The sequence below is a fragment of the Panicum virgatum genome, chromosome 7N (genome assembly GCF_016808335.1).
Source record: "Panicum virgatum strain AP13 chromosome 7N, P.virgatum_v5, whole genome shotgun sequence".
Taxonomy (NCBI): Eukaryota; Viridiplantae; Streptophyta; class Magnoliopsida; order Poales; family Poaceae; genus Panicum; species Panicum virgatum.
The window spans coordinates 44,763,725-44,897,811 of NC_053151.1; the positions used below are offsets into that span (position 1 = coordinate 44,763,725).

The window sequence follows — 134,087 nt, forward strand, 5'->3', positions numbered from 1 at the left end:
TTGGTAGGGTTAGTACTGGAGCGGTCGTCAGTCTTTGCTTCAATTCCTAGAAACTCCTTTCACACGACTCCGTCCAGGTGAATTTCTTCTCCTTCTTGAGTAGCTCTGTCATGGGCCGGGCTATCTTGGAAAATCCTTCAATGAATCTCCGATAATACCCAGCTAACCCAAGAAAACTTCTGATCTCACTGGCGTTGGTCGGTTACTGCCAGTTGGAGACTGCTTCGACCTTCTTGGGGTCCACAACTACCCCTTCTGCGGTCAGAATATGACCAAGGAAGGCTACTTTCTCCAGCCAGAACTCACACTTGCTGAATTTGGTGTATAGCCTATGCACTCTCAGTTTTTCCAAAACTACCTTCAGGTGCTGCTCGTGCTCCTGAATACTCTTCGAGTAAATAAGTATGTCGTCGATGAAGACTACGACAAACTTATCTAACTCATCCATAAATATCTTGTTCATGAGGTTCATGAAATAGGCAGGGGCATTTGTGAGTCCAAAGGACATCAAAGTGAACTCGAATTGCCCGTATCGGGTGACAAAGGCTGTCTTTGGGATGTCGCTCTCTCTGATCTTGAGCTGAAAATATCCTGACCTCAGATCGATCTTGGAGAAGTACTTGGCTCCTTTTAACTGATCAAAAAGGTCATCGATCCTGGGGAGGGGATACTTATTCTTGATGGTTACTTCGTTCAGCGCCCGATAATCTACACACAGCCTCATACTCCCATCTTTCTTCTTGACAAATAGTACTTGGGCTCCCCAAGGCGACGAGCTTGGTCTGATGAAGCCAATTCATTGTAATTCTTCCAATTGCTTCTTTAGGTCTGCCAATTCGGAGGCTGCCATTCTATAGGGTCTCTTGGCTATAGGGGCGGTTCCAGGGACAAGGTCAATAACAAACTCTACATCCCTATCCGGTGGCATACCGGGAAGTTCTTCAGGAAAGACATCTGGGTATTCATTCACTACTGGGACTTCTTCCAAGGACTTGCCTTCCATGCTAAACACCATCGGGTTCGATCCACTCTCCCGGGTATGACAGGTCACTCGGACTCCTTCTGGGTTCGTGAGGTGTACCACCTTGTCAGTACATCCTATGAGGCCATTGTGTCGACTTAACTAGTCCAGTCCAAGGATCACGTCTATTCCCTTGGACTTTAGTACTACTAAGTCTGCTAAAAATTTTACCCCACTTAAATTGATCCTTACCCGTAGACAACCTAGTTGACACTTGATGTCACCTCCAGGCGTCCGGGTTAATATGGGTGTTTTTAGTAGTACTGTAGGTATTTTGTGCTTTTCCACAAAACTCGAGGATATGAATGAGTGTGATGCTCCAGAATCAAATAACACTGTTGCAAGGGCTGAGCTGACTAGGTACTCACCGAGTGCTACGCCCTGAGCTCCTTGAGCCTCCTGTGCGTTAATGTGGTTGGCGCGGGCTCGTCCAAATGACTGCTAGGGCTGCCTCATCTGCTGACTGTTGTTGTTGGCGTTGCTGTTGTTGCGGATGGGCACTCGGTTGGCACCCGACAGGACCGGCCTTGGTCCATTCACTGTATTAGAGAAGGCTGATGTAGCTGGCTTGTTCTTGGCATAGGGGCAGCCGGCGATGAAATGTCCCGTCTCACGGCAGTTGAAGCAGGCCCTCACATTGCTGTTGTTGGTGGTGACCTGGCTTGCATTACTCTGCGGGGCCCTCATGGTGTTCTGGCTTCTGGGCTGGGTGTTAGGGGCCCGTGGTCCTGTCACTTGAGACTGAGTTCTGTACTGCATTGGGGCTTGGGACCTTGGTGCGTTGTAGCTGAAGCTTCTGGGCTTCTGGAAACAATCCTGCTGGCGAGACTTGCTCTCCAGGAACTTGCGCTTGTTATCCTTTCTTTCATCAATCTTGGCCTTCTCTGTGAGGATTGCCTTGTTCATCAAGGTGTTGAAATCAGGATAGATCTGAGGGGTGAGCAGGGTCCTGAGTTCTGGGTTTAGTCCATTCTTGAACATATCCTGCTTCTTCTCGTCGTCGTTCACTTCTTCTGGTGCATAGCGAGCCAGCTCCATAAACTGGTGGGTATACTCTTCCACCGACATACTCCCTTGCTGAAGTGCGCGGAATTAATCCGCCTTGCGCTTCATGGTGGCCGAGGGAATATGATATCGTCGGAACTCCTTCACGAACTCCTTCCACGTGATGGTGGAAGCATCCTCGGCGGCACAGTAGTTCTCCCACCAGGCTAAGGCAGTCCCGGTGAGTTGATGTGCTGCCAGCAGAACTTTATCTCGATCCTGGCACTCGAATGGCTCAAGCTTCCTCTGGATCACATGTAGCCAGTCATCTGCGTCCAAGGGGTTGCTGGATCCTGCAAAGGTGGGCGGCTTGGTCACCAGAAAAGCTGTCAGCTTGTCATTCATGGTTTGTCCTCGTGGCTGCTTGTTGACAAGGGCATTGGCCAGTGTTTCTAGGATGAGGGTCTGGTTGTGAATTATCTGGGCCAGATCTCCGAGGGGTGGTGGTGGTGGCAGTGGCACTTGATTTTCTCCTCGGTTTTGGCTCACTTCTTGCTCATCCTGAGGGGGGTTCTGTCCATTAGGCTGCACTCCCGTGCCAGCGACTGCAGGGTTCCGAATGCGGGAGGCCCTCGTAACGCTTCGGGAGGCCATCTGTAATTTGGGTAGAGTTTTTGTGAGATTGGGATTAAGTGATGTTTAAGTTGTTTAATTCGAAATTTTGAAAAGGCAGAATTTAACTTCTGCCGATAAGCACACAACTAACAAGCACAGAAACATGGCAAACAACAAGCACAAACAACTTTATTACTGCAAGGGAGGGTACAACACAGAGCAAAACTAACACGCATACTACACGACCGGGTACAGGTTCACACTTCAGGGTACAACTTAAGCCAGGGAAGTTGGGAGGGTACAACACTAGGATGGCGTCGGTCAATCTACTCGCGGGGCGAGCCTTCTTCTGGGGCGGAGTGTGCGAGTAGTCCTTGCTCGCCGTCCTCTAAGTTCCCGTTCTCTCGGGGTTGCGTAGCAGCTTCTCCTTCACCGACAGTAGTAGACCCTTTGGGGTTCTTGGGTGGGGCTTGTGGGGTTATCACAAGTGGCCCCCATCCTATGACGGGTGTCCCGAGTAGAACATGGTTTTCCCCAATTGCCGGGACTGGGGTTCCACTTCTGGTCCATTCTTGCATACGCCGGTCTCGGGCTTGCCTGAGGCTCTCCTGAGCAACTGCTTCACTGCTGATCGCGGCTGCGGCTCTTGCCTCGGCTTGGGCTGCTCGTACCTGTTGCAGTCTCACCGCGAGCTTTGCTTGCTCGGCTCGATGGGTCTGCTCCCTCAGAATGTTGGCTTGCTCGTCAAAGAGCTGGTCCAAGGTGGCTAGGTAAGTAGCCACTTGGTACAGAGGATCTTCTTCATGGCGGCGCCGTTCCAGACTCCTCATGCGTGCTTCCCAAACTGGGGTTCTGATGGCCGGCGGAAAGAACCTCATTGGTGTGGGGGCTAGGTGTTCTTTGAAAATCCGGCACAGGTAACGGAGCGCCTTTCTGATGGCCAAGGGATAGGTGTCTTGGTGCCTAAATCCCGTAGCGGTCACTCGCCACGGCTGGATGTCGGGGTAGCGATCACTCCTGGAGATGACCAGGATCACCCTGCAGTGGAGGGTATCATGGTGCTCGTACTCTCTGCTGTAGTACCTTGGGCTTTCCGTAATGCCAAGGCTTTCCAGGGCGTTGATCAACAGGCTGGGGAAGCCAGGTGCAGCTTGGCAATCGCCCTGGGTCCATCCTTCCTCAGCCATCTGAAAACAAAGATAGGCTGAAAAACTTGCACAATTCTTTGGGGGTACACAAAGGGACTAGATGATATTTATTATTGCAACATGGTGGGGATACAGACTTCATGGTTACACGATTATCAGGGCAAAGGTTCTAGCTTGGGGTGCTACTCCTATCATGGGGACTCTTCCTCGATCCTAAGAGGGCGCTTCTTCAGTGGAAGATACTGATCCATCACGTCATCTTCGGTCTGAGTACCTTTGTCCCAGTGGGTTTCTTCGGGTTCTTCTTCTTCGGTCTGAGTGCCCACATCCCATTGGGTTTCCATGGGTTCTTCTTCTTCCTCTATCCATCCACCTATTCCTCTGCGAGCCTCGTACTCTTGCATTCGGGCTTGGAGAGCGGCTAGGGAATTCTCGGCGCGCGTGGCTCTTGTCTGTTGTTCCTCCAGTTCTGCCTCACACTCTTGCATTTGGATTTGGAGAGCGGCTAGGGAGTACTCGGCGTGTACGGCTCTTGTCCGTTGTTCATCCAGCTCTTGGGTTGCCTTCTCTGCTCTGTGGACTTGTTGCTTCAGTTGTGCCGCTTGTTCGCGGTAGAGCTCATCCAGGCCGGTGAGATAGATGGATAGGTGAGAGACCGTGTCTTCTAGGTCTTCTTCTTCTCTTCTAAGTCCTCTCATCCGGGCAATCCATGTGTGCCCTCTTCCTTCAATCGGCGGGAAAAATCTCATAGGAGTCCGCTGAAGGTGATGAATGTAGATCACGCGTAGGCGTCGCAGGGCTTTACGGGCGGCTTTTCGATAGGTGTCCGGGAAGCGAAAACCAGTGGTGGAGATGAACCAAGGGTCCACATCTGGGTAGCGGGTGCTCTTTCCCACGAAGATCATCAGGTCGCACCGAAGAGTGCCCTTGGAGTCGTACTCCCGGTAGACAAACTCTGGTGGGTCCACAACTCTGATGTGTTCCAGGCTGAGTATCAACAACTTAGGAAGGCCGGGCTCTGCATGATAGATTCCACCAATCCATCCATTGTCAGCCATCTGGAACAGGGCAAAACCCAGTGGTGAGTGTTTGTGTGAAAGAAGGATTAAGGAAAGAAAAGTTCTAGTGTCAAAGGGCCAGAAAAAGGGTTTCGCTCCTAGGGTCACGTCCTACGGCCAACCTATGGCTCTGATACCACCTGAAGCGTCCCCTCATAAGAGAAGACTTAAATGTGTTACAAACATCAGTCCCAGGAGGCTGATGACACATTTATTACATCAGATGGTTCATTACCGTACAACTCTATGCGGTAGTGAGCAGAGAAGCGCCACTATCGCGAGGATTACGATCCACACACACGCGACGATATTAAATATAAAAAGAAGGTCATCAGAGTCTTGCGCCATGCGGTATCTCCTGCGGGTGACCCAAATCCACAGGCAAGGCTGGGTGCAGGACGGTACCCCTACTCAACGTCGTCAGGTACAAAGTCTGGATCTTCCTTTGTAAAAATAAAGAATGGGGTGAGTACAAACGTACTCAGCAAGTCCAACCACACCCACGGAGGGGGGGGGGTATAAACAGAATATCATGCACATGGTAAGTCAAGGATAGGGTTAGGGTTTGTTTTGCGGAAAGCAATATTTTATGCAGGGTTCATTTGAAAGAAAGCATTTTCCCAAAACCAGTTTTCTTGTACCAAGTAACACGAGGGGTTGACCCCCCACGGGATCCAAGTTTTAAGCTGCTACCGGACTCCTCATCCGCCGTAGCACACGGCACAGCTGCCGGACACATTTCCAAAACAACTCACGCCAACCCATCCCAAAGTAAACACTAGTTATGTGACCACACCGTAACTAGCCCAATACCGTGGGCACGACTATTCGAATAGATTCTTAACTCTGCAGAGGTGTGCAACTTTACCCACAAGCGAGGTACCGCAACTCGATCACCTTAGTGTCGGTGCAGATCCCAACAAAGCCATTACCCACCTTAGCTAGGCCTGACTAGCCATCACGGGATGCACCAAGGGGTCATCGACCTATCACCTAGGTTTAACTGGGGCATAAGTCACACGGGGCTTATCCCTTCTCCTTAGTCACCCGTTGCTCTCCGCTCTCCTGATGGCTTTCAGACTAACTAATGGGATTTATGCTAAGTCGTTGCCCATACAACGGTCGAGTGGTTTGCACGATAGTGGAGTTCGGTGAGATGACACACCAAACGGCAAATCGCACCGAAATGTCATCCATCCCGTCTAGACTCATTTTTCGAAAATCCACTTTTATCCCTTCCCACACACACACACCTTTTCTTTATAAAATAAGTTGTATTGTATGTAAGGTCCTAAGCATTCTAACAGCGATTAACGTCCAAACAAAACCAGACATTAATCTAGGTGGTCAAGGAATGGTTATAACAAATCAAGGGGTGGCTATCCAACCGTGTTTTCAGCAAGCAAAACATATGCAATTTTGCAAAACAGGCCAATGGGTGGTGTTTATAAAAACTAGGACAAAAGTATGCATCAAAGGGCGAGATTGAACTTGCCGTCTTCGAAGCCTTCGGGGTGGTCCTGGTCGAAGCACTGCCCTTCGGGCTCGGGGTCGCGGAACTGGTCCTCGTTCGCGGGCTCGCTGTACTGCTCGTCAACGGGCTCTCATTCGTTCACACCGTGGTCTATGACGCATACAAACAAACACACAATCAAGAAAAGAAATAAACGTTTTATTGTTGAGCTCGAATCGGAAATAATTAAGATATGGAGATAGAAGTAATATTTTTGGTCGGTTTCTTAATGGCACGGTCAAAACTATATTAGAAAAGGCGTGGTAAAGTTTCGGGTCGATCGGAGATTGTTTGGCACATGAAATGATAGGTTATATAAAGTTTTAGGGGTTAAATCAGAGTCCAGGGGCCTATTTATAATTATATTTAAGAAGGCAAGGGCTTGATTTGTATTTTAGAAACTATTTGGGTTATTCTCAAAAGGGTCAGGGGTTTATTTATAAATAAGTTTATACAGTGGAGGGTTTGTTTGCAAATATAATAAAGGTTGGGGCTTTATTTGCAAAAAGGCCACAGGGTGGGAGGATTCTTAATTAAATTGAATAAAGAGGAAGGGGTTTTGGGCAAGATGCCCCTCCTTCTTCTACCCCCCGACGGGGCAAAACAGAGGAGGAGCCCAGGGCGCCGGCGGCCATGGGCTCGCGGCCCTGGGGCATGGTGGCGGCCGGGAATAGGGGGAAAAGGGCAGGGCATGGGCTCGCGGCCCTGGGGCATGGTGGCGGCCGGGAATAGGGGGAAAAGGGCAGGGCGACGCCGGGATTCGATTCCCCTCCTCAATTTCAGAGGAGGGGGCCCGCGGGAAGGAGTGCAGCGGCCATGGCCGTGGCGGGTCGGCGGCGGCCGTGGGCGGCGCGGTAGAGGCGGCCAGGGGCGAGTGTCGGTGAGGGAAATGGGGAAGGAGGAGGAGAAGGTCCGTTTCCCCTACCTAGCGCGAGCTGGGGTGTAGTGGGGCGGCTTGGCCACGGTGACCGACGGCGGCGGCGGCGGAGGTGTGTGTGAGGCGGCGGCGCTGGGGGCTCGGGAGGAGGCTGTGAGGCGGTGGAGACGGCTGTGGAGCTCAGAGGCGAGGATGGAGGCCTATTTATAGGCGTGGTAAGGCGGTGGAGGCTTGGCGGGACGCGGGCGGAGGCCGGCGAGCGGTGCGGGCGCGTTAATGGCGTTCCGGCCGCTCGCTCGTGTCGTGACGCGGCGGCGCGGGCGGCGAGGTGGGATGAGACGCGTCGGGCAGGCTGCAAGCGGCGCAGGCGGCGCTGTGCGGGCACAGGAAGGTGGCAGTGGTGGTGGCGGGGCGGCGCACGTGGGCTCGGCGGAGCTCGCGGCGTTGCGGCTCAGCGTGCGGCGTGGGCACGCAGAGGTGGCAGCGGCGGGGGGGTGCGGGCACGCGGTGCACGCACGAGCGGGGAAAGGCGGTGGGTGGCGTGCGCGTTCGGGCGGCGACTTGGCACGGCAGTGTGTGCGGGCGGCCGGTGTTGCGGCTCGGCGCACCGCGGCGCGGCGAGCTCGAGCGCACACGCGCGCGTGCACGACCCGGCTGGGCGTGGCGCGTCGCTTGGCCAGGGAGGGGAGGCCGGGGGTGGAGCGCGCGGGCGTGCGCGGGTGGCGCCGAGCGTGGGCGTGCGCGCGAGGGGGAGCAGGGTGCGAGGCGGCGTGGGTGGAGCGGGCGCGCGGGAGGCGAGGGGGGTCGGGCCGGTGCGTGCGCGGCAGAGGGAAGAAGGAAGAGAGAGAGAAGGAAGGAGAGAGAAAAGAAAAGAAAATGGAAAAATGGGAAAAAGATAAAAAAGAAAAGGAAGGGAGAGAGAGAAAAAGGAGGGGGAGATGGAGAGATTCGCGCCGCGATAGCGACGCCCGGTCGGCCACGCGCGGCGTCGGGCTCGCGTGCGCGGTCGGGCGCGACGCGCGGGTCGAGGGCGAACAGGGAAAGGGCCGGGGTTGGAAATCGGACACTTGGAACAGGGAAAGATTCCGGGAAAAAGGGTTCGGGGTTTAGGAGGGTTTTGAGCTCAACGATGAAAAAGAAATTTTGAAAAAAAAAATTTAACGTGTGATTTATTTAGTAAATTTTTCCGGGATGTCACAAGTGTGCAGCACAACATAATAGTCAAGCACAATTACCATTTTCATTTACTTACATGCTGGTCTCAAATTATTTGTGCCATTTGTAAGAAAAACTTAGAGAAAAATAGAGCTGGTATATAGGGAAGTGTAGATGCCTGTCTACTTGTTTATGCTATTCCTAATCACTATGATCTGAGTGACAAAAGCCTATCTCGGCAATTGTCTGCTCATTTGATAAAGATGTGTGGTATTCAATGGCTCACTTATTTATCTTGACAGGTGCTTGCTATAAAGTGCCATCAACCATGTTACATAACATGAGCAAGAACTTAGTAAATTATTCTAGTAGCCAAATATATTAGAAATAAAGTAGACACTCTATTACCTGCACATCAATTGATGGAGAGTAGTCATTACCACTTGAGTGTTCAGAGTTTCTTTCAGTATCACATTCTCTTTCCATAAGACCATCCTACAATAAATTAAGCAAACCAATGTTTCAAATTGCTTGCATGTGCTGAACTGATATGCTATTCTTTGGTGCATGACAAATCAGTTGTAACATATTAGTTCTAGAATGATTACATCACAATGCAGAGAGGAAGGGGTTGCTATCAACTCCCTTGTTCAGAAATTAGACGTATAGTCATTATTCTTGTATTTGTTTAGACGTATAGGCAGGCCAATGAGCGACACATGGCGTTCCGCAGGTGAACAGGCGGCCTCACGACGTTCCGCAGGCTCACAGGCGGGCGGCGGCCTCACGGCACCGAGGACCCTTGTTGCCTCACGACGTTCTGCAGGTGAACAGGCGGCCTCACGACGTTCCGCAGGCTCACGAGCAGGTGGCGGCCTCACGACGCCGAGGACGGTCCATAGGTGAACGGACCCTTGTTTGGCGACGAAGCAGCGAGGGTTTGGCGTACGTCTGCCTGCTTCTGGCGGCGACTCGACGAGACGACGAGGGTGGGTTGGGCGTACTTTGATTAGGGGGTGATTTGGAAAAATTGAGATTAGGATGGATGAGGTGAGTGGGTTAAGTGCTAAAACAGCCCACCTCTGCTCATAGCCCTTTGATGAGGATCCTGTGATCTTGATTGAAGTTTCTAAAGTTTCCACAAGAGTTTTGGTTTTCATAGGATACGGTGTCATTCTTTTCAACCTTCAATGGTTACAAATTTATTGAGGTGGTTTAGGAGAGGCTCCATACTTCTGGCATGGGTAGGAGGGGCTCGAGCCCCAACTGACCCAAGTGCTAGATCCGCCCTTGAGTGGCCTAGCTATCATTGGTTATGGCAGCAAGAAGCAGTGATACATGCATATTAAAAAGAACACAATGGGAAACTTACTTTGGTGGAACAACATTATATTGAAATCTCTTTTCTAGTAGGACTGAATACAAACTTTCATAAGAAATAAGACTTGGTATAGCGGTTATGAACTTTGGTGTGAGGATGGCACGCATCCACTGATCAAGATAACAGAAATATATGCTACCAACAAGTATTTTCAATCCCTAGTGTTTGTATGTATTATATTCCCAATTGCATCTAACTTATAATACAGCCCTTCAGGGGGCGCATTTGTAATACAGCCATCTTCTGAGGGCTTCTTTGTTACTTGTTAGCTGCCTTAATATAATTATATGAGTCCTTATAAAAAAAATTGCATCTAATTGTTCAAGATCTAGCTAGTGCTGTTGTGCGTGGCAGCTCAGTATCCGGCCCTTTTTTCTGTGGCTCCACTCCTCGCTGGCGCAAGAGGGGCCGGGCATGTCGGCACATTTACGGATGCCTTGTTTTTGCATCGGGCAATTTCTGTTCCTTTTTTTGGTTCGTCGGGACTTGGGAATTGGATTCTTTCCGGTGCTGGTGCCCATCCCGACCCGTCATCCACCCCAGAAGCTGTAGACGCGACGCCTCTTGACCTCCACATGGTGCTTGGCGTACTGCTAAAGCCGCAGCCCGATCACTCATGACTGGCTTTCTATTGGTGGCCTTCATGTGGCCATGTCTGAAGCTTCGACACGTTACGTTTTCAACTGCAGATGCAGATCGGTGCCTATCGGTACGACTGAAATGATAGCACCATCGCCGCTAGTAAAAAGTTAAGGTGTGCTTTCGTAGTCTCCTTCATCGGCCATGCAGCCCATGCTATATAGCCTATAGTCCAGCCAGGAGCGTCTTGCTTGTACGTCTGCGTTACAGAGAAATAGGAAGTGTAAAAGAGAGGAAGGGAATAGCTAAGGTTTTATATCTCTATGCTTAGTTCGTACAGGTCCAACTATTTGTGTCTAATATAACTTAGCCGTTAGTCTTATTTAGCTGCACTATTAGCTGTTATAGCATCTCTTAGCCGTTATTGTCTCTTATTTGGCTTCACTATTATAGCTGTAATAGCGTCCTCGTTTGTGCTTACAGAGAACTGGAATGGAGCACATGGTGGATCTGGCTGCGTACTAGCCGGCTACCATTAGTGCAGAGCTTGCGCGGAGATTCTGATCGAGGTGCTCCATTTGGCGGTGGTGGTGCACTGACCAAGAGATGCGGTGCCTTTTATTCCCTTCTCTTGCTGCGTGCGTGCCTGCGTGGTGTGAGCCGGTCTGATCTCGATTTGCAAGAGCCGGACGTGGTCCCTGTCGGGTTTACTTGTTCTGTTTAATTTAGAGCATCTATATGGAGTTGTGTAATCTTTGACGTTATATATTTGTTAAGCATCTCATTTTCTTTTTCCGGACAGCATATACTCATCCTTTCGCCTTTTCATCATTTTGGACGTGGTTGACAAATGTTCACAGGATAAGGATGGATGGATACTGGTGCAAAGAAAAGTTTGATGGGTGTGGCTTTTTCGAGAAATGGTGCTCAGTTGCTAGGGCCATCTCGCTGAGGATAACCTTTAGCCTACTTATTTATATTACAAATAGTAGGACTAAATATGAACTAATTGTTGATCTAATTACATGATTATGGCTAATTGATTGTTAGAGCCCATTAGCCCTAGATTAGCTCTTATTAGCTCATGTTTAGCCCTATTAAGTACCTCTAGGGCAAAACTTTAGCACCTCTGTTTTAGCACAACCAAAGTTCCAAACACCCCCTTATTAATATAGATAAGAGTGTTTGGTTATCCATACAAGAGAATGTCTGTATGACTGTATAGATTTGCGAAAATATGTGTCCATTCATTCCTCTTGTCAAGATACTATATCCATTCAATCGGTTTCCACTCATCAAGGTATGCATGCGATGATATTTATGAACCAAATACATCAAAACATTAGGCTTGCAATGTTAACTGCTCCACTTGCAGGCTTGTTTGAACTCGTTCTCGCCACTAACCACCAAACGTTGCCGGAGTGGAGAATTGAGACACGAGAGAAATCGAGAATATTTCTTTGAAAACCTAGAGCTCTTCAAGAACAAACGAGGAAATTTCTACTACATTCCAAGGGAAGAGAATTTTATAGCTGATGGATTGTATGCAACTTCTCGGATAATCCCGATTTCAATTGTTCTATTTCCCTTATTGTGGGGTTTGGGCTCCGAAAGAAAAATCTTTGTAACTGGCCATCTTGGGCTGACATTTGTACTGTTTTCTGCATTGATTGCAAGTTTGGAGCCCGTTTGGGCGTTTTACCTTAAAAAAACCATCCTTAATCTAAAAAAAAAACTCTAAACATTGAGCCGAGAGGCACATAGCTCGAATGGGCTAGTTTACCCAACAGGCCTATTTCTCAGCCCATCAGCTGCGGAGCGTGGCGCGGGGTGGGCTTGTGGAGGTGCGGCGGGTATGTGGGCCAACGGCCCAGCTTGCTGTGTTGGCCAGGCCATTCACAGCCCGAACCTCACGGGAAAATCTATTTATCGCATATGCGATTTTCCGTCACCACATCGCAGAAGAGCCGCCGCCGCGCCTGTTCATCTTCTCCGTTGAGATAAGCAGCGACCGAAGCTTGGGGAGGGGGAGGGGGTGCTCGGGGAGGGGTGGTCGGTGGGGGGAGCGGCCGCCGGCAAGGTCGCCGGCGGCCGGGGTGGTGGAGGGCGGCGGCGGAGCTTTAGGGTTCCGGATTACCTGGGTTCAGGGAGCTCCATGGCCGCCAGCGATAGAAGAGGAGGGGCCCCGGGAGGCGGAGGATGGGCGGCGGAGGGCGAGGCGGCGCGGGAGCGCCGCCGGCCGGCCGGGGTAGGACCCCCGGTTGGCGGCGGCCGGCGGCGGGGGCGAGAAGAAGCCGGCGGCGCGGTGGCGACGAGCTTGGTTAGGGTTGGCGGCGGTGGAGGGCGGCGGCGGAGGCGCCGGGGGCAGCGTCGGAGCTTGGGGAGGCGGCGGATGGCGGGGGAGCGACGGGAGAAGCCTTCTGCGATGTGTTTCTTCCCCCTCGCATATGCGGGGAATAGACTCCCCCAACCTCACTGACCCAAGCTGCAAGCCAGAAACTGTGCAACTCCACCCCTAAAAAAAAACAAAAAAAAACTGTGCAACTCCAAAGCGACGGCGGCCGAGCCTCCGACGAGGTCGATGCGACGGCGGCCGGGGGTGGTCTCGTCATGCACTCATGCTCGGTGAGCGACGCGGATTCGATGTTTCGGTCCTTGTTGGGGCGACGCCTGCCGGCCCCGCCGTCCCTACTCGGCTACTCCCTAGCACTGTTCTACCAGTTCCCCTAGTTCGTCAGTATTTTTTTGTCTGTCCTGGCATATGAGAAAATGACAGCCTAAAAGGACCTATCAGCCTACGCGTGCTCCTGATCTTTCCCCGCTATATATATATATATATATATATATATATATATATATATATATAGTAGGTCTATTGGATGCCCTGGGTATGGAATAAGCCCTTCCATACCCGAGCCAACCCGTCGGACCCGACCTTTTCCATTCGGTTTTTTCTGGCCGTCGGTTTTTCCCCACCTCCCCGTCCACAGCTCGCATCACAATACATCGTGCCCCCATCCACGATCCTCCGACCCGTACTCCCGCCGGCGATCCTACGTTGATGCGCCGGGCGCCGCCCTCTCCCGTACCTTCCTGCGCCGCCCTCCCCCGTGCCTTCCTGCTTCGCCGGCTATCGTCCCGCCCCTGCAACACCCTGCTCTGCCGGACCCTGCGCCGCCGGCTGCCATAGGCGGGCTTCCCGTCGGTGACCAGGTCCGCACCCTCCACCGGACGGGGTTCCTCACCACCGGTGCCGCCCACTCCTTCCTCCGCTACGGTGGTGCGGAGGGCAGCTTCGGCGAGCTCGCACGGCATCCGCGACGGCAGGTCATCTCCCCCAATCTAGGCGCTCCCCGCTCCCCCAATCCAGGCGCTCCCCGCTCCCCTAATCCAGGCGCTTCCCTCCCCCCGACGCTCCACCCAATCTCGGGGCTGCACCTCCACCCTCCCGACGCCGCTATCCTCCCGGCGCAGCACCCTCATCCCGATGGACTTCTTCACGACCCAGGCCTCCTCCCCCTGCTTTCTCCGCTTCGGTGTTGCAAAGGTGCGGCGAGCTCGCGCAGCATCCGTTGCGGCCTCCGGCAAGCTCCTCGAGCGGCGGCCCCTGCGGCTTTTCAGAGCTCTTGGCACCTCCTGAGCTTGAACGGGCTCCTCCTCTGCAGCACAGACCTCCATAAGAACGCCATCGGAGACAGCCCAATCCTCATCCCCAAAGTTGGATTGGTGTCCGCCGGCCGATCTATGCAATCTGTTCTGAGATTGCCTCCACCGTGCCTGCAGGAGTTCCTAGTGATTTGGTGAATCGCCCCCTCATCTAAACCAGCGGAGGTAAGCTAAGCACTCACGTTCAATCTGGTGATGATTTTTAGCCCACTTTTAATTGTTTGCCTATCCGTGTTGCACTGTGAATTTCTCTTGTAGCAAAATCTTCTGAACGATGACTTCATGAAAATCTCGTAGCCTTGTTTGATTCATTCCAAGTTAGATAGCCACAGATGGTAAATGGTCTACATTTTAATATATTTTTGCTACAGGGATGTCACTACCACTTGTAGCAGATGGTCCATGTTTTCATATATATTTTGCTACAGGGAGGTCACTCCTTAGGTGCTTGACTGTATTGAATTTTGTACCAAATATTCAGAAACACACTTTAAAAATTCACTTCCGCAATTGATATGTTACTATAAATTTTTGTCTAGTAACTCATGTTGTAAATTAACCATATAATTTACTAATTTTTTCAACATTATGTCGATTCCACCATATTATAGTCAGCGAATTACGGCAATCATCACTTTGTTGATGTAGCTCTTGACAGATAAATTAGGTTGTGGATTTACGCCTGAGCACTTTCTTTCTAGTAAATCACAGTAAAAAAATCGGGATGGAGATTTCTGCTTATACTAACAATGCTCACGCCTGTGATTCGCTCAGTGTTACAGCAAGCAAACTGGCTAGGGCATTCTGATTTCCACTTTTTGGTTAATTGATTAGCAGTGTCATTGGCTTATCTGTGAAAATGACCTAGGAATTCCAATAATAATTATAGGATAACATAGATTAGTATAGCCTTCATTGGTGGAGATATTTTGCAAGAGAATGTTATTTCCCTTCTCATTAGATTTATTGGTTCCCGTACACCAATTTGGATCATAGGTTTCCCCTTAGATTATAACAGATAGTGAAGGAGGATTTCTTCAGCTAGGACTGTAACTATATTCTAGTAAAGCTCCTATATGCTATGAATCATCTTTTTTTTTTGAAAGCACCTGAATCATCTATATGGTCTGAATGAATTTGCTATTATTTGTAGGAGTTTAATTGCTTTGGTCCTTCAAATAACTGCTGGTGGCGCTTACATTGAATTCAACCTCGATCGGTACCTCAACCATCTCTAATTAGGTTGCGTCAAAATGTCATTTTTATTTCCCTTCTTTTTGAAAATCTATGGATCTCTTGCATCACATACTGAAGAGTTTCAGAGCCAGTCCAGGATACAATTGTTTTATGACATGCTGCCCTTGTATATGAAGGGTTCCAGCATATGCCTAAATAGTATCCATAGCTCTGTAAAGGCTATTTGATTGTACGCAATGCATACACAAATAGGAAATTAGATTTGCACAGATAATTTCTACTTATCAAATCAGCTAATAAAAAAATTAAGTTGTCGTATGCTGCTGATCAAATTTGTTGACAATGAACCTGAAACCAGTTGTAGGCAACGCACACTGCAATACTACCGATGGAATTTTCAGACAATAAACCTGAAACCTGTAAGCAATGCATTACTACCAATGAGATCTGAAGTCTAGGCTCATGTCAAGGTAGATATATGTGTTTAGGCCTATACACATGGTGCTTACCTACTTGTGTCCTACTCTAACTATGACCTATTAGGCTATGATGTTGTGCATTGTCATAGAGTGCCACTGGTGTCGCAAAATCTTCTGAAGTTATATTTCAGGTTCTCTAAGTGCATGTTTGGAATTTTTAGTGCCACACCGCCACTGTTTCTTCCCTGACCAGGTCCATTCCAATTGTTAGACTTCTTTTGGCTTGCCTACTTTTGCATCTAAATCTTGCACCTTTATGAACTTGGGTTGATGGATGCTATTGCGGGAGTTTTGTTTTTTTTTAATGTTGTTCCTTCTTATTTTATTTTCTTTTCACATGCCCTACTGCATTTTAACTGGAACATCTGATTGGGTTGAGGTTCACATAAAGCAGGCTGGCTAGCTTAGAACAACAAACAGAGGCAACTATCAGAGGCACTGCCGGTTCATTGTGTATTCTGGGATGTGATTATGCTTTGTTGCATTGAGTCAACACAAGAGTTCACTACTGTTGCAGGGGAGGATTCTGTCTAGCCTCAAAGTAGCAAGAGAACTCGGGGGCATCCTTGGTCTAATCTTTTATGAAAGAAGAATCACAAGTTTGGATGTTCAGCATAGTATAGACTTTGCTAGTACCTGCTGGTTCTTTCTACCACTTGTAATTATCACTAGGCAATGATTTGATTGTGGTACAATCGTAAAGTACTAGGTGGAGTTTGGTTATTAATCCAAGGTTCAATTATGTCAAGTATTGTATTGCAAACAAACACATGTCCTGTTGTCACTTTGGAAAATTTACTATTTTTGCAAACAAACATGTGGTTCCTACTAGCGGAAGAAGATAGCGAAAAGGCAGATTCATGCGGTACATCTTATTTTCTCTTTACTCATATACGTATTGTTTGCCAGTGTGATCAATAATCTTCTTCAAATCTCGCTTCATATATCTTAACTTGCCCTCCGCCAAAACCGTATCTACATAGCTGTGACGGTACTACCTCCCTTCACGCAGAAAAAACAGCGAACAAAAGATAAAATAGCTACGTACCCCCACGTGCAAATAAAAAATCCAGGTCTAGAAAAAAAAAAGAAAACCGAGCAAAACTAGAAAAAGGGGACCCGAACTGAATGGAGGGGCCGGGGCCACCCATCTCTGCATGCGTGACAAAAAAAAACCGGTGGCGCGAGAGGATAGGGTTGTGTGGCAGGCACCAGCGCCATCCGAGGTGGCTGGCGCGCACAGAAACCGGGAGCGGGGCGCCTCGAAGGAAAAACCGGCGCTGCGCTCGCTTGGGGTGCGCTCGCGTGGGTGACGGTGGCGGGCTCGGGTATGGAATAGTTATTCCATACCCAGGGTAGAGATTAGCCCTGTCCATATATATATATATATATATATATATATATATATATATATATATATATATATATATATATATATACACTAGTCGGAATTCGGGAGAACGTAAGTTGCCAGCTTGACACTCGTGATTTCTTCATTCATTCATTCATCTGATGAATGTCTTGCATTTTGTACAGATGGAATTGCTGCTCAGACAATCTTCCCCATGTGACGCAGAAGATGGCAAGGCTCTGGATTTAGCTGATCCACTACTTCATGCTGATCCACTACTTCATGATTCTTGTAATCGGGCAGCTTCCACCCTTTGGTGTGGTGTTGTGCGTGCACAGTCAATCTTTTTTCTCTTTGATGATGAACTTCTTGAGCCTCCAGATGAACATCACCAAGATAATTATCAGCTTACCTTCATCGGTCCACCAGCCGACAAACCCATATGAAGCAGCTTTGCAAGTGGCATCAAGTTTCATCAACTTCTCACAACTGTAGCCTAGCGAGTACCCCACAATGCCGAACGCGCTGTGAAAGAAGAAATTGTGTTACTGCTTAGAAAATTGAAGCAGCAAGCATAAACGTCATGGTACATGCCTGGAAACTGGCTTATGCTGTTTTTACTGGTTGTATTTTCCCCTTGTCGATATAACTCATGTTTAGATGCTGCTTCTGGAATGGGCATGACTTTGGTTGTGCAAGGATATGAAACTTGCCTGATCACTTCAAACATCAGGCTGTAGACATTGAAATTTAGTGGATCAGCAGACATTGACTTCCTTTCAGTTATACATGCCAAAAAACTGAATAATGCGAGCCATGCAGGGTTGGTAATGTTGAAATCCTTCCACATTGCTCTTTGACTCGGATTTTTATCTGCCAAGGGCTGTTTATCACTATTAAGCGCACTTGAGTTTTTTTACTGAACAATGATCTTCTAGCCTTCTAGGTAGCATGGAAGAAAATATTATTATCTGGAAGTTCATTCAAACTAGAAATAATCGCGGCGTTGCTGCGTATGGCCAGTGTGTGTGTTTTAGGGTTAGGGTGATTGGATGAGTATGTAGGTTAGCTATGCGTCGATGTAGCTGTCGCTATATATATCTATGCGTGTTTATATATTTGTATCTACGGCATATATTGCAAGTATGTTATGTTATTTGTGTATCTTCATTTCAAGTATTTATATGTGTGACATGATGTACTTGTATGTGCGAATGTACGGAATATCATGTACCATATATAGTGAAGTACTATGCTATTTATATGTATATACGTGATTATTTATGTTCAAGTATTTGTACTACAGGTTAGCATTAAATAAAAGAGTCATGAAACAAAGAGTAAGAAAAAGGATATGGATTTATAGGATTTGATTTTAGATTTTTTTTGTTAACATGGAGGAGATATTTTTTTAGTTCATATGCGAAATAAAGTACACTAAATCATATGATATTTTAAGTTTAATGCATAGATCTAGTCATTAGAAACTCATCAAAATTGGTTTGGTATTTTTATGATTTTTCTATGATTTTGTATGAATTTTGAAAGATCTCTAATTTAAAAAGGAAAAATAAAATCGTATTAAAGGAGAAGAGTCTCACGGGCCGTTTTTGGCCCATTCCAGGCAGGCCGGCCCAGCAAGACAAAAGATAAGCCCATAAGAAGGCATGGACTATGGGTTGATTTTGGTAAAAGTTGAGGGTTTTTTTGAAAAAATAAACCGAGAGAGGAAGTAGGACTGCGGGTTGATTTCGCTTAAGTATGAGGGTTTTTTTGCAAAAGGCCGCGCTTCGCCTGATCTGGGCCGTCCACGCGCTCGATCCGACGGCCGAGATCGGCCGGCGACGTGGCCACGTTAGTTGGCCATCTTTTGGTGCAAGAATCGTAAGAAAGAGATTTGAAGGAAAACATAAGGCTGGAATTCTGCTAATTAGGATTTACCAGTTTCTCTGAAGCTATGATGCCGATTGTGTCTACAGGGCCCTGTCCTCAAGTATTATTGATGTATGGGCAAGCATGTGCTTCTATTACTATAATATGTACCACTATATGTTCCTGAGTGGAAGGATTCTCGGTGATCAGCATCCTTTATTCAGGATTGTGTTTGCATCTGACGATATCCTTAATTTGGAGTTATCACTTAGCTCGACAAGCAAACCCATGATGTCTCAATAATTCATACTATCTTTCACAATTGCATCATTCTAGTTTGGCATTTTTTTTGTTCCTTCTCTAGAGAAACTGCTAGTGCATTCTGATTCTGAAGTTCAGTTCTAGTAATGTAATTACTGATGTAAATTTCTGTATTTAGTTTCTACAAGGTTGCTGAATGAATGATTTTTATGAGCATTCTGACATTAGCTTATGATAATAACTACATTGATTTATCCAAAAAAACTTACAATGATGTAACACTAAAATGATCAAGATCCCTGCAAATATTTTTATCTGTGAAATGACCTTCAAATCTTACTTAAGAAATCTGACCAAGCAAATACACAATGCCATGTCATTTGACTGGACAAAAAACAGTGATCCTTGCTCTGCAAATGCTAGGCATAAAAATTCAGAAAGCATTGCACACCCATTTATTTGTTACTCAGATGTGGTGACACTGTATGAACACAATATGGAATCGACTGATAATTCCTGACAACCAAAGCAAACATGAATATTTTCATTCTGTACTCATTATATATTGAGTTTGAATGTTTTTTATGCAAAGATGTTCTCTCAGTTGATTCGGACAATGTTTTCTCTGAAATGCAAACGAGTGCATTAGTACCAATTCTTTTAAATACACATTAAAATTCATAATTACTATATGGTGAAAACATGACGTGCTAAATAGAGGGCTATGCATATATATAACCCCAAATTATTTTGGTAAATCAATCTGAAATATAAAATGTATATGAGCATAACGTAGGAGGAAGAAGGTAAAGAAATATGTACATAATATGTTGCGGCACATCGGGATTCTATTAGAATTTAACATTAGTGTATAAATCAGAGCATTGGAAAGTGGAAAATTGAACTTAACTGATTAGAGGTTGCGTGAGGGTTGGTTTCTCACAGGCAATAGTGCCGTAGAAGTACAGTGTGACACCACAAATTTAAACAGAAATCTAACGCGATGGGAGAGATTAGTGTAGAGCTTGGCTCATGGCATCCATTATTGAGATTTATTGGAGAATGTGCAAACAATTTCGTACTGCGAGTAAGTGAGATTAACTTAGGGGCTAGGGCTAGGGGCGGCTGGGACTTGGAGAGGAGTGGGAGGCAGCTGGGAATGGGTTGGGAGGCTGGAACGGGAGGGAGGTGTGTGGGTACTGGGTTTTGATGTCGGGTGACCAGTTGGGCCATATTTCATTGGGCTTAATGGGCTGAATTGATACTGCTCGGTTCTCTCGGTTAAATGAGAACTGAACCGACTTAACCGAGAAAGTTTGGTTCTTGAGAAATAGGAATCGAATTTCTCGATTTCGGTTCGATTCGGTTTCGGTTCTCGGTTATTTCGGTTTGGTTCTCAGTTCTCGGTTAAATTTGCCTAACCCGAAGATAAGGAGTGGGCACAATTTCCGGATCCCGAACCCGAACCCCGAACCCGAATTACCCAAACCCGATCCCGAATTACCCGAACCCGAATTACCCAATCACTGTCTAGGATAGGAAGTTAAGAAACCGAATTTAATTCGGGTTTTGACTCCTGGTACCCGAGTTACCCGAACTTTATTGAAAACCCAATAGATCATGGACTAATCTACTCATTTGACCCCCACAACCTAATGAGAAATCTATTTGTTTGATTTGTTGATTGGTTGTTTGTTTGATTGATGCAATAATAGTGATATGTTGATCTTACTTTTATATTTGATCCCTTTTACTTGTTGTCTCCCGAAATTTCGGGTATTTCTTTTTCCGGGTCAATTTCGAGTAGCATTTCTAGATACCCGAATTTTCCATTACCCGAATTATTCGAATGCCCAGGGCTACCGAAGATTAAGGGTGACAGGGTTCGCGGGTTGTGCCAGAGGAGGCAGCGTACGACGTGGGCTCTTCGATGCCTGGCGAGGAGCACGTCACTGATGGTCGCTATGGATGGCAACGGGCACATTACCCGCGGGTAAGGAGCGTACAAACCCGTACCAGCAAGGCCACTTTCAAACCTGTACCTGCACCCGCAACCCGCGACGGGTGGAAAACTGTGCCCGTACCCGCCACCCGCGGGTATACCCGCGTACCCGTCAGGACCATGAAAGCATTAGTAATATCATCAATTCAAATGAAGCACAAAGCCATCAATCATAAATCAACATAGTAAAACATAAGAACAGGTTCATCAGTTTACGGCTACATCACACATAGGCCAACATTTAGGAGTACGAATCCAAATATGCGTAGCTCTGCAAGCGAAAGTCTTAGGAATAAGCAGCGGAGACGATGTCGAGGTCTGCGCGGAGCCGCGGACAGCAGATGCCGTCACGCCGGGGCTCGGGTGCCGGCACTCCCTACACCCTGCTCGCCTCCTCCTCGCGGCTCACGACCGCGCCGAGCCTGGGGGGCTGAGGCCTGAGGGGCAGACCGCGGGTGAGCGCTGCAGGCAGCAGGCATGGAATTGGAGGGCGGCTGGCGGAGACGGCTTGGAGGGGTGCCGGACGCCAGAGGGCTGGCTGGCGGCGGCAGCTTGGTCGCTTGGAGGAGCACGGGGCGTCGGGGTCGGTCACTCGGGATGGGCCGATGGGGTGGTGGCGGCTGGGGTGTGGGAAGTGGGAATGGGAGGCCGAGAGAGGAATTTGCGATGGAAACCCTAGAGTGCTTGCTTATATATTTGTATATGGGGCACACATGTCAGTTGTTGTTGTGGGTTTACGGGTAGAGCGGGCACGGGTATGGTTTTTTCAAACCCGCGAAAATTTACCCGCCGGGTTCAAGTACAAACCCGCACCCGCACCCGTGGGCACAAACACAAACCCGGATCCTCACCCTAGCGGGTTTTTCCCCGCGGGCACGCAGGTAATTCATACCCGTTGCCATCCATAATGGTCGCGTAGGTGGTAGGAGATGAGGCAGACGTCGTGGTCATCGTCGGACTGCCCCGCGCCCGTGCTACGACGCGCCGCAGCCAGTCCGCGGTTATTGCTCCTCCGCGCTGTCGTCGTCGTCGCCGCCGCCGCCCACCCGCACGGTTCTTGCATAGCTGCACCGCAACCCCTGCAGACTGCCGCTGGCCATCCAGGAGGTACAAAGAAGATGCATGTTATCGGAGCTGTCTAATTCGCGGGCGACCGTTCCGAGCCCGGTCAATTTCAGACAAGCAGCATGCGGTTCCGAGGCACAGTCCAGCAGACCCCATGGTCCCACTTCACCTTCGGCCAGTCCGCATCTAAATGATATAGGGAGTATATATAATATTTTATTTGCAAATTTTATAAAAAATATAATTATAGATAAAAAACTTTATGTAGGAAATTACTATACAAAGAACATGAATAAATTTGTATATACAAAACTTTTAATCAAACAAATTTTACAAAACCAAATATTCCAAACAGTGTGGAAAGATTTGGAGACCAAAATTTAAAGAAATAAACTTTTGGAAAAAAAATGTTGTGCACACAAAATTTTGAAAATAAATTTTAAAGGAAAAAAATTCAACAACAACAAAATTAGAATCCAAAATATATTAAAAAACAGACACGCTGAGGGCTCCTTCGAGGAGCACCGAGCGTGCCTGCAGGCTGCTCCGCTGCGCTGCCGGGGCTTCGGTGCGCGGCCCCTTAGATTAGTTAGATAAGGACGGATCGACCGTAAGTTGCAGTTTGAACGGTCACGCATAAAATTAGTTTTGCACATGTTATCTCGGTTCGAAAATCTCTTTGGTCCCTGTTTCCCAACCAAAACTACCAATTCGGGACCAAAGGTTCCAGACCTTTTATCTCGAGTCCAATAACCAGGACTAAAGGGTCGTGACAAGACAAAAAAAAATTACTCCACAGCCAGGACTCGAACACCCGTGAAAGACCCTTTAGTCTGGGTTCGAGCCACTAACCGGGATTAAAGACCATTTTGGTCTAGGTTGGAACCACCAACCGGGACTAAAATGATCATCATTTAATCCTGGTTGGTGTTACCACCCGAGACTAAATGTCCAGTATCTTTGGTCCTGGTTGGTGGCTCCAACAGGAACTAAAGCTCCCCGCCGTCCCCTATCCATTGGACATGGAACTAAAGCCTTCATTGGTCACGGGCTCAATGGTGGCCGAAACTAATGTGCTGGAACAATGACCCCTTCTGTAGTAGTGAGACCTCAAGTCGCCCTTGCGCCGAGGGCGGCCGCGACGACGGCAGCTGGCTGGCCTGCGAGCTGCGTCGGGCCTACGCCCGGGGCCGGCCGCAATCTTACGAACATAACAAGATAACGGGCTCGCGGTTCCGATTCCGGCAGGTGCGATGCCTCGCCGGCGACGAGCGGGGGTGCTCGAGCTCCACGTCGAACTTAGGAGAATGTGTGGGTGCCCATCGCGATGGCGTCCACTATGGACTTGCCGAGCACATGGAGACGAGAATGTGGACGTCGAGGGGGCGAACGTCGAGGCTGGTGGTGAAGCGGGAAAGCCGGTGATCCTGTTTTCCCAGCGATGCGCCGGGGGACGAACACTGTCGTGGTGCGGGGCGAAGTGGGGTAGGCTCTAGACAGGGTGGTTTCGCAGGTAGGGATGGTAATAGGTACCCGACTGAAACCCGATGGGCTTTACTCCATTAAGGCATGGATGTGGGTCATCTTTAGATCCGTGGATTTGTTAATGGCACAAAGTCCTACCCGTTGAGTTTATGTGCACGGATTTGTTCCTATAATACCCGAACCCGTAAACCCATGGGTTTTTTAAACCCGATCCAACCTAGTCCTATTGTTATTTTATTTTGTGAATTTTTAACAAACTCGGTGCATTGGCCTTGGTATTGCCCCGAGAGCATGTTTGTGAAAGAACAAGAAATTCTTCAGCACCGGTTAAACCGATACTTGCTCAGATCAACTGTCAGTTACATGATGTCAGCATATCCTCTCTATCAAAAGTCCAACATCTACTATTTGGGTATAGTGTGATTGGTTGAACCGATGACAGTCACCGGTTAAACCAACGCATAGGACTTTTCTACAGTGTGACAGGTAACGACTATGGTGAACTTCCTAGCCTACATAATGGGACCATCTGGGTCATTTATGATGCCTTTGACAACTTGAATACTTGAGGCCACCCCAGAACTGAAGAGAGAGTGCTTGAACCATGAGAAGAAGATCTACAGCTAGAAGTTTGATCAAAACAAGAAGAAATCATCCATTTGAGTGTAGCAAGTTTGCTTGAACTTAGGGCCAGCTAAGTGTAGGTCAAGTAAAGGCTTAGGAGCTTGTTACTCTTAGGTCCTGTTTGGTTTTCATAAATCACTTAACTTATAAGTCAGGTGACTAAAATCTAGTGACTTATAAGTCTAATCTATTTGGTTGTGTGACTTATAAGCTCTCTCCCTCCCGAGCCCCTCCCTCCGACCCCATCCGTCCGCCCCCCTTCTCTCCCTCCCCACCGGCAGAGCGGCCGAGGAGCTCTGGCCTTCGCCTCCTCGCCACGCCCCTCCACCAGCGGCCGGCCTCCGCCTCCTCACCGCGCCCCGCCACCAGTGAGCGGCAGCCGGGTCCGCGCCCTCCCTCCCAAACCTCTCTCTCCCCCCTCCCTCCCTCCCTCCCTCTCCCTCTCCCTCTCCCTCCCTCCCTCCCTCTCCCTCTCTCCCTCTCCCTCTCTCTCTCTCTCTCTCTCTCTCTCTCTCTCTCTCTCTCTCTCTCTCTCTCTCTCTCTCTCCCGGCAAAGGCTCCTTAAAGCATTGCCATTTCAGTGCCTCTCTCTGTGTGAACTCTGTTCCTCTCCCTCCCTCCCTTCCCCCTTCCCCCTCCCTCCCTCTCCTCCCTCCCTCTCTCTCTCTCCCTCCCTCTCTCTCTCTATGCCATGCTTCCCCCACTCCGCCTCCTGGGTGCCGATGATCCTCACCACCCCCATGCCCACCGCCTTCTCCGACGCGGATCTGCTCACCCTCCTCCGCCTTCACATGCGTGTCTGCAAGAGGGGGCACCTCGGCTCCTCCGCGTGTGCAGACCCGAGCTCGTGCAGCGCGCGGTGGCCGGATCTGGGGCAAGGGGCGGTACGGCGGCGGCGGCATCGAGATCTAGAGGGAGCAGGCGGCGGTGGCGGCGAGATTGGGAAGGAGGAGGCGACGGGGAGAACAGAAGGGAGGCAAGGGAGGGGCAGTCTACGGGTGGGGGTCGCGTGGTGCGGCCGCCGCCGCCAATAGGGTTGGGCATGGGCCCCACACGAAAAAGGTGTGGGGCCCACACGGAAAAGGGTGGCTTATAAGTTTTAAGCAGGAGTGAACCAGCTTATTGCTTATAAGTTGGGTGGCTTATAAGTTGGTAGTGTTTGTCAAAATAAGTCACTTTTTTCACTTTTTAACTTATAAGTAGATGACTTATTTGGAACCAAACAGGGCCTTAATGTTTGATGGCACCTAGACGGTCTTGGTGACCCGAAGGCTCTTGGTGAGCTCTTGGAGTTTGTTGAAGCCCCGAGAAGAGAATATTGTGCGCGGTTTAAAACTCTTCGCTCCGGAGATGGGAGAAGGAGCATTTTTAGTGAAGACTTGTTTTTTGTGAGGCAAGGGAGCTTATCTCTTTATGGGTGGTCCAACATAGATTAGAGGGGAGCGTCAACTTCTCAATACCACAGGAAAAAATCTGGTTGTCTCGTGTCTTTTACATTTACATTCAAGCATTTAATTTCTTTTTTGTTCTTGCTCTTAGTTGCTTGCTTGTTGACTAGGACACTTGCTTCTAGTGTGCTCTTTTAACTAGGCTCTCTAATTGATAGTGTGATTCTCACTAGGCAAAATGCGCATGTTAGTGTGTTTACCCACCTGAGATCTTATTGCTAGTGTGCTCTAGTTGATAGATTTCAAATTCATTGATTGGGCAACACTAGCGCTAGGTTAAGAACTTGGTAGAAATTAAAAAAGGTCTCAATTCACCTCTCCTTTCAATTGATATCAGAGCTTAACCTCCCTTTTATAGGCTTAAAATCCCAGTGAATGGTCCCCGGGAGTAGTAGTGGACTGCCCAAGTTCAATGTGAGAAACTATGGCTATTGGAAAGCTCGCATGGTGAGTTATCTTGAGGCTCTCTCCCACGATGCTTGGAAAGTCACCTCTAAACCTATTGGTGGAGCCCCTATCGAGATTCAAGCCAAAGGGGATGCTAGAGCTAAAAATGCTTTGTTTGAGACTATTAATGAGGAGATTTTTACATGTGTTCACAGCAAAAAAATAATGCTAATGAAATTTGGGCTGAGCTTGAGAAGATCCATGTTGGGTCTAAGAAACTTCTTGAAAAAAATATCAAATGCTTAAGGAAAAATTCAATGAGTTCAAAATGTTTCCTAATGAACTGGTTGAACAAATGTACTTTTGATTGAATGTACTTGTTGAGAATACTAATGCGCTTGAAACTTCTCCTTTGTCCAACAGTGACATCATTCAAAAGATCCTACATTCAGTTCATAAGCTCAAATACAACATTCGTCACTTCACTTCTCTATGAGAAGAATATTGACATGCTTGAGGTCGCCGATGTTGTTGGGAAAATCCGATCTCATGAAATGTTCCTCATGGGAGAATTCGAGCCTCCACAAGCAAAAAAGAATCTTGCACTCAAAGCTAAGAGTGATCACAAGTCAAAAAAGAACAACAAGTGCAAGGCCCCTCCATCAAGCTCAAGTGATGATGAAGCTAGTGATGATTCAAATAATGAAGATGGGCATGAGATATGGAGGTTGCTCTTCTCATGAGGAAGACTACTAAAATGATGTCAAGGTTGAACAAGAAAGTTTACAACTATGATTCCAAGTAGAACAAATTTCGTCTCCGGAGAAATCAAGATGGTGTCAAAAAGAAGTGCTACAATTGTAGCAAGTATGGTCATCTCTCCTATGATTGTCCCAAACCATCCAAGTTCAACAAGAAGCAAAAAGATGATGGCAATCAACACAAGCACTCAAAGAAAGACTATGAAAAGAAACATAACAAGAAGAAGAAATCTTTCAAGAGGAAGGAAAAAATCAAAGCTTTTCTTGGAGAGTAGATCACCGATGGCGAAATTTCAGGTGATAAGATCCATCTAATTAAAGTAATACCAAGTACTAAGAAAGTATTGTATAGAAAAACACATAGAGCCAATCAAATATTTAGTAGATATTACTTTTATAGTTCCAATGCATATGCATTCATTGTGGATCTAGAAAACCAAATAAACAACACGGTTTTGAAACAAAATTGCTAGAAGTAATTAGGGGTAAAGTCATTTCTTAGAATAAATAATGTAAACAACACTTATTTTGGGATGAATGAAGCACATGAAAAGGCACATAGTCATTTCTTCTTTGTTTTACGACCTTATGGATTCTTCATCGGATTCCAGAACCGCAGGAACATGCAATGTATCAGGTGCTGCATCTAACCAAGCTTCCAAGCTTTGCCTCCTTTCATGCTGAACCTGTTAAGCCTCCCAAAGAACATCACAATAATTAGTATGAGTTTGCCAGATTCGCTCCACCTCCCGGCGAAACCAGTCCATCTATGTGTACAAAGTTGGTCAGGATTGATCTGTCTGATGCAGCTGTAGCCCATTGAAAAACCCACATTTCCATAACCACTGCAAAACATAACTAAAACATGTCAGATTCAAGGAAGCAAACGTACCAAAAGATAGCAAGGGAAATGTGTTTCTTTCAGTCTGTATTATTGTCAGGCATGTACATTTCCTTAGACGTTTTGCAAACATTACCACATAACCGCAACTTGAAGTTTTTATTGCATATATTTGTCGATTCGTTCTGTATGCATTAGAATTTTATTTTTTGTTAACTACTAGGAGTAACCAATTACCTGACGACTTCGACGATAATGCTGAGCACATTGAAGTTGAGGGGATCTTCTTTGAGCTTTCTCTTCTCAGTGATGCAGATGGCGATGACAAAGACTGTCAGGTAGGAGAGTTGTGACAAAACTGTGCTCTCGAGAAACCCGATTCCCTGGCTCTTCGTGGAATGATCCCTTGTGGTTGAATTATCTCCAAATGGAAACCATGTTTTTTTTAATGAACGGGCACGAGATTGTGCCTATTTCATTGATAAAGAGGGAGAGTACAGCCGTCTAGCCAGAAGGAAAAGAAAAGAAGTTTAATCTCGCAGTAATAATAACTCTAAATCTTTTTCCCCCGCTAGAGCCCAACCACCCGCCTCGTTCTTAATTTTTGCCAGTAGAGCTGGAGCCGACTTCTCTTGCTTTCTGAAAACTCTTGCATTTCGTTCACACCAAATCTCCCAGGTAACAAGGAGAGAAAGAGATCTGATCCCTTTGCGGGGCACGTGATCGCAGGAGGTGATGTTAGTCCACCAGTGTAACGTATGATCGATTTGTCTCCAACTTCGGGGCGTAAAGTGGGCTGCGCCAACCACTCTGCAATGAGGTTCCATACTCTTTTTGTATACCGGCACTCTGCTAGAAGGTGAAGCGCGGTCTCAGGAGCGTTACGGCAGAGAGGGCAAGAGGGGCTGTGTGGGCAACCTCGGCGCATCAGCCTGTCCGAAGTCCATACCCGGTCATGGGTTACTAACCACGCAAAGAATTTGCATTTTGGCGGCGCCCAAGCTCTCCATATTGTCTGAGCCTTTGGCACTTTGACGTTTCCAAGAAATTGTGCTTTATAGGCTGAGGCTGCAGTATACTCTCTTGACGCGGTGAACTTCCATTTGATCTGATCTTCTTGGTTCTCATCCAGTTGTGTGCCGCGTAGCATCTCCCAGAGTGTAAAATATTCTTGGATGTGGCCAAGTGTGAGTCCTTGTCTTCTTCTGATGTCAAGTATCCAAGTATTTTGCTGTTGTGCATCTGCCACTGTTCTTTTTTTCCGTCGACAGATCGCGAACAGACTAGGTGCTACATCCTTCGGTCTGCGCCCTTGTAGCCACCCAGAGTGCCAGAAGCTCGTCTTTTTGCCATTGCCGATTGAAATTGTTGTGCACGCCGCAAATAGAAGATGGTCAATGTTGTCGCACGGCGTTGCTGTCCCGATCCAAGCCTTAAATGGAAACCATGTTGTGTTTGGAGGTAGATACCTGGAAGCATTAATGAGTAGAATTTGAGACAAGAATGACTGAAAAATTGTACTTCTACTCAAAGTTCCAGAACATGACCGCTTTACTGCAACGAAACTCTGGTGTGTGCATGCAGTTTTGTACTAAGGCGGATCAGAAACCACTGTATCATGTAGCATATCTTATGTTTTCTCTTTGGATGCCAAAACTAGACAACAGTTCAGCTAAGGTGATGTAACTCTGCCTCGATGAACACTCTGGTGCCTTGATTTATCCTCAGCAAATGAAGTGGCATGAAGATGGGAACCGTGGCTGAACTGAAATTGAGTCGCGGTCTGTTTTTGTTTACAGAAACCAAGACACCAAGCTGATGGAGTTTGATTGCTCGTAGCCGCCGCATAGTGGCATGAACCACTGATATGAATGTACTTCAGAGAACAATATGAGAATGGCTTAGGAACTACTGGCTACTAAAAATCCTGGTCAGTGGAAAAAACTTCAGTGCTAACCATAATTGGCAGGAGATCACTGGGAAAAGGTCTACTTCTTTCCAAATGTCAACTTAGATGCTTTGGACACGACAGGCACTCAGTCCGCCTTCAATCTCTATGATTGGACACGACAGGCAGGATATATCCATCCATTTCAGTGAAATGACACCCTCAGAGGATACAGGGTGGAGTTTTTATGTGATTCTATCCTCGTGTTCTTTACCCTTATGAATCTTCTTGGTCTGATGCAATACTTGACTGCGCTTCTTTTTTAAAAAAGAAATACTTGACTGCCTACAGAACTAGCTATTGCTCCGTTTCAAATTGTCCGCTTTGGACTAAAATGGCGTGTTTAGGTCGTGAAATTTTTTGAGTTTGGGTACTGTAGCACTTTTGTTGTTATTTGGCAATTAATATTCAATCATAGACTAATTAGGCTTAAAAGATTCGTCTCGCTATTTACAGTTAAACTATGTAATTAGTTATTTTTTCCAACTGCATTTAATGTTCCATACATGTGTACGAAGATTCGATATGACGGATACTGTAGGAAAATTTTTGGGAACTAAACAGGGCACAGTGTAAATTGGTGAAGAAAACCGGCTCATGCAAAAGGAGACCCAAACTCAAAATAGATAGTGCACAGTGTAAATTAGTGAAGAAAACCGGCTCCAACAGAAGACGCAAAGTGAGTAGGCATTTTGGGTACGAGACCAACCGAGAGGCATATTTGCGTCGCCTCTCTCCCACGATGCAAATCTCTGGCGCTTCCAAAGGTGGGCCTGGTGAGGCGCGGCGAGGAGCTACCAGTGCGGCGGGGAGCAGCTGGCGCGGGGAGCGGGGGCGCAGCGAGGAGCAGTTGGTGTGGCGGGTCCGTGGCGTGGAGCCGCCGGCGAGGCCGTGGTGAGGAGCGACCGGCGCGGTGAGGACCCGCCTACGTGGAGGAGGTCGCCGCCGCCACGCGCCGCACGCGGGAGAAGGACCTGCGGCGGCTAGCGGCGGCGGAGCACCTCATCGGAGGTCTACGCTCGTGAACGGTGAATGGCGAACGGCGAGGCGAGCTCGCGGCCGGTGCTTCAAGGCGGGTCCGCGGCGAGGGCGCAACGGCACGGCGAGGCGAGGTCGCGGCCAGCGCTTCCAGGCAAGCCCGCGCGCGGCGGGCGAGGTGGGCCGACGGCGGATCCGCGGCGGGGTGCGGTGGCGCGGCCAAGCGAGCCCGCGGCCGGATCCGCCGGAGAAGAGCAGCGCGAGGGGTGGGGAGAGTGCGAGTGCGAGGGCCAGGGAGGGGGTCCTTTCCCTGTACACGCGACCCAAACAAGGGAATGGGTGTTGTGTTTAGATTTTCATTGTTGGAGACCTTCTATACTTAGATGCAAAACTACAAAAATACTCTTTATCTTTTATGATAAGTGGATGAGTTGTTAATTATTTTTTATGAGAATTTTTCGGAATCACCTTGTCTTTTGTGATTTGTGGGTCAAAATTAGCAAGTTTTTTTGAACAAATTTTGAACCCTATAGTCGCAATTATTTTAGGACGGAGGAAGTATAGCGCATGTCTTATTTTTAAAATTGGTGTAACCGGTGAGGAAAGAGTCGTTACTCATCAACTCGTGTCAACTTTGTCATTACTGAAATGTAGGCATCCATTTCCCGAAAAAAAGAAAAGGAGGTCTTTTCGCGGCCTGGACGCGGAGAGCATATTCTCGGCAGGTTGATGAAGGCGGCATGTGATACATGGAGAAACTTGGAATATCAATCGCCATCTTGATCTTGTGATCTGGAGTCTGTTTGGATTCACGGGCTAAAAATTAGCCCCTCTTCTTTTAGTCTCTTTTAACCCAAAAGATCCAAACATATGAGACTTTTTGAAAATGAATTAGCCCTCCTCAAAAAATTAACCCCTCCAAAAGATGCTTATTGGGGGTATTTCTAAGTGGATCCCACCAAAAAATTATTTTTCTCCTCACTCTCTATGCATGGAAGGTAGAGCCAATGATTTAATTCTCAAATTAGCCCATGGATCCAAACAACTCTAGGAGCTAAATTTTAAAGAGCTAATTCAATAGCTAAATTTTAGTCTTCAAATTAGGCCAAGAACTAAAGATCCAAACAGGCCTTTCCAGGTTGAAACTGAATATCTTTGTGGTTACTATTAGAAGCTAACCGGCTACCATCCTTATCTGGTCAAAAATTGGGTGCTTAGAAAAAATACATATATATTGCTCTATTATTTGGCAGAACGGTCTAGCCAAGGATAGCCCGCGCCCGTGAATTGACAAACGGCACGAGTGAAGATTTTGGAAGTTGGAGGATAAGAAATTCCTGCCAACATCACATGCTTGCCCCTACTTGTCCATTAAAAAGGTTGCAATAATTCATGAGTAGAAAATTCATATTTCGGTCCGGGTGTGGTCTTTGTCTGTTATAGAAGATTCCGGCGCCGATCGCAGACTACCACCAGTTAAGCTTTGCAGGTAAGTGAACATCCTAACTACTATAGCCAACGGCATTGACGTTGAGGACATTAGGCAAGAATTCCAGTTTGGGTGTCAAATAGGCTCATTATTTCTAGTGTCAAATAGGCAATGGGTATGAAATGTCTACTACAGTTCAAACATACTATAATTAGCCTACAACAAATATTTCACCATAATTGGATCATAGAAAATGCACCTATGAATTATTCCAATTACTTACAGAAAAGTATAGATCTAAAGGAACATAAAAAATTTATACTAAAACATACTATATTATATATTCACTGTATTGATCTACTCATGTGGAGTCCAACAAAATTAGGTTTTTTATTTTATAATGTTTTCTATAATTTACTTCAATTTTTTAAAGATTCAGTAGAAATAAATAAAAAGGGAAAAGATAAAACCGCACTACTGTAGCAAACGGGCTGCAAAACCACCTTGGAGATAATTGTCTTGTTTTGCAAAGGAGAGGAGATTAGAAACCCGATTTTATAGCTTAAGGGGTGATGTGATCCACCTTTGATACATTTAGAGGTTATATAGATTTGTTTTAAAAAAAAACTACGTGCAGATAGCGTGCGAAAGAGCAAAACGAGCTAAGGCTAATATGCATCGGCAACTGATACGACAGCTGATTTTTTTTTTGAGTTAAGGATACGACAGCTGATACCACACCTTTGATACAACTAATTACAAAGCTCGTCTGTAAACTACGAGACAAATCCAATGAGCTTAATTAATCAGTCATTAGTATATATTTACTGTAGCTTTGCTGTAGCAATTTAGTGTCAATCACGATCTAATTAGGTTTATTAGATTCATCTCGCGATTTACAGTATATTTTTGTAATGCAATTTTTTACTAAATTTAATACATCGTGTTAAAAAAAATTAGAATTTTGAAGTTTGGATCAAGGCCTATATATATACTACTTGCGTGAACGCGGAGAGAGAGAGATAGCTCACATCACGAGGACGAAGAGACGAGGACGGGGCGCCAGTTTGGAGAGGTCGAGGGTAGCCTCGCCGGTGTGCCGGGAGTTCACGGCGAGGAACAACGCGTTCGCCACCTTCTCCCCGGCGCTCAGCCCCTGCAGCGCGCTGCCCCACTCCATGGCGCAGACCAGCGCCGCCTGCACGGCGATGAACCCGACCACCGTCCCGGCCAGCATCCAGCACCGCCGCGCCTCGAGCAGGTGGTACCCCGTCGCTTCCCTGCCCTTCTTGGCAACCTCCGCGAGGTCCTTGCGCCCCGTCGCCCACACGCACGCGGCCAGCAGCGGCGGGAACAGCGTGTTGCCCACCAGCGCCTGCGGCGCGAGCAACAGCTGCAGCGGCACGTCCCGCTTGAACACTATCATGTTCTCGTTCGTCGGCATGTACCCGCAGTTGGAGAACGTGGACACCGTCGTGAACACGGCGAAGGTCCACACGTCCAGGGCCTTGCGCCTCAGCGTCCGCCGCGCGCCGGGCGCCGCGTGCATGTACGCCGCCACGGCGACGGCGCCCACGATGTGCACCACGAGGAGGATGGCCAGGACGACGTAGAACAGCAAGCGCACCGCATCGTGCTGCAGCATCTTCTCGTCGACCACCGGGGTGCTAGACTCTGCTTCGGTGGCCGTGGTTGCTACCGGGGTGCTATACTCTGGTTCGGTGGCCGGGGTAGCTATCGACCTCGAGACGTCAGGGGTGGATCTGACCTTTCTTATTGGGGTCCGCCGATCCTGATGGATTTGTGCAAACTCAATCTGGCTTCGCCCCTGCCTCGAGTCATCGGCATTGGCAGCCTCGGCCATCACGAGCGGCTGGAGCTCGATGCCGTTGTGGCTGTCGACGCGCGAGCTGTTTCTGATCTGCTTGTTGAACCATTCGAACGCACTGACCTTTCTTATTGGGGTCCGCCGACCCCGATGGATTTGTGCAAACTCAATCTGGCTTCGCCCCTGCCTCGAGTCATCGGCGTCGGCAGCCTCGGCGCCAGCGGCCGGCGTCGTGGGCGTCTCGAGCTCGACGTCGTCGTGGCTGTCGACGCGCGATCTGTTTCTGATCTGCTCCCTCAGCTGGAACCATTTGGACGCGAGCCCCACGAGCGACACGAACACCTCGCCGCCGATGAACATAAGCGCGGTGAGGACCAGGAGCTGGCCGTTGGAGAACACCTCCATCTCGACGGCGGACATGCTCGACACCGTCGCGGCCGACACGGTGGTGAAGAACATGTCGATGCCGCAGGGCCTCCTGTGCGGCGCCCGCACCTTGAGCGCCGTGAGGAGCCCCCACCCGACGCAGGAGATGGCGGCGAAGTAGAAGACGTGCACGGCCGCCGAGCACCGGTCCAAGAGCTCGCCAATCTTGTGTGCTCCGGCCATGTTGGACGTGCGAGCTATACTACTTGGTACTTGCATGCGCCTTCTGTGCCTTGGTGGTACCTAGGGATTGAAAACGGTCGGGATCGGTCGGGATAACCCTTTTATCGTATTCACTTTTACATTTTAATACAATAATGATATCAAAAACGAACAAGTCGAACAGGAATACAAATATGGACGTCGAACAGGAATACGAATACGGACTCACGGTAATGTGTCGAAAGCGAACGGTCTACGGAAAGGCAAAACGGAAACACCGACCCACTACGATCGTATCGTACCCAATCATCCGACAAACTTGACATGCATACACGAAAACACATAGACAAACAATAATAGCACAAGTATTTATAAACATGATAATAATTAACAACCGCACAAGTCACAAACCACAACTCTTAAGCCCACACTTAAAGATAGAACATCAAACAAATTCACAGCCATGAGCCCATGACTCGACTACACTACACACATAGTAGTGCAGACTGCAGAAAGGAGAAAATCCCAGAGACAAATAGTTTAATTAGTTTCACATACATAGAATAAAACAAAAGTCTCAAACGAACACAAGCAGACTGCAGCGCCCTTGTCAGCCCTCAGCCGTGCACGTCGACGCTCGGCAGTGAGTCCTCGCCGGCCGTTAGGGGGAGAACCAGAGGAGGGACTGGAGAGGAGCCAAGGACCAAGAATGGGCTCGCGAGGACCGGAGTCGAGGCCTCAAGGGAGAGAGCCAGGGAGGCGGCCGTCTTGAATCGAAGGGGCTGGCGTCCTAGTCCTGGGCTCCTGGCGACGCCCGAGAGGCCAAGAAACCGGAGGCGGCGCAAGGGAGGGAGGCGGGGGGCGTGGGGTGAGCCGGTGAGGGCGAGGCCACGCCGGCCGTCTTGTATCGGAGGAGGGCCGGCGTCCTGGTCCTGGCGGCGCCCGAGAGGCAGAGAGGCCGGAGGCGGAGCAAGGGAGGGAGCGTGGGGGCGTCGGGTCGGGTCACGAGCTGGAGAGGTGAGAGACTGAGTCGTGGAGAGGGTTGCCCAACCCTAGACCCTGTTGATTTGGGCTAGGCCGTCCAGGCCTCATGTGGACGAGTCGGGGAGTATGATTTTCCTGGGTTTGGACTGTAAAAAACGGTATATCCCGAATTTATGAAAACGGGATATCCCGATCAAATACGGGAAATACAAAAACGATCAGAATACAAGCTAAACCGTTTTCGACCCGTTTTCGAATTTGACATCCTGTATTTCATATTGACTCCGAATTTGTCCGAAAATACGAAAATGAGACGGTAAAATATAGAAATCGGAGCGGAACGGGATTTATCCCAACCGTTTTCAACCCTAACTGGTACCTGAGAGCTTGTAGGCGCCTGTATATATTAACAAGAGATGGTGTACTGTTCGTGCATCCTTCTATGTTCGTCGAACACGTGGAAACTTGACGGTTGGTCTGTCAATTATTTCAGTTTCTTTTTGTCCCAAGAAGACATGCATGTTGCATATAGATGCTGTAGTAGTGGCGGTTGTTCAACTTGCCTGTCTGGTGAAAATAAATCCCGAATTAGAAAAAGGGAACTGCAGAATGACTCGGAGAGAAAAAGATATAATCCTACTTGGACTAGTTTTTTTTTTTTTTTTGAGAAATCACACTTTGTACTAGTTTCCTGTTAGCAAACAACGCACTGCTTACCTCCAGTCACTGAAAAGGTGCTGTTTTGATTGCACAGGAGAAACGATAATTTCTCTCTGCCTGTATTAATCGTGCAAAACTTCATCTTTTCGTTGCTAGAGCCGGTACTCCTTTGGTCCCAAAAGGAGTGTGTCTAAATCTAAATTATCTTAAGTTTGATCAAATTTATAAAGAAATAATACTTACACTTTTCTATATGACTTTGGTCTAAAAGATTACTCTAGCTTTTTGCACTACTACACAATCCTTTATTTATCCCGGTTCCTAACAGCCTTTAGTCCCGGTTTTTCAACCGGGACTATCTGGCCGGGACAAATGTACCAACATTTTTGTCCCGATGAGTATGAAATCGGGATAAATGTAATTTTTAGAGGAAAAAAATCTTAGCTTCCGCCCACACCCCCCTCCCCCTCCCGCTAATACCTGCATATTTCTGTCAGAGTAGTTCTTGAGGCTTCAACTCCACATGATTCACAACATCGCAATATAATCATGAGCAATATACAACCAAAGAATTAACATCGCAAACATGAGTTCAATTTGATTCATTATACAACAATTGATTCACAACACATGAATTCGATTTGATTCACAGTACAACATCTAATTCACAACACACTCAAACGAATCATTCACAAACACAAATCATTCACGAACACGAACTCATCTAATATGTAGCTTCTCACCACATGGATCCACTGCGGCCGGGCCTGTCCTCGCGTCCACCGAGGCCGAGCCGAGCTGCTGCTGCCGGCCGGCCAAGACACGCCGCCCTCGCCCACGACCGTCCGCGCGCCGGGCTCACGGCGGCGGCGGTGGCTGGCCGGGCCATGGCAGGCTCCACCTGGCTGCGCGCCCGGCTGAGGGCGGCGGCGCCTGGCCAGGCCATGCCGGCCTGCGCGCCGGACGGAGGGTGGCGGCGCCTGGCCAGGCCACGGCAGCCTGCGTGCCCGGGCGGAGGGCAGCGGCGCCTGGCCAACCACGGCGGCCTGCGCGCTGGGCGGAGGGTGGCGGCGCCTCCCCAGGCCACGGCGACCTGCGTGCCCAGGCGGAGGGCGGCGGCGCCTGGCCAGCCACGGCGGCTTGCGCGCCGGGCGGCTCGCCGGGCCGCCCCCGGGCGTACCTGCCCTGGGCTTGGAGGGAAGGGATGGGAGGCAGGAAGCTTGAGGATGGAGAGGGGCGGGAAGCCTCGAGGCGAGGGAGACGAAGAGATAAGGTAGGAGAGAGAGGGGGATGCGAGTTAAATAAAATAGATGGATGTGAACTCGTGCGCGGTGGATGCAATTTGTCCCGGTTGGATATCTTCACCGGGATAAAATGGTATTCTCTAGTCTCGGTTGGTGCCTCCAACCGGGACAAAAGTCCCCTGTCCCCCTCCCCCCGCTGGCCCGGCTAGGTGTTGGACCCGGGACAAAAGCCACCTATTGTCCCGGGTCCAAAGGCTGCCGGGACAAATGGTCTTGAACAAAGACCTATTTTGTAGTAGTGTTGGGACAGTGTGAGTATATATGTTACTGATCGAAGCTAGACTGTCAAAAAACACGTATCGGATGAGGTTGATTTACGGTGCATCGAGCAGTAAGAATCCACGGGACCGTCGCACGCCGCTGTCAGCAGGACAGGAGTCTCGTAGGCACCGGCCGCCCCATATCCGCCGGTGCCTGGTGCACCAAATCAGTTGCCGACGCGCCAAATCGAGGGGCAAATCAGCACATAATCCTTGCCAATGCAATTTCATCCCCAATCGCCACCTCCAAATCTTAGGCAGCAGACCCGCCGACGGCGCCTCTGTCTGTCCCTTGCGAGATGGTTCAGCAGTCACATAGGGCATCTGTGCATCGGTGCCAATGGGAGATTTGGCCGCCTGGTGCTCAGGCCGTTCCTTCCTCGGGGGGGGGGGGGGGGGGGGGGGGGGTGCTCAGGCGCTCAGCCCGTTCCGCATGTGGGATCATCTTTTTATGGCGACTAAGCATGTCAGGTATCGACTAATTATCATCAATCAATCAGTCCAAGTAGTGCTCAAATCATTAATGAGGGTCTCGTGATACACTTCAACAAAGTCAAGCACGCAAAGTTGCTGAGAAGAAAAAATAACCTGAATTAAGCATCTCCTCATGCTGCAACTCTGCCAGTCCTGCAGCATGAAACTTTTAATCAAAGCAATGCATCTCTGAGACCGTTGAAGAAACAAATTAAATTATATCAGTTGTGGCCTGGCCTGAATGACCACCCCGACCCGACCACCTCTGGACCAATAATTTGCGTAGTTATATCTATATATATGACCCATTCTTAGTCCATTTTTTTATCACTACTACTAGTATACGGAGCATCTCTCTAATCGTCCTCTAAATGATTGCTGAATATACAATCCGTACACAGCCACTCCTCAGTTAAGCCATGAGCCCAGCTTAACCCAAGTGTCGCCACCCCCACGTGGTCCGTTGTGCCGCCGTGGTAGGCTGCACCCGCACCAGCCAGGACACAACCGCCACCCCGTCCCCCGGTGGTTCTACATCCTAGAACGCTGCATCACCTCCGGAAATGCTAAGACATAGACGTCCGAATTATCGAACGCTTCAACATATATTTCAATACTTGATCTTTGATATTGCAACTATTATTTTCGTATATTTTATGGTGAATGTTGCATGAAACATGGTGTTCATATTGCGACGGGAATTTTCGCATCCGAGAGTCAAATGACTTAATTAGTTTTTTTTTCTTTTGCATATTTTTAATATTGCACCTATATATTTTCGATGTTGCAGATATCTTGTTTCGATGTTGTAAATTTTCATCTGACATCTGGACGCTAGCAAGCCCGCATCAATCTTAGTAACTATATTATGAAACTGTACACCGAGACTAGTCTTAGTATAGTAGACATCTCTAGTGTTGTTTAATTGGAATATAAAAAGGATAATATAATCTTTTCCAACTGATTGCTCGCGACTCGTGAGGCGCATCGATCGGGATTCGGGAGCCAACTGTAGCACTTAAATCGGTGCATATAAAACTATATAAAAATATAGATAGATAGAGCAAACAATCATTTGTGTGCATGCAAAATTTGAGCTTCAACAAAAATTGTGCAAGGAGAAACAAAAAGGTGAAATCAGCACCGAAATAGTTGCAGTTGGAATTGTTCGATCCATAACTCGCAACTATTTAAGTGTTTCTTTCGTTGCTTCCAGCACAAATTTTTGTTCAAGTTCAAATTTTGCATGCACGTAGATGGTTGCATTCTCTATCTATCCATGTTTTTATTATAATTTTGCATCGATCTATCCATGTTTTTATTATAATTTTGCATCAATTTATATGGTAACACGGTAACATCTAATCCGCTTGTTAACACCAGATAGGTGGCAGCGGCATCCTGCTCAGTTCCAAATGCGGCGAAAGGCCCGGAGGCCAGAGCGTTAGAGCAGAATGCGCCCGGCGATGCCTGTGGCCTGTGGGCCGCCGCGACCGAAACTGCCTTGCTAGTTGGCTCCAACGATCGATCGTCGTCTGTTCCAACCGGTAGTTTCAGAACAGCGACCAGCTGCTGCTAGTGCGGTAGTGCCGAACAAGCACATAGGCAAACGACGAGGATTAGTCTACACAGTGCATTCCACCTCTTTTTTTACTCGAAAATCTTATTGTTCGATACAAACGCGAGCGTCACGCTTATTGTATCGTACGTACAAACGAATGGGTCAAATGGACAGCACATCACGTACAAGGATGCCCTGCACCCTCGGATACTATACGTCGTCAATAATTGACACTCCGACGCCCACACGACACGAGCGTGGAGCAGCCCTCTTCACACCGCCGGCCTCCGTCAGAAGGGCGCCATCACGAATGGAGGCAGTCGTCGGGCAATATGACGCGCGCGGAGTCCCCGGGCTCGCAGACCAGCACGCGGCGATCCGCGGGGATCCTGGACACCAGCTCGGGCTGGGCCTTCTCGTACTCGGCTGCGACATAGGCGGCCGCCTCCTCAGCGCGGTTGCTCTCCACGATCGCCAGGCAGCAGCCCCTGAAGCCAGCGCCGCTGAACCGGGCGCCCAGGACGCCGGGGGCCTTCAGGAGGATCTCGTACAGCTGTATCATCTCTTTGCTCCCTGCAGGTTTCGGACAAACCATTCTGTCACGGACAAATACCTGACAATCAACAGTATATTGGGGCCAGCGGGGCAGTCAAACTGTAGCAACATACCGCATTCGTAGTTGAGTATGGAGCTACGACCAGAAGCAGAGATCAGCTGCCCAAGTTCTTGCAGGTTCCCAAAAGCCCATGCATCTCTGCCTGAACAAAGGTCGGCAATAAACTGTCAGACTGTTGCATGTCCATTTCAGGCTTGCATGGAGATACAAAGGAATGAAGTATCAACTGTTTCTGCCTTTCTGGGTAGCATACCCAGCAAAACTGTATGATCAACACGAAATGAGAAAGTAGTCAGTAGCCAGTAAGGCTAACATGGCAATATACCCAATTTTTTAGTTCTCATTGGGATACTACAAGTAACAGATGCCATGTACAATGCTGAACCTTTTTTTTTTTGGGCATCTGCACAGGTCAAGACATGTGCAAGACCAGTTAGTTTTATCATGAATACTAATAGTTATTTTTTGAAATGGCATAACCATGAATAGAACAGAGTAAATACTAGACTACTAGTAAGCCCACTATGCTAAGATATGCAGTAAGTAGTATGATGAACTGTGAATTTGTATATATGTGCATGGAACCATATCATAAGAAATATTTAAATTGGTGAATCAAATACAGCAAAATGCATATACTAAACATGTGATTAGCTCACCCTTAGCAACCCGCTTCATTTCAGAAAAGTAGTGCTCAGCTCTCCTGGAAAGATTTTCTTCCAATACACACTGCAGGAACAAATCATGTTGGGGTCGCATGAAAAAGTTTAAGAAATTGCCAAATTGGAGCTGAAGGTGATAATTACCTTCTGGGCCTCATATACAACCGAGTCAACTGTAATCACACAAACAATGGATTTCAGACAAATTATACTTGTACATTTGGTCACAACAACTAATATTTCTCAGATATGTACCATTACGAAGTATATTTGATGCTTCTTCACAGCCTGAAGCGCTGAGGATTCAAACAAAATATAATCAAAAAAATTGTCTGCATTATGAACATGGCAGCTATTAAAACATACTGAAAAACAATAAATTTCAACCCTTTTATAGTTGAACATAAGAGTATTTTTTTGTATGACCAAACTCAGCTACACTAACAGAAGAACTCACTGCAAAAGAGCACGGGCAGCCTCTTTGCACTCGAAAACTCGTGTATTATATCCACGCTTCTTCGGCAGATTATGTTGCAGGCCAGAAAATGCCAACAAAATCTTGAATGGTAGATGTCCCTGAGGCTGCTGGCTTTTACTCAGCTCTGAGAAGTAGACGTAGGAAGGTGAAGCGGTCTACTCAAGCAAGAGAATCTCGGTCACAACAAATGCAAATGGAGAACACTGTAGTGAACACCACCCAACAGACTGTATGCATGAAAAAACACAAAATACACTAGGCAGAGTTAACATAATCAAGGGTCCCCAAAGTTTAGAATCATCAACAATTTGAACTTATGTAAAAAGATGGTACTTGAGAAAAATTTAAAAACTAGACCAACCAAGGAGGAACTAGGTGGCTTTATATTATATTAAGAAGAAAATAGGCACCCGAATTCGCCTCAAGGAGGATTTGATCTAGGTGTACATCCACACCCACAACCAAGCTACTAGAGAAAAATTTCATCATGGAAACATATATCATAATATGGAGTTTCTTAAATAAGTGAATAACTCAATGAATGTTACCCTTCAAACATGATTAAAAAAAATCATATCAGATAAAGAAATAAAATAAGCATTACCTTGCAATCCATGAAGGTGAGATAACCATACCGTGACAACAAAATGGCAGATGGATCTAGAATGCCATTTTCAAGACCCAAGTATTTATTTTCAATGGACCTGACAAATAGGAATAGTGAGTTAAGTGGACCGCCAAAACCCTAATGCCCATTAAGAGTTTTTAAAACACATGCCCGTGCCGGTGTGTGTGTGTGTGTGTGCGTGCGTGCGCGCGCGCGAAATATTAACTATAAAGTAAGGAGAAACGGCAGACTGCTAGCATATTGGATTATGATTCTAGCAAGTTCAACAAAGCTGCTTGTAGTCAAATCAGGTACATGCATCTATGAATTGTATCCTCGTAAGATCTTAATGGAAACAGAAAAACTTACTTGTCCAACTGAATGTTATCCACAGATGATACAACCAGATCATTTACATTTTCTAAAGCCAGTAAATAGGAAATGCCAACCTGTTCAGGAGCATACACAGACAATTAGCTTATGATCGTATCACTGGTCAAGATACTAATTTTCTTACAATATTTTTTGAGGGCATAGGGGAAAGTAACAGAAAAATCAAATTCACAATCGTGCGCAAACCTTGCTAAGGTCTCCAAGTAACATAATGTGTTTTGATTTATATGCTTGTGAAGTTGATCAAGTTATACAGCAGGATTTAATAAATATATAACATGCAAATAATTTAGAACCATGACCTGTGTCCTATTTAAATACTAAGTTCCAACATACAACATATTGGTCTAGAAATAACTTTGCTCAAGTAAATGGATATAACATATCAGTTAGATTACCGCTGCAGAAGAACTAAGCCCTGAGCTATCAAGACCTTTCACACCAGAAATATAGCCTATGATACCCTACAAGAAGTCATTTGTTAGTATTTTTAAAGTATAAGGTATTCTGGACTGTTTAAGAGATAAATGCAATGGGGTTACCTTCCTGAGATCATATCCACTATTCTGCAGTGCATAAACAGCACCTCTTGCATAGCTTTCCCAGTTTATGTTCTCTGGGTTATCAATAGGCTTTTGTAAGTCATCAACTCTGTTGCCCAAAAAAGAAGATGGAACATGCACTATGCATGTTAGCTTGGTGGTATTGAAATATTAAGTAAGCAAGGATTAAAGTATAAGGAGTTATATTTTAGGAGCAATCTTATAAGGAGTCTTATATTAAAGTATATGCAATCTTTTCTATCAGATTGGGTTAGTTCACTATGCATTTTGATGGTTAGAGTGAAAACTTTCATAGATTTGTATAGTGTTACCTGAATCGTATAACACCTTCAAATTGGCCAGATTGGAGTAAAATCTGAAACCCAAAAAAAAAAGGCTTACTAGTTTTATAGATAATAATAATACAGCACTAATCTGAAATCTTCAATAAAATCACACAAGAACTTCTACGTGGTGCAGAGACCATTTGTTATCCTTGTGATGGCACATTTATCAAATATGTAAACAAGAAAATATGAATACAAAAATATACAATGCCCAGGAGCCAGGGCAGTGCGATCTATTAGTTCAGCACAAAGAATTAAACTTGTAATTTAAAAAAAAACTCCAAGTAAAATGTAGTAATTTACCAACCTCGGAATCATTAGAGGGCACAAAACCAAGGAGTACTCCATAATTTATGGTCATTGCTGTGACAATTCCACCCTGTCAGATTGCACATTAAAATTTAACAAGCAGAGTGTGATGACTGTTAATACAATGTTTCGAGTTACAATCAGTGGGATAGCATAACATTCAAGCATTCATCAGAGTGAATTTGTTGGTTCATGCACTCTGATTGGTTAGGCTGCCTTTATCATAGGTTTTTGAAAATTTTTACCAAATTGGTTACTATGAGGCTTTGTACTAATTCCAGTCAGTTTTGTTATAGCACGTATCCAGAAAAAAAAACAGAACAATGCATCCTTAGTCAGTGGCACAGTTGACTTGTTATGGTGCGATCCCCACCGTAACTTATTCGTAATAGCTTATACATCTCCTGCCCTTTCTGCACCCTAAATCAAAATACCTGAACTGGGGCACTAGGCTCATGTTACAAATAAAGGCTTAACTTTTATTAGCAGTAATCAGTTATCACCACCAAATCAAGCCATAAAGTTTGTTTATCACACAGTTGCTATACCTAGCTTGATGAAACTTCCAAACATTTGACCAATAAGTGGCCTAATATTGTCCTGGAATTCTGGACAACATCTAAGGACATGGTGCATGTAATAACTAATAACCAGATTATCAGAAGTCAGTGACTTAAAATTATTGTGAAATCAACAAAGCTTGGCCAATGTTGGAGGTGGCACTAGGTCAATATATCTCAAGAATAATACAACAGTACATCTGGAATATGACATATGTTATGAGAAAATACAATTGAATGATGTCAACTGGCGAATTCAGGTAACTAATCATAATCTTAACTTTTAGTTTCTCCCTAACCATGACTTTATCTTCTGAAAAATATGAACAATATAGGAACGCAAAGTCACCTGATGATCAATGTGAGCCCCCAAAGGGCAAATTCTGTAAGGGCAAGCAGCGACCCTAACCTCACGTTCATCCCTTCCACTAATCTCCACAACTTTCTTTCGTACAATTTCCAACTGCAATACCAGAAACAAGATGTAAAAAAGAAAACATTGCCGTCCACTAACTAACGAAATGAGCTTAAGGTCAACACCCTGCACTAACATGTGGTTTCACTAGTGAAACTGCGAAAATGAAAGATATTTGAGATCAAGCAATTTTGACAATATCAGTTTCCATCTAATTTATTTGGCTTTTTGCATGAATACGTGAGGTCATAGGAAACTAGCATATGGCAATAATATTGGCACAACCTCCCTGACTGCTCAAACGGTCATAACTCATATGATGCTTGCTTATTTGAAACCAGGAAGATTTAGGCTTCAATTGAGACCAGGTCAATTATTCGAGATCGACAGCTCATCATACCTCAACACAACTCATCAATGACAAGTTGACAACACATTACCCCAACACACACTGCACATCTTTGTTTCAGAAGGGAAAAAGTAGCACCCTTCCTTTCTATCTTCCACACATCATATGAAGCAAAAGCAGGGCAGGATCTTATCCCAAAATGCGCCGTATCTCAATAACTACCACCCAGCATTCCCACATTGACTCCCAAGCTATGAAAGGTGTCTCCCGTGCTGAAACTGACACTAGCAAAATGGCCTGCATTGTGTTTAGCTAAAAAGGAATATTCGCATGCACCAGTGCCCGGACTACCAAAACAGCACACTAGCAAAAGGGCTATCAACTTAATCAAAAGGACGCATCTGCAGTTAGCAGACACATCAGAACCGAATCCAGATATAATGCTTAGAGATCAATTAACGGACAAATATATGGAGTAGTGCCGAAGCTGTCAGACGGAGCAGCCATCGGTGGCCGCCCCCAGCGCCCGAGTACCCATACACAGTCACACAGACACAGCTATACGATGCGGCATCGCAGAATCTGAACCCGCGACCAGAAGCCTCGCCCCTGAATCCCTCGAGGTAGCAAAATCTCCGCCCGCGAGACCGAACCCCACAAGCTACACCCGCGACCCGTACGAATCGCGCCCTGGTCGGCGCGCAATGCCGCCAGCCCCTCACCTCCTCCTCCGAAGGCCACCGCGCCGAGCCTCCTCCTCCTCCTCCTCCACCCGGCGCCACCATTGCTTTGCCACCTACCACCGGTCCACCGCTCGCGCGCTCGCCGCCGGCGGCTCTGGCTGGGGCCGCAAGCGTGCGGGCGGGCGCGGGTGTCGGCGCGGCCGCAGTGGCGCAGGCGCGGCCTCGAGCGGTGGGGTGGTGGCGGGCGCGTGCGGGTGCGGCCTTGCGGGTGGTGAGATCGCAACCGTACGTGGTGGGGGTCGGGGGGATTTGCATCCGCTCAGCAGTTGAGCTTGCCCGCATTTGTCATCCACGTCCGTGATCCAGTACCAGTGTCGGTGTACAGGTTTATGATATTGGCGTGTTTGGAGTCAAGGGATAGAGCTATTTTTAGTTTAAAATAGTTCAAAATAGCTAAAAAATTCCAAATATGATGGCTAGTTTTTGGCTATTTGCAAATAGTTCACCTCAAAAAACTATCTCACCCAAAGAGTGATTATTTGGGCTATTTCATGTGGAGCCCACCATAGCAAGAGAGGCAATAGAACTCCAATGATTAGGATAAGATGCTTTAAAAGCTAAATAGCTCTTGGATCCAAACATGTCAAGGACTATTTTATTGAAGGGCTATGTGATTGAGCTAATTAGCTCTAGCCCAAATAACTTTAGCCCTTGGATCCAAACACGGCCATAGTTTTGTTTAAGCTAGTTTTATAACATAGTTATTTAAATTGAAAACTAGATAATTATGTTAGATGAATTTTATTGTAATAAAATTTTTTTATATTTTATGAAATTTCATTCTTTTCTCTTTATGTCAGTAAAAATGATAATATTTAATATCATAAAAATTTTCACAAAATCTCCGTTGAGACTGCCTCATGGAGACTGGTCTTAGTTCGACCGAGCGAGTCTTAGGATTGGACCGGGTTGGCCTCTTTCCAATTTGCACGGCTGAAATTAACGAGCGGATTTGGGAGAGAGTAGTGGATCAGTGAGGACGCAACAAGCTAGTGGATCGTCGCTCCAACGCTCGCCACAAGTGTGTGTGGGTGGGGTGGGGGGGTGCGGGTGCGGGTGCGGGTGCAGGGGTGTTGCAGCAGCAGAGTGCAGCACGGTTGGGATGGGGGAATTTTATCTTTTTTGTAGCCGTGGTTGGTCCGATGACGGATGCCGAGATGGAACCACGAGGATCGTGTGAACTGGCTCTGATCTGCTGCTCGTGCGTGCAGATTAGGGGTGGGGACAATTTCCCGAACCCGATCCCAAATTACCCGAATCCGAATTACCCGAAGATCACTATTTCAGGGTAGGAAGTTGAAAAACCCGAATTTAATTCGGGTAATTTGGGTTTTGACTTCCGATACCCGAATTTCCCGAACTCTTTTAAAACCCAATAAATTATGGCCTAATCCACTCACTTGACCCTAACAATTCAATAAGAAATTTAATAGTTTTTATTTTTTGATTTTTTGTTTGTTTGATGTGTGCATTAATGACGATATGTTGATCTTACTTTTGTATTGCATCCTCTTTTTTACTTGTTCGCTAATAGGAGAGGCAATTGATCGGGTATTTCAAGAAAAACCCGAACCCGAATCCGAAATTTCGGGTATTACTTTTTTCGGATCAATTTCGAGTAGCATTTTTAGATACTCGAATTTTTCATTACCCGAATTACCCGACCCGAATTACCTGAACGCCCAGAGCTTAGTGCAGATTGCTTCCAAGCTCTTCTGTTTGTTGCGTAGAGGGAGGGGATCGACGCTACGGATGAGGCGCGCCGCTGTGCTTTTGTTGCATTCACGCAACCTGCCATCGGCGGCCAGCTAAGCACATGTGACATGTCACCCGCCGGTGTACGACAAACGACAGAGCAGGCGGTGGGATTTTGTTCCCTTCCAGAGCCCAGAGGGAATGAAGAAGGAACACTTGCTCGCCGCTACGGAGGCCCACTCCAGGTTTGAATCAGCCCAGTTGAGCCGAGATATTCCCGGGCCGTCGCAACTCGCAAGCCGGCCTGCGGGCGTATCCGCGGCCCATCGCGGTCGACTTCTACAGCCCACCCAACCTCACAAAGCGAACGAGTTTTTCTAATTTTTATATTATTTATTTTTTGATTTTTCAAAAATATATGCCTAAATTTTTTTTTTGCAGATCTGGCCTCCTGCCGCCAGTTCAACCGGCGGAATGAAGGTACCGCCGGATGAACCGGCGGCAGGTGCACTGTGTCGATTATTTGAACACTAAGATAATTCCAAATGAAAAAGTTTGAATTACAAAGTTGTACTTGTACACCTCGTCGAGGTCTATAATTTTCGTATAAATTTTATCTCCATCCGAATCCATATGAATTTGTTATAATTTTTAAGAAATGTGCTACAGTAAATTGCTACAGTACTGCCGGTTGATTTGTCGGTGGGTCGCTAAAGCACCAGTGAAAATCGCTACAGTACCCTCTCGCCAGATGAACTGGCGGTATGTTTGCTATAGTGTACCTGCCGCCGGTTCATCCGGCAGTACCTTCGTTCCGCCGGTTCAACCGGCGTGAACTGGCGGCAGGAGGTCAGATCTGCAAAAAAAATTAGGCATATATTTTTTAAAAATCAAAAAATAAATAATATAAAAATTAAAAAAATTCCAAAGCCAACCCACGAACACAAATGGGGGTAGTCGCGTCAGCCCAACTTACGCTATACTATCTCTCTTCCAGGCAAAGGCAGCCCACGGGCCAGCTTGACCCAAAGCGATTCCGTCTCTCCGTTTCCAAGTCAGTTCAGTCGTTCAACGCAGTCGGAAGCATCGGGAAGAAGACGAGTCGCCATAGCTGCGCACGAACAAACTCCGGCCGGCGACTGACCGCGACGACGGCGAGTCTCGGCCACGTTTCCTGCTGCTGGTGACGACTGACGAGGAATCTTGGTTCGCGGCGCGCGCGGTTTGACCAGTTCATTGGTGGCTCGATCGATCGATTTCCCGGCCCGGGTGGAACGGCGAATGCCGGTAAGAGCACGCTGGTCGATGTCGATGTCGATGTCCATGCGGATTTCCAATCTCGTGGTCGGAGATTATCGACAAGGCCGACTGGCCGAGGAATCTGTGCAGCGGTCGCGTCCCGTGTCGTGTTCATACCTCTACCAAGTTACCCAGTCTTGGTTCTCGGTCGACCTTGCCGGCCGGCGGGATGTGGTCACTGATCCTTGGGTGGCCGCAACTTGCTACTCTGGGTAGCTAGCAGGTCCCAGACCCCAAGTGATCTGATCGATCTCGCTCGATCGGACTGGTGTCTCTGTTAGTGTTAGTGAAGTTTCTTGGTTTCGTATGGACCGGATTCCTAGTGGCAATGACGTCGCTGAGAGCTCGAGCAGCCAGCAAAGTTCCTATACTACTAGTATACTATTGCAGGAATTAATGTAACAGCTCAATTAATCGCTGCAGTAGTGAAAAGCTAGCATGGCATGGGACTGCAACCGGAGGGTCAAGTGCAGAAATGAGTGTGCGCCAACGGCTTTTGGGTCCCAATTTCCACCATTTTCTTGCATGCGCTTTTCGCGCGCACGCATGCAGTCGCCAATACTACAATGCAGTGGTGGCTCCGGCGCGACCTGTGCTCGAGCGACACGCGCGTCCTCGGAATCGTAGCACGGCATTTGCATTGGGACAGAAAAAGCCGAGGCTCGACAATTTTTCACCACGAAATCAAAAGCTCGAGAAGAGCGAGGTCGGCATGCACTCGGCAGGTCGCCGCGCATGCTCCAAAAGGCCAAAGCTCCAAAAGCACGAGACGCGAGGGTTCCAAGTGGCATCGATGGTCGATTGCAGGCTCATTCTTTTCGCCGTCGATCTGATGATTCGATGCATCCAATCCATGCGTACATGGCCTCGACAATAAAACCATGTTAGTACTGACAGTGTCTAGCAGTAGTTCATGGGTGGCGATCTAGTCTTAGAATTGACAGTCATTAGTGTAGAAGGATCTATATTAAACTCTTTTTAGGTTGTGTGTCGTTTAGGCAGAGGTCGGAAAATTTTTAAGACGATGTATTGTGCTTGAAATCAATAAATTTTTTCTTTTAAAAAAAAGTGTCTAGTAGTAGTTGCGAGATGTACACTGTACATAACATGGTTTGCTGAAAATTCATCGGTAAACAAAGCACAGCTAGCTAGCTAGCTGAAGAAACTTCCAGCAGTGATGTGTACGTAAGCCGCCAACATGTTCAGCGTTCAGCTTGGATGCATCCCTTTTCGCTCGTGTGCAACCACCTCTTTTTAAAATTTGAACGGTTGTGTGTGTATTTGGAAATTGGAACCATATGGTGCCATGGGTCCTTGGTTTCCTCTTCTAGGAACTTTTAAGAAAAAAAATCTTGCATGCATGAAGTACGGATTTCTCGAAATAGAATATTTGAATGAGCAGGTGCAGAAAATGAAGTATATTTGCAAAATCTCTTCACGGATGAGTATAACTTTTCGTGATGAATCTAATGATGGTAATTAATTGATGATTGACTATAGTGATGCTACAATAACTATTCTCTAATCATACGATCAAATGTCTCATTAGATTCATCAGGGTTCTTAGCGCAGGAGTTCTGAAGTTGGTTTTGTAAATTGATTTTATTTAATACCTCTAATTAGTGGTTAAAATACTCTCTCCGTGCTAGTAAAAGAAGTCGTTTATGACAACGACACGGTCTCCAAAACATAACTTTGACTCCTTGTTATTATAAAAATATTTATATAAAAGTGAGATATGTATACTTTCATGAAAGTATTTTTCAAGAAAAATCTGTTCATATAATTTTCACATTTGCAAACTCAACAATTTAAAAGTTATTGATGATTTATATTTCCAATGTTTAATCCAAAATATATCCAAAACGATTTTTTTTACTAATACGGAGGGAGTACCTCTAAGCATTCTAGACAAGAAACCAAACGAGAGGTTCGTCCAATGGGGCAATGACAAGACGAATGACGGGTGTCCACTTTTCAAAGTCGGGTTATCGGATTATATTGACCGTTGGTTCGCGACAAAAACGAGCCTCTCCTACGCGGCTATAGCTAGCTAGGGTTTGACTGCGCCAACTAACTGCCACTCTGCCAGTGCCAGTGCCACTCCAATTTCGATGGGCCGGTAGATCGCTGCATGCAAGCTCCAATTTCGATGCTTTTTGCATTGGGTCTCCACTCTCCTGCCCAAAGCATCTCTCTGAATGCAGCGTGCACCGGCCTAGCAGAGAAAAGTCAAACATAGACCAGGCAAGAATCTCTAGGACGTTGGTACAATGGTACTGATGTACCCGTACGAATCAAATGTAAGTTATCATTGCTGCAATGCCGGTTAGTATTGATAGACTGCCTTTATGTTGGTAAAGGAAGTCTTCGGATATTGGCACCGTCTCCAAAAATAATTTTGACAAATATCTTTTTATTATAAAAAAATCATAAAATATCAATATATATTTTTACGAAACCAAATTTCAAGATATCTACATCGCTTTCATATTTTAAACTCAACCCAAAAAAAATTATTTATAATCAAAATTTAAAATATTTAAATTGACAAACTGAAAACGACTTCATTTACCAACACGGAGGGAGTATATGATTTGGCAGTTGAAGATTACTACTACAGCCTACACTACCAGTACAATGCTAATTAAGGGATCAAATAACATACATAAATATAGTGCTAATTGTGAAAGTTTAACACTCGGATGTCAACTTCCATTTCCATTTCCATTTCTGAATTATCTTGGTCTCCATACAGTTTTGACATCCTTATCTGAATTCCGCCCCTAGGATAACACTCGGATGTCAACTTCCATTTTCATAGGCGGATCTACCCATCACGCAGGGTGGGGCATATGCCCCAGCTAGGCGTTGGGAACCCCAACCCCCCTCCTCTTCCGGCGAGTCCGCAGTGGCCCAGAGTTGGCGGCGGCGCGGCTTCAAGTTTCCTGTGGCGGTGGAGCGCATCGGGAGGAAGAAGAACAGAAACCAACGAAGTGTTTTTTGGGCCATGGGGTGGGCCGGTGGGAGTGTAAATGGGAGTATCCAGTATGGGCCGCTCGGCCAGCCCATCCATACGGAGTCGTCCTCGGCCTCGCGCGTCTACTCGACTCGACTAGTCGACCGATGCCTGCCGGCCGCCGCCGGGCCTGCGACTACCTGCCCCAACTAAAATTTTGGGCTAGCTCCGCCACTGTCCATTTCCCAATGAGGTTTAAGCATTTAAGCCTGGGATATATGGGGCTGATGCAGTTGTTTCTCACCATTCACACCAATTTCAGGAGATAGTTGTGGATGATGATAACTACAGATATAAAAAATATAGTAAGTCCAGTCTTAGTGCACAGTATTATCGTACAATTACTAAGTCTGAGAACTTTTGTACCAGCTGGATTTTATAGGGATAAAACTCATCTCTCATCTTATGAAACTCTCTCATCTCCTCGTAACGATACTGCCAAGTCGGTAAAATTGCTGATGTAACATGTTATTTAATGTTTATAAAATTTCTAATGAAACTTCTATTGAGATTGGCATAAGGAGATTGTAATAGAAAGAACTGAAGATGTACGTTTGTAGTGAATTATAGTAGCATGCATGACAGTTGATCGTGACAGGCTGACAGAGTGACAGCTAGCTGCAAGAGAGGAACAAACTACATGCATGCGCATGCATCACGAGAGCGGTTGTTAATTCTGTTTCAGCTGCATCTCAAAGTTTAAAATAGTACTACTTCGCTATGTGTTTGGCTAGCGGAATAACTGCATGTTCCTTTTCTTTCGAAATTGCCGTATCACGTTTCCGTTCATAAATGTATCAAGCAAGGCCGGCTACCAAACAAATATAATTCAGAGGCACGTACGGTAGTGTACCCGCGCCAGCAGAGATCGTCGTGATGCCAAGGAGGAATCCACACGATCGACCTGCATGTTGCCGAGCTAGCTAGGGGTAGAAATTCTATTCAAACTCCCACTTGTTACTAATGACTGCTAGCTGTTTATTATTATGTTATTGGAAAATATATATAGTAAAGGGCTCCCATGGTTTACGCTAATGGCTGCTAGCCATGTCGATGCTACTCCTTCAATCCCCTGGGGCATCTGAATGTATCACCAGGCCTTGTTGTTATTTTCTCTTTTTTTTTTCAAGAAAGAACAGGCGTTACTGTGGGGGGTTCCACGTTTCACCTCCTGGCCTGTACTTAATACTAACACACTTGGCCTGTGTATCAGACTGCAACTTTGTAGAGGCTACCACCATTCTCAACAATATTATAGCAACATTATGAAGTGGAGGAACTTCCACATGTAGTACGAGTGAAAATAATTGCGCTTGCTTAGTTGGTTTAGTGATGATCTTACTGGAGCTTCAAGTGTGTCACGTGCCTCACCACAATTTGCGACTAACTGACAACGAAAAACGAACTGTGTAAACAAACCCCCTAAAAATATTGTTCTTCTCGGTTGTCACAAGTCACAACCATCCTTTATTAATTACACAGTATAACTCAGACACTCACAATGCATGCACATTCATCCATATCAACGCACGAACGTAAACCTCACCCTATGAGCATCGTCAAAGACTGAGTTGACAAATCCTCAAAATTGACGAAGTCACCACAGACGCCTCGCTGCGATGGGAATGTCATCTACCACTAAAAGCATAACACCGTCAAATTATAGAAAATTCGTTCCTGTAGGAAGTCAAACCTAGAAACTGAGGTGCTACTAAGGCTCTTCTAACCACTAGGCCATATGCTATTTCGCACAAGTCACAAGCATCTGACCGCTGACTCGCTGTACGTACGTAGTAACAGGAGCAGCCACATGTCAAGTGTTTTTCCTTTTGGCGAGGGAGCCACATGTCAAGTTGTCATCAACCAAAGTGCACGCCAATCATGTTACAGTACATCTCTAGATCAAGAGCACAACACACATATATAGATGCCTTCATCTGTGCCAGTGTGCCACGGGGTTTATGAAATTAAATGAATTGTAGCGAGTACTAGTAGCATTTGGATAGCGAGGAACGGGCCAAATTCTCAGAGCAGACACTACCGCACCACCTAGTAGGCAGTGGCGATGCAAGAAAGGTGAAAAGAGAATCCGCCGCTACACTGACCAAAAATGATTGGTCTCCTGCCGGTTCGGTTTCCCCGTCGTGATCCCAAGTAATAATCCATCAATCTTACCAATCAAATAATGATCATCGGCGGCGTGCCTCACCCTAGCTTGCGAATAAAATCAGCCACCAGCAACTCCGTGCAGGGAGACGACGACGACGGCGATGCAACGAACTCCTTGCCATGAGACACTTGCCCCAGCGTTTAACCACCGCAATGGCGGTGTTCAGACTTTGGTTAAGCATTCAGACTAAAAAAACACGCAGCCATCATGTGGTACGTTCGTACAGGACGACACAATCGATCGGTAGCGCCGGCGCAGGACGGAAGAGATGGACGACGCCGCCGTAGATCCCAAAATCTGAAGAAAAAGAAATTTGCAGGCCAGAATAATACTCTATCCAAGTCAATGCTGCCATTGCCAACCGCCAAAATGATTAGAGGCAATCACAGGCAGCTGGCTGGCTAAGCTCAGGAAATTAGTGCTAGTATAATGCCTGGCTGGTGCATTATTCAGTGTGATCATCACATGTCGCTAGTGCCTTCGATTACCTGCCATGTTCTGAATTCTGATCCCTCCCTCTCTCTTTTCAATGCGTGCATCCAGCAGCGAATCCAGAGGAGGAAGAAGGAGAGCGAGCCCACCGGCACGCATGCAGGTCTCGCTGGATTCCTGGCCGTCCAAAGCGCAGAGGCTGTGGATCTGCAGCAGAGGCTGGAAAACTTGGTCAACTAGTGGTTTTCGAAGCAAGGTAGTAAGCTCTGCAGATCGGCGGCACTTCGTTTGACTGAATATTGGTGACCGCAGGTGACGGTAGATTTGCAGCGGTTTCCGATCCGTTTTCCCTGGATCTGAACCGCCGACGGTGCTTGAGCTGCTCGACAGAAAAGAAACAAAATTTCAGATAAGCTTGCACATTGCCAGACTGACGCAGAAGGCCGCATTTTGCCCTAGACTAGATGGCATAGCCAATACAAGCCTATTCAGATTCCCCGAAGTGGCATTTTTTTTTCAAAAAAAAAAAAACTGAACTGGCATTCTCGTTCCTGCATAAACCTCAACCTCATACGGGGATTGCTAGTTTACGGTCAACCGTACGGGAGGCGTCCGTACGGTCGATTTTCCGACAGCAATTTTTTTTTCTGTTTTTAGAAACTTTTTTATCGTTTTCTGAGAAAAATAAATTCAGACATTTTTTTATGAGTCAAATAATTTTTCAAGTGAAAATTTGGTAGGTAGAAAAGATTTCAAGAAACAAAATTGGTGAGATAAAAAAAATTTACGAGAAAAATTTTGACAGAGAGAAATTTATCAAATGGAAGAAACAAAAAAATGTACATCCAAATAAAAAACCTGGCTAATATTTTTTTAAAATTTTTTTGTATCCAAACAAAAGCTCAGCACAGATTTTGGCACCTGGCGCGGGGCAGTCCGCGCGGGCTTCGCGGCGGCGGCGGCCTCCCCAGCGTCGCCATTGCTCCCGGCCGCGAAGATGCCGCTTCCCGTCATCTCCTTCCACTTGGGCGCGGAGCATGGCTTCCTGGAGGAGCGACCATCTGAGTTCAGTCTCAGATCAACCGAAGTGAACGAATCTCCTGATCCGAATCAAAGGACCACGCACGAGCACGAAAGCTCGGTGAGGAGCAAGGGAGCGGGGATTGGGGGGGGGGGGTGGGGGAAGCAATCTGACCTCTTGGTGAGGCTGTCGGCCTCCTCCTCCGTGACCTGGCCTCCGAAGACCACCTTCTTGATCGCCTCCGACGCCTGCGTGCAAGGGCCCAGTGGGTCAATCCAGAGCGGCAGGCCACGGAGAAGATGCAGCGACTCGTGGGGAGAGAGAGAGGAGGAGGACAGCGAAGACGGGGAGTGCTACCTGGCCGGGGCGGCGCGGCGGCGGGGGCGGGGCCCTGGCCCTGGGGCTGCGGCCACGCGAGCAGAAGGGGGCGCCATGGCTCGAGATCCATCTCAGATGGGAGGGAGGGGGAAGACTGTGTGCAGTGGAAAAAAGGAGAGGAGGAGCGCGGAGGATAAGGTCGCGTAGGCTCGGCGCACGTGGATGGAAAAAAAATCGACCGCTGGAGGTGGTATGTTACGGTTACCCGCAGATTCAGCATTGCGCCTATGGTACTCAATTGGAATAGAGAGAAAAAAAACTTGACCTGCGGGACCCACGGGAGAAGGAGCCTTAACTGGGGCCAACACCCCACACCTGCCTTTAAACTGCCTTTAAATTCCCCCTTCCATCGGCGCCGCAGAGCTCCCATCCCACCACCACAGCATCCCAACGGAACCCGTTGAAAACGCACCAAGGCCACCATAATTTTCGTCCCCCCAGGGTTCGTAGCCAAGAGGAGAAGCGGCAATGGAGCAGTCCGGCGCCAAGAAGTCGAACAAGATCACCGAGATCGTGCGCATGCAGCAGATGCTCAAGAAGTGGCGGAAGCTCTCGGTCGCCCCCAAGCACCCCGGCTCGCCGACCGCCGGCGCCGGCGCCGATGGCAACGGCGGCAATGCCGGCGAGAGCAAGGCCAAGAAGTTCCTCAAGCGGACGCTGTCCTTCACGGAAAGCCCGCCCTCGGGCTCCCCGCCGCCGCCGCCCAAGGGCCACCTGGCGGTGTGCGTGGGCCCCGCGATGCAGCGGTTCGTCATCCCGATGGAGTACCTCAAGCACCGCGCCTTCGCGGCGCTGCTGCGGGAGGCCGAGGAGGAGTTCGGGTTCCAGCAGGAGGGCGTGCTCCGCATCCCCTGCGAGGTCCCCGTCTTCGAGACCATCCTCAAGGCCGTCGAGAAGAACAAGAAGGACGCCGCCTTCTGCTACTGCAGCGTCGAGTACGCCGCCGACGAGGTCGCACGCGGCACTCCCAACAACCCGCTCTGCAGATAGGAGTTCGACAACAAAACAAAACAAAACAAAAGAAAATGTTCTATTTTTTTCTGTTACTTTTTTCTTGTGTTTTGTAAGCGTGGTGTGGTGAGGGATGAATCGATAGTATCTCCCCCCACGGAGTAGAATTACTGCCTGATTTTATCTCTGTTGAGCTGAGCTGATCTGGACTGGGTAATGCAGCCACCATGGATGCAATTGAACTATGGGAAGATTGGTTGGAAATGAAGGATTTTTCTGTGTTCTGTTGAAAGACAATGAGTAGGAACTATCCCTAACTGAACGTTTTTTTTTCGCTGTTCGTCCTTTTGTCATCCTTGATTTGCAGTAATTGCTCTTCTAACGTGAACTGCATCACGGATGTCTATAAAGAATCTTGCCTAGTTGAGCATACTATATTGTACTTCATCAGTACATTTGTGTACTAATCTAATGAAACGGTTGCAACTTTGGAATTAATTTGTGTGCAGACGCTTTAATATCAGTCTTTATTAAAGAAATAACTTGTTTTTTTTAGCCGAGAGCCTTTTAACTAATACGCTCCCTATCTCAAATATAAGGTGATTTTTGTTTTGATAGGACAGGACTTTGTCCCACAATTCCTCTATCAATGTATCATTGATATAATTAGAAATAAATCATAATCATGATTATGTACCTTTGAATACAAATTTGATAGCATTAATTTTGGGTCACAAAATATATGTTCTAATAGAGTGATCATTGATCAAATCTTGCCCGAACTCCTTAAAGAAACAAAATATGCCTTTATATTTTGAGATGGACTACTACTCATTAGGGCAAATTATGTGGTAAGGATTTTTTTCTTTTTTTATTCAACATGTGGTAAGGATTGGTGAAGACTTACCTGAACGAAGGAGCGAGCAACAAGCTCTGATACTAATACCCTGGAAATTAGCAGCCAGTCGTTTGGTGGAAGAACCGCGCAAGGACAAATGGACAACACAACCTTCAAATTTCTATAAAAAGTTACTGGTCCTAGAGCAATGTACCATGCACTTGCTTCCTTGAAAAAGTGCCGTTTCTATCTTGAAGGAAAATGGTTGGAACGATATCTTCAGACTTCAGCTCTCAGAGCTTCATGTTTCTCTGAGCTTTCCATTTCATTTCTGTTTCTCTGAAGATATTGTTCCAACCTTTTTCCCAATCAACACCTAAGCTTCTTTTATTTTCTCCTCTTAAGCAGTACTGTTTCTCTAATGATCTAGTATCTGTACTAATTTTCCTTCTGTTTTCCACCTTTTTTTTTGGCTTGAACGCAAAGAAAAAGTGAAGTGCCTTTTTCTCAATTAAAAGGAACAGCCTAATGATTTCATCTGTCATCTTATCAGTGCATTTCCAATAAATGTGGCGAGAAAATTAGTCCTTGAAGCAGGAAGAGATCTCCATATTACTCCAAGAAAAGTGGCGTCAGACACCTGATCGCTCGCCTACCTTTCCTTCTCTCAAAAAGGTCCATCGGCTGGTCCAACAGTTCATCTCGATAAGGAACCGCAGCTACGCCTCCCAATGCAAATGCATGCGGCACCTCGCGGGAGGTCTACTACGCCTACGTTGAAATTCTGGTTAGGAGCACAAGGTTGTGACGCCCGAGAAGCGAGATGCCGATCCCCTGGAGTCCAACCCAATGATGCATGCTTCTTTATTTTGAAAGCTTCAGAAGTTTCAGCCCAACTCAATTATCCAATGGCAAGGATACGACATTGTGAACAGATGCGTCATTTGTCGAGAAATCAGGAGGATTTCACCTTCTGGAAGGAATGGCGTGAGCTGGTCAATTATCAAGACTGGAAGGCTGGAAGCTGAGATCAACTGCTCTGAACATTCAGACTGTTGACAAGTGCAATGTAAATTCTCTCTTATCCGGTTCTGGAAAATGAACTGCCGCCATTTTCAACCGTTGCATATCTCAACTCTCTTGGATTTCATGCCAATCCCCAGGAGCCAGTGAGCCTCTCGAACCGCAAGAGCCGGCCAATGTGAAGGGGTGTTTTGGAATAGGGACTTAAAAAAAGTCCCAGGGACTTTTTAGTATTTAGAAGTATTAAATAAATATTAATTATAAAACTAACTGCAGAACCCTGGGGCTAAACTGCGAGACAAATCTAATAAGGTATTTTAATCCATGATTAGCGAATGGTTACTGTAGCATCACTGTAGCAAATTATGAATTAATTAGGCTCATTAGATTCGTCTCGCGATTTACAGCTCCTGACGGCCCTAGACGCCGCCCGACGCCCGTCACCTCCTCGCCCGCAGCGAGGCCCTAGATGCCGTCGACGCCCGTCGCCTCCGTCAGTCCCGAGACCGACGCCCGTGCCTCCACGACTTGGCGTATTCAACCGCCGTCCGCCTCCTTGGTTTTGTGGCGCAAACCAAGAAACCCGCCTTCCGTCGCCGCTTGCGCCCTCGATCCAGGAGTGGACGCCATAGCTACCGCCCGCTACGAGCTCCGGTCCCAGCTGCCCTTCACCACCGTCCACCGCACGGTCCATCGGCCACAGCACCTACAATCCAAAGACCAAGCGCACGATCACACCGCACGGTTGACAATTCACTCATCACAAGCATGATAGAGTACTCAACATTTCTCAATCTCCCTCTTGATGAGTGCATTGTCAACACACCACAAACAAACCAAGATTGAAACAAAAACAGTGAAGAACAAAAAAGCAAGAGATAACTTGAACAAGTTACAAAAGCTCGAAAGAAGCAAGAACAAGTCACTTGACCAAGCACAAATCGATTCCCTTAGACAAGGGCAACAACTCGACGCAATCGATCAAACACAAGCATGACTCCTCAAAGACAGAGGCAGGGCTCGACACAGTCATGTCAGAAGCGGAGGGAAAACCAGGAGCTAAACAAAGCAGAAACTCCTACTGAATTCATTTCCCCCTTACCAATGCAACTCTCACCAAATGTATGCACCCTCAAGGCCCTGTGCTCAACAAGTTTTTGGTTCTCTCAAAAATCAAATAATTTTCCCCCTTGTTCGATCACTCAACTTCTCCCCCTTGTTGGCACATGCACACATCAAGGCTAAATAGACCTAAAGCTCCCCCTGAAACTGAGACTCCCCCTGAACATATGCTAGGCAATGAATGCAATGCAGGAAGTGTAAGTGAAAGCATTCAAGGATACAATGATATGAGCAACAACTAGTCACAAGCACGTGTGCATCCATAAACAAGACCTGCATCTAGCTCAACAGGGTATATCAAGTCAGTCTAGATCTAGAAAAGTTCAGTTTAGGAGAAATAAAAGCATCACCCTTGATCTAACACTAGCAAGTAGGGAATGAAAGACAGTGCTAAGCAAACTCATACAGGTGAGCCAAGAACATCCAAAGCATGTTGTGAACATTGATTTTGCAATCTCATTATATCAAACAATTTAATGCCAGGGGTTGAAAGCTTGTCATACTTTACTTAGCAACGAGACCAAGCCTATACCAAAGGCAATCAGAAGCTTAAGGCACTCGTTTCAGTCATGCACAGCCTTGCCCGGGTTCTCACAAGTGCAAAGTGAGCCCCCCGAAAGCTCGATCAGTGCGACAAGCAATCCCACCTGGATCTTTCCATTCTATTTCAAGCACAATTCAAACAATTTTATCAATTTTAGATCATGTCAAGTATGAATTGCTGAACGAAAGGCTACACTAGTATGAATGAGATAGCAAAGCATATCAACACGCCCTAGCATGCTAGTAGCCAAGACAGGGTGATCAAGTTTTCAAATTTTCAAATCAAAATAGCTTAACTCAGATGGTGTCATATACACAGTGGAGCAAGCAATTCATGATCACGTTTATAAACTCACACTAGCAAGCACTAGGAGATCATATCAATGTATACAAGAATGCTAGTGCAAGTGAAGCAATGCAAAATACATAAATGTACAATGCATATGCACAATGCAACTACCAAACCTAGAAAACTAAGAGAAGAACAAATAAACCCTACAAAGCTAACCAAAGAAAAGTCAGCGATCAAAAGGGGTAACAAACCCAAAGCTCCCCTCGCAAGCGAGCAAAGGTGTCCTGCTCAAGAGGTTTGGTTAGGATATCTGCGGTTTGCCTCTCCGAAGGGACATGAATCAAGTCTATGTGGCCTCTCTCATGATTGTCTCGCAGGAAGTGGAACCGGATATCTATGTGTTTGGTTCTGGAGTGTAGGACAGGGTTCTTTGCAATGCTAATAGCGGACATGTTGTCTACAAAGATGGGAACCCTATCAAAACTCAGTCCATAATCCTGCAAGGTTTGTTTCATCCAAAGTATCTGGGAGCAACAGCTAGCAGCGGCAACATACTCAGCTTCTGTGGAAGAAAGCGCTACGCTAGCCTGCTTGCGAGAGGACCAAGACACCAAAGATGTACCGAGAAATTGACAAGTGCCGGATGTCGACTTGCGATCCAACCGACACCCACCGAAATCGGCATAAGAAAAGCCCACCAAAACTAGAGAAGAATCCGCAGAGTACTAGAGACCAAACTCAGGGGTGAATTTCAGATACCTGAAGATGCGTTTCACCACCTGCCTGTGGGAGGTGCGCGGCGAAGCCTGATACCGCTCACAGAGGCTGACACCGAACTGAATGCCCGGCCGCGTCGCCGTCAGGTACAGGAGAGAGCCAATCATGCTCCTGTACTCCGTCTGGTCCACCGCCTCGCCATCCAAATCCTCATCAAGCGCTGTCGAAGTGCTGATCGGAGTCGGCTGAGGTGACAAGTCACTCATGTCGAACTTCCGCAGCAAGTCCTTGGTGTACTTTGCTTGATGGACGAACGTGCCCTGAGGAGTTTGCTTGATCTGCTCAGCAACTCACCCATCATACTCATCTCAAACTCCCTGGACATCTGCTCAGAAAACTTGGAGACAAGAGCGTGAGAAGAACCACCAAAGATAATATCATCCACGTATATCTGAACTAATAGAAAATCATTGCCAGACTGCATGAGGAACAAATTTTTATCCACACATCCCATTTTAAAACCCTGAGCCAGCAAAAATATTTTCAGTCTATCATACTAAGCTCTAGGTGCCTGTTTCAAACCATAAAGTGTTTTCTGAAGTTTATAAACACGGTTTGGAAACTTGGGATTTTCGAAACCAGGGGGTTGTTTCACATAAACCTCTTCTTCGATAAAAACATTTAAGAAGGCATATTTAACGTCCATTTGGAAAACTTTAAAACCCTTAGAAGCAGCAAATGCAAGAAAAATCTGAATCGCTTCCAAATGAGCAACAGGGGCAAAAGTTTCCTCAAAATCAATCCCTTCTTTTTGGCAAAACCCCTGGGCAACAAGACGAGCCTTGTTTCGAACAACCAAACCATCTCACCCTGCTTGTTTTTGAAAACCCACTTCGTTCCGATGGGATTACAAGCAGGTGGAGGCTCGACTAAAACCCAAACTTGGTTTCTTTCAAAAATTTTGAGTTCCTCATGCATGACATTGACCCAATTAGAATCAGAAAGAGTGTGTCCAATATCTTTGGGCTCAAAAGAGGCAACAAACGCTGAATGAGCAAAGCCAGCGATACTTGTTACCTTGGACCGAGTGACTCGCTCGTTGATTTCACCTAGCATCTGTTGAGGTGGGTGACGACGCTGAATGTGTCGCGGTGCTTCCCTTGTCGAAGTCGCCTCCTCCTTAACCAAAGCTGGTGCCTCCTCAGGTGCAGCTGGTGAAGGCTGAGTCACCTGCTCGACTGGCCCCCGGGAAGTAGACGTAGTAGGATCAGGGCCGTCATCATCGTCTGAACTCGTGGCGGAGGCGACTGGATCCACAACACGCGTGGTGGCCTCAGCATCACCCTCCGCAGCTTCTTCCTCCTCATCTTCAAAGATGGGGGTGCCGAGTTCATCATCTCCTGCAACCTCAAAGACAGAAGAATTGCACGGTGCAGTCTCGTCGAAAGTGACTTCACAAGTCTCTTTAACGATGTTAGAATCAATAAGCAACACACGGTATGCTCTGGAATGAGATGCATAACCGAGAAAAATGCCATCAGACGAGCGAGACTCAAACTTATCAAGTTTTCCTTCTTTCAACACAAAACACCGGCAACCGAAAACTCTGAGATGGTCAACACGGGGCTGGCGTCCAAATCGCAACTCATAAGAAGTCTTGTGCATGAAAGTACGCAAGAAAATACGGTTGGACACATAACAAGCGGTATTAACCGCCTCAGCCCAGTACTTTCTAGGAGTCCTATGCTCATCGAGCATCGTCCTAGCCATATCCACTAGCGTCCGATTCTTCCGCTCTACAACCCCATTCTGCTGTGGAGTGTAGGGAGAAGAATACTGGTGTTCAAGACATTGATCACTGCAAAAGGTGTCAAAACGAGCGTTTTTGAATTCTGTGCCATTATCACTGCGAATCGCTCTCATGGCCTGGGGTAGCTCATTTTTCAACCTCAAGATCAAGTCTCGAACAAACTCGAAAGCCTCATACTTGGTTCTCATGAAAAAGATCCAAGAATAGCGAGAAAAGTCATCCACGATCACAAGAATGTACCACTTCCCACCGACAGACATCACCCGAGAAGGACCAACAGTGTCCATGTGTAGCAACTCTCCAGGGTGAGTGGTCATCACCTGATTAACAGGCGGATGAGAAGTAGCAATCATCTTTCCGTGGCGACACAGATGGCAAACAAGGTCCTTTTCAAATTTCAATTTGGGCAATCCTCGGATTATGCTTAGTGAGCTAAGTCTAGACAACAAGTCGAAGCTCAAATGTCCAAGTCTCCTATGCCACCTCCACAGATCGGAAGAAGGACCAGCCAACAAGCAACGAGAAGGGCCAGGAGAAGTTCCAGAGAAGTCAACCAAGAAAACCCGATCGCGAGGTGAAATCTGGCAAACCAAATCTCCTCTGGAATCCAAAACACGAGAACAACCCTCCTTCAAACGAACTTCAAACCCATCCTCAAGAAGTTGCGAAACCGAAACCAAATTAAAACCAAGATTCGAAACCAAAGCAACCTCTCTCAGGGTGAAGCGATCAGAAACTCTAACAGCGCCAACACCACGTACCTTGCCCTTACCATTATCCCCAAATATGATGTATTCTTTGTGGCGCGTTGGGGTGAGGCTGGAAAACCATTTGTCATTCCCGGTCATATGGCGCGAACAACCGGAGTCCATGATCCACATGTTCTCCAAGCCTCCAACCTGCACATCAGTAGCGAGACAAAGGGTGAGCAAATGTCTCAACACTGGGGTTAGCAAAGTGTGAAGCAAACCAGTGTCGAGCCATTTGCTCTACAGAAGGGTTAGCAAAATCATGCAAATCGTATCCCTTGTCCCGTCTACCGCGAGGCTGACGACCACCACCCCGAGGAAAGCGTGGTGCATCGTAACCTCCTCCAAAGCCTCGGTCCCGTGGTCCATAGCCATACTGAGGACGACCAGGAGCACGACCGGCAAAGCGACCACCCGCTGGAGCACGGTAACCACCACCGTCTCCCTGTCCTCCACCTACACGGCGCGCCCTAGCATCTTGCCTACCGCCATGCCGGTGAGGACCATGCACCCGAGCAGAGTACATGTCCGAGTTGCGTCTCTCCTGCTCACGCCTCATAGCCCGCTTCCTCCTAAAGCAAAACTCCTCCAGGTGACTCTCTCTGTCATAGTACTCGCAGTGATACCTCACCTCTCTCTTGGGAGGTGGAGACCTTACCTGCGGACGGGGAGGAGCAGTCCCCTTCTTCTGGGCAACCTGGGCTGTGGCAGCAGGGAGCGTATCGAGGGGATTCCTCAGCTCATTGGGCTTTGGAACCCAAACCTGCTTTTGTGGAGGTGTTTTCGATGGTTCTTTAAGCACACCATCCACGGGGTCAACAAGCGAAGGCTGCGTGCTCGTGCTAGCAGTGTTTAGAGCACTTGGAGCTCCAGCAGCCTTGCCGATCTTACCATACAGCTTGTCAAAGTCTGACTTCGTGTATGTGTAACCGACCCCAAAACCATCACCACGCTTAAACTGCTTGATCATCATGCTCAACTACGGCTCACTGCTAGAAACCCAACTCAGAATTGTCCTAAGATAGGTATTCTCATTATCCAAGTTGGCTTTCTCTACCGCAAGATTATCCAGATCAGAAATCAAACCAGGGCAAACATGACAATCAATAGGTGGGCTAGACTCCCCGACCTTAGTCTTCCCTAAAGACTTAATCAAGGCATTATTCTCATCTAGCTGTGACCTAAGCGTGGGACAAAGCTTACAGGCACCAAGCAGAACAGGCCTAGATCTAAGCTCCTCTAGCTCACCAACAACAGTGGCAAACTTAGACCGCAAAGAAGCTAGATCAGACTTAAAAATGGGACACTCATAGCATTCAAGCACATCACTAACGATGGGAGCGTCCTTAGACAGTTCAAGCTCATGCTTGGCCTTAGCTAGCTCATGAGACACATCAGCAAGTGAAGTCTTGGCAACATCCAAGTTCGCAACGTTCTCATCATGCTTGGCACGGAGAGCAACAAGATCATTCATGTGAGATATGCAGCCAGCGCACTCATCCTCACCAGATTTCTCTCTAGCGCAAGCCAGCTCAGCCCTAAGCTTTCTACGCTCTCTAGCTGCTTCCTTAAGCAGCCTCTTCTGATTGTCGAGAGCGGCGTACAACTCCCTAACCTCAGTATCAAGCAGGTCAATAGTGGAGTTTACCTCTGAATCACTCTCGGATTCAGGAGAAGAGCCGTCGTGCGTCGGTGTAGCATGTCCACCTGGAGACGCACGAGCACCATTGGCCTCATCCGCCATGGTGCAGAAACCCTTGCGCTGACCGGCCGCCAAGCAAAGGCCGATGAAGCCGGTGGCATCCTTGTCCCGCTTCTTCTTCTTCTTGTCGTCGCCGTCCGATGTTGGTGAAGAAGAGCGGTCGGTGTCAGAGCCCTTGTCGAGGTCGCTGAGCTGCGCCAGGAAAGCCTTCTCCCGCTTCTTGGCCTTGTACTGGAAGCGCTTCTTGAGCGACTCCTTGTCGAAGCATCCTCCCCTGTCACGACTGCGGTGCTTGTGGCGCCGACGCTCCTTATTGGAGCCTCCCTCGTCACGGTCGCGGTGGCGGTAGTAGTCGAAGTTGTTGTTCTGGCCACCGCCGGACTTCTTGGGGCAGTCGGCGATGAAGTGGTTCAGATCGCTGCAGTGATAGCACTCGGGGTTCTTCTTCCTCTGCCTGTTGTGGTAGACACGCTGGAACTTGTTGATGAGGAGGCACAAGTCGTCGTCGCCTAGCGTCTCTAGCTGCTCATCTGTAACAGAAGGCAAAGAGGCAAGAGAAAAGCCAAGAGCAGAGTTAGCGTTAGAGCTCGATCCACCTGGGCCAGTCACAAGAGCGATACTCTTGGAAGGAAGGGCACCATTGAGCTTGGCTCGTGTCTGGTTATCCACCTCTGTGGCCTTGAGCTTGCTGAAAAGCTCATTCACGGTCAGAGTCTATTAGCCTGTAGACTCGATGATCGTGTTTACCTTGAGATCCCACACAGAGCGGTCAAGTGCGTAGAGCAACTTGAGGGCCTTTTCGTGCCCTGTGTAGTCAAGGGCATCAGCAGATCTGTTCGCACTGACTTTGTTCACAATCGATTGAAATCGACTGAACATGTCGCCAATGCTCTCACCCGACCCCTGTGTGAAATTCTCATATTCACGCCGGTGAGTCTCGAACAGTCTAGCCTTCACCTGAGGTGTGCCCTCGTGGTAGTTCTCAAGGCACGTCCAAACTTTGTGGGCTTCTTGAAAACCCTGAACGCGTGAGAACTCCGCACGAGAAACACCAGCGAACAAGGCATTGACAGCCTTGGCGTTAGCCTCGTGCTCGGACACCTGAAGAGGAGAGGTCCGAACGGCAAGCACCTCGTACGCCTGGTTCTTGGTGATATCCCAGACCTCGGCTCCCATGCTTTGCAAAAAAACACGCATGCGAACCTTCCAATAAGCATAGTACTCGCCGGAAAACACTGGGATCTTACCAAGACTCGCCATGGTCGCCAAGTGTTTTTTGAACCGGTTAAGGTACTGAAAACCTCAACCAGGCTCTGATACCAATTGAGGGACCGAAAAGGCGACCAGAGGGGGGGGTGAATGGGAGCCAATTGAAAATTCTTGCAATCGGAAGCTCAGCCTAAGATCCCAAGTTCGCACCCAACCCTCAAGTCCTAGGTGAAGTGTATAGTAGCTATGGAGAAGCTACACTAACACAAAACAGCCCTAGGAACAAGCGAAAAGTAACGCGTAAGCAAACAGCGAGAAGAAGCAGCCGAGGAACACACATGGTATACACACCGGTTGAACTGACGTGCACAGGGGCACCTCGTCGGTTTAACCGATGCACAGAGCCGGCAGCACGAGAAAGCAAGCACCAGTTGATTCGACGCAATGGTTTGAACTGCGTCGGTTCAACCGATGTTACACACCGGATGATCCGGCAAAATCGAATTTAAACACCGGTGCAGTTGTCCAGAGAGGCAACAAAACTGAACCGAACACCCACCGGTTGAACCGACGTTCACCGAAGCCTATACGCCGGTCAAACGGGCAGAACAGCAGCAAAAAGACACTCGCCGGTTGAACCGATGCGCTTGCGAGAGAAAGCACCGGTGCAACCAGACGACAAGCAGAAAAAACCCTAACGTGAGAAACATCTATACACCGGTTTGATCCGACGCACACAATTTCAAAGCGTCGGTTCATCCGGTGCTAGATGAAACAAAGTCCAGAAACGCTTTTCAGCCCGTGTTCTTTTGAACACTTGATGATCGAGTGACCAAATCAAGTCCAAAACTCACCAAATTTCGTAGGCATGATCACAAGAGACTTGTGAATACGTCCACGGAAGGAATCGACGAATTACTCCATGGTTTGGGAGAAATCGACGAAATTCGAAGCAAGATTGGGGTTTTATCAAGAACGCAAAAACTTCGATTCGTGGTGACTCGTGATTCCGGGGGGTTTAGCACTAGGCTAGATGGTTTTGAATCACTACAAAGAGCCACGAAAACATCAAGAATAAAGCCATCAATTTGCGCTCATGAATCGACAAAAGAAAATCGAAATTCAATCAAACAAGGCACAATATGAACAAGAACGAGATGAATTCAAAACCCCGGAGGGCACAAGGAGGGAAAGGCCTCCTTTCCCGATCAATCTCAGTACAAAAACTCAAAATCCCATGGTTCAGCTTCTACTCCTAGATAAGAGAGGGAGAGAACAGAGAGGGAGAGAGGGGGGTGGCGCCAGGAGAAGGGAGAGGCGGTTCTGTTCTGGTTGGCTGGCGCAAAGGAGAGAGATGAGAGGGTGAGGGGTATTTAAGGTGCCCACGCAGGGGTCCAAAATACCCTCGACTCAAACTAGACACTAAAACGCCCGTAGGGGCAAAACCGGAAATATGTACACGATCTCATCCGACGGCGGAGTTTCTTTCTTCGACTCGAAGCCTTCTCCGCGATGCCGCCATGTCGATGAAGATCCGGTTCGCGGTTTTTGGGGGGTCCGCGAAACCCGGGTAGGTGGCCGGTTTTGAGAAAACCGCCAAAACTTCACGCGCGGGGAGATTTCCGCCTCCACACCGTGGCCCTAGACGCCGTTCCTGCCTCGGCCTCCTGACGGCCTTAGACGCCGCCCGACACCCGTCACCTCCTCGCCCGCAGCGAGGCCCTAGACGCCGTCGACGCCCGTCGCCTCCGTCGGTCCCGAGACCGACGCCCGTGCCTCCACGACTTGGCGTCTTCAACCGCCGTCCGCCTCCTTGGTTTTGTGGCGCAAACTAAGAAACCCGCCCTCCGTCGCCACTTGCGCCCTCGATCCAGGAGTGGACGCCATAGCTACCGCCCGGTACGAGCTCCGGTCCCGGCTGCCCTTCACCGCCGTCCACCGCACGGTCCATCGGCCACAGCACTTCCACGGCAGCTCTCCGTCAACACTTGACGCCCGTGTACCTACAATCCAAAGATCAAGCACACGATCACACCGCACGGTTGACAATTCACTCATCACAAGCAGGATAGAGTACTCAACATTCCTCAACAATCATAGACAGTAGGATACTGATTGATCTCCTTTTGCTGTCGTTGAGTACTCTGAAAGGAAATGGAGCAGAATACAAGCTTAGCTAAGTAGAATACGTACTGCAGATGATTGAAGATTCTTTTAAAATTCCTTTCGCAGAGAAATGAATGGACATTGAAAATAAGGCTGAATTGTGAGACATCAGTGACATGTGAAGTAGACCTCCTTTTCCTTTCACATGTAAGGCGCAGAATTTTCCAACAGAGTTGGAGCTGCAGGGACGTAATGAAAGCAACGATTTGCTGAATTCGTATGGCTTATCATGGAACTAAAGTACTTTGCATCTTTAGTCAACTTATAGTATTACTGAATGGAACACAAAGGAAATTTTAGTCGCCCTCAAAAAAGAGAGGAAATTTTAGTCAACTTTGAATCTTTACTTCGCAGTATAAGATTCCTTTTTTTTTGGAATATCAGTACAAGTTTGAATACTGAAGAATTTAAAGCTCATAGTTAGACCGCATATTTGGTTGTTTTCTGAAGCAGTTAATAATTAATTGAAAGTAAAGAACGGCGGATCACTATTTGTAGTAGCTGACACTGACAGGCAAATGATCACCTTACTTCATCTTGCTGAAAAGAACTTTCTCGTTGTTGCAAGCAAGATGGGCCACAGCAAGTTAGCAGGAACGAACAACCACCCTGCTCACTGCTCCTGGCCTACTGACAGTTATGCGGCTGAATCAATAAGTTGGGTCGGTTTCGTTTCTCGCAAACATCGAAGCGTGAACGAAATGAGCTTGCCATGCAAGGGCATGTGACAGGGCACCTCGATTTGAAGGCAAAAAACAGCTCGCATTACTTGTTCTGCCCTGCGGCTGGATGGCCAAGGAGATCTCGTTCATGTGAAGTTGTTTGCAACTGTCGATGACACAGAAGCATGAGAAGCCTATGCAAGTTGTTGTTGTTGATTTGCATGTGATGAGATATGGAGAAGATTTCTGCTGGTGTTGTGTTTCGAAGTTGTGTCTGAGTTGCCTCTTGCACAAGAGAACTGAAGAGAGATGTTACAAGTGAAGAGAAGAGACATGTGGTTCTACCAAAGAAAGAAGATATGTAAGCACATGTCCTAAATCCTTGGACATTTGGTCCCAAGTTTCATGTGTGCAAAGGAAGGCTTAATCCTGATACTTATCAGTTATCATGTGAGAAGATATCAATGTTTCTTTCAGGACATGTTCAGCATGACTACTATATCTCTGAAATGGAAGACAAAACATTGATTATGGTTTATGACGGCGATGTCCTTGACTTTGTTGTTTTTTAAGGTACAATGTTTTCCTAGACTAAACAGAGCTACCAGCATACATCACCTAATGCTGATATCATGCACGCCACAAGATCTTATCTTATATTTTCTGCATCTTGTTGTCGTAAGGATGTCTAAATCCTTGTAGCCTAACCACAGCAATGCAACAGACGAACCTGTGTAGTTTCAGCAGTTTCCCGAGGAGTGAGGTTTCAGGTTTCTTCAGTGCAGTGGAGACAAGATGACCTAGCATGACACGCAATCAGAATCACCGTTCGATACTGACGGAACAAATGGGACAGATGAATCACTGACAGATCATCACCACCTCGTTCGCAGCTGCATCAACTCATGAACACACATGGATTCAGACATCGCGTCCATGCCATCCACGTGAGGGAGGTACTAAAAGTTTTAGGCTCCATGTTTTGCTGTCCTCGGTGCTAGCTGCCATAAGGATCCTTTGAGCAATTACAAATTGTACGGAAATAAGCAGCCAAGAGAAGCCATTCAGAAATGTTCAGTAGAGCTGGTCGGCCCTACTGCGAAGAATCAGATTCATTCATCAAACTGCAAACTGCAAAAGCGAGAATCGAAGCATATGAACCTTTCCACAGCATCTGTTTTGAGCATGCAGGTGCCCGAAATCGCGATACAAAATGGTCAAGGAGAGCCAGAAATGGCGCTGACACCGGCAGATCGTTGCTGCTGAGTTTGGAATTACAATCCTCTGCTTCGTTTCCATTTCGTTCGTTGCAGCCGTGTTTCCTTTTTTATTTTTATATTATTTATTTTTTGATTTTTCAAAAATATATACCACAAAAAATTTGCAAGTCTGGACTCCTGTCGCCAGTTCAACTGGCCGTAGGGGCATACCGCCGGATGAACCGGCGATAGGGGTACTGTAGCAATGTTATCGCGCGGTTCATCCGGTGAAATGTCTTTTGACCTGGACATTTCACTTTCAAAAAATCATAACTAATTTACATGAACTCGGATGGATGGAGATAAACTTTATATGGAAATTGTAGATCTCGACGAGATCTACCACTTTATAGTTCAATTTTTTTATTTTGAGCTATTTTGGTGCTCAAATAATCGATAAATGCTCAAGATCTAAAATTTATTTTTGTATCTGAAGCTTGTGACAATTATTTGAGCACCAAGATGGCTTCGAATGAAATAATTTTGAACTACAAAGCTGTAGATCTTGTTGAGTTCTATAGTTTCTATATAAAGTTTATCTCCATATGAATTCATATAAATTAATTATGATTTTTTGAAGGCCTGTCTAGTATTCAGACAAAAAATTAAATTTTAGATCTGAAATTTGTGTCGATTATTTGAGCACCAAGATGGCTCCAATTTAAAAAAAATTGAACTACAAAGTTGTAGATCTCGTCGAGATCTACAATTTTCATATAAAGTTTATCTTCATCCGAGTTTATATAATTTAGTTATGATTTTTTGACAGGAGGCCAGATCTGTAAAAAAAATGCGGTATATATTTTTGAAAAATCAAAAAAAAATATATAAAAAAAACTCCATACTCGGCGTGGCTCTATTCTCCATTTGGCCCGAGTTTCTCAATTGGCCCATACTGGCTCGATAGGGCGTTTACTAGATGGGCCCATTACAGCAGTTGGGTCTGTGTTGTGCTGTGTGGCCTTTTTGTTCTTTTGGGGTCGGCAATGGAAACCTCGACTCGGGCCCAACACCATTTTGCTTCCGACCGTTCCACTGCACTCGCTCTCATCGCCGTCGATGACTCGCATCACCGCGCCGCCGCCGCCGTCCTCGCCCCCGGGGTCCCCGCCGCCCATCCGCCACTCGCCGGCACCGGCGATCCCGCTCTCCCGCCGCCGCGGCCGCCACTCGCCGTCCCCGTCCCTCGCGCTCACCCCCTCCTCATCCGCCTCGACCTCCGCCGCCACCTCCTCGAGGCCGAAGCTGCGCCCCACGCCGAAGCGAGCCTACACGCCGGCGCAGTGGGTGCTGCTGTCCTCCCACCCCGACTTCTCCAGACGCGACGGCGAGGGCGGCGGTGGCGCCGCCGCGTGGGACCCCACAGCGTCGCGGCTGTACGCGTGGGACCCTTCGGCGTGCGGCGCCCACCGGATAGGCGTGCGGATTAGGGACCCGGAGGCGGAGAATGACGGGGAGGAGGTCGCCGTCGAAGCCGCCGTGCCTTCCGAGGTGAGGTGTTTCCCTTTGTGCTCGCGCTTTTCTTTCAAGGTCATGTGAATATGCTAGGGATCGCGTCTGTTCTATCTGCAAGTTCGGTCTGATAGGATCGTATGTTTGAGAAATCGCTCTTGAGACGACCTTAGCATGCAATTCACTGCCACTTTAATACTAACTTTTACTCTTTTAGAGCACCCTAGTACTAAATTTGCCAGTGAACCTTCTGTTGCCAAGCTGTGCAGCAGTGTGCACGTTTGGGATTGTTAGTGCTGCGAGTGTTAGGTAGCACTTTTTGCCATACAACCGTCTGTTATTGCAAAGACTAGAAGAGGCAGGAGTTCCTTCCAATTTCTGTTTGCAATATCACTTCCAATCTCTAGTTTGAAGGCCTTTATCCCTCTTTCCATTCTGTTGAGCCTGTTATGGAAACAGGTTAGTATGCAAGCCTATTGTACAAGATTGAAGCTTCTATACATGAGACTGCAGTTGAACACCATCTTAGGTGCACATTTCTATCTTCTGGTGATTCGGCGGGAACATGGAGGCAGCTGGCACCCCCCATCCCTATTATTTCTGCAAAGAAATTCTCTGATTCCTTCGTCATGAATCACAATAGTACATTGGTGATAATCCCAGTGGGAGCGATATTTCCTTCCCTCACAGAGTGATATTATCCTTTTTTAAGATGGCGGTTATTATTTGATGTTGAATGCCACTTTCTTTCTGCCCATCTGATTTTATTCTCAGCAGTATCACTTCATCTGACCTCAGTTTTGTGTATGAAATTATGTCATAATTGAGTGAGGGAAAAAATGTGCTATGCTTGTACTCCCGGGGCAGAAATCTTTTAGAAGTTGCAACACTTATGCATTGATTTATTACTTTTGCTCATTCTGATTTATTACTTTTGCTGTATAGATGTTGATGCCAGAGACTGATCTTGGTTATGTGGTCACTCATGTATCACTCAACACGGATGGTTCATCACTGCTACTTGTTGGATCACATAATCTCAGTGTCCTGTATGTACATGAGAGGGTGTCTGAAGACGGTGATACAATCATATGCAGGTATATCATATATTCTACTCCATTATGGCTTTATCACGTATTGATGACATTCACTCTTTCCTACATTTCCTGACCTATTATTTAAGTTGCAAAACTAAACAACAACAACAACATAGCCTTTTGTCCCAAGCGAGTTGGGGTAGGCTAGAGATGAAACCCAAAAGACACAAAGGTCACGGTTCAGGCACGTTGATAGCTAGTCTCCAAGCGGCCCTATCCAAAGCTACCTCCTCAGAGATATCCCAATTTTTAAGGTCTCTCTTAACCGACTCGTCCCAAGTCAGTTTAGGTCTACCTCTATCCTTCTTTACCTTATCGACACGCTTTAGCACCCCACTACGCACCGGCGCCTCCGGAGGCCTCCGTTGGACATGTTCAAACCATCTCAACCGATGTTGGGTAAGTTTCTCCTCAATTGGTGCCACCCCTACCCTTTCTCGAATAACTTCGTTCCGGACTCTATTCCTCCTTGTGTGCCCGCAAAACCACCGCAACATTCGCGTCTCTGCTACACTAAGTTGCTGGACATGTCGTCTTTTTGTAGGTCAACATTCAGCATCGTATAACATCGCCGGGCGAATCGCTGTCCTATAGAACTTACCTTTTAGCTTTTGTGGCACCCTCCTGTCACAGAGAACACCAGAAGCTTGACGCCATTTCAACCAGCCAGCTGAGATTCTATGCCTAACATCTTCATGAATGTCGCCATCCTTTTGTAGCATCGAACGTAAATACCGAAAAGTGTCCTTCTGGGCCACCAGTTGCCCATCGAGACTAACGTCACCACCCTCATGCCTAGATGCGCTGAAATCGCACATCATGTACTCGGTCTTGGTCCTACTAAGTCTGAACCCTTTTGACTCTAACGTGCGTCTCCACAGCTCTAACTTCCTATTAACCCCTGCTCTACTCTCGTCAACTAACACCACATCATCAGCAAAGAGCATACACCAAGGGATATCACCTTGTATGTCCTTTGTGACCTCATCCATCACCAAAGAAAATAAATAAGGGCTCAATGCCGACCCCTGATGTAGGTCTATGTTAATAGGAAAGTCAGTGGTGTCGCCACCACATGTCCGGACAAACGTCATCGCATTCTTGTACATATCCTTGATGAGGGTAATATACTTAGTTGGGACTTTGTGCTTCTCCAAGGCCTACCACATGACATTTCTCGGTACTTTGTCATACGCCTTCTCGAGGTCAATAAAGACCATGTGCAAGTCCTTCTTCTGCTCCCTATATCTCTCCATCAATTGTCGTATTAGGAAAATCGCCTCCATGGTCGACAAGTTGCAAAACTAAAATTGCAACAAAATCAATGGGAAAACATTTTCCTGACGTTCCATTAGTTGTGCACCTGAAGATCATTTTTCTTCTTTGGAAAGGGAGGAAGGACGTCAATGGCGGGCATTGTCTGTTGGCATGGCCCAAAGTTGCAAGACCACAGGAGCTAGGAGGTTTGGGCATTTCCAGTTTACAACAACTGGGCTGGGCTCTAAGAATGCGTTGGCTCTGGCTGCAGAAGACAGAACCAGACAAACCTTGGGCTTCCTTTGCCATCCAAGTCCACCCTGCAGTTCATTCCTTCTTCTCTATCGCCATAAAATCAGAGGTAGGTAATGGAAGGAATACCTTGTTCTGGACAGATCGGTGGCTCCATGGACAGAGGCTCGATGATCTTGTGCCGAATTTATTTGGTGCAATCTCATCAAGGGCAAGGAAGCGGACTGTCCAGGATGCTCTCACTGATCAGAGATGGGTTAGAGATATTCGTGGGGCTCTATCTTTGGCTGTCCTAAGAGAATATCTTGCCCTTTGGGACCTCCTCTCAAACATTGTGCTGCACCCAGATATTGAGGATACTCATGTGTGGAAATTCTCCCCCTCAGGGAAGTATTCAGCAAAATCTTCCTATGAGTCCTTGTTCATTGGAGCCACTTCTTTCCGACCTTGGGAAAGAATTTGGAAAAGTTGGGCCCCAAATAAATGCAAATTCTTCATGTGGTTGGCTGCACATAACAGATGTTGGACAGCTGACCGCCTCACTAGAAGAAATTTGCCACATCCAGAACGCTGCCCGCTGTGTGACCAAGCTGAGGAAACGATAGATCATTTACTGGTCTCTTGTATCTTCACCCGACAAGTTTGGTTTAGGATATTACAGAAACTTGGCCTGCAGACCCTAACTCCGGAGGTGGAAACTGCTTCTTTTGATGAATGGTGGGAAACAACAAGCAATAGAGTCGACGGACAGGCTCAAAAGGGTCTGAATTCCATCATCATTCTTGGTGCTTGGTCAATTTGGAATCACCGAAATCGTTGTGTCTTTGATGGAATCTCTCCAAACTTAAATGTTGTTCTATCAGCTGTAGAAGAGAAGATGCACTTATGGAGTTGGGCTGGAGCTAGAGGAGTCTCTCATCTCCTCGCTCTGGCACCTTGTTGATCTAGCTTAGGGCTAGTTAGGGTCAGGCCTTTCTTCCTTTATTTAACAGGTGATTAGGCTCTTTTTGTAAGGCATGGTTTTTCTTGTCCAGGTTTTTTCCATAATAAAACCTGGCTGTACCCTGGGTTTCTAAACCCTTTTTCTTCTTAATATATTGATACACAGCTCTCCTGCGTGTTCGAGAAAAAAAGATACTGTTATAGCTAGATTATTAATTATTCGAGTATGTGCTCCAAAAGCTTGCATTTTTGTACCCAGTAGACTAATCAGCTGTTTATCTATATCTTAGTTTGTTTTGGGTGTCTTTATTATACTACAACATTTTATTTTCCTACGACTTATAGATATGAAATTCACAACAGGACTGCACCAATTGCTTCCCAGATCCTACCTAGTAACAATGATGGCATAAAAGTTCTGCAGGCATCTTGGCATCCTTTTAGCAACAACCATTTTGCAGTTTTGAGTTTTGACATCAGATGCTGTTTTCAGGTATGCTAAATGAACTTTGGATCTATACAAACGCCATCCTATTACTGTGTAAGCTACGCTTCTTTGTCTTCAGTTTATTAGTCCGTGTGACTGAGAAAGATGAGAAACGTGTCTTACGCCAGTTTTCCTATATTCTTCTGTATAATCCTTTGATAGATAATCAATGAATCTTTCTGCAGATTATTTGATCTATCATCTGATTTAGAGCAGCCAGAGCAGGAATTTTATTTGCAGCCAATACTACCTGGAAAATGTCAGAATGCTTCGGCAATTTGTCCAGTAGCATTCTCTTTTGGGAGTGAACATCTATGGGATAGATTTTCGGTATGTCACATAAATAAGCTTATCAAGATCTTATAAAAATCCTCTAGGAAAAACTGAATTGTTGATACCTGTCTATATTAGGTACCAAGAAGGGGGGAAATCAGAATTGGTTTCTTATTCATCTAGATTATTATGTCAACTAGCAACAAAGATTATAACAGTCATTTTCCACTTAAAGGAGATAATGTGGTCTTGTTCAAATCATCCTTAGGCAATTTACTTATATAATTATAATGTACATGATTTGCGCTAGTGACATTTTTGTACAATGATCATGGGAATGACATGCTATTTTTTTGTTTGTGTGTGTGTCCACACTATACGTATAGTATTTTTCGCTGTGGGAACTACTCCTGCACCAAGTCATAATAAAGTTACAGAAATAAATGGCATGGTTAGCATTTTATTGAATTTGTTTTGAAGTTAACGTTTGGACATTGCCCACACTTTATATTTACCATTTAGTTTTGTGTTCGATGGCTTATTCTTCTGCTTGATTTCACATGTACATTAAAGCCCATCTTTATGCAGGTTTTCATCTTATTCAGTGATGGTTCAATTTTTGTGCTATGTCCTGTTGTTCCATTTGGAAGGTAATATGACTTCTTTGTGTCTAATTGTTGAACTATTTTGATTTTTCTATAATGTCAATTTTTTATATTGTTTGTATTTTGCAAAACGAAAATATTGTGGCAATTATGTTGAAATTTAATGCCTCAATATAAATCCACATGTACTTTCTCTATCTGTGGTTGATATTTACTTTTGAGATTTGCTTTTCTACGATGCAGTGACTATAGCAAGAAACATATTCAAGAAATATATGAAGATGTTAATGCATTTGGATTGAAATCTTCAAATCCAAATGTTGTTACTAACTCACATTTGGCCATAGCTTGGTTGGAGGCAACATTTCCTGACTTGTTACATCAATCAACAGATACCAGCTTGTTGATGTCAAAAGCTCATCCATATGCGCCTGTAGATGATTCTCTAACTTTACAGGTCTGCTTCTACTTTGACTTTGTGATATATTTGTCTGGTATTTTTCTTACCTTTAGTTTTAGTTACTTTTTATGAAATGTTGGGGCGTGGGATACTAGATTTGTACCTTGTCCTATACTATTGCATCTATTTGGTCACTGTAACATCAAATGAATACCTTTTTAAGGACAGAAGTGGATGGCTATGTTCCAAAATGAGATATGAGACTCAGTTGCATGCCAAAAAGAAAAAGAAAAGAACGGCGTGTTTGCCAGTGTATAAAAATCCAAACTTTTGGGGGGCCAGTTCACAGTGTTTATTTATATATGAAGAAAAGGAAATGAAATATTAGAAGGTACCTTACTTTCAATATGTAAGCAGCTTCTATAACTTAATTTTTTATAAGCCTTATGTTTCAAGGAACAAGTGCAGTTATCTACTAAATAACTTATCTTTTTTTTTTGAGAATCTACTAAATAACTTATCTGTGATTGCCATTTAGTTATTTCAGTTTTTTTAAAAGGAAAGTCACCAAATATTACTGAATTGAGAAGTGAACTGCTTGGAGAGGGTCCCTTCATTTATTTGACATTCCAAATTCAAATTGCTATTGTCTATGCCACTATTGCCCTATGCTTTCCAGTATGAGGCTGATGAATGACTTAAATTGATCCGGTTGAGCACTCATGCAGGGGCCTCTTTGTAGAGTTTGTGAGGAAAATAACGAATCTGAAGGTAAGAGTAGCAATTGTGAAGGCAAAGCTGTAGGTTTTATGTACAGTTCTGCCGGCAAAGATTCAATTCTTGTGACGGCATGGGGTAGTGGACAGCTCCAGGTTGATGCTCTCGCTGATGAAATTCAACCGCAGTGGAACATTGGGATTCCTACTCGCCTTAATGTCGATTCACATGGACAAATAAAGAGTGTTGCCATGATATGTGATTCCAATTCACAAGATCCATTGGCCTTGAGATCGCATCGACCATCCAGTACGGGATCCAATGTGAAGAGCAACATAGAAGCCATTTGGATGGGGCACTCTCCTCCTTTGCTAAGGCTTGCAATTGTGGATTTGGCGCTACCAAAAGCTCCCAGTGATAGCTCTTTGTCCTTGTTTCCGGATCCCCTTGTTCCAGAGAGATTGTATTGTGCTCATGGTGGGGGGCTTGACATGGTCACACTACACTTCCTACCATTTTCATACCCTGAAATGGCTTCAACACCACCCTCCGTGCATCCTATCCTCACGACAGGCAATAGTGACACAAGTTCTCCTTTCCTTTCTGGATTTGTTGCAATAGCTGATGCATATGGTCATGTACAATTAGTTGGTATCACATGCCTGGGTGAGTGCTTTGTGGTGGAGATGAAGGGTTGGAAGGAACCAACACCTCTTCAACTTGACATAGATAGCAAGAGTATTAAGGATGTGGAGCCTCCTGCAACTGGAATGATCAGCAAAGAGCTTATTGCTGGTCCAGACCCACCCATACTTCCATCTTCATCAAGCCTGAAGTCATTGACCCCTGACTCTATTGAAGGAAAATCCACGCTTCATCACTATATTAAGGTCTTCCATGAGTACTATGTGGAGTACGGACACAAGGTATGGAATTTTTACCATGATAGTAGGCAGCCATTATGATATTTGCATACTTTTCAGACAATAAAACATGCTATTTGCTATTGTTGGCCTATCTGTGGTGGACAACTGAAATCACTCAGTTCTGCAGATACCTGAAATTTTTAGATCCGTTACATCATTACTGATTAGATAATAATAAATGAAGGGATGAGAGGGAATATGCTGACCAAGAGTTTAATTATAATTAGGTTTTCATTGAGCTCAAGGAGCATGCAGACTATGTGAAGACAGAACTTGAAGACAAACAGAAACGCTTAGAAGCAGTGAAGAAATCACTTCTATCCATAGAAACCAAAGACCAAGAAATTAACAAGAGGATAGACAGGGCCTTCAAGGTGTATGAATTGTTGGAGAAGCGGATAGATAGCTTCAAGATGCTTCCTGCTGCAAATAAGAAACCGTTATCTCAGGCAGAGCAGGAGTTTAAGGCACAGCTTGGTTTGTACATGTGTTAGCTGACTTCACATTCTTCTCCTGCAATTTCATGCTCTTAACAGAATTTGTATCTGCTAAAACTTTATGCAGATAGGTTTGCAGATGTGGAGCTGGATGCTTTACGTTCTTCTATTGCTGCCCTTAGCGTGAGGATGAAGCGGTTTGCTCAGCAATCCGTGGGAGGTGTAGCTGGCACAGGAGTGGTACCGTGGCAGGCACCAAAGACGGGAGGAAGCCATATTTCAGAATCCCAGATGTCACTGCTAAAATCTTCACTTGAGAAGCTCTCGCTCCTTAACGAAGAGAACAATCTGAAGCTTCGGCTAATCGATAATGAACTCAAGAACAAGGAGAAATAGGTGATATGTTGACTGTTGTTGTCCGAAGGCAAAAGTGCAGTTGTGTGCACAAAACTAACGATCTTTTGGTTGGCAGGTCTTAGCAGTACTTGAATTTCAGAGACAGCTTTCTATCACACTTCTATGTGTTTAAGGTCTGGTGGACCTGTGAACTCTCCTGAATGCTGCATCAACTGTTGGTTAAACTTTTCAAGGGAAGGCTGCACACGACATGATGCGAAGTGTTAAGCAGCTAGCACTGCAAGTGGGGTATCAGGGTGATGTAACTACCAGAAACTTGTGTTGATAGCTCAATTTAACCAGTCACCTGTAGTTCTACACCTTGCATCCGCGAATTATGATCACAGTGTATTTCTCGTAAAACATTATGATCCGCGAATTACAAACTGCTAATCCAATGCGTTGGTCGTTCCGTGGTACAACCGTACAAGTTTAGATGATCGGTAAGGTTTGCCTCTGCCGTCAGCCGAGTGCGTCGTACAGAGTTTCGGGTGGCTAGCTCGCTCTAGTTACGAGCGCGTGTTTCGTCTTTCGCATGTTCATGTTTAAGCGTTTTGTGGTGGGGAATAGATCGTGCTGCCACGGTCTATGCCGTTATGGTGTTATAGAGGCATATCGAACACATCAGTTCCTAAACCACAACAAAAAAAAAATTAATGGAGAATGCATCTATGTCTATGCAATAACAACATAGTCTTTTTTTTCCCAAATAAGTTGGGTAGGCTAAAGATGAAATCCAAAAGAATAAAGGTTATGGTTCAGACACATTGATAGCTAGAAAATTTTGGTGTACAAGGATGAGAGAATTACGCTAGTAATTATTCACGTACAGATTTCTTCTGTTCCTTTTCTTTTCCTCCTGTGCAAGTTTTTTTTACACTAAATTATGGATGCCCATAAATGATTGCATCCTCTTCGTACTTCTGTTGTAAATTTTATACACCAGTTTACAGCTGATCTGTCCCTTCTGTGGTGCTCGAAAATTTTGGTCTTGTCCCGTTGACCCTTTTAAAGAACGGCCGTGCCCCTGAAGTTCTTCGGTTCGTCGAAACACCATCAGAATTTCACATCAGTCTGTCACGTTTGCGTTTCCCCTTCCTCGTATCTTGAAAAGGCAAATGACAAAAAAATAACTTTCCCAGCATTCGTAGATTGCGCAATATCAGCATTGCAACAGAGAATTAAACCGTGATAAAAACGTGTTCCAGGACAAACACTTCAGCATATTACATCACAGGAAAAAGAAAGCAGGAGGGAGGGTGGGGCTTGATCCAGGCCATATCCCAGATTCCGAACATCGATCCTATAACGCCAATTCAAGTAAATTATCTACTCATGATTCTACAAAGGTCTTCCAACCAACAACAAATTTCCGCACACTACAGACTCAAAAAGGGGGGAAAAGGAATAAGCAAGGGTATAGCAGCAACAAAGGGATTTGTAAGTTCAGGCCAACCAACACAATCCTCTACAGACACAGGCATCTACCTTACGAGGTGTACTCGAAGGGTTGAGGTGGTTGCGGCTCCTCATCGACAGCCATGGCGGATGATCCTGATCCCTGCTGGCCTGCAGCAGCTGCCGTGTTGCCGGTGGTTGCTGCGACTGTTGAGGGGGCATCGGTCAGCGCAAGGTCCTCAGCCTCGGTGGGTTGCAGGTCCCTGAGGAGGATGAATCCAGAGGGAGCAGGCTTCACTGGGACGTATCGGCTACTTTCGATGAACCTGATGAACTTCTCCTGGGCAGGAATCACACGAGCTGGGTTTGTCAGGAGCTGGAAGGTTGGCTCGGGTTCAGGGGCCTTCTTCTCCGCAGCGTTATCAACCTTGGAACAACAAGAAATACAGATAAGTCGATGGTGTCTCCAATTATCCTTAAAAATACGGCTCTAAGCCAGCTTATGTAAAACAGCAAATTCATCTAGATCTGGATCACAACCAAGCAGATTTACTAAATGTCCAGTAATAAATTATACTGACTAGTACCTCAGCTAAGCGTTTGGGAACACCATTTTCTATACATGATTACTGATTACTAAAGACTCACCATGCAAAGCATCATTACAACCTCAAACTGTTGCGTAGTCTCACTCATGGATGTCAACGCAAAGAAGAAAATGTTATAAAATAACACATTGAAGAAAAAAAGTAGATATTTATTACCTGCATCGCATCAGCATCCTTCTCCTGACTTTTAGCCGTCTTGCCTGAAGAAGAACCAGAAGCCTCTTCCGTGGCCTTCTCCTGGTTAGCTTTGCTTTCTGCATCTTTCTTTGCCCTAGATTTTGCCTTGGCGTAAGTTGACAAAATAGCTGTTGGCAGCTTCACGGTTGAAGTTGTAGTCTGCTGAGTTGTCGGCTTGGGATACTCAAAAAGGGATGGTTTAGCATGTGACAAGAACTCAAACTTCGGCACTTTCAGATCAGAGTTGAGCCCAATGAAGGCTGTTGGTGAGAAGGCCAGGCTGATGAAATATAAGAGAGGATACCAGTACCAGAACTGACTGAAAACAGCGAGACCAACCACAGCAGTGAGTTTGTCATGTTTGTTCCTTGAGAGGAGCTTGATTGTGACATTCCTACCACCAGCATCAAGAATACCAGAAGCTAGTATGGCACCCATTTTGCTCATGGTGTCCTCATGCTTGTCAAGAATGATCTTTTCCAGCTGACGCCTGAATGCTCCAACACGAGAATCGAAGGACTCATTGGTCTGGATCATTACCATAGCCATAGCAATGAGAGCTCCCTGGCGCACGAAGTCAACAACATCTGATGTAAGAGGCTCTAGCAAGGAGATCGCATCACTTAATCCGGTTCCTGCACAAGATATCCCAACAGCTAAGGCTGCACCATAACGAACATGTGGGTTGTACGATTCAGAGAGCAGGGACACAATTCTTGGAGTCTGCAGAATCACAATAGAAGGTGTAAAGCGCAGATTAAAAAAGACATATCGATGCTTGTGAGTGAAAGTTCATGTATGATAATCTGAGGAAATATAACTGCACAAAATGCATCTAGTTAATCATAAGGTAACCAAATCCAATCTAGCAATTAATTCCACAAACCTGCTCGGGTTCATTGTATAGAACAAATCCAAGAGCCATAACTGCGGTCCTCCGAACATCATCACTGACATCCGATACAGCAAAATGTAACAGCTGGTGGATAGCTTTGTTGTTTGCAGTTCCCCTGTAGGCTAGAGCCAATGCATACATACCACCATAACGTAGTATGGGATCTTGATCTCTAGTCATTTGTTCAATCAAGGTGTCTGCTTCTTCTTCCCTGCCATATACTGTCAATGCAATGCCCAGAGACAAACCCCTAGAGAAAGAGATTGGGAGAAATGTCAGAATAGGTGCTTCTTTAGAAATACTGTGCAGCTATTGACAACACTGACCTTATAATCTTTTCATGTTGGGTATCATGTGCATAAGCAAGCATTTCACTAGCCTTCTCACTGGCGGTCCCAACCATGAGCAAGCCCATGCCAATACCAGCTGCCTCACCAGCCACAGCACTGTCTGTGTAAAGGACATTCTTTATGTCCTCGTATATCTCCTCATCTGCAGTTCCCAAAGCTGCAAGCCCAAGTCCCAAACATGCACCATGTTGGATGACCTGTATGGCATTGGTTTAGAGTTAGCAAAGTATGCATGAAATGAATAACGAGAGAAAAGAACAGGAAGAAACAATAATCACCTCAGCACTGGTGTTGCGAAGACTTTCACGGAGAAACTGTTTGATTCCTTCACCATGATTGGCATGAATCAGACCTAACGCATACAGGGCACCACCTTCTGAATATGGACTGCCACCACCAACTGCACCACTTTGAGGTAGGTAGGGGGCCATCAAAGCCCGGCCCTGTTGAAGGTGGCCTCTATGAATGACACCTAGTCCAGCAGTTGCACTGAATTTCGCCCAATTGGTTGCTCTGCTTAACCACTCCTGCAATATAACACCAAAATGAGATAGTGAATGGCTAAAGTCTCCATATGATGCAGAGACAGCAAGTAGAAGAATAGAAGTACCAGGTTTTCTCTTAGGAAGGTATCTACAGTAGTTCCTGCATGCATGATTGCATTGGCACATATAGTTGCACTGTGGCAAACACTGTTCCTCATTTCCACAGCCTGTTTTATTGTTTTCAGAATTACAAGATCGGACCTGTTGGCAACCAAGTCAAATCAGTATCAGGTGGAAAAGCTGTATTCCCAAGACCAATTGTCACCATTTAACAAGTACTAGATCACTTTACCTATTGTGACTGTATAGAAATTGCAGTGTCAGCTGAATAGAAGTCTCCCCTGATAGTATTCCTTTAATTTTTGCAAGCCTGTTGGCGTGTGCTATCTCATTCGGATCCACAGTGTGAACATTTCCATTCGGTGTAGCTGTGTCGTCTCTCATCTGAACATCTCCAGCTGTTTCTGTGCCTGTACCCATACTAGCAGCTTGATCATCTTGTAAAGCTGACCCAGTGTCAGGGTTAGATGGCACAGGAGTCGGCGAGGCCAGACGATTTCTCACATTCAAAAGGAAGGCCTGGTTTTCATTCTCAACAAGATCGAATGCAATTTGATACGCGAGAAGAGCATCCTCCTGGACAATGAGCATATTTCATGTAAGCAACTACAAACACCATCAAATAACGCAGCAGAACAAAGAGCAAAAATGTACCTTGCTTCCAGAAAGCAGCTTGTCCAATATGCTTGCGACGGTTTCTGGCTCACCTAAAAACATCAGACACTGGCAAATGCTCAGATAATCTGGATTTGGCAAAGTTTGGTATATTTTAACAAGACAACGGAGAACCTGCAAAGAGAGTGAGAAATTTGATTGGTCAGTCAAACTTTTGTTTTAGCAGTATTTACTATATGTCAGGAATAGCGACAATTCTGAAAGTTCCATGCATTTGCATGGAACAAAACTCAGTCTTTTAGACATGCTTTTACCTCAAAGCGATATTCACGGTGATTAACATATTGATGAGAAAGGTTGATGCAATACGATAGAGCCCCTTGAATATTATCACACCGAACAATTGCTTCCTCCAGCTTATCCAGCCTCCTGCATTCAATAGCCATACCCATGGCCTGTTGATATTTTCCATCAAGGATACACCTGAGATAATGAAATAAGATTTCATAACCCATCTGATGAACTGACAAATATCACAAAGCAATAGAATATTGTCGTACTTTTCAAGCATCCTCTCCACTATGGCCTCCAATCGAGGATCAATGTTCTCTTCCTCCTCTGTAGCTTTAGAGGCTCTGGTCTTGATACTGGCATACTCGTCTAATGCTTTGGCTGAAAGGGAAAAAAACAAAATTTAAAATGATGACCAAAAGATTAACGATAACAGTATCGTCATAATAGCTCAACTCAAGAGTCAAGAACCTTCTCACCTAAAAGAGCATGAGCATAATCAGAATCGTCGGAAACATCAAAAAGGGGTCCAGCACCAAGTGCATATGACAGTGAATCATTTAACTCGCCCAGGTAGTAAAATACCTACATGATATAGAACAAACTTAAGCATTAACAATGCAGAAGAATGACCTTTTCATAGAAATATAAAAAATATCGGAACATAATACCTTAGAAACAACTAGTGCTGCAAGCTGCCTCTGATCAAACTCCTCATCTTCATACAAGCTCTCACTGCAGGAAAAAGAAAACAGTTGGAACCTAATTAGTGACATAAATTATTGGATATACAAGAAAAGGGCACACTTTGTGCTTGCTCAGTCATGAACTAATCAACGAAAAATATAGGGCCAGATGGAGTTCATTGTTTCTACGTTACCATCCTAGTATCTAGAATTCTAGCTCCATAAACTAAAATCCAAGTAAAATTATAACAACACTGTATCAAAAGGTCAGATAACTTCCATGAAGCAAGCATAATCATATAGTGAAATACTCAGCGAATACAATTACAAGCAGAAATATAAGTCAGATCACATACACAAGTGCTCTCCATGTGGAACAAGCATTCCAGAAACAAGAAATTTGTAACATAAAAGAAAACCACAACTATCGCGACATATAACCACCTAGAAATGATCAGCTTATCATACTGCAACCGAATTGTGCATTTACTGAACAGAACAGGGAAAATCCCTATTGCATGAAATAGATTTGATGAAGGAAAAGATAAACGTGCATTTATTTTCTGGTCATCGGTTGAAACCAAACCATGCTGATACTTCCCACCGCCAGTTCACACAATATTTCCCTTATATTTTAAAACATAATTGTCGTGGTGCTGCAAACCACGGCCGGGTGGCGGAAGGCACCCGCCCTAGCCCAGAGGGTGTGTACTCGGGGGTTAGCTAGTCTTAGTTCGATCTCACTCAAGAACTCGATGAACACAGCAAGATTTAGAGTGGTTCGGGCCGCCGGAGCGTAATACCCTACGTCCACTGTGTGTTGTATTGCCTTCCCACGAGAGTGAGAAGGTGCGAGAGCTTGAGTCTGTCTGGATCCGTCCCTCCCCCGGTCTAGCGGGCGTGCTCTCCCTTTTATATGTCCAAGGGGAGCACGTACACTGAGCGGGGCCCCGACATGTGGACCCGGCGATGTATTATAAACTACATTTTGGCCTTCAATGCCTCAGATCCGGAGATCTTGTCGTCGGCCTCCGTGCGTAGCTTCTGACCAGGGATGGTCTTGAGCTGTCCTGTCAGAGTAAAGTCCAGCCTCTACAGCCGCGCGTCGAGGTCATGATGAAGCGCCGAACTACTGACTCAGTCCACTGTAGCAGCGTGCACTGTTGCTCCAGTCAGTAGCTGGTCATCATGACTCGTCGCCCATGGGCGCGGCGCTGCGTCTTTAGTGCTTGCCTTGGTAACTGACGAGCCGCCTCGGTAACTGGCGATCCACAGTGTGGACTGACAAAAGCTGCCCCGTGCCCAGCGGCAGCAGAGCCTGCCTCAACCACTCGCACTTAATGCGGGTGGGTGAGGGAGCTTCCAGCGGAAGGCTTGCGCCCGCGCCCGCGTCTGTGTGACACGTGGCGGCTCCGGACCCCTCCCGAGTAGCTAGCTGAGCCGAGAGCTCACGGGGGGTCCGGATGGCACGTGGAGGTCCCGGACCCACCTGCGGGAGTCCGGATGGCACGTGGAGGTCCCGGACCCACCTGCGGGAGTCCGGATGGCACGTGGAGGTCCCGGACCCACCTGCGGGGATCCGGGTCCGCGGCCACAGGTGCTGAGCATTTCCACCTCTGGGACATGTGGTGACACCGGACCCGTCCCCGAACGGGAAGCGGGTCCGGGACCGTTGGTCCGGTGAGATGGAGTCGGAACCCAGGAGTCCGGCTGCTCAGCTCCTTAGGGCGTAGTTACGGATAACTACACGAGTCTTGGCACAGTAGGAGTGGGTACCCCAGTTGTAGGGTACCGACAGAGGCCCCCGGGCCCGCCTCGGGAGAGGCAACAAACCCGCAGGTGGGGCCACTACTGTGAGCAACTTGGCTGCTTCTAGCGCCCAGCGGTGCGCGCCGCAAGGGTCTTGCCCTGCATCGTCCATCCTTTGGGTCACCTGCTGCATCATCACGTTTGGACCTGCACATGACTCAAGGTAGATGCTTAGTACCGTGCCCACGAGTCCCAAATCCTGTTAGCTGTAATCCTTTGAGATAGACAGCTAAGTTCAGTGAACGGAGCTCAAGGGGCCGGCCTTTAGGTTAAGAGAAAGTCCGGACCTCCAGGTTCCCAGTCCTAGGTACTACGGCACTCATTCACAGGAGGTGGTGCGTGCAGGCTTAGGGTACGGAACCAGGCTAAGCGGCTACACGGCTCCGGACCTCCCCGGAGAATGAGTGCGCTTCCCTGAACCTGCAGGTTCCCAGGGGTCCAAACCCCTCTCTTCCATGAGGGGTCTCGAGCTAAGTCACTAACTAGCCAACTCAATTCGGACCACAATCACCGCACAAGAGTAAGAAGCCACGTGGGGGTTAGCGCAAACAGAATGCGTAAATTGAAATTGGAATGTAACATCCTTAGAGGCGAACTGAGAATAAACTTTTTTCTTTATAACTAGATGTACATGAGATGTGCGATGTAAGCCAGAACACGGGTTTATGAGGCCGGAGCTGTCCGGACCTCCGGGCCCCCAGTCTTAGGTACTACGGTACTCGCCCTAGGGAGGTAGAGCATGCAGGCTTAGGGTACGGAACCAGGCTAAGCGGCTACACGGCTCCGGACCTCCCCGGAGGGTGAGTACGCTTCCCTGAACCTGGTTCGCAGAGGTCCGGACCCCTCCACGAGGGAGGCTCACCGGACTGGACCACACGGAAGTACTACCTAGTTACAAAGGAAAAGGCTTTATTCCCTGCTGGGCCTCTAAGGGTAGGACTTACAGAGATGTAGAGTCGGGGGTGCGACCGGAGTCGGCTTTCCGCCGGAGAGCCACCAGAGTCGGCTTAGCGCGACCGGAGTGGGCTTTTCGCCGGAGCGGGCTTCGTGCGACCGGAGTCGGCTTTCCGCCGGAGCGGGCTTGGTGCGACCGGAGTCGGCTTCCCGCCGGAGCGGGCTTCGTGCGACCGGAGTCGGCTTTCCGCCGGAGAGCCACCAGAGTCGGCTTAGCGCGACCGGAGTGGGCTTTTCGCCGGAGCGGGCTTCGTCACATGAGTGAGGTATGCTGCGAGCTGGGATTTGTCGCTCCGCCGCTCGCAGCTTGTGAGGGGGCCCTTGACCGGCGCCCTGACTCTTGCCGACGTGCAGCGCGCGCCGCTGCCAACGGTGGCTGCTCCACGGGCACGGCTGCCCCTGGCGCAGGAAGGCGAGGCGTGTGGCGCGGATGACGCCACACCCTCCGTCATCTCCACGTCGTCGTGGTGGTGGGAGTGCTCAACCACCCGAGCCATGGAGATGGGCAAGAGACGAACTGCGACCAGCTAGAAGCCCCTACCTGGCGCGCCAAATGTCGTGGTGCTGCAAACCACGGCCGGGTGGCGGAAGGCACCCGCCCTAGCCCAGAGGGTGTGTACTCGGGGGTTAGCTAGTCTTAGTTCGATCTCACTCAAGAACTCGATGAACACAGCAAGATTTAGAGTGGTTCGGGCCGCCGGAGCGTAATACCCTACGTCCACTGTGTGTTGTATTGCCTTCCCACGAGAGTGAGAAGGTGCGAGAGCTTGAGTCTGTCTGGATCCGTCCCTCCCCCGGTCTAGCGGGCGTGCTCTCCCTTTTATATGTCCAAGGGGAGCACGTACACTGAGCGGGGCCCCGACATGTGGACCCGGCGATGTATTATAAACTACATTTTGGCCTTCAATGCCTCAGATCCGGAGATCTTGTCGTCGGCCTCCGTGCGTAGCTTCTGACCAGGGATGGTCTTGAGCTGTCCTGTCAGAGTAAAGTCCAGCCTCTGCAGCCGCGCGTCGAGGTCATGATGAAGCGCCGAACTACTGACTCAGTCCACTGTAGCAGCGTGCACTGTTGCTCCAGTCAGTAGCTGGTCATCATGACTCGTCGCCCATGGGCGCGGCGCTGCGTCTTTAGTGCTTGCCTTGGTAACTGACGAGCCGCCTCGGTAACTGGCGATCCACAGTGTGGACTGACAAAAGCTGCCCCGTGCCCAGCGGCAGCAGAGCCTGCCTCAACCACTCGCACTTAATGCGGGTGGGTGAGGGAGCTTCCAGCGGAAGGCTTGCGCCCGCGCCCGCGTCTGTGCGACACGTGGCGGCTCCGGACCCCTCCCGAGTAGCTAGCTGAGCCGAGAGCTCACGGGGGGTCCGGATGGCACGTGGAGGTCCCGGACCCACCTGCGGGAGTCCGGATGGCACGTGGAGGTCCCGGACCCACCTGCGGGAGTCCGGATGGCACGTGGAGGTCCCGGACCCACCTGCGGGGATCCGGGTCCGCGGCCACAGGTGCTGAGCATTTCCACCTCTGGGACATGTGGTGACACCGGACCCGTCCCCGAACGGGAAGCGGGTCCGGGACCGTTGGTCCGGTGAGATGGAGTCGGAACCCAGGAGTCCGGCTGCTCAGCTCCTTAGGGCGTAGTTACGGATAACTACGCGAGTCTTGGCACAGTAGGAGTGGGTACCCCAGTTGTAGGGTACCGACAATAATGGAAGTTCAAAATTTATGATCAATCATAACACCGCAGTTCACTCCTACTGATATCCTCCCCTTCTCTTGAGATAAATAGCTAAATCTCCCCACCAAAACCCATACAATCCAAGCAGGGGTAAAATACTCAAGGTTCTAAAAAACGCTAGACGCTAGGCGAACGCTTGCCTATGGTTTAGAGGTTTTTGTGATTAAACGTAGATTGAACATGATTAAACGTGTGTTGTGATTAAACGACACTGTGATTAAACGCAACGCTTGGCCACCGTTCAGCGTTTAATCAAGATTAAACGATGTTTAAAAACGTTTTTTAGAACACTGAAAATACTGCAGAGAGTTGGAATTTTTTACTTTGGAGTACCAATTCAGCTACAATAACCCGTATATGTGGGTAGGATATCACACTAACGAGCATATAAACGGGAACTGGGCCTCTGGAATCCCCATCTAACAGATCAGAACAGACCCATGACCTACGGTTCTCTTGCACAAACGCCTGGTCGAACTGAACGAATCGAGCAACAGCTACAGAATCTAGGGCAGCGTCCCCTCCGTAGTCCTCATCAATCAGCGCAGATCGAAACACTAAGGAGTCCAGCTAAGCTGCGGCGGGCGCCCGAACGAATCGCACAAACACAGCAGCTACAGCGGCGGCAACTAGGCACGCGCAGCGGAAGGGAACGGGGGGACGAGGCAGTAGCGACTGCGACTCACATGGTGGGGACGCTGGTGGAGATCTCGGGCCAGAAGAGATGGACGACGGAGTTGAGGCTGGCGAGCGCGTGCAGCTTCAGCTCCGGCGCCGGCTCCTGCAGCATCGCGAGGAGCCCGCTGGCGGAGCTCACCGTAGCCACCGCCGCCATGGCCGCGCTGCCGTCCGTACGCCGCCGCCGCCGCCGCCGAGGAGGTGCGGGTGCGAGGGTTTGGGCGTGGCGAGTTCTGCTTGGATGAGTCGGCTCGGCGACGACACGCGAAGGCCAAGTGAAAACAACTTTACGAGCGCAAGGTGCGCTATGCAAATATAGAGATGGTACTAGGGTTGAGTTGTCAGTGTAATCGGACTCGAGGATAAAGTAAAACTTTCGCTACGGAAAATAAGTTCGGAAATTTCTGTATTTGTTTAATAATATCTATATATCCTGTAGATACAAACTTTTCCATGTAAAAGATATTCCGTATACTTTTGTAAAAGATAACAAACACAGAAATTTGTTAGGCAAGTATTTTGCATTATCCATTAAGTAATCTTTCACTCGGTCAATACGGCAGTCATCCACTCACCATACTTCCGCATCATATCACTCCAATGTCTCTAGATGAGCGATTTTTCTAAAAGTAATGACTTGTAGAAAACGGCATATCAGTTCATGGTTTGTAATTTTGCATGTCGAGAGTAGGAAATGTGAGGCGTATGTCGATTTTTTGCTTGCTTGCACATGTGTGACGTAACTACATTTACATGGATGTTCGTGTTCCTCTATTCATTGTTGTTTTGGGCAAGTTAGAATTGTCTCACAATGTTTCTAGGGTCATTAGAATTTACAATAGATATAATTTCTTATAAAAGTAAGGCTAATATATTGTTAAGCAAGCGTATTCATTCTAAAACCGATAACTTCACTGCACGGTGTAAATAATTATCAAGTGCGATCCTGTTGACGTATATGTGGATTCTTCTTTCAAGTCAATTAATGGGCTTGGTCGATAGACATCACCTAACTCGTTACTATAAACTAATCACTTGACAATTTTTGTATAATTGCTACAGCTAGCTCAAAGTGTTAATAAAATGCACCGTTTATGTTTCGTTTGGGGGGTTTGTCGCATTCTCATTGCAGTTCGTCATTGTCTTTGCTTTTTTCACCAGTATAGACAAAAAAAAACAGAATGAACAGGAAAATAAAGTGATTTGTAACTAGTAGAAGGGCAAGCAGGGTCCAAACAATTTCATGTAGTTTATTATAAATTGGGTAAAGTCTATTTTTGACCATCCAACCATCGACTGCGTCCGGATTTGGCAATGCAACTCTAAAACCGGACATCCGCAGCCATCCAACTCTTAAAACCGTTCATGTTTGGCCATCGAGCTGTTTACTGGGTAGTTTTGTTGAGTTGGATGCCACATGGCGGTGGGACCCACCTGTCAGTCCGCCAGGCCTCTGCCGACCCGCGCAGGCCGGAACCTGCCTGGCCGAATGAAGAGAGGGAGGGAGGCCGTCGCCGAGGACGAAGGAGAGAGGGAGGTAGCCAGGTAGGCGGCCGGAGCTCCGCCATCCCCGTCGGCACGCGCGCATGAGCTCGAGCTCCGCCGCCCAGGCCGGCGAGCGCGCGAGAGGGGCGGGGCACACCGGAGCCGAGACAAAGCGGAGGACCTGAGGCGGCGGCGGAGGAGGAGCCGGAGAGAGGGAGAGGAAGGAGGAGGGAGCAAGGGCGGGGGACGGCGCGGCCGGCGGCGGCCCCTGCTCGCCTCGCCGACCGACGCCACCGTGTCGAGGGAGCCGGCCAGGGCCACCGCCGTCGCCGGAGGCCCGCGCATGCCCTGGCCCGTTTGCCGCCGTCCGGCCCCGATCCGCCATCGGAGGGAGGAGGAGGAGGTGCTCCCGGATCCGGCCGGCTCCGGAGCTTGAGGGCCGCCGCCCTGCTCGCCTTCGTGGGCTGGCCTCCGCGGTGCCCGGCGCCAGAGGAGGATGGGGAGCAGGGGTCGCGGCCGCGGCTGCCGCGCGCACCCCGCCCTGCTCGCCATGCCGCGCGCGTTCGCCGCACTCTTGCCGGCCTCAAGGGCGCGTCCGCCCCGCGCACCCTGCCCTGCTCGCCGGTGCTCCGCCCCCTGCTCGGCCGCGCGCGCTCCGCGGCAGCTCCTTCCTCCCGCGGCGGCTGGAGCATGAAGGTGTCGCCGCCACCCGCGCGAGGCTCCGCGCCGCGCCGTCTGCGCTCGCGCGGGATGCCTGGCCGATCCCGCCGCGCGCCGGCTCCGCCTCGTGCAGGCCACCGGAGCTCGTGGCGGAGGGGTGCGGGAGGGGAGGGCCCCAGGGAGCCTCGCCGCGCCAGCCGCCGTAGCTCCTCGGCCTGGTGCAGGGGAGGCCGCCGCAGCTCCTCGCCCGCTGGCCCGGCGCGGAGGGAGCAGGGGAGGCCGGCGGCCACCGCTCCGCCCTGCACCGCCGCGGGAGCTCCCGCCGTGGAGGGGAGCAGGGGAAGGGGAAGGGAGGGAAGGAGGAGAAGGGGCCTCCGTCGCCGCGCCGGGAAGGGGAGCCGAACACGCCGGGCGAGCTCGAGCTCCGCCGCGGGCCCGCGTTGCCGGCCGGGTCAGCTGGAGAGGCGTGCGCGGGAAGGGCGGCGGCCGACGCAGGGTCAGCGGAGTTGGACAGGAGAGAGGAGAGGTAGAGGGAGAAAGAAAGAGGAGAGAGGAGGGAGAGGAGGGCTGACATGTGGGTCCCACCGCCACATGGCGTCCAACTCAGCAAAACTACCCAGCAAAACAGCTCGATGGCCAAACATGAATGGTTTTGAGAGTTGGATGGCTGCGGATGTCCGGTTTTAGAGTTGCATTGCCAAATCCGGACGCAGTCGATAGTTGAATGGTCAAAAATAGACTTTACTCTTATAAATTTGAGTCCTTCTGCTTGCATTTTTCTACTTCACCATGGTGCACGTACACCACGGCAACTCAACGTAGATTCGCCTGGGCAGGCGAATCAACGAGCTATTATTTTCAGTTTTGTAATGTTTCAAAATTTGGCTCTGCAGAGGTTAACATCGAGTCGCTATTAAGAAAATGAAAACGACAATAGTTAACATCGAGATCGAGAATTAAAGACTGTTTCATGTAAGGGACCTTTGTAAAAAGTGCAAGGGCGCGTCTGCCATGATAATTGAGTGACGAGGGTTTTAGTGAAATTATCCATGTGATCAAATTCTTCGCCCTCTTTTTACCCTGTTCCTGAGTCTTCACTGTACAGTCGCACCCCGATTTCTCCTCCGTCAAATCTGTCCGACAGCTACTTGGAGTAAGCACAGAGTTCTCACGGATCTTCCAATTATGGCCACGTTTGGTCAGATAAGTGTTAATCGTTAGGCGATTTCTGCTATCATGATACTTGCTCCTTTCTTTCTGGTCTTCAAATTTGAAGCCGTCGTTTTTCCTATGATCCCACTGCCGCTTGGTCGGCTTGGACCCCAGCGCCATTTGAACACTGCAACTATATTACTTATTCCTGGAAATAAAGGTGTGTCTGCCTTAATGTCAATGGCCGCACGCCATACGTTCGGCGAAATAGCTACGTGCCTATATGAGATGTTCCATAGGGGTATGGATCAAGTACTCCCTGCATTTGATGCGAATCTAACAATGTTCTTACAAAATCAGCATGTAAACATATTGTATTTCGAATCATTAGAATTAATTAATTAATTCCTTTACCAAGCAGCTCTTGCCTTAAGCAAATAGGACTCTTATCCATTGCTTTCATTGAGTCCTATAAAGTTTATAGCACGATATTAGGAGCATTTCGTTAGTTCACATTGATGCTAAAACTGCGTAGTTTTGACTATACACATATCTTAGATGATGTCTTCATTATTTACTTTCTTCTACACAGGAGGGATGAAGATCAAAGTTACACTGCTTACAGGAGAATACCCAATGCCTCCCCTTCTGTAGGCATTCATCACAGACATAGGCCTTGGCCATGTCCAATTCAAGCTCATGACTGTGTCGTGGATCATTCACTCGGCGAGGCAGTTTGTCTCCTTCCTTCCTGAGTGCTTCATCCACCTCAGAAACTCTAGATTCCGTGAATGGGAATGCTGTTGCACCATAAGCTGAAATTGCTCTTCTGCCATCTGTTTTTAGAACTTTACCATCCATACCAAGTATCAGGAGTGCTGGGATGCCCTTGATAGCAAAGATTCTTGTTAGCTCTTGCCTGGCGGTGTCAGAATAGGGGATGGCAAGCCAAGGCATTGCACTTAGGCTTGCTTGGAATTCCTCTTTGCTGCGGTCTATGGAAATGAAGATAACCTCAAAACTTCCAGGTCTCAATATCTTCAGTTCATTGTACACCTCTACCAGTTTTTTCGTGAAGGTGCGGCAAGGTGGGCACCAATGTGCCCCAAAGTACAGGCCGACAATCTTCCCAGTAAGGTCAGCTATAGAAATCTGAAAACATTGTCATTGGAGGTTGAACTTTGAATAAATGATTAGAGTGAATAATGCAAAGAGAAATGGATGTAAGCCTAAGTATGAGACACTTAACATGACATCACTATCATCAACAACTGCACAGTACTTTGGAAGTGTTGTTGGTTAATGATATTCTACAATCAAATTATCTGAAAATTTACCCCAGTGGTTGCTACATTTTAACCCATGTAGTTTGCTTATACAGTATTAAGGAGCTACACTTATTTTTCATCGCTAGTGTGTTTTATGCTTTATATGGCAGGAACTATAAGATAAACATAGATTTACGGTATCTATATCTTCCATTTTCAATTAATTTGGTACCTTCTCTTGCACAAAAAAATTAGTAAGATCATCGGATGCACAAGATTGTGTTTGCATGTTAGCTTGTTTTAGTGTGTATTGTTTAGCTCCTTGCTGTAGTGCCTTTGTATTATCTGCAAGATTTTTTTTGTTACCTGTCATGGATATGCCTATTTGTTTTAGTATGTATTGTTTAGCTCTTTGCTGTAATGCCTTTGTATTATCTGCAAAAAAAAATTTGTTACCTGTCATGGATATGCCTACTGACACAGTTTCCCAAGTCTGTATTTTTTTTCTTCTCAAGTATGTATCTAGACTGTTTTCTCACCTGAATCATGTCCGGTTTCTTTCACAAACTTTAGTAATGCAGTATCAAACATATAACTGATTATCAGAGGCAGTTGATGAAAGTTCACCTTTATGCCATCTGCACTTATGACAAAGTCTCTGTCCTTGCAGCCAAGAAGCTCCTGAAGCTTACCTCCTTGTCTCCTGGCATCATCCATGGCTTCCAGCTCCCCTCTCCTATTTGCACTGAAGGGGTATGCATCTACTCCGTACTCCTCAACCAGCTTCACTACATCATCTTCGAATCCCAGTCCACCAGATGGTGTTACTGACAAAGGAATCAGTGCGGGGATATGCTCAATGCCAAAGTGGCTGCACAACTTTCGCCTTAGGCTAGTGTTGAAGGGCAAAGCGAGCCATGGCATGCTTTTGAAGTGATCCAAGAAGCTTGCCTCGTCATGGTCAAGTGATATGAAGATAATTTCGATATTCTTGTTAGTGTTCCGGAGCATTGTGTAGATTTGGACTAGCTTTGGGGTGAAGTTCCTGCATGGCCTGCACCAGTGAGCTGAGAAGAAGAGCCAGGTCATCTTCCCTTCAATGGAGGACAGAGGTAATTCCTGCTTTTTCATGAAAGATATCAAATTGCTTGAGTCAGACATATTTGGCTAAAGAAGAATTATTTTTCTTTTGAGAACAAGCACGGCAGAATTAAACGCATTTTTAGGCTACAGTTTAGTTTCAAAATGGAACAGTGAGTGATAATATTTTGGAAGAATCATGCAGGTACGTATGTTTGCAATTTAATCTCAGGCAAATAATCCATTTTATACCGACTTGTTTTAGAGCAGTACAAACATAAACTTGCGCAAGAACTTGTTATGCAGAATAAATAAACTGAAAAACCTGCACTTTATTTCCATGAGAGAACTATAGAAAACAAACTTCATTATTTAGAACATTGGGACAAAACAAGAAATTTTTTTTGAAGATCAGAGTTCTATTTCTATACCAAACCCTAAGATTCCTCTCACCTTTCCTCCGTTGGATAGAAGAGATTCAACACCAGCCAGCTGCAAAATTTTCACATGTTTCCTCACCTCTTCCTCTCCTTTCATCCCTCCTCTTCCTTATGCCGTGCGTGGCAATAACAATGAAACAAGTAAGAGCGCTTGGTTTGTCTTATGGTCTCGTCGTAAACATCGATGCTTCAGGTTTTAAAGATGGCCGTGTTCCTAGGAATAGCATCTTTGGCATGTTGTGTGTGCAATTGGCCGAGTAATATTCTAGCCATTTGCTTTCCAATATCCCAGCAGGGGGAGCCGTAGCCGTGGTGAAAACAACAAGGTCGGATAAGGATAAAGCTGACGGGCAGCAGGGCACCAAAGCTGATCAAGTGCGCATGGGACGGCAAGCAAAGCAGAATTGTGTGCTCATCCTCCAAACCGGCATGGATCCTGATGATGTGGACGGCAAGCTGATTGCTCCGGCCCGTGCAATTCCCCTTTACCGCAGTTGCTGTCAAATGTGCTCCCGTAGAGAGAGTAGTAGTACTCTCCTGGCTCTGTAATGTAATACAGTTTCTGAACTCTGCTGATCGTGGATGTTCTACCTGCTCGCATATTCCCCTGTTTAGTTTCCAAAATTTTTCTTGCGCTACAATAACCTCGAATATTTGATCACTAGTTAGGAGTATTAAATATGGATAAGTGACAAAACTCATTTCATAACTCCTGAGTGAAATCGCGAGGCGAATCTAATAAACCTAATTTTTTTTTCTCACACGCGCAGGAGAACTGCACGTCGTTGTATTAATAGATAGAAAGAGCGGTCCAAATTACATTGCCGAAACCATGGCCTGGGTTAGTTTTTTGTTACATGCGCACCTAATAAGAGCTAAACAACCACATCCAAAACACTGTAGCATTCCAACTATGTCAGCAGCTTCCCCAACACTTTTGCCCCCGCCAGCTTCCACAAGTTTGCATGCTCATGTATCTCTTGCAGCACGGGACGGGCGTCCGGCTGGCAGCCATCAAACATGCACCGGTTGCGCATCTTCCAGATGGACCAAGCTGTGAGGATTACCAGGGAGTTCATGCCTTTCCTAGCAGCCTTCGGCGCCCTTCGTGCTGCCTATCTCCGCCAATCTTTGAAGGTGTCGAACTCCAAAGTGGGGGCCAGGTGCTGTAGGCCTACCCTCCCAAGGACGGTCGCCCAAACCTGTCTTGCGAAAATGCAAGATGTGAGAATGTGTTGGACTGTCTCCTCCTCTCGATCGCAAAGGAGGCACTTGTCTGGGTGTTGGAGACCCCGACGGGCTAGCTGATCCGCTGTCCAGCACCTATTGAGCATGGCCAACCAGAGAAATATCTTGCACCGAAGGGGTGCCCAAGACTTCCATAGGCGCTTGTACGGCTCAAAACCAGAAGAGCCCACAAAGAACCTGGCATAAGCTGATCGAGCGGAGTAAGTACACGAGCTCTCCGGTGTCCAAAGATGTTGGTCCGGCTAGTTCTCGAGCAACTGAACATTCTCCAAGGTATCCCAAAGCTCTAGGTAGTCCACGATTGCTGGCACCGACAACCCACCTGCAATGTCGCCCACCCATCGCAAATCCTGCATGGCCTCATTAACAGTCCTCCTAGATCGCGCTCGCTTGTTCACAAAAGGAACCAGAGCCGGAGCAAGCTCCTCGATGGACTTTCCATGCAGCCAACGATCCTTCCAGAAGAGGGTCGTTCTTCCATCTCCCACCAAGGAGGAAATCGAAATGGCGAACATGGCTGTGACGTTGGGGTGCACCTTGATGTTGAATGCCGCCCAGGGTCCGTCTTACTAAGCCATAGCCAACACATTCGGAGTGCCCACCCTAGGGTCTCCAGGTTATGGATACCTAGCCCTCCAAGCTCCTCCGGGCGGCACGCCCGCTCCCACGCCACAGGACAGTGTCCGCCATTCACCTGTCGACGTCCCTTCCATAGGAAGGCTCGACGTAGCTTATCAATGGCGTGGAGAAGCCACTTAGGCGCATCTAGAGCAATCAGCAGATAGACCAGGACTGCTGTCAGCACGACCTTCACTAGGATCGCACGCCCTGCCGTGGACATCAGCGCCGCCTTCCAGCCCAGGAGCATGTCGGCGACCTTATCCACCATGGGCTGGAGATCTGCCTTGGTAAGCTTCCGAATAGAGAGTGGCAGGCCCAGGTACTTGCAGGGGAAGTCCATCACCTCGCAGGGCATGGCGCTCGAGATGACCTCGAGCTGCTCGGTGTCGCAGCGGATTGGTACAATGGAGTTCTTCTGCATGTTTGTGCGAAGCCCGCTGGCCTCCCCGAAGAGTTGCAGGATCTCCTTGGTGGTGGACAGATCTTCGGGAGAGGGGCGGATGAAGAGAGCCACATCATCCGCGTACAGCGAGACGCGGTGCTTCACTCGATCGGTAGCTAAAGGCTGGAGAAGCGCCTCCTCATCAGCCTTCCCAATCAGGGCGTTCAGCACATCCATGACGATGATGAAGAGCATGGGCGACAACGGGTCCCCCTGGCGAAGTCCCTGCCGATGAGCGATCCACTGCCCCAGTTGTCCATTGAGCAGTACCGGGTGGAAGCTGAGCGAAGCAGGCAGCAGACGATCTCCCGCCAACGCCTCCCAAAACCCAAATGGGGCATGACCTCAAGAAGGAACGGCCAAGAGACAGAGTCAAAGGCCTTCGTGATGTCGAGCTTGAGTAGAAGGCGTGGTTCCCTCCGATTATGCAAGAACCTGGCCATCTGCTGCACGAGGAGGAAGTTGTCATGAATGCACCTTCCTCGGATGAACGCACTCTGGTTGGTCGAAACCAAAGAGTTTAGCCTTGGGGCCAAACGATTGGCTAGGATCTTGGTCACCAGCTTGGCAAAGCTGTGCACAAGGCTGATCGGGCGAAAATCCTTCACTTCGACTGCATCTGGCTTCTTCGGGATGAGGATTAGGAATGCCGAGTTAAGAGGTGCAACTTCCTCCCATCCCCCTCCTGAATCACTCGTAGCGCCTCCATGATGTCATCTTTAATCACCGGCCAACACTCCTTGTAGAAGCGGCCAGTGAAACCATCCGGCCTGCAATGATTAGACAATGTCATGCTATAGTAACACAACCTCTAATGATGGATTAATTAGGTTTAATAAATTCATCTCGCGATTTTCCGTGCATCCGTGCAATTAGTTTTATAATTCGTCTATATTTAATACTCGTTATTAGTGTTGAAAAGGTGCAAAAAAAATTGCCCAAAAATTTTTGGTAACTAATTTGTCTATATAATACTCCTTCTGTCCCAAAATAAATGCAATTCTATGGTTCAAAATTTTTCCCACAAAAAATACAACTTTGACCTAGCAACCACAAAAGACAAGAGTCTCCGGAAACTTCTCATACAAAAGACAAGCCAATGTCTAGACTTTTCTTACAAAAGACAAGAGCAATTTGATAGTTTGCACCTATCATTGGTTTACATGTTCGGTTCTAAAATTGTATTTATTTTGGGACGGAGGGAGTACTCGTTGAACTACTGGGCTACTGCGCGTCCGTTTCGGCCCTAATTGATGGTCCTGATACAGCAACGCAGCCGGCCAGGCGTCTAGTAGCCCAATGGCGGCCTTTGCGGCAGACGCCAGCAATCGCGCGGCCCATCCTCCTCCACCCACCAGGCCACACCCGTCCGCGCACAGTGGCAGGCGGCGACGCGGCGCCCCACCACCAGCGCGGCCGCGGAAGCGCGCGCGCCACGGCGCGAGTCGCTGCCGCCGCCCTCCGCAAGCCACGCCGATGGCGCCCCAGCCCCCCGCGCGCGAGCGGCCAGGCTGCGCGTGCCGTGGCAGCTGCCGCCGCCGCGCCGCGCCGCGTGCCGGTTCCGCACGGCTGCACCGCGCCCGCGACGCTGGACGCCGCCGGCGCCTCCGCGCCGCGCGCCGTCCCCGCAACGAAACTTACGAGCCCCTAGCCACTCACTGCTCAACCTACGGACATCGCGTCATCCGGGGGGACCCGGAGACGGAGAGGCAAACGCCTAGTTTCCTCGCAACCACCGCGCACAGTTGTATCGACACTCGACAACCGTTTGCGAAAAGCACAAGGCCTCCCTGGCTCCGACTATCATTCGGCCTGCGTCCGCGTTGCCTTCGCCTCGAATCAACCAGACGCTCTGCAGGCGCGGCCTCGACGTGTTCTCTACGTCGCGAGGAAACCGCGTGTACGTGCGCGGCCGCTGCGCTCTGACTCGGCCGGCAGCCTTCACAGCTTCCACACTGGGCTTCACATGCCTAGCCGCCTCGCTTTTTAAACTTCGTCCAAACTTTCTTCACAAGAATGAGGTCCACATCGTCACGTCGTTGTGACCGCGTCACGAACTCACGATGGCTTGGCAAAGGGCTTCCGGATGAGAGCGACCGACGAGAGGGGTTAGGGGGGATAGGAGGACTCGATGTCGACCTCGCTCCGATGGTTTTCACATGGTGTCATGAGATCCTTGTCCCTATTTGCGAAAGCCCTTGCTCGCTTTGCCACCAAAATTCAGCTTCCTTTTTTTCTTCATCTGCAAATGCAAGTACCCACAGATATGAACAAGTCCGTAGCCTGAATCATGCCAACTCCAGAAGTAGACCACCGCGAGTCTCATACAAAATCATCAATAGGAAAAAATTCAAATAAAAAATTCTAGGTTTTTTCAACAATGTTTCTAGGATGATTTAATTTACTCACATATATTTAAAAGAGGACATATGAAAATACACCGATCTATGTGAAAAAGTCTGTAGCCTAGTGGTTATAGAAGCCTCGATAGCATCTCAGATTATGTGTTCGACTTCCTATGAGACCTAATATTTTAGGTTGTGCTTTTAGTGGTAGTGACTTCGTTAATTTTAAGGATTTGCAAGTCTTTTTCGAAGATCCTTATAGAAGTAGGGTGGTGAGTGTCTCCCTATGTGACCTAACATTCTAGGTTGTGCTTTTAGTGGTAGTGATTTCGTTAATCTTGATGATTTGCCGGTCTTCAAAGATCCTTATAGGAGTATGATGGTGAGTGTGCGTGCATTGTGAGTATTTGAGTTATAACATGTAATCTTTAAAAAAAAATACACCGATCTGCAAATTAGGTCCATAGTCGTTGCAAGTGCAGGATGTGGTATGCGCCTGATAAAGAGGAAATAGTAAGGGTACGATCCAATGTAACGACAGATCTCTAAGTTTAGACAATTATTATAGCATATACTAATATACGCGGTTCTCCTCAAATAAGTTCACCACTACAGCTACCACTCAGAAGTCACAACTCGTCACCCTCGTGTTCCTCCTCCACTCGTCAGGCCCTCTCCTGCTCTCCAGCCTCCACCACGCCACCGCCCTCCGTGCCGAGCCTGTCTCCGCCGCAACTGCGCTTCAGTCCTCTCTTCCTTCTCTCGTTGGAGTCCCCGTCGTCGTCTTCCGCCGCCGGAGTGGAGTGGGCAACTGGAAATCCACCTAGGCTTGGATTGGCTTCTTTTGCTGGTACGGAAACCCTTGCTAGTAGCTGTCTGCAGAATCTTCTCTTTGCTGTGATCCCTTGACTCCAAACGTTACTTTGCTGGATGGATGCTCGATTGCCTTGGGTTCGTTGCGGCTTTTTTGCTTGGTGGAGTGCTACTTGCAGTTTATTGTTCCAAAAATTTTTCCGGGGTTCAACTGAACCCCATTCCCCGATGCTAAGTTCGCCCATGGTCAGTTTGTTATGTGCTCCAATTGCTTTTTAGGGCATTTTAGTTCGAGAAAATGTAGTTGTAAAACTTCTGCCGTTTATAGCGCTTCATGATGTATCCATATTCATTGTTTCTTCAGTCTCCCCTGAAGAAATAGCATCTGTTTGCTGTATTGTGCGAGCTTGTTTCTGATGTCCGGGATCACATGAAATTTATGTAAATTTAGCCACAGAATCTGGAACCATATACATATGTTTATTTACTATCATCAGAACCTTTTTTTTTACCTAGTTCATGTTTGGCTGGGCATGTTAGTGACATCATATTATATTTATTTGTTACAGTCTACTTTGCGCCCATCACAATTCAACTTATGCTGCTTTGCTGAACTTACATATGATTGTTCCTTTTGAATAGATGTAATGGTGCTCAGGGGCGGGCCCAGGATTTGAGAGCTGGGTATTCAAAATTTCAAAAGGTGTAATTTTTTAACAGCTCCAAATTTATAAATTACAATGCTAAGTTTCAAAATAAAGATCAAATTTATCACTAGTCAGTTCACCTTGTGCTCAGGCTTAATTTCACTCAGACCTGCTTTTACTTGCTCGCCCAAGACATGGGCACAATTGTTGGAGCGGCGGAGCAGTGGAGGCCCCACCACACTGCGCAAAGCGGCAGCCCCAAGACATGGGCACAATTTGTAATAGAATTAGACTATAGTTATCGATATCTACTCGAAGTATGTTCTGAGTTATCGGATATATGCTTCTTGATCTGGTTGCGTTATCATTTGGTGCTTGCATTGCATGATCACCCTATGCTTGCGATGGTTAACATATCGACCTTAGAACTCTATCAACTACTCCAGTATTTGTATGTTTGCTCTAGTGTGATGTCTGTCCATCTGGAGGGTGGGGGCTCCGCGTGGGATGCTAGCAGAGTATCGCTTACTAGTGTAGACATGGTGTCTAGATTAGCTAAGTGTTGCGGGTTGTCTACTATACCCACGGTTTGTAGAGGTAGCCGGCAGGTGGTGACAGCCCTGTTTGAGCCCTAGTAATCCTCGACGTTCGATATGGGGGGTAGGAGGTGCATAAAGCCGCCGGGGTATACAGGCTTCTCTAGTTACTTCGATAGCAGTCTCCCTGTTGTGTAGTTTAATCGCTGACGATCTAACCATAAGATGGCATAGATATAGCTAGCCTAGCACAGTTGACTCGAGCTCTAACTTCTGCCTTGCTCCCGGCCTATACCATCTTCTTTTCTTTTATTTATCTTGCGAGTACTTGTGTGTGTCACACTACCTCCTACCATGTTATTTATCTTACCCCTGTTTATGCATTTGAATATCCAATCTAGATAAAGTTTATCAACTAGTCTATATCTTTTTATTCACCGCCTTCCCTGCGGAAATATAAATGACACCCCGGTATACTCCTGGGTAAAATGCTACAATGGTATTCTGTGCGCTTGCAGATTTATTCGTGGTTCATGAAATACCTGCAACCCCAATTGGCGTCTGCGGGTGTCATCGCTGCTTCCCGGTGGTGACGCTGGTAGGCGCCAACAGAGTCTTGTGCTCCTGCCTGGCTGCGGAGCTGGCCTAGCCACTACTCGTATCTCGTCTCCCGCCCAGCTACCATGCCCGTGGCGCTGATCATTTACCCAGCCATAGAGCCCCTACCGATGTCCATCCTCGCGGCCGACAAGTCCCTGCATGTCTATTCGTCCGGCCCTCATCGATTGCGCCCTTGCTGCCGAGATCGCCAACTTGAGGAGCTAGAGTTCCGCTCTTGCAGCTGGGCATTGGGGAATCGAGGGACCGAGGGGACACACAGGCGCTTGGCTTGTCGGTCAAACTGGCTGACTGGCTGCCTGATCGCTAATGGGCCAGTGGGCCGTTGGGTGGGGAGGGGTGGGACGTGGGGTGCTACGATTTTCAGCACCAAACAGAAACTAGAAGTTTGGAAGCCAGTTATATTGTCCAGTATTCATAGTTTTAATTCATATACATATGCTACACTCTATATATGTAAAAGGTTTTGCCAAAAAATAATGGGTATTCACTTGAATACCTTTGATACAATGTAGGCCCGCCCCTGATGGTGCTATCGGAATCACAGATTGTAGTCGAGAAAAATCCTTCCATGAGTGTGGATGCAACAGAGAAGGTTATGGCAGTAATGCTTGTTCGTTGTTTTCCTTGTCTTTGCTGAACATGAAGAATTACTAACAGTAATATTGCTGTTTTGTCAGCTTGTTTTGAGCAAAGATAAAAAAAATATCTAGTACTGTGGTGTGTGGTGCAAGCTCCTTAGAGTCACCAAAAAGTGCCCAAGAAGAGTCTATCCCAAGAAAAGGTGGAGAACAACAGTTCGGCTACCAGCCCAATGTGTATGCCTCTCAGCCACAAGCACTCTTTTCTGGAGGTTAGACTGTATTTTTGTTTCTCTATGTTGATGCTTACACCTACCGGTACATTGTTGCACCACATAAAGCATGCATTGATGGTGCATAGCATGGTTTAAAATCTCTCCCACAACACACTTTTCTTTGGAAAAAGTTCCGCCTTTAGCTGATTAGCTCTATCTTGGCCTTATGGAAGGGCAGAAAAAACGTAGTTCAACTTTTCCTTTTTTTGTTTTTTATAAGGCAGCATATTGTGGTTTCGTTATTTTCTACCTTTTTAGGGCCGTGATTTTTTAAAAAAATTTACTTGATCTAAGCCTTTTTGCTTTCCTCTACAGGATATTTAAACCATTTGGGTCAATGGGAAGAATATCCATCTGTTGCGAGTGCGGAGGGTCTTAATGCTGCATACCCTGTAAGTATTGGACTGTTGATCTTTTCCTGTTTCTTAATTTTCTTGATCATGATTGAAGTGATTTTATAGCAAAACTGATTACTAATGCTTCTCCTCAATATGCAAACAATTCACAGGTGATGTATGGAGCTTATTCCCCTCTGCCAAGCTTTGGAGACAACCAGTCATATTTCTCATTGCTCTACTCCTTCTCAAGTCCTTACTACCAGCCACCTGCTTCTCCAAGCATGGGATATTCAAGTTCAGCTACTGGGATATCACAGTTTGATCCTTTGCGCCAGTACTACCTTCCTGATGAGCTTTACTACTCACCAACTCCTGGCTTCCATCAGCCTTTTGGTTCTTTGGATGGAGGTACGATTTCATCTTCTTAATATCTATGTGGTTCCTCATAATATATATGAAATTTGAATTTAGGTTTTTCGGTGTCACTTATATTTACTATTTGTACACATGCCATTTTTGTACTGATTTTATGAAGTTGTTGCAGTTCCAATGCATTCTAATGGTATTCCTCAATTTTTTGGGCAAGGAAATGTATCCCTGAATTCTGGAATGGTATGCGGTTATACAATTGTATTTTAGCTTGCTCTTCATTGATTATATTAGTGTTATGGTCCATGGTTGGTTCTATTAGGGGTCGTTTAGTTCCCAAAAATTTTCACCTCCCCTTTGAACACATGTATGAAGCACTAAATGTAATTAAATAACAAAACTAATTACACAGTTTGGATGTACACGACGAGACGAATCTTTTGAGCCTAATTAGTGCATGATTAGACATAAGTGCTACAGTAACCCACATGTGCTAATGATGCGGTCAAAGGCCTCAAAAGATTCGTCTCGCGGTTTCCAAGTGAGTTCTGAAATTAGTTTTTTAATTAGTGTTCGAAAAGCCCTCCCGACATCTGGTCAAACATCGACGAGACACCCAAAAATTTTTGTTTTTGGGAACTAAACGCCCCCTTACTACATTGATTTTAAAAGTCAATTTTGTGTTTTTTCTTTTACTGCACTTACCATGCCAGTTGTGTTGTCTTAAAACTGATGGCATGCATTCTTGCAGCACCAGGGTTCCATGTATAACTCTGGATCATACGCTGCATTAGAACAAGGTGGTAAATGTGGAGGTGGTAGACCATGTTGCAGTGCTAGTAGCAGATTTGACACCTTCAACAAAGGCTTCAAGCATGAGAAGGACTCTCTTGACTTTCTGTACGAGCAAAGTCGTGGCCCAAGAGCCACCAAAACAAAGAAAGAAGTGGAGAGCTCTTCAGTTGAGGATAAAAATAAAAAGGCATTATTAATAGTTGATCCTGAGAAGTACAACCACCCTGATTTCGTCACTGAGTACAAGGATGCCAAATTCTTTGTAATAAAGTCCTACACTGAAGATCACATTCACAAAAGCATAAAGTATAATGTTTGGGCCAGCACTGCCACAGGGAACAGAAAGCTAAATGCTGCTTATCGTGAGGCAAAAGACAAAGAAGAGTATTGTCCTATTTTCTTGTTTTTCTCGGTATGATCATTCCATTCACTGTTAGTTTCTCTTTTTATCTTTTGCTGAGAAAACAGAACAATTTTTTCAGGCCTACAAGTACCAGGTTACAGAATGATTTCTTTGCAGGTTAATGGCAGTGGTCAGTTCTGTGGTGTAGCTGAGATGATTGGACCTGTCGACTTTGACATGAGCGTCGATTACTGGCAGAATGACAGATGGAGTGGCCAGTTCCCTGTGAAATGGCACATTGTTAAGGATGTACCAAACAACCTTGTTCGGCACATCATCCTGGGGAACAATGAGGACAAGCGTGTGACAAACAGCAGGGACACACAGGAGGTACAACGAATGACATTATCCCTGATCCTTGTGTTGATCCTTGTGCTGATGGGGTCTCTTGCAGGTAAAACTAGAGCAAGGTGTCCAAATGTTGGCCATCTTCAAGAACCATGATGCCAAGACAACCATCCTTGAGGATTTCGACTTCTATGAGCAACAAGAGAAGGCTATGTTGGATAATAGGCAGCAGCTTAAGGTACAATATGCTCATGCCAAGACCCAGAAGCTTGTGGAGGCCAGTGAAGCGGTAGGCATCATGACTCAAATCTCAGACACCTTTGCACAGGCTGTCCATCTAGAAGAAACCAAGGACAAAGAAATCAGTCTGAAGATTGAAGATACCACATCTGCTGAGAAGGCATCCGCTGCTCCTGTGAAGACTGAAGAAGCCACTCCAAAAACGGCAGAATCTGGTAACCTTTTGAAGGGAAGCGGTTGAATTTTCGTTCACCTTTCATGATTAATTCTGAGCAGCAGCTGGATCATATATGCGATGATATGTCATGGAGGCGAGTTCGGCAAAGGATAGCCGAAAATGGGAGTTGCTGCCTAGTTTATACAGCATGATAGGCTAGAGTTAAAGGCTCTGTTTCACTACCGGTTAGGCAGGCTATAATCTAGTTTCGTAGCTTCCTAAGCTAGTAAGCTCTTCCTATTTTCCTGCACCTCATCTATATTCTTCTCTGACTGACTTTAATTGAGCCCCCTCAAGAATGATGCCCAGTGATTTTGGCCATGAGGGTGAGCAGCGTATATATATTAGCTTTTGTATAGCTTGCACTACTACTCTAATTACCCATTTCATTTCGTCTCCGGAGCAACCCGGTCAGTGGCCACCTCGATCAGCATTGTTTATGTTGTATTTTATTTTAGCGGCAGATTGCTTATTCCGTCAACAACTATATCTCAGAAATACGTGAAATTGCTTTAAACTCTGATCAAATTCTGCAGATTAGCTGAAGGCAGATACTATCAGAACTGTTGCCACTGGAACAGAGCCATTGCCAGGAAATTATATATGCTATATACACTGAAGCAACACATGTTTGTGCGCATAAGCATATTTCAGCAGGAGGGTTATAACACATGAACAAAGCACCAGGGACACAAGGCCGTTACAAGAATAGGAACCCTGCATGGTGTTTTGACAACAGGACATTGGACATGGGCTAGCCCTAAAACATCTCAAGAGTCTGAAAACACAAACTAGCTATATATTCTAAGGAGAGAGAAATATTTGGGAGACAACAGGCTTACACCTAAGTATATACACAAACAGCCATACACTCAGGTGGGCTTTCTACTTCAGCTGAGCAAAGTCTTGACATATGATAAATACACTCAATTATGCTTCCAAAGAGCTTTTTCAACTCTCCTTTTGTCAGATTCAGTAGGTAGTCATCGGTTGGGAGATGCAACACCGAAATCGAGCCTTGCGGACGGTGCTCAGTATCTCCATCTCAGCATGCTCCAGCATCCGGACAACTTCAGTGAACGGCGGACGGACATCAGGGTTTGGATCCCAGCACCTTGTCATGATCTCGCCAAGGGTGGGCTGGCAGTCCTGGGGTATGGCTGGGCGGACGCCCTTGTTCACCACAGCGAAAGCGGCTTGTACTGCTGTCATGTTAGCAAAAGGGAGCATGCCGGTTATAAGCTCCCACAGCACAATGCCAAAGCTATAGACATCAACTTTCTGGTCATATGGCCTGTGCTGAATCATCTCTGCAAGATGAAAATCAAGATGTCAAGAATCCTCACCATTTTTAATGTATATGCCAGAATGACTTCAGATTTAAACAACACAAAAATATAACCATAAGCAGCCGCATCACTCGAGTTGGAGGAGACGACCAAGCGGCGGCTCCTATAACATCCCTAAACTAATTTGAGAATTAATCATGTCATCATGTGCATCATCAAATAACTTCAAAATGACTTTGGTTTGATTTCCGGAATGTCCGGATTTCAATCTGAAACCTCCGGGTTTGCCTGGTCCGGAGTTTCCGGGACGAAACCCGAAGTATCCAGGTTTACTATGTTGAACGCGTGTCAAACACACATAACTTGAATGCCACGTGCCCCCACGAGCCCCATCCGTCAGTCTAAGCATCACTACACCTGGGAACCCCCTCCTAGCCCTCTCTCTCACTCCCATTCACTCCCCTCTCTCTTTCTCAAACTCTAAGCCATGGAGGAGCTCCACCATCTCCCCCACCATTGAGCACCTTCTCCTTCGCCGGAGCATCGCCGGAAGACCCCGGAGATCGACGCCGACGAGCTGCACCACCTCACTTCATCTTCTTCATTGGAGTTAGGAGCTTCCCCAAGCTTTTCCTCCATCTTCTTCACCTCCCTCAAAGCTTCAAGCAAAAAGGACAAACTCGAACTTCACCAAGCCCTCCCCACCATCTTCAAGACCTTGCCGGTATTGCACTTGTCGCCGGTGAGATCATCCCCTTCCCAATCTATCCCCATAGCTCTAGGTTAGAGGCATTGAAGCACCTTCACCATTAATGACATAGAGCTCTTAAATCCCAATGCATGTAGGTTTTAGCTATCAAAATAGACTCCCCACACTCCTAGGAACCTTTAGGAACAAACCCCACCCCAAACCGAGGTCGGAATCGCCGACGACGGACTTTTCAATGTTCACCTGCTAACCTGCCAGAGTCTCTGGGCTGAAACCCAGAGTATCCGGGGAAGTCTCCGGGGAGCCTGGAGTATCCGGGCTGAAACCCGGTGTAAGGATCTTAAGATGCCTAGAGGGGGGGGGTGAATAAGCAATCTGCAATTTAAAACACTTCACAAAAATGTCAGACGCAGACTATCCCGGATACTCCGGGTATATGCCCGGATACTCCGGGTTGGGTGGTCCGGAGTATCCGGAGCTATATCCGGAGTCTCCGGGTTTGAACGACCTGAAACGAAACTGCAAGAAACTCTGTAAGAAAAGTAGATCGAGCTAGAGAATGAGTACCAGGGATTCCTTAAGGTTGATATCCAACAAACAAAGTTCACTAGAAACTCGTGAGTGAGTAGATCGAGCTCAAACCCTAGAAATGAAGTCTCACAAGCAAAGGGCAATGAAATCAAGTAAACTAACACGAAGGAGACAAGAATTTGTTTCCCGAAGTTCACACCCGAAGGTGCTACGTCTCTGTTGAGGAAGGATTCGAGAGACGGTGCTCAAGAACCCCTATGCTCCTCTTCCAAGGGCGAGATCACCTCTCAAGCCCAAGGTTACTTACTATGGATTCCTCGGCGAGGAATGGAGATTACAAACTTCTTGTGCAGCTCACAATCTTGGTTGAGCAATCACAAGCACACCTAGCCGTCTAGGAACACAAGGCTCCAAGAGTAACAAACTTGAATCTGCGGGTTTGACCAAAACCAAGTGCTCAAGAGATGGAAATGAGGCTCACTAGCACTAATCCTTGCTCTTGCTTGCTTCTCACTCAAATCCCTCAAGGGAATCACTCAAGAATGGAGAAAGGAGAGTGAGAGAGCTCCTTTTGGCTTAGGTTTGAGTTCAGCTCGTCAAAGTGGCAAGTGAAAGAGGCTGAAGGGGTAGGAGGGGGTATATATACTCTTCAGCCTCAAAAGAGCCGTTGGGCGAAGGGGTACCCGGAGACTCCGGGTATATGCCCGGAGACTCCGGGCAACCCTAGGTTTTCAGACTTTGAACAGATCCCGGAAACTCCGGGCAACGGGGTCCGGAGTATCCGGCCCTATACCCGGAGTATCCGGGTATGGCAGGGGAAAAACTCCGGTTTTTGCTCCTTTGAGTTGTTTTGTGGCTCACAAGTGTTTGTCTAGGTTCTCTTGAGCACTAGTTTCAAATCAAAGCCCTTGAATCAAGTCCCTCTTGATAGTACGGCGTTCCTACACTCAAAAATTCAAATATAAAATCTAATTCCATGAGTATCCTTTGAACTCCGCTTTTTCATTTCCTTTTTGAGGGGTCGTACATCGTCACTTGATTCACCTATACAAACTCACCACCTGCACACACGCTCAATTACACAATTAAATGCACATGTGTTTTGTCATTAACACCAAAACCCACTTAGGGGCCTAGATCACTTTCACCCGGAGTATCCGGATTTTGCCTGTCCGGAGTGTCCGGGCTTAAGGAAACTAAGGCCCCTTGGTAGTTGTTTAATTCTCTTGCTTTTACTTATACTTGATCTCCATATGTATTATATATGTAGCCTCTTTTATCATAGTTTTGCACTAATAAATCATGCTTTCTCATATCATCATGGCATATTTACTTATCAAACATCATTGCACTCGTGTAGAGACCGTGTCGCCGGAGCAAGAAGAGGGTGAGCATGAGTCGGAGACTGTGGGAGACGATGCTTCTGTTGAGACCCAAGGCAGGCACCTAAGCATACTTTTATCCCTATTTTGGATCAATGAAGTATATGTGTCTCGCTTGTGCATGAGTTACTATAATTATTATTGTTTGCTTAGAACCTATTTGATGCAGTACCAACCTTGCTTAGGATAATCCCCCATAGTTGAGTATGTTTGTTAGGTGTCACGAATTATATGTTTAGTCATGCTTAGTTCCGGCAAAAGTCGAGAGGTGGCAAGGTCACCACCGCTCGCGAGCTATAGGATGTAATGTTTAAATTCCACCTAGTTAGTCAATGATGAATAAAATTGAGCAACTATGAATGATGATTCGAACTTGGGCAAGTATGATAGAGCCATGTTGGGAGTGGAACTCAAATGGTTAGACTTGCTTGAGTTGATTAAGGACCGATGCGTAATTGCTTTGATACTTGAGCACTTTTCCGTACAAGCCACATGCTTAATAATGGGACGGTATGAGTCACACCTTGTCTTGATCAGATTCGGTGCGAGTTGCGATGGAGTGTGATCGGCGGTTTCAGTGCATTTGTCCTTTCTGACCGTTCGCTCATAGCCGGTTGTGTTTGTGTGAAAGGTTTAGGCATGAATAAACACTTATCCTTGGTCATAGGTATGGTCGTTGATCTTGTCCTCATGTGGGTAAAGTTGTACACCTCTGCAGGATTTTCAATTTATTGCAATAGCCGTGCTCTCGGACATTGAGCACGCTATTGTACTTTGACTTTAACGTAGAGTTACAGATTGAAATTCATGAAAGATTGAGTTTATGATCATGATCACTTTACTTATGCAATTGTATTGATGTATGATGTAGAGATCATAGATGTTATGTCTTTTACTTATCATAACTTGATCAAAGTTAGATGTTTTTTATACAAAAATTAAATACCAAGACCTATCCTTACTACTAATCAAATGCATTCTTCTTGAGGTCGGGCAAGTATATACCCATATCGGATAAGTTCTGCAAGTACCCTTTGTACTCATGGTGCTATCGTTAAAGTTATTGCAAGTGATACGCAGCCGGAGGCCGTCTTTGGGTACTTCTACTCTGCGGATGGAGGTGCGGGTGAGGAGTAGATGGCTGGTGGCTATGAGAAGGGCACTATCGGCATGTAGTGTTAACCTTCTTATTTTGCGTTATGTATGGAGTGCACGTGTAGTAAACTTTCCCCTGCAGACTCTAAAGACTTGATGTAATGAACTTTGAACCTCTTTTGTAATGTAAACTTGTGCTTGGATGTGCTTATATAATGGCATTGCTGTTGTGTGAGTAGAGTGTGTTTAAATCCTGAGCGTTGCTCATGACACATTCTAAAAACTACCAGGATTGGTTCTTTCTAATTGAGTCGATCAAAGGAAGATGACTCGATTGGGCGGGTTCTGGCGGTTCCTCACAGCTCCGGTCGGGCGTTCTCAGAGACACGGTAGCGGCGGCGGCCCCCACCCAGCTTCGCGCCTCGCCAGGCGGCGACGCCCCTCCCATCGCGGCCTCACTTCGCCTGGCACCGGCTCCGCACAGCCTCACCTCGCTCAGCGCCAGCCCCACCCGTAGCGTGAGGGTGGAGAGGAGCGGCGTGTCCGCGAGTGCTTGGGAGCATGAGACAGCAGAGGAGAGGCACGGCCGCGATGGAGCAGAGGAGGGGGAGGGCCGCGTGGGAGCACACTTGAGGATGGGGTTGGCGAGCACGAAGCCTCGGCATAGATAGTGAGCATGGCCGTGAGGATGCCGAGCCGGAAAGCGAGCGGATGAAGACGGTGAGTCCGTTGTAAAGCGATTTCAGTGTTGTTTTTTTTATTTTTTATTTACAAATTCTTTCTCGTTTAGAGAGTTTGTTGGAGTTGTTCATTTGTGAGGTTAACTTTAATTAATTTTTTTTTTCTCTCTCTCTCTCTATCTAATCTAGTGGCAGTCATCTTCTCTTACAGCGGATCTCATCTACAAAAGGCATTTGAGAGGAGGACAAATAGGAAAGATGCATATGACCGTACCAGGATCTCGAGGTCGGTGCAACTATTTGATATGCACCTTTTACTTTATTTGGACCGTCTTTCTGATCGGAGACGAAACAAAAATCACATCGTTCGATAAGCTGATTGCGTCGTCGTTGCATCATCACCTGCACTGCGCGTTGTAAGGAAAATGGCCCCATTAGGCCATTGTTTTGTGATTTTGGTGATTGAGCAACAACACAATCAATGTGACTAATGAGTTTGTCAAGTGAATATTTATAGATCCCAGGAATAAAGTGAAAAGGCCAAGCAAAACAAAACACGAAGAAAGAACTCAAAGAAAGAATAAAATGGACGAGTTCTGCAGTTCACTATGGCACCGGGTGATCCAGTGGGTATGCACCGGTGCATCCGGTTGGCACCGGATAAACCGACGCAGAGGCATCGGTGCAATTTGCAGTACAAGTGTGCATCACAAGTGGGAGAAGACCAAGTGGCACCGGATGATCCGACGCTACCAAGATTAGAGCATCGGAGCATTGACCGGAGGATTACTCAGAGAGCATGTCAATCGTGTTGAAGCGAAGCCTTCAGCATCGGATAATCCGAAGTAGCATCGGAGCAATGCGTCGGAGCAATGACGTCAGCAGACAGCTGAAGATCCCTTTAGCACCGGATGATCCGAGGCGCACCGGATGAACCGACGCCAAACCATCAGTTTATTCGGTGCCTCCTGCGTCACGTGTCAGAAGCCCCAACGCTACCCCAGGGCTCAGTGTGATCGGATGAATCGGTTCCACCCCGTCGGTCTATCCGATGCCACGCAAAAAGTTGGGTAACAGGTCCCAAACGGCTCTCTTCACTTGGTGGTCTATATATATGCCATCCCCGGCCATTTTGGAATTGCTGGAGTTCAAGAACATCACACCCACACCCAAGAACATCTCCAAGCCATCCAAGAGCTTAGTGTTTATATCTTTAGTCCTTAGCACATACTTGAGAGTGTTAGTGCTAGACTAGCTCATTAGTGAGTGAGAAAGCAAGGCCTTGAGCCTTTGTGCTGTGGTTCTTTGTTGAACCATAAAAGATATCTTGGTGCACCGGCCCCTTGGAGCTTGGTGGCTCGCCGGCACGTCATCGACCCTCCGACTTGGTGTGGAGCGGCGACGACAACCTTGTGCGGGGGGCGTGGAGACCCCCAACCTTTGTGGAGAAGCTACTTAGTGGAAAACAGGATCAAGGTGACCATGGTTGAGTCTGCGGAAGAGACTTAATTGCCGGGAAGCGATACTCTTATTGAGTGCTTCAACAACGTGGATGTAGGTGTGCCTTTGTGGCTAACCGAACCACGGGATAAACACCCGCGTCGAGAGTTTGCTTCCCTCTATCCCGCTCTTTAAGCTTCCGCATTTCATACTAGCAATTCTTGTTTGCATTTACTTTCATAGAGTAGTTTCTTCATAGGAAAGGCTATAGGTTGCTAAACTCTTTTGGAATAGGGGTTTCACACTAGAACAACCTTAGTTGCACATCTAGATAGCATGTTTTAGTTTAATATTGTGCAATTTAGTTGGAGATATATGTTAAGTTTTTAAGTTGCTTAATTCACCCCTCCCCCTCTTAGGCTAGAGCACCCGATCCGGTCTTTCAATTGGTATCAGAGCCGGGACTCACACCTCTCACAAAGAAGCCAATTCTATGAGCAATTTGTATTTATCGGCTCACTTGATCGGTTAGGCTTAGCTATCTAGTGAGTTATCTCTTTGGGGAAGGGATGAATTCATTAGGACCTCCTCCACGGTTCGACGGCACGGGCTTCCAACGATGGAAGATCTTAATGCAATCTCACCTCCAAGCAAAGGGCCTAAATGTTTGGAGGGTAACAAGTGAAGAAACTAAAAGCAATAGTCAACAAGAGAAGCAATATGATACTATAGCTAAATGTGCTATTTTAAACTTTTTTGGTGACAACGTGTTCAACTGTGTGTTTGCTTATGAAAATGCTAAGAATTTATAGAAAACTATTAGTGAAAATCCTGAGGACACAAAAGATGTTGCAAATGAAAAATATCATATTCTCATTGATAAACTTAATAGTTTCAAGCAACTTGATGATGAGAATGCCGAATCTATGTATTCACGGTTGAATATTCTTGTGAATGAGATTAACTCTTTAGATGTGAAGAAAATTAATGATTTGGAGTCCATTCGCAAGATCCTTCACTCACTCAGGAGGCCGGACTATGATTTGGTGATCACAATTCTTTATGAGAAGGAAATCAACACTTTGATGCCAAATCAAGTCCTCAACAAGGTGATCGCCCATGAGCTATGCCATGACATCAAGCCAAGAGCGCCACTTTTTTCACCAACACATAGTGCACTTGCATGCAAGCAAATCAAGAAGTTGAAGAAGATGGCCATCAAAGATAGCTCAAGTGAAGAGAAAAAAGAGGAGGCATGCCAAAACTCCCCACATGATGAAAAAGAGCCAATGAACCCCAATCTCTACAAGCAAGTCAAAAAGATAAACAAATGCTTGTAAGAAATCAACTCAATGGGGTATATGGCATTCCTCAAAGATGGGCCTCATCACCAACCAATGAAGGTTGATAGGAGATTCAAGAAAAAGAAAGAAAAGAAGGAGAAGAAGCCCAAACATGAATCATTTGCCATTTTTGGTGAATGGGTAAGCGGTGGTGAAGAATCAAGCGCAAGCTCAAGTGATGAATCAAGCAATTAATTTACCACCCGCACTAATATGGGATCGTCATCAAACACTTGCCTTATGGCCAAAGATATGGAGAACGATGTAAGTGATGATGACTCCGATTCTCCTTCATATGATGAGCTTCTTGAATTAATACATGACCACCAAAAAGTCATAAAGAAGCAATCAAATAAAATTGAAAACCTTAATGCTCTTAATGATCTTAATGCTATTTTTGCTACAAATTATGAAAATTTGTCATGCAAATTCAAATTGCTTAGCGAGAAGCATGAAGAGCTCAAGTGAAAAATTGAGAGCATTAATGATGCTAATGACTTTTTAAAAACCAAGCATTGTATCCCTAGTACAAGCTCAAATTCTAAAGTAGATGCTTCAACTTTTTGCTTAGATTTAATTGATGAATCTAACCCTTGCAATGAGAAATGCTTTGAGAATGTTGTTGTAGAATCATATGATGATCTCATTGCCAAAGAAAATAATGAACTCAAGCTGGAAGTGGAAAGACTCATGAAGGACTTGGCTAGATTAAATGGCAAGAGTATAGAGAGCAATGTCCGACCTTTTCAAGATAACCATGAAGACATGGTGAAAAAATTTAAGAAGGGGTCCACCGTGACTTGCTCAAAGTGTCATCAAAGAGGCCACAAGTCCAACAAGTGCCCTCAACCAAAGAAGAAGCTTTCAGATGAGAGAAGAACAAGAAGAAGCTTACAATCAAGAGTTCTCTCATCTACACCAAGCCCAACCGGAGAAACAAAAGCAATACCATCGCCTATGTGATAAAAAAGAAAACCAATGGCAAGGTGGTTGCTCACAAGGTTGGAAAACAAGAAAAGAGTTGGAATCACTCCATTTGGGTGCCCAAAGATGTCATCGCCAATATGAAAGGGCCTCAAATAGTGTGGGTTCCAAAGGAGATTTGAAGTCCAAGTATGGCTTCGGGGGATTTGGAGGCTTGGCTAACTAGAAGATGAAGGATTTAAGCTAAAGAAGCCAAGCTCACATCTTGGACATTTGTTGCCCAAGTTCCCCATAAGATAATGGTAGCTAAATTTCAACTCAAGCATCATGTAGCTCCATTACTTTTGCTAGGTTGTTTGCATTGTATCACCTAGTGTTATATATGGTGGGTTGCTTGTGTCATAATCTAACCCATGAGCAATCTATATAGTTTGATAAGTGTGTAGAAAGCTACACAAGGTTACCCTTCATGGTACATGGACTTCATAAGGTATGTGTTTCATTTGTGTACCATGAGCACAAGCTATAGGGTAAACTTCCCATTATTGTCATAAACAATGTGCATACATTTGATTGGAGATTTAAACACTAAATGCACACAATTAGGGGGAGCTCATCCTATGATTTGTGATTTTGAGACTAACATGTTTTCAAGTTTATCTTTTGTAGTCTCTTTCCGGAGTTAACACTCTAAGAGAATGTTGTTCACTCTCAATGTGAATTAACAACTCTATAAGAGTGATTAGATAAAATAGTGTGCTTTCATACATAGTGAGCCATGCTCTATTGAACTTAATTTTTCATATCTAAGTTCATAGACTATGTGCTCATACATTAGCTCACCTTGGTGTACCAAGTGTTCTCCACTTCAAGAACTTTCAATTGGTATTCAACTTCAATTGGTATCATGATAAGTCATTTTCAAATTGGTACATATAAGGTAATCACTTCTCCCGGAGGTATGCATGGTCTTTAATCCCTTCAATTGGTATCTTTGTCAATTATTTGTCTTTTTAGGGCTACCTCCGTGCATGATATGATCTAAGCTTTCTCTTTCAAAATGTCTAGTGGTGCACTTGATTTTCACATCATCATGTTGTGCACACACTTTGTGGAAAGCTTAGCTCATGTCATGATAGTTTCGTATTTTTGTGATCAACCTTAGTAATCACTCAATTGATATCTTCATTGATATCATACATTTGGATCATGAATCATGGGACTAACTCCCAAGGCTACTAACTTTTTCTTTTGAGCTATTTTGGTTTGCCAAGCCTTTTTAGGTGATTTGATTCTAAAGGGGGAGAAGTTTGGATCAAAGCAAGGTGAACATGAGTATTTTTCAAAGGGGGAGCAACTTTGATTCCAAAGGGGAGAAAAAGAAGAAGTAGCAAATATGGGAAGAAACAAAGGGGGATGATGGATTTAGGGGGAGGCCAAGCCAACATTGGATGATGGTAAGCATCCAAACAAGTGTAAGTGTTTCAATTTTTTGATTCTTGTAAAATTTATGCTTGCTTTGATTGTGTTGTCACCAATCACCAAAAGGGAGAGATTGTAAGGAAAATGGCCCCATTAGACCATTGTTTTGTGATTTTGGTGATTGAGCAACAACGCAATCAATGAGACTAATGAGTTTGTCAAGTGAATATTTATAGATCTCAGGGATGAAGAAAAAGGCCAAGCAAAACAAAACACGAAGAAAGAACTCAAAGAAAGAATAAAATAGACGAGTTCTGCAGTTCACTGTGGCACCGAATGATCCGGTGGGGATGCACCGGTGCATCCGGTTGGAACCGGATAAACCGACGCAGGGGCGTCGGTGTAATTTGCAGCACAAGTGGGAGAAGGCCAAGTGGCACCGGATGATCCGATGCTAACAAGATTAGAGCGTCAGAGCATTGACCGGAGGATTACTCAGAGAGCATGTCAAAGCGTGTTGAAGCGAAGCCTTCAGCACCGGATAATTCGAAGTAGCATCGGAGCAATGCATCGGAGCAATGACATCAGCAGACAGCTGAAGATCCCTTCAGCACCGGATGATCCGACGCGCACCGGATGAACCGACACCAAGCCATCGGTTTATCCGGTGCCTCCTACGTCACGTGTCAGAAGCCCCAACGGCTACCCCAAAGCTCAGTGTGACCGGATGAATCGGTGCCACCCCGTCGGTCTATCCGACGCCACGCAGAAAGTTGGGTAACGGCTCCCAAACAGCTCTCTTCACTTGGTGGCCTATATATATGCCATCCCCCGGTCATTTTGGAGTTGCTGGAGTTCAAGAACATCACACCCATACCAAAAAACATCTCCAAACCATCCAAGAGCTTAGTGTTCATATCTTTAGTCTTTAGCACATACTTGAGAGTGTTAGTGCTAGGCTAGCTCATTAGTGAGTGAGAAAGCAAGGCCTTGAGCTTTTGTGCTGTGGTTCTTTATTGAACCAAGAAATATTTCTTGGTGCGCCGGCCCCTTGGAGCTTGGTGGCTCGCCGGCACATCATCGACCGTCCAACTTGGTGTAGAGCGGCGACGACAACTTTGTGCGGGGGACGTGGAGACCCCATCCTTTGTGGAGAAGCTATTTAGTGAAAAACGGGACCAAGGTGACCGTGGTTGAGTCCGCGGAAAAGACTTGATTATCGGGAAGCGATATTCTTAGTGAGTGCTTCAACAACGTGAATGTAGGTGTGTCTTTGTGGCTAACCGAACCACGGGATAAACAACCGCGTCGAGAGTTTGCTTCCCTCTATCCCGCTCTTTAAGCTTCCGCATTTCATACTAGCAATTCTTGTTTGCTTTTACTTTCATAGAGTAGTTTGTTGATAGAAAAGGCTATAGGTTGCTAAACTCTTTTGGGATAGGGGTTTCACACTAGAACAACTTTAGTTGCACATCTAGATAGCATGTTTTACTTTAATATTGTGCAATTTAATTGGAGACATAGGTTAAATTTTTAAGTTGTCTAATTCACCCTCCTTCCCTTATACTAGCACCAAATCCCGTCTTTCACGCGTACGCCTTCTTTCTTACCCAGTCATCATGTCCCATGGGCGTGCTGTGTGCAGGTCATGCCTAAGCTACTATCCGCGTTTTGGCAGCTGCAGTATCTGTATGGCACAAGTGGCTTGGGGTTCTCATTTTGGCCCCTTGGAACTAGCACAGCACAGGTTCTTTTCTCAAACTCGCAGAACCAAAGGGAAAATTTCGTGAGAGTGCACAACCGTCATGAAGATAATTATTCCTGTCACAAAAATGTTCCGTGGCAGCCGACCGTCAACCGTCGTACCTTTTTCGTGGCAGCTAGCCACCCACGAAAATAGAGCGTCGTCGGGTTTTCCAAATTCTATTCATGGCAGTGTAACATCACGGAAACACGACATGAAAATGATTGTTTCTTAATGCCTCCCACGAAAATACATCACCGTTATAAAATTTTAATTTTCTGGTAGTGAACTGAATCACGTTTCATTTTCTTATCTTTTCTAAACAATGTACATGAAATCGTCCCTAGCTGAGTGCCTGTCATGTTCCAAACAGGCCCATTATTTGGGACGCTGCCTCTGGCTTCTCTCAATCTGTTCAAATTAATTTGATTTACCTTGACCGCCATCTTAATTACCAAATTAAAAAAACCTTTAGAACCACCAAAAAAAAATGAAGAGTCCTACTATACAACATCGCGTGCATTTCATTCCTAGACCTTGTTAATGAAGAGTACTACTATACAACATCGCGTGCATTTCATTCCTAGACCTTGTTTAGTTGCGAAATTCAAAATTTCAAATCTATCACATCAAAAGAGAATCTTATACGCAAGAGTATTAAATCTAGACGAAAAAAATAAATTGCATAGTTTGCTTGTAAACTGCAAGACGAATCTAATGAGCCTAATTAGGTTATGATTAGACACTAAATTGCTACAGTATACATACTCTAATGATGAATTAATTAGGCTCATTAGATTCGTCTCGTTGTTTACAGACGAATTTTGTAATTAGTTTATGATTAGTCTATGTTTAATATTTCAAATATGCAAAGATTTCATTTTTACAATTTTACACGGGCAACTAAACGAGGCCAGTGTTCTCGTGCTACATTTATATATATGTATGTGCTCCAGCTAGCTCTAGCTAGTCGCTAGCTCTCTGGCATCGATCTACTTACTGTTGGGCGTTTTTTTTGGAAAGAGAACAGGCAGTGCCGTTCATATATTAATAAAGTATAGAGAGTACTACGGTTTGGCTTTAAAAATAGCTAGCGGGCGGTATGACTTTTTCATGAGGCGGCCAACTAAACCTAATATTTGGCTTCAATAATGAAAGATTATTATGTATAGATCTTCTGAGCTTTGAGGATGATAGCCAGCTTTTGATTGATTGTGTTGGATATATGCCCATTTGTTGTAACCAACGAGAGTTTCTCAAGGTTAAAGCCCATTCCTTAACTAGATGAGTGAGGTTGCTTGTTGATTTCAACCTTGCTTTCAGGTCTCTTTCTTTTGACAAGCTCTTTTGCGTCCTTTTTCCCCCCAGGACCGGATCGGAGGAGGGGAAGATCACCTAGTGAACAGATATGACTTTGTAGTCTTTTGTCTCCATGCGTTTAGGTAAGGATAGAGTCATAGAGATTAGCTGAGGCATCACTGTGTGTAGTAGGTAACCACCAATGTATATGTATGCGTGGGAGAACGTGATGCTTCGCCATTGCACAGTTAGGACTGTTTTAGTTCATGAAACAAGCAAACGAGAGAAATAAAAACATCATGAGTTTACTCTAGCGTCTAGCATCTATGTGATCGACGACTTAGCAAGCATGACTGCTAGTAGCTAGCCCTTCCGTAATACGTTTTTCATAACCATATATAAAACCGTAATTACTCACGATGTGGGCATCCGAACTTTTTAATAATATAACTGAACAAATAATTACCGGGTGATGAGTGATGACTCATCTTCACCGTTGGCAAGACCTCCAAAAGAGAAGATCAGAAGCGTTACAAAAACAGATTCTTGGTTCGGTTGATCAAATATGAAGAGGAGAGAAGAAACATCTAAATGGACGATGTACTAGGAGTGAAGATCGAAGGCCCCCCAATGCATAAGATCATATCGCCTCGCAGCAACCCTCATCATGAGATCACCATCGCCAGCTAGCTATATCCCAGGCACCAGGAGCGCAGTGTGCGGGGAATTTGCGTCAGATAAAAACAGAGACCCAAGTAAGTAACCCAGGCTGACTCAGAGACTTGAACAGTCCATGATAGGCCTTGGCGCCGGCTCGATCTCCATATTCGCCTGGACCTGGGTCAAGTCTGAACGCAATATGCATGTGTAGAAGATGTGAGAATGGCAACAACAACACATCTATTGATATTAATTTGCCTGTGCATATTTATACATGTACATTTCACGGCCGAGAACGCGCGAGTCCAGGCGTAGTTGGCGTCGTTAGGTCCAGCACGATGGGCATTCGTGACTGGATGTTGATGCCATGAACAACCGTCAGAGGAGCGGGGTCGGTGGTGACGCGCAGGGTGTATTTGAGTCGGAGGTGCAACGCAAAATTCATATATTTAGAAAAGTCAAAATGACTAATAATTTGTAATAGAGGGAGTATTTGAGTGGATACATACACAAAAACGACCTTAGAGTAGACGGACGGATGGTGGCTACATTTGATTGTCTCCGCTGTTCATATTCAAATTCTGATGAGGGCAATATAGGAGGCACGTCATCAGTTCTTGCCTTTCAGAGGTTTGATCCGGCGCGTGTTCCCAATGCAGAGCATGCACATGCACTCTGTATCTAGCACTAGCAGACTAGCACCCACCTCTCCTATATAAATCCACACCGTGGCATCTGCAGTTCAAACCAAAGCAAGTGCTATAAAGCTCCCACCTCCCTCTCTGCTCGATCTCTCTCTCGCGCGCGCACTCGCACCAACATGGTCAAGGAAGGCACCACCGACGGCGGCGCGGTAACGATCACGGCCGTGACGACGGTGGCGCCGGCGCTGCCGGTGCAGGAGCACCGCCTGCCGCTCTCGAACCTGGACCTCATCCTGCCACCCATCGACGTCGGCGTCTTCTTCTGCTACGCGGCCCCAGGCGGCAGCGCCGCCGCGGTCCTCAAGGCGGCGCTGGCCAAGGCGCTGGTGGCGTACTACCCGCTGGCCGGGGAGGTGGTGGCCAACGCGGCGGGCGAGCCGGAGCTGCTGTGCAGCGGCCGCGGGGTGGACGTCGCGGAGGCCACCGCCACCGCCGGCGCCGTGATGCGGGACCTGCGGCTGGGCCGCCCCGACGAGAGCGTCGAGCACCTCGTGCCCAAGAAGAAGGCCGGCGTCATGTCCGTGCAGGTCCGATCGATTCATTTCTTCCATCTCTAAAAAAAAAGTAAACAACCCAATGAACCATCGACGCTAACAATCTAACATGCACGGCCAGTACAAACATGCACAAAACTTTTCTCATAAAAAAGTATGCAGCAAAACTACTTGAAAAAATGTATGCTCGATGATTCGCGTGCGTAGATGGAGCATGTATGCACTTGATCCCAGTGCACAGCTCCATCTACGAACAGCGTTGCTGACAAAGCATCTATACACGAGAAACGTACTGACGTGGCAAGAATGTACTACGCGTGCGTGCATGCAGTACACCTGCTTAATTACCAGCGCTAGCAGCAGGTTACCAAGAAATTCCAAGATCACGTACGGTTACAGAAGTTTGTGGTGATCACCAACACGCACGAATATTCATTTTCGACCCAAACTTCACCAAAGATATATAAAAATGTGATCTTTCACAGCTTATTGGAGAGATTCCATGGGGCAGCGCAACTACTTACATGGAAACCTTCAGCTACACACTTTTTAGCAGTATGTCATGCCATGCATCGTCATCACTTCGTGAATTTTGTATCCCCTTTGCATGGAAACCTTCTTTTCCTTGAGACCACGACAACGGAATTTTCTAGTTTGCATTGGTACGTATGCCACTTTCATGCTTCAGCAATCATCCTTCTACCAACTTTGAAATATTAGCACACAAGACTTTACATCTGTTCGTACGCACGTGTACAGATTAGCGATTAGGTAATATTTTTTTTCACTGAAGTAATATAATGACTGTAGTACAATTCAGGTCGCCCTGTTTGGCTTGTAGCTAGGATCGCCCACGGTGCGCAAAACATTTTCTGACTACCTAATAGACTAACTTATTTATATTATAGCTAATAAAAACGACGCTAGAACTCCATATGCATGACACGCGCTGCTCAAGTCCCTCGGTCCAGCGTTTAGAATAGATATAACGTATTCATCGTAATGCAAAAAAAAAAAAACAGGGAGAGCAAAATCTAGCATAATTATCTTATGTTTTTGTTGATGGTATTTTTGGTGTAAGCTTTCCCCCAAAAGTACAATAGCATGTCGAAAAGTACTTCCTCCATTTCAAATTATTAGTCGTTTTGACTTATACGACATATATGTACTAGCTAAAGTGACATCATTATTCATAAATGTTCTGTTTGAACTTCTAGTACGTGAACTAGCTATAATCATGACATCATCATTCATCACTGTTCTGCTAGCACATGCACGCAGGTTACAAAGTTCAGGTGCGGCGGCGCTGTCGTCGGCTGCACCTTCGACCACCGCGTATGCGACGCCTACTCCTTCAACATGTTCCTCGTCGCGTGGGCCGCAGCCGCCCGGGGCGACAGCCCCGCGCCGCCGGCCCCTTCCTTCCGCCGCTCGTTCCTCGCGCCTCGTAATCCAGCGCCACCGTGCACCGGCACCCTCGCGGACCGCCTCTTCGTCCCCGTCAGCCGCGCGCCGGCCCCGCCGGACACCGCCGCCGCCAACCGCATCTACCGCGTGGCCGCCGCCGACGTCGCGGCGCTGCAGGCCGCGGCGGGGCCCGGGCGCACGAAGCTGGAGGCGTTCACGGCGCACCTGTGGCGGCTGCACGCCCTGGCGGCCTCGCGCCGCGGGATCGGCTCGTGCTGCATGGGCGTGGTCGTGGACGGGCGCGCCCGCCTCCGCGGCGACGGTGCCATGCGGGGCTACTTCGGCAACGTGCTGAGCATCCCGTACGGCGTGATGGGCGCCGGCGCCCTGCGCGGCGCGGCGCTCGCGGACGTGGCGCGCGACGTGCACCGGTGGGTGGCGGAGGCGGCGACGGGGGAGCACTTCCGCGAGCTGGTGGACTGGGTGGAGGCGCGGCGGCCCGAGCCGACGGTGGCGAGGGCGTACCTGGGCCGCGGAGCCGGCGGCGAGGGCGCGACGGCCTGCGTGGTGTCGTCGGGGATGCGGCTCCACGTGGGGGAGGTGGACTTCGGGTGGGGCCGGCCGGCGTTCGCGTCGTACCACTTCCCCTGGCCGGGGGCCGCCGGGTACGTGATGCCGATGCCGAGCGCGCGCGGGGACGGCGACTGGGTGGTGTACGTGCACGCGGCGCCGGAGGTGGTGGAGGCGATGGAGGAGGAGCCGACGGTGTTCAGGGCGCTGGACAGCGGCTACATGTTAGGATGAAGCGCCTGGGCGCCGGCTGGTGGGAAGATGATGCAAAGTGATGGCGCCATCGTGACATCGTGCTGCGTGTGGGTACGTGTCTAGTTCGTGTTTCACCATGCCGTAGGGCTCCGTCCATCAGTGTGCGTGTGTGCTGTATATGTGTGCCGAGTGCCGTGGTGTTCACGTGGAACCGCGTCAAGGGACAGTAAGCAAGACAGGACAGAACTGCTACTGTAATAAGTGTGTGATATATATATATATTTGTATCACATTACCTGATCAATGGGGGAGTACGTACCTTGGCTTGTATCTGGTTAGGAAGCAGTTAGGCATACGCACCAGAGCGATCAAACTGGGTAGGCGTGTTCAAATAAAAAGTAATTAAACCACATGCCCGCACAAGAATTCTAGTTTGCTCGGAAGTAGTTGGGCCTCGATTGTTCAGTCGGGGATTGGGTCATCAGCGTGCCTTCTGGTTAGAGAAGCTTATAGTTGTTCTTAGACCCTATTTGGTTTCTAAAAACCACTAAAAGTTCCTGGTCTAAAACTTTTACTCTCATCTTGTTTAGTTTCAGAGACTAGAGGGACTAAAGGCCATTTAATGAAATTGACGAAGTACAAAAATACCCCTGCATGCACAATAAATGAAGGGCATTTGCTTTCCGCCGCCGCAGAGGCCAGTGGCGAAGCCAGCCCAAAAAATGACCTAGGGCAGAGTTCAACATCAAAATTTTCGCACGGCCAAAGTGATGCGCCGAAGATTGCTGCCCAGTTGCAAGCGCCCGCGGCAGCGGTGCACGGGATCCGCTGACGCGGCTGGCGGGTGTCGAGTTGGGGTTGCAGGACGGACTGACGGACGGACGCGGAGCGCCATCGTGCAACGACAACAATGCGTCAGCGTGAGTGCCTGAGCGGGACTGCAGGCAGGGGGGTGGATGGTGAACTGCCAAAGTCGCCAGCGGCGTCTGGTGGCAAGAAGACGCAACGTTGGGCTGGGGCTAGGCTGAACCTCTTAAGAGGCTACAGCCCACTCGACCGGACGGCCCACGAGATCACGAAGTCCTCTCGTGCAGTGCTCCATTGGCCCAATCTGAGTCTCGCAACTCTTGGCAGTAGATGACCGTCGTCCTCACGTTCGGGGGAGGGGGGCGCCATCGCACCGTCATGAGCCCCGGTCGGAGTTGAGAACGAGGGGATATTGTCAGCACCCACAAACCGGAGGAAGCATCTACTACTATGGACAGCCCCACCAGAAAGCCTAGTGTTAGTTTTGGTGGCAGCGAATGGGTTTGCTAGATGTGCCTGCGCGCACGTATCAAGCCCAACCCATATAAATGCAAGAGAGTCGCTGGTTAAAATACTGAGTGCATACGAGGAGGAGTATCGAACAACTTATATGAACTCTTACTCTTTACTCAAGTAATTTGTCCTTTGAAAGTTAATTCCTTGTTCTCCTCTGTTCTTCTTATGTTCCTCAGATCCATCCTACTTCTTGTTCTCCGTTACCTTTGTTGTTAATAGTATGTTCTAGATCTCGTCTAGAAGCACCTAGGGCGGCCGCCCGGGCTCGCCCTAGTGGTGGCTCCGCCACTGGCAGAGGCTGTTCGCCGGCGCCGGAGGCCGGGCCGCCGCCGCGTCAAGTCCACTCGCCGGAGAGGGAGGCCGCGCGCGCTCGCCGCCGCTGCACGCCGCACTCCGCCCGCCCGCCCAGCCGCGGCCGCTCGTCGGCACCACGTGCACTCGCTCGCGTCGCGCGCGTGCGTGCCGCCGCCGTCCCGCGCGCCGCGGCCGCCGGTTCGCCGGGGAGGAGCAGAAGCAGGAGGGGGAGCAGGAGAAGCCGGTTCTCCGGCTTGCGCGAGTAGCGGCGAAATCCGCGGACACGAGCAGCTGGAGCGGGTCAAGTCGCCGGCGGCGGGGCGTTGCGCTGGCGGCGGCGAGACCTTGCGCGGGCGGCAGCAGCGTGGATCTAGGGTTCGGGAGGTGCAGAAAGGGTATGGGTGAGCGGGAGGTGAGGGATGGCCTCGCGGTGGGGGGCACGAGGCTCGGACCAGGATACTAGGGTGGAATCGGGGGTAGTAGGTGGAAAAGTACCAAAAAGTTTCTCAAGAGGGTCTTCTTATTCTCTAGCCCCAAAAATGTTTCTCCTGTTTGGTTCTTTAGTCCCATAAGTTTTTGAGACTTATGCAAAAATCCCATGAACCAAACAGGATGTTAGACAAATTGTTCTCTACTCCTTGAGACATTGACTAACATCTACACGTTTCATGAACAATTTTAATTCAAACAAAACTACAAGGATTCTTTTTAGGGTAAACCATAAGGATTCTATCGGTCCCAAAACTGCATGATATGAGCAGCATACTCTGCGAAAAGGAGAAAAAAAGAGTTTAGAAAGTTCTATGAGCCCACTATTTGCAAACTAAAAACCAAAGGTGTTTCAGTGGCCAACATCGGGTGCCCGTTAAGCACTTGCAGAGCCGTTGGATGGGCCATTTATCGATGCTGCCCGTTGTTGGTGCACCTAACGTCTCTCGATGATCCCTAGTTCTGTACGTCCCCATCCCATCCTAGGCGGACCAACGCAGAGTGGACGCCGCACCACCATGGCACCATTGCTCGTGGGCTTGCGCAGGAAGACGCTAGCTGCCGATGATGATGATGCTCGCTCAGTCGCTCAATCATCAGGATCTCGCACGAATTTGGTTGGTACGGGGGAGCGATCTGGAGTGTGCCTGCAGGCTACACCCGATATCAATCGATGGATTGGATCCGAGAACTGCAGGTAGGGTTGGTAACGATGGATCATCAGAAGTTCATTACCGACAATCGCGTGCTTAATCGGAGTCGTCTGAGAAACCGTAATGACCGGGCCGGCCGGGCCACTCACAGTCGTAGGCACATCATTGCATTGGTCGATGCAACATCAGTGCAGAAGGCTGTACACTACTCTACACCACTCACGGAGGGAAAAAGTTGTTCATCATCTGTCCGCTTCCAACAATCAGTGCTGCTAGCTGCAGGCTGCAGCAGCTGTCACCATTATTTTAAGGCTAATCCGTAGGGATCATGTGTGATGCGACTGCCCAGTTGAATTTAATCGAATAGGTGATGAGGGCTCAGTTTAGTTTCTTTTAAGTTGAAGTCATAAGTTCTGTCACATCGTATATTTAAATATTAATTAGAAGTACTAAATATAGATTTATTACAAATCTAATTTTATAAGTCACGATTTAATCACGAGATGAATCTATCAAGCCGAATTAGTTCATAATTTGACCACTAATTGCTATAGTAACCATCCATTAATTATGCATTAATTATATGTGGCTGATTCGTTTGAGCTCTAATTGCAAATTATGCAAGTAATTTTATATTAAATTACCATCCGAATATTCAAATTAATATCTGAACATTTAATGTGACAGCTACTTAGAAAATCAAACAAGATCTAATAATCGACGTGTGGTGTCATCAATGCAAGGCCGTCTCACCAGGCGCAGGGCACGGCAGGAAACAATCGAGCTTCCGCAACAAGCAGGAAACAATCGAGCTTCCGCAACAAGCAGGGAACCCACAAACATGTCGATCGGTTTGGGACGCGCGTTAGCTAGCTGCTAGTTATGACGACGGAGTAAGCAGCAGAGGGACTGACGAATGCCCGCGTTAGCTAGCTGCCAGTTGGGACGCGCGTTACCTAGCCGTGTTTGGCATAATTACACAAAAAGACGAAAGCCCGAAAGGAGCACTGAATGAAATCTATTTGTAAAATCTTTTCAGGGATGGATGTAATTTTTCGAGACGAATCTAATGACGGTAATTAATTAATAATTTGCTACAGTAATCATTCTCTAATCACGCATCCAAAGATCTCATTAGATTCGTCTCGCGATTTACACGAGAGTTGTGAAGGTGATTTTGTAATTAGGCTTTATTTAATACTCTAAATTAGTGATCAAAGATAAAAAAAAATTCGTGAAATTTTTTACACCCCAAACCAAATACTGCGCGCTACTAGCTCGATGGAATAGCTAGCGCTAGCGCGCGCGTAGGTGGCGCGGTCCCTGTGACGCAAGTCCCGAACCTCTTTCCCCGATCGAGCGAAGCACAAGTAGCAAAAATAAAAATTTCTACCACATAAACTAGGATTACTGCAGTTATAGATTACGGGATTACCACTAGACGCGCGGTTGCGGAACTTCTGTAGCGCGTCGGTGTAGTGCAGATGGAAGCCGGCAGTGCAGTTGCGTGATCCTTCTCACGAACGGCTCGTCCTTATGCAGCAAGCGCAACACCTCCACGAATTCCATACGTACGGAAGAAACTTCGCACTCCGGATTACTAGATCCGCGAGAACGAACAGGGCTAGATGCACGTGGAAGCGAAGCAGGGAGCACGTGAACAGTACCCCCACACCTGTATTTATAGCTCCTTTGGGCGCCCCTTAGGTGGGCTTCCATGGGCCCCACCTTAGGCATCTCCTAATGGGCCAACTGAAATCCATTGGTGTATCTAAGCCCAGTCTAATTTGGATCTCATTCTCATTAGGCTTGTGGCCCTTAAGTGTGTAATCCTATGGGCTCACACGTGAATCATATCTGTCGAGCCGTCACAATCTTATACATGATGTTCCCTTTGCCTCACGATATTTGGTCTTACTTGAAGCCAACCACTCTTTCTCGATCCAGTGATTCGGAATACTTGGTTAACTCTTAACCCTAGCATGGCCATGCATTTCCTGATCCGAATCACTCGAGGGGCCCAGAGATATCTCTCTCTTGTAGAGAGGGGCAAATCCCATCTTGACCGACTATGTCTCACGGCATGCTTCTTGACAGACCCGAAAGCCACCTTTATGACTACCCTGTTACGGTGCAGCGATTGATGGCTCCTAAGTAAGTCGGTTCACATCTTAAGTACATACGACGATCTCAGGACTTAAGACACAACGTACATATTGTGTAATGAGAAGTCATCATCTCGTGTTGGGTCAGTTCAGTCTCATGTCTCACATGAGCCCACATTATTAGTTTGACATCCCCATGTCCATGACTTGTAAAATATAGTCAATCAACTAATACATGTGCTAGTCTAATATTCATGTGTGTCCTCACATGAACTCCGACTAGGAATATTTTAGAATATTCATACAAGTATAGAGTTTCACAAATATTTCACATAAGCATTAATCAATAAAAGTTGTCATCTATGAATATTCAAGGTACACTTTATTAACCATGAATACAAAGAAATATAATTGACTCTAGGGCATATTTACAACACCAAGGTCACCTTTAATTTCGATGTGACCCGACCCGACGATCCTAGGTAGCTCTCGTGCATGGGAGGAAGCAAATGGTGGTTAAATTTGCTCGTTTTGTAATGTCGTCCCATGCATGCATTTGGCTCGGAGCGACGCTTCACAAACAAGATGTCCTCTTTCTACCTCTCCGCCGGATCGAGAAGAAAGGATAGTATCATGTCATTCTGGCTACCCATCTTCGTCACCGTTAGGGCACGCCACGTCCCTCAACTCGAGCAGAGCCTCTAAATAGTCTTCTTTCTCAAATTTAGAGGGTTAAATAGAAAATACACTTCAGCAGATTCTCTATTATGATCTCTACTTTGGAGAAGCCGCCAAAACCACTCCTCCATTTCTAGAGGGTCTATAGAGAGCTCCATAGTATAAGTTAGAATTAAGGGCTATTGCTGGAGTTGAAACAAATTTATAAAGGATATGACTAATGGCCGGTCATAAACTAGATGTGCCATGTGGCCGCCCCGTCGTGCATGCATGTGAGGTTAGAGGGAGAAAGAAAAAAAAAAGGCATGCATGCATATAATTTTGAAATAAAAATACCACAGTTTCAAATCAAGCATTGAAATCAAAATCCGATTGCACAGTTATATTTGTTGCAATAAAAGCTTCAAAACAAGATCTCACACCACAACGTTTTAATGACATTTCTTTTGAGAGAAAATATTTTTTCATGTACTCTAATTTGCTTATGATGTTTGCAAAAATTCTTTATGGATTTACATAATGTTGCTTCATATGTCTGAGTTCAGTTAAGGGATATTTGTGTTTATGTTGTGAAGATAGATTGTTTGGTATCATTAGTGGACAAGGGTAAACAATTTTGTTAGATAGGTGAATGTCGATTGCATGATCAATAATAGACCACTTTAGCAGATCGGTTTTGCTTTTTAACTAATTTAGTTTAGCATTTTTCCATTGTACATAAAGAAATTTATATGTTTTGAAAAATATTGTTGAAATATATTCAAGTGGGTCTTTTTTTGAAGTTATATTTGAAAGAAATATAATTGTGCAATCGGAATTTAAATTTGATGTATGGTTTAAGAACTACATTTTTTTAAGTCTTGAAATTACTTCCATGTGCCATTGTTCATAGAGGTAAAGGGTCAACATAGCCTGCCGTGCAATAGCATAAATGTACAGCCGGACTAAATAAAGTCATTACTAATTTATAAACACCTAGAAAATGCTCCCTCCATCCCGCTTTATCTGTCGCTAGGGAAGTGTGCCTGTGAGGTAATCCCGATTCCCGAGCGACTGTTAAATAGGGACAGAGGGAGTACAAGAGTACCTGTGACAGACCCGCCGAGTTAAAACGCTTAATTAAGCGCAACCGCCATCATTTGAACGCATCAGGCGCATTAGCTTAATTAAGTGTAACTTGACAGGCTGTTTCTAACCCACATGCCGATCGAAACACACCAGAAGTCTCGCACGAAGGCGAGCGCAGAAGGTACCAACATGATAAAAACTTACAAAAATAGTAAATAATATCAAGGCTTTTACAAAACCGCTTTAAGTTTAAACTTTACAAAAGAAAAGATAGCAGCGGAGAAGAATCTAACTTACAAAGCATTTTTACTAGAGAACAAATAAAACAAACTAAATAAGTCGAGGACTACCGAGACGTGGAGACAAGGCGCCACATCGAGCCCACCGATGTGAAAACCTAGTTAGCTCCTATACCTGAAATAAGATAAACAACAAACCCTGAGCAACTAATACTCAGCAAGACTTACCCGACCAGTGGGTATAACTTAGCCCATATATCTAGACATGCAAGGCTTTTTGGCTGGTGGTTGATTTTGCATAAAAAGCACTAGAAGTGAGTCCTTATTTTCCCAGTTTTAGCTTCCAATTATATCAATAAATTTACTAACCATCTAGGATTTGCAAAGCTACAACAAGCAAGATGAGCAAACCATTAATTAAATAATATCAGCCCTCGTTGCATCTCATCTCATTCTTATTCCATTTCCTTTCTACGATGTGACCAAGAGATCAAGACTCTCATAACCGCGAGACAGGGCGAATCGATTCGATTTAACCTTGCAAGGTGGACCTAACCAACACGGCACGCAAAAGCCCTATCGGACCCCATGCACCAACCTTTCCCCTCCCCGCCTCGAACTACAGGAACCGGCCCAACGACATATGGTCAGCCGAGCTCAACGTGAGACCACCAAAAGTAAACATATGCATCCCCATTTCTCCGTGACTACTCGACTACCCCAGGAGTTGGGTGCGGATTCCTGTACTTTCGAAGCAAAGCAGTACTCAGCTTACCGGTTTCGACTACCTCCTACTCCCGGCATGCGGTTAGTACAGTTCAATCCCCGATCAGCACAGCCGACAACGGAACGGTCCTTAATCAACACAGATGGGGCTACACCTTCCCCCATCCGGTCTCCCATCCCATACCTTCCATCTTAAATATAATAATTCATATACTGTAATATAAAGACATCCTATATCTCGCGAGTGATAGAATTATCACTCGACTTCTATCGAGCCCTATTAAGCATAGCAGTGCTAACGACCTATTCATACTAGTATAAGGCCCAGGAAAACCTAAGGATCATGCAACTAAGGTTTCAAACAATTCCTAAACCTAATGCACAATTATTAGAGACATATATATGTGACATAATTTAAAATAGTAGGATATGCACCGGGGCTTGCCTGAGGGTAACACTAAGTTAGTGTTAATTCTAGCAAGGCCTTGGGCCCTTCCGACCATTGGGCCGGGTCTTCACGAATTCCTTCTCGATCTTTCTGCTCCGATCCTGGGCTTCACGATCCATTCGCAGACAACGTTCTCGCTACCAGTTCTACATGTATGCACATAACATAAGGGAATGTAAATATGATTTTACAACTACAAGTAACCAACAATTTGGAAACAAACGCTAAGAATTTACACTAACTTACTCCTACCCCTGCTCTGTTCTGCTAATACCGGTCAGACCGGTCTACAAAACCGGTCAGACCAGTCGTGACTGGATGAGACTCTAAACCCTAAATCCGAATTGTCCGAACGTATTCTCGGAGTATCCGGACCCTCAAGCCCGGAGAATCCGAACTTAAACCCGG

At 46.9% G+C, this 134,087-nt stretch overlaps 9 protein-coding genes, 1 long non-coding RNA gene and 1 pseudogene across 18 annotated transcripts; 5 read left to right on the forward strand and 6 right to left on the reverse strand.

Moving 5' to 3' along the window:
• Positions 1-13,772: 13,772 nt before the first annotated feature.
• LOC120682806 lies at positions 13,773-15,463 on the forward strand. Its single transcript, XR_005678612.1, has 2 exons — positions 13,773-14,162; positions 15,151-15,463. It is a non-coding gene; the product is annotated as an uncharacterized LOC120682806 (long non-coding RNA).
• A 12,021-nt stretch (positions 15,464-27,484) lies between these two features.
• On the reverse strand, positions 27,485-34,562 carry LOC120681311 (probable cation transporter HKT7). Its single transcript, XM_039962819.1, has 5 exons — positions 34,164-34,562; positions 33,157-33,836; positions 29,219-29,239; positions 28,008-28,208; positions 27,485-27,774 (listed from the first exon to the last, which is right to left on the reverse strand). Exons 1-5 carry the CDS (start codon positions 34,560-34,562, stop codon positions 27,576-27,578), a joined length of 1,500 nt encoding a protein of 499 aa, XP_039818753.1. The 3' UTR covers positions 27,485-27,575.
• A 5,280-nt stretch (positions 34,563-39,842) lies between these two features.
• LOC120682475 (galacturonokinase-like) lies at positions 39,843-46,109 on the reverse strand. 2 transcript variants are annotated; one of them, XM_039964408.1, is made up of 14 exons: positions 45,785-46,109; positions 44,648-44,761; positions 43,737-43,808; positions 43,415-43,458; positions 43,083-43,191; positions 42,939-43,004; positions 42,517-42,596; positions 42,145-42,244; positions 41,520-41,695; positions 41,318-41,358; positions 41,207-41,235; positions 41,060-41,129; positions 40,453-40,542; positions 39,843-40,357 (listed from the first exon to the last, which is right to left on the reverse strand). In XM_039964408.1, the coding sequence occupies exons 1-14, from the start codon at positions 46,085-46,087 to the stop codon at positions 40,089-40,091; spliced, it is 1,563 nt and encodes a 520-aa protein (XP_039820342.1). In that variant the 5' UTR covers positions 46,088-46,109; the 3' UTR covers positions 39,843-40,088. The 2 variants fall into 2 exon arrangements, with proteins under 2 accessions (XP_039820342.1, XP_039820343.1); XM_039964409.1 differs by having other exon boundaries at positions 43,083-43,156; positions 45,785-46,041.
• Positions 46,110-55,293: 9,184 nt separating this feature from the next.
• On the reverse strand, positions 55,294-56,039 carry LOC120681312. The gene is made up of 3 exons (XM_039962820.1): positions 56,025-56,039; positions 55,616-55,794; positions 55,294-55,465 (listed from the first exon to the last, which is right to left on the reverse strand). The coding sequence occupies exons 1-3, from the start codon at positions 56,037-56,039 to the stop codon at positions 55,294-55,296; spliced, it is 366 nt and encodes a 121-aa protein (XP_039818754.1).
• Positions 56,040-56,197: 158 nt separating this feature from the next.
• Positions 56,198-57,058, forward strand: LOC120682534. The gene has a single exon (XM_039964492.1). The coding sequence runs from the start codon at positions 56,288-56,290 to the stop codon at positions 56,807-56,809; it is 522 nt and encodes a 173-aa protein (XP_039820426.1). The 5' UTR covers positions 56,198-56,287; the 3' UTR covers positions 56,810-57,058.
• Positions 57,059-71,867: 14,809 nt separating this feature from the next.
• LOC120681646 lies at positions 71,868-80,496 on the forward strand (annotated as a pseudogene). Its single transcript, XR_005677987.1, has 9 exons — positions 71,868-72,353; positions 73,260-73,411; positions 76,208-76,355; positions 76,535-76,679; positions 77,211-77,272; positions 77,471-77,684; positions 78,356-79,270; positions 79,498-79,747; positions 79,835-80,496. The product of XR_005677987.1 is annotated as a nuclear pore complex protein NUP88-like (transcript).
• A 757-nt stretch (positions 80,497-81,253) lies between these two features.
• LOC120680754 (26S proteasome non-ATPase regulatory subunit 1 homolog A-like) lies at positions 81,254-91,236 on the reverse strand. Its single transcript, XM_039962278.1, has 13 exons — positions 90,916-91,236; positions 85,714-85,777; positions 85,522-85,627; positions 85,312-85,423; positions 85,066-85,234; positions 84,791-84,925; positions 84,369-84,712; positions 84,142-84,277; positions 83,810-84,058; positions 83,508-83,728; positions 83,173-83,431; positions 82,266-83,009; positions 81,254-81,928 (listed from the first exon to the last, which is right to left on the reverse strand). The coding sequence occupies exons 1-13, from the start codon at positions 91,062-91,064 to the stop codon at positions 81,593-81,595; spliced, it is 3,024 nt and encodes a 1,007-aa protein (XP_039818212.1). The 5' UTR covers positions 91,065-91,236; the 3' UTR covers positions 81,254-81,592.
• Positions 91,237-94,695: 3,459 nt separating this feature from the next.
• On the reverse strand, positions 94,696-97,269 carry LOC120683366 (probable nucleoredoxin 3). Its single transcript, XM_039965443.1, has 3 exons — positions 97,006-97,269; positions 96,100-96,591; positions 94,696-95,356 (listed from the first exon to the last, which is right to left on the reverse strand). Exons 1-3 carry the CDS (start codon positions 97,087-97,089, stop codon positions 94,775-94,777), a joined length of 1,158 nt encoding a protein of 385 aa, XP_039821377.1. The 5' UTR covers positions 97,090-97,269; the 3' UTR covers positions 94,696-94,774.
• Positions 97,270-102,210: 4,941 nt separating this feature from the next.
• LOC120682363 (YTH domain-containing protein ECT4-like) lies at positions 102,211-108,182 on the forward strand. 7 transcript variants are annotated; one of them, XM_039964222.1, is made up of 8 exons: positions 104,332-104,857; positions 104,943-105,115; positions 105,434-105,510; positions 105,627-105,864; positions 106,001-106,068; positions 106,577-107,032; positions 107,141-107,353; positions 107,418-108,182. In XM_039964222.1, exons 4-8 carry the CDS (start codon positions 105,630-105,632, stop codon positions 107,790-107,792), a joined length of 1,347 nt encoding a protein of 448 aa, XP_039820156.1. In that variant the 5' UTR covers positions 104,332-104,857; positions 104,943-105,115; positions 105,434-105,510; positions 105,627-105,629; the 3' UTR covers positions 107,793-108,182. The 7 variants fall into 7 exon arrangements, with proteins under 7 accessions (XP_039820158.1, XP_039820156.1, XP_039820157.1 ...); XM_039964223.1 differs by having other exon boundaries at positions 104,943-105,080; XM_039964224.1 differs by lacking the exons at positions 104,332-104,857; positions 104,943-105,115 and adding an exon at positions 102,211-102,498.
• A 558-nt stretch (positions 108,183-108,740) lies between these two features.
• Positions 108,741-109,696, reverse strand: LOC120681313 (serine/threonine-protein kinase STY13-like). Its single transcript, XM_039962821.1, has 2 exons — positions 109,582-109,696; positions 108,741-109,078 (listed from the first exon to the last, which is right to left on the reverse strand). Exons 1-2 carry the CDS (start codon positions 109,694-109,696, stop codon positions 108,741-108,743), a joined length of 453 nt encoding a protein of 150 aa, XP_039818755.1.
• A 13,253-nt stretch (positions 109,697-122,949) lies between these two features.
• LOC120683535 (coniferyl alcohol acyltransferase-like) lies at positions 122,950-126,066 on the forward strand. The gene is made up of 2 exons (XM_039965616.1): positions 122,950-123,517; positions 124,766-126,066. Exons 1-2 carry the CDS (start codon positions 123,107-123,109, stop codon positions 125,693-125,695), a joined length of 1,341 nt encoding a protein of 446 aa, XP_039821550.1. The 5' UTR covers positions 122,950-123,106; the 3' UTR covers positions 125,696-126,066.
• The last annotated feature ends 8,021 nt before the right edge of the window (positions 126,067-134,087 follow it).

What these genes read in the sequence shown, in the direction of transcription:
- LOC120681312 (XM_039962820.1), bottom strand. An exon ending in GCCGACAGCCTCACCAAGAG is followed by an intron (nt 55,466 to 55,615) that starts GTCAGATTGCTT and finishes TCGCTCCTCCAG; the next exon opens with GAAGCCATGCTCCGCGCCCA.
- LOC120682475 (XM_039964408.1), bottom strand. Translation starts at nt 46,087, where the DNA reads ATGCGGGCAAGCTCAACTGCTGAGCGGATGCAAATCCCCCCGACCCCC. An exon ending in GGTGGCCTTCGGAGGAGGAG is followed by an intron (nt 44,762 to 45,784) that starts GTGAGGGGCTGG and finishes CTGGTATTGCAG; the next exon opens with TTGGAAATTGTACGAAAGAA. An exon ending in ATCAAATATACTTCGTAATG is followed by an intron (nt 41,236 to 41,317) that starts GTACATATCTGA and finishes GTGTGATTACAG; the next exon opens with TTGACTCGGTTGTATATGAG.
- LOC120681311 (XM_039962819.1), bottom strand. Translation starts at nt 34,562, where the DNA reads ATGGCCGGAGCACACAAGATTGGCGAGCTCTTGGACCGGTGCTCGGCG. An exon ending in CGCCGGCCGCTGGCGCCGAG is followed by an intron (nt 33,837 to 34,163) that starts GCTGCCGACGCC and finishes ACCGAACCAGAG; the next exon opens with TATAGCACCCCGGTAGCAAC. An exon ending in TATCTACCTCCAAACACAAC is followed by an intron (nt 28,209 to 29,218) that starts ATGGTTTCCATT and finishes ATTAAAAAAAAC; the next exon opens with ATGGTTTCCATTTGGAGATA.
- LOC120682534 (XM_039964492.1), top strand. Translation starts at nt 56,288, where the DNA reads ATGGAGCAGTCCGGCGCCAAGAAGTCGAACAAGATCACCGAGATCGTG.
- LOC120680754 (XM_039962278.1), bottom strand. Translation starts at nt 91,064, where the DNA reads ATGGCGGCGGTGGCTACGGTGAGCTCCGCCAGCGGGCTCCTCGCGATG. An exon ending in GTGGAGAGGATGCTTGAAAA is followed by an intron (nt 85,235 to 85,311) that starts GTACGACAATAT and finishes TCATTATCTCAG; the next exon opens with GTGTATCCTTGATGGAAAAT. An exon ending in TTTCTATACAGTCACAATAG is followed by an intron (nt 84,278 to 84,368) that starts GTAAAGTGATCT and finishes GGTTGCCAACAG; the next exon opens with GTCCGATCTTGTAATTCTGA.
- LOC120683535 (XM_039965616.1), top strand. Translation starts at nt 123,107, where the DNA reads ATGGTCAAGGAAGGCACCACCGACGGCGGCGCGGTAACGATCACGGCC. An exon ending in CCGGCGTCATGTCCGTGCAG is followed by an intron (nt 123,518 to 124,765) that starts GTCCGATCGATT and finishes ACATGCACGCAG; the next exon opens with GTTACAAAGTTCAGGTGCGG.
- LOC120682363 (XM_039964219.1), top strand. Translation starts at nt 105,285, where the DNA reads ATGGAAGGGCAGAAAAAACGTA. An exon ending in TTTTGGTTCTTTGGATGGAG is followed by an intron (nt 105,865 to 106,000) that starts GTACGATTTCAT and finishes AAGTTGTTGCAG; the next exon opens with TTCCAATGCATTCTAATGGT. An exon ending in TATCCCTGAATTCTGGAATG is followed by an intron (nt 106,069 to 106,576) that starts GTATGCGGTTAT and finishes GCATTCTTGCAG; the next exon opens with CACCAGGGTTCCATGTATAA.
- LOC120681313 (XM_039962821.1), bottom strand. Translation starts at nt 109,696, where the DNA reads ATGGAGGAAAAGCTTGGGGAAGCTCCTAACTCCAATGAAGAAGATGAA. An exon ending in ATGCTCCGGCGAAGGAGAAG is followed by an intron (nt 109,079 to 109,581) that starts GTGCTCAATGGT and finishes TTCATCTTGCAG; the next exon opens with AGATGATTCAGCACAGGCCA.
- LOC120683366 (XM_039965443.1), bottom strand. Translation starts at nt 97,089, where the DNA reads ATGAAAGGAGAGGAAGAGGTGAGGAAACATGTGAAAATTTTGCAGCTG. An exon ending in TTCTATCCAACGGAGGAAAG is followed by an intron (nt 96,592 to 97,005) that starts GTGAGAGGAATC and finishes ATGAAAAAGCAG; the next exon opens with GAATTACCTCTGTCCTCCAT. An exon ending in TAAGTGCAGATGGCATAAAG is followed by an intron (nt 95,357 to 96,099) that starts GTGAACTTTCAT and finishes CAATGTTTTCAG; the next exon opens with ATTTCTATAGCTGACCTTAC.